The 120,813-nt window shown below is 44.5% G+C and overlaps 5 protein-coding genes and 1 non-coding gene across 6 annotated transcripts; 4 read left to right on the top strand and 2 right to left on the bottom strand.

Annotated features, from left to right (window-relative positions):
* Positions 1-14,591: 14,591 nt before the first annotated feature.
* On the bottom strand, positions 14,592-16,455 carry LOC137908232 (ADP-ribosylation factor-like protein 3). The gene is made up of 6 exons (XM_068752606.1): positions 16,399-16,455; positions 15,410-15,553; positions 15,193-15,309; positions 15,059-15,109; positions 14,763-14,948; positions 14,592-14,639 (listed from the first exon to the last, which is right to left on the bottom strand). The coding sequence occupies exons 1-6, from the start codon at positions 16,453-16,455 to the stop codon at positions 14,592-14,594; spliced, it is 603 nt and encodes a 200-aa protein (XP_068608707.1).
* A 1,112-nt stretch (positions 16,456-17,567) lies between these two features.
* On the top strand, positions 17,568-21,881 carry wbp1 (WW domain binding protein 1). Its single transcript, XM_068753332.1, has 4 exons — positions 17,568-17,630; positions 18,382-18,484; positions 19,106-19,273; positions 21,089-21,881. Exons 1-4 carry the CDS (start codon positions 17,568-17,570, stop codon positions 21,661-21,663), a joined length of 909 nt encoding a protein of 302 aa, XP_068609433.1. The 3' UTR covers positions 21,664-21,881.
* A 5,224-nt stretch (positions 21,882-27,105) lies between these two features.
* On the bottom strand, positions 27,106-29,176 carry lman2la (lectin, mannose-binding 2-like a). Its single transcript, XM_068752860.1, has 8 exons — positions 29,128-29,176; positions 28,742-28,860; positions 28,429-28,546; positions 28,263-28,345; positions 27,849-28,010; positions 27,619-27,733; positions 27,342-27,482; positions 27,106-27,248 (listed from the first exon to the last, which is right to left on the bottom strand). Exons 1-8 carry the CDS (start codon positions 29,174-29,176, stop codon positions 27,106-27,108), a joined length of 930 nt encoding a protein of 309 aa, XP_068608961.1.
* A 471-nt stretch (positions 29,177-29,647) lies between these two features.
* On the top strand, positions 29,648-32,097 carry mtfp1 (mitochondrial fission process 1). The gene is made up of 4 exons (XM_068753040.1): positions 29,648-29,756; positions 30,232-30,359; positions 30,502-30,734; positions 31,078-32,097. Exons 1-4 carry the CDS (start codon positions 29,696-29,698, stop codon positions 31,142-31,144), a joined length of 489 nt encoding a protein of 162 aa, XP_068609141.1. The 5' UTR covers positions 29,648-29,695; the 3' UTR covers positions 31,145-32,097.
* An 11,868-nt stretch (positions 32,098-43,965) lies between these two features.
* Positions 43,966-103,028, top strand: LOC137908366 (mediator of RNA polymerase II transcription subunit 13-like). The gene is made up of 31 exons (XM_068752763.1): positions 43,966-44,161; positions 57,917-58,154; positions 80,796-80,880; positions 82,648-82,731; positions 89,733-89,878; positions 90,047-90,253; positions 91,295-91,459; positions 91,566-91,722; positions 91,820-91,924; positions 92,224-92,877; positions 93,019-93,232; positions 93,530-93,608; positions 93,742-93,863; positions 94,602-94,698; positions 94,869-95,086; positions 95,259-95,437; positions 95,530-96,458; positions 96,709-96,888; positions 97,009-97,238; positions 97,336-97,534; positions 97,649-97,937; positions 98,033-98,285; positions 98,380-98,568; positions 98,665-98,888; positions 98,989-99,131; positions 99,627-99,785; positions 100,133-100,297; positions 100,523-100,683; positions 101,905-102,069; positions 102,289-102,398; positions 102,896-103,028. The coding sequence occupies exons 1-31, from the start codon at positions 44,090-44,092 to the stop codon at positions 103,026-103,028; spliced, it is 6,351 nt and encodes a 2,116-aa protein (XP_068608864.1). The 5' UTR covers positions 43,966-44,089.
* Positions 103,029-120,488: 17,460 nt separating this feature from the next.
* trnav-uac (transfer RNA valine (anticodon UAC)) lies at positions 120,489-120,561 on the top strand. Its single transcript has one exon. It is a non-coding gene; the product is annotated as a tRNA-Val (tRNA).
* The last annotated feature ends 252 nt before the right edge of the window (positions 120,562-120,813 follow it).

Raw genomic sequence — 120,813 nt, 5'->3', positions numbered from 1 at the left:
ACATTTACATTTGGAGCAAAAGTGCTCAAAGCACGAAACCAGCTCCATCAACTATATGAGAACAGACGTTCATTGAATTTTTGAAGAATTTCAAGATTTATTTTTTTTACTCAGAATGAAAAAAAGCAGAAAAGACAGAGATGAAGTTAAGAGATGAGACAAATTATTAAATGGATGTGACAGCTCAGACTTGCCAGGAAAACATCACGATGTAAAATGATGTAAAATGAAACCACCACGTTTTGATTCGTGTCACCTACAATCATTGGGAACTTGGAATGATGTTATTTTATGTAGCGGGTCACTGGAGGAAAAGAAGCGGCCGTGGATGTAACAATGATTAATTACTCCGTGGAGCTGTTTCACTAACTCTGTCAGGTGTTGTCATGTCCTGCTGCGTGGACGCTCGGAAATTAACCACATCATTAGCAGACGGACACAGACCGTTAGAGATGCGCCCTGCGTGCGCGATGACTGACGGGACAAGGGAAGCTGGTGCCGGTTTCACAACGTCATCATTATCACATACAGCTGTGCATCAACTCGATTGGGTCGAATTTGAAACGTAAATAATAATATATATTTTTTTATTCTTAATTATTTTGAATTTTAAATTATTCCGATTGAATATTTCTCCAAAAGCTACAGATTGTAAATGTTAAACGTCTGCATATTTGTAATATACATTAAAAAAATCGGCTGATTGTAACTATAACTAGTCATTAGAAAACAATACAATTATTAATTAATCAACTTTTAATTTGGATGAGATCTGATGTTTTGGAACCGCAGACAGATTTTATTTTTTATGTATGGCTGTTATAATAATAAACAAAGACAATAATATATTTGAATTATTTATAATATTTATAATATGGTCTCTTTCATATCGTTAACACAGTAAAAATAAATATGTAAGTTAACTCTTAATTACATTATGAATTTAGAATTTTCAACACTGTTAATTAATATTCTCGTTTCACGGTGAGTTTTATAATTGATTTTTATTCCCCGACACTTAATATATAAATTAGCTGTTAGTCTGTCAGTTTAAGAGGGAATTGTTTTTTATTAGTTCATGACTTGTTATCTTTTTTGGTTTTCTGACAGTTTCTGCTAAAGTCAATATTTTCATTTGATTTGTACTTCGTCTTAATTGTGCTGGTAACTTGCGACTCAATCATTTTCACTTACAAAATGTGTATTTACTTAATTTTCTTTTGCGTATTTTAAGACAAACTTTAATTTACCGATCTGTACGTATCAGTAAATTAAACTCTGATGATTATTACCCCCCCCCCCCCCCCCCCCTCACAAAACATTTAGGACGTATAGATCTCATCGTAAAATAACTGCTCTCATTATTCATCCTCACATTTATTCTTGTAGCCAAACAGAGGGCCTGCTGGGCGAGATTTTTTATTTTATTTTGCTCCCAGCTCGATGCGGTGCCAGGGTGGATCGGATTACGCGGGATGAAACACGTCACAAGGGAGGTGATGGACGCTTACCTTCCAAGGACGCACCTCAAAAATCCAAAACGTCCCAGCGCGGATGTTCTGATATTATCCAATTGACGTGGTGAAGGCGGTGGTGTGTACGGCGCTCGTCCGTGCGCCGCGGTTGTGTCGTGCGCTGCCGACGGTCAGCCAGGTTTTTATCCAACCGGGGCTGCGCAACGGAGGGAGGTCGGCAGCCATTGGAGCTGGAGGAGGCAAGAGGAGAGAGGAGGTGTGGTTTTATGGAACCGACAGGACGCGAGGACGCGCGCACGCACACACACGTTGAGGAAAAAAGACTCTGCCCCATGCGTTTTGATGTCATTAGACCCCACTGAGGGAGACGCTGCTTGTTTCCATTCACCTGCAGCGACAGCGCCGCTTTAATTAACCCGAGTGCGGGAACGAGTCTCCGGTTATCCGCGTGCGCCGCGTTCCCAAAACAATTTAAAATCATGATTTGCTCGGCAGGTATAGAAAACACACTGAGGAAAAGACCGACAATATAACAAGATTTAACGATATCGGGTGTTAACATTTGTTTTAAACATTCTAAAATGAAAACAATGTGACTTAAACTATATCTAAATGTATTTCTGTTACATTATCTCTTTCTCGTTTGCCAACAACGCATGGAAGTGTATCCTCCCGTTTGTGGATCAAATCGGGTGTCACTTTCTCGAGAGGCGCCTTATGGCGAGTTTGGACTATTTTTTTTAAACTAATTAAACTAATGACACCAGTGAAGCTTCAAAAATATTTCAAACCTCGACGAATCATTAAGTTATTTTGGCTCTTCTGGCTCTCTTCTTGAGAAATAACGAGGAGCTTAAAAACACGACAGATGACGCGTTTATTGTCTCTCTTGTCAATGAAAGGAACAAAATAAATACACGGAAAATGACTTTATTTAAATATTTTTATTTGAATTTTACGTGACTAAAAAGGACTTTAGTGCTGAACGCATCTTGATTTTTTTTTTTTACTTTCTAAATCTAAACCCTGCGTGGAACAGGGCTGCAAACACGCGTGTCCCGCATCCCCCCCAGATATATATAAAACGCTCTTTATGGTCCTGCAAAACAAACATAACACCTCAAATGACAGACGTCCGTGGCTCCGAGTTGTCTGTGTGATGGAAACACGAGGATTGGAGTCCTTTATTCTTTCTGCCACTACATCAGAGTCGCTGCAGGACAAAGGAAGGACTGTTTTTAAATAAATAAAACTTCCCAAGAGTCTAAAGGGAATCATACCACGAGCTGGAAACAGACAGTTTCTCTGTAAAGTGACCAGAGCGCAGAGAAAATGACAAGTGCCCGGAGGGAGACGTGTCAGAAGAGCGAGTAAGGGGTGACACAGAGTTTAGCGGAGGATTAGAACTCGTAGATTGGCATCTGTCGCGATGATACAGTGAATAAAAACGGTATTTAATTATGGGTCCACGTTGCCACAAGGCAGAATCCACACACACCCTGCACGCAGTCTGCAGCGCCGGTTTTATTTATTTTTTAAATAAGGGGTTAAATTAGATTTAAACCTGCATATTAAATACAATAAATTCACAGCTGAACTATGAGGAGCCACGAGTTGGAAACGTTGCTCATTTTACATCAATCAATCCTTCAAGCAAATTTCTAACATTTGAACTTTTTGACATTCTTGGTTTCAAATCTTTGTTTTCAAAGTGCAAAAAAAATGTCAATCTGGCCACCATTAAAGATTAGAAGACAGAGGACATGTTTTATTAAACAGCGCGCATTTTTGTCAATATAATTTCCAAACGAGCCTGTGCGTCTCCATAAAAGGCGGATTTTTTATTATTATGCGGGCCCATATTGTCGAGAAAAAAATGGAATGGAATAACTGCTGCACAGACCTTTTGTTAATAAGGTGCAACGTTTTTTATTTATATAAATTTAAGGTAGAAGATTGCTCTGCTAAAATGCAGTTTGTGCGTAAACTGACTGGAATATTCTAATCGAGCTTCTGTTTTCATGCCAAATGGGAATTATAATTCAGACATCGAAACTGAAACTCACCAGACATGAGATGCACTTTGTTTCTCGTTAATTTATACCACTAATTTGTCTTCAACACATTCCTCCGCATCACTCTGGACTAAACCGATTTTTAAAAATTATTACACCTGTGGAGGCCAACAAAAAATAATGTTCCTTTTGGATGCTACAGTTAAAAGTCAACCAAAGCCTTAAAACCAGCAGTGTAGCTGCACACTATTAAATATAAGAGGTCTATTTCCTTTCTTTCCTGTCTCCGGGTGTGTCTTGTTGACGGGTGTATCTCCGGATTTACGCGGAGCGAAGTTTGGTTCCAAAAAAAAAAAAAAAAGCAGCGTAACCCGCGGCGACAGGTGGAGGGTCAAAGGTCAGAGATAACACTTCCGAATGCAGAGACATAAACACGTACACAACTATTTTGTTGCTGCTGCAGGAACGAATAAAAAACAAAAAGAAGAAGAGCAAATTAAACTGAAGAATGCTTCAGGTCACGTGACAGCATCTACACTTAATCTATCAGGAGAAGAGAAAGTCGATCGCTTTAAAGAGACGTGTGATTTATTTAATGGAGGATATTATAGGAAGAGTCAAATGAAGCGCCGCGGGGGATCGAACGCGTGGGCGAAGACGTCGATAAAGTGGGAAGCGTCTTCCATTCTTCACCCAACTAAAGCAGCGGGCGCGTCCTTCCAGGCTCGACGCGCGCACGAAGGCAACTGCACCCCCGTCGATGCGCGTGCCCCGCAAAAATTAATTCTTTGGGGGGGGGGGGGGGGGGGGGGGGTGCCTCTTTGTGGTCAGGGGAGTCGAGATGAGCCACGTGATTAGGCCGTAATAGCTGGAGAATCACCTCAGTATCGATGATCCCATTAGGGCCATGATTCCAGCTCACAAGCGCTGAAACGTGCATTTCCTGCCCTGTTGTATCGGCTGAGAGTCCGCATGGAAAATGGCTCCACTTTTACAACGTAAAGTCGTGATTTGCTTCTCCTGAGGTTCTAACGCCTCTGATGCTGGGGCGGGAACAACATCATCCTAAAGAGAGCAGATGCGGGTTTGGGATTCGTGTGGGAAGCTGCACACGTCTGCACATGTTGTCTAAATGCTGCTAATGTGTGGCCATGTGGGATTTAGTCATGTCCAGGTGAGAAGCCTCTTCTTCTTCCAGACCCCCCCCCCCCCCCCCCCTCCATCTCTTACTCCCCAACCAGCCTTTACCATCTGTTTTGGCTCCCCTCCATTCTGTCCCCTCATCTTTTTCTCCTCATCTTCCTGTGTTTTGTGCACTGTCCACCCCTCCCTTCAGCTTTGTCTGCCCGAGCCCTGCCCCATCCATTGTCCCCCCCTCCCTTTGCCTCCCATTTCCGCTTTGGTGTTGCCCTCTGACCCCACACGCTGTCCTTCCCCCCCGTCCCTCCTGCTGACTGGGACCCCAAATCTTCTTGTTCTTCACTCGACTGCTTCCCCCCCCCCCCCTTAAGTTTTTTTTTTTTTGGGGGGGGGGGGGGGCGCTAATAACTGTTGCCAGCAAGCTCCACACAAAATCCCAGCGTGATTGCTATTGTGAGACCTACAATGGCATACAGGCAAGTAATGGCCATTAGCCACCGAGGGGCTTACCCTGTAAGCAGTGTTTAAGTGTGTTTAGACTGCATGCAATTTAGACTGCTTGTTGGATCGCGCTCGGTCCGTTAGCCAAACATTTTATGTCATTTCCTCTTGGTTCGGTTATTAATCCTCATACGCTCATGGATTCCTTCTGCAGTAGTTTAAAAGCCGCCTAAACGTGTGTCAGTATTTACTGGACGCGTTGGAGATCAGACTGGCCCATTGCGGTGAGAGGCGGCCATCGGCTGCTGTGTCATCATCTGGATTAGCTTCCAATTAGCCTGCTGAAGGGAAGTCGGAAGGAGACACATTAGGGCCACTTTACACGAGAAACAAGATTTCATTGGGGTGTGAGAGCTGCAAGAAAAGGATGTTTGACTTCAAATAAATCTTCAATTCAAGCAAATGACCCCAAACCCAAACATCAAAGAAACACTTTCTCCCTCGGGGTAATTGAAGTAGGCTTGTCTCAACGATGCAATTATCTGTCGGGGCACCCGTCAAGCCTTCGCGTTGGACATTGAGCTCAAGGACACTTCAGAGGAAGACTGCAGCTCCTTGGACTCAGGCATGATAGGTGTAGGTCCATTTTACCACTAGTGAGGCCGGGAATTACTGCGTGCTGATTGGTCAGCCGGTTCCCCACTCTCCTCCAGGTTGTTAACTTGTCTCCAGTTAGTCAGGTAAACCCTTGTTGTTGTTGTTCTTCTTCTTCTGCAGCTTAAATGGCACTTTCAAATACATGAAAAACGTTTTGCTTTTCACAGCAGCTGGACATTAAAAAGGAAACAGTTTTACTACACATAGGTAGCGGCGCAGCTTCCCCTGAAACCCGCATATATGTATATATATATATATCAACCCAATTATATGTTTATTGTGCTGATATAAGTGTGACTGATTTCAGAGTGTGCGACTGTCGCCGCTGACAACGGACAATAAAGTGGAGAGAAATGTTAACACTGTAATAGTAACAGGCATTAAGAGAGACAGATAGAGCGCCGGAAGATTTACTCTCCCGCTGATGCGTTTGAGCTCGATGATTATGGACAGCCCAGGGTAATAGCAACGTAATTAGGACGATGCTGTCGTCTAATTCTCCGTCAAGCACATCGTCAATAGCTCGGCTGATGAGGTTGGAAGTGAGATTGGGATCCGGTGACCCGGGCCGGCCACTGTAAGAGCAGCACACACACACACATGCGTAGAGAGTGTGGCTGCTGTGATATTTGCTTTTGTCCTGGTGTTGATCTAAGCTGACATTATGCTGTACGGCCCCGATCGCTGTTTGTCTGACTCTTACATTTGTCATCTGCAGGAGGGCAAACGAGGGATCAGGAGGACTGGAGAGCAAAGCGAGAGATGGAGGGAGGGATGGCTTGGCAGGTGAAGGAGGGAGGAAGAGAGGGAGTGAATCGGGGCGAGGGGAGGGAGGGGGGGGGGGTGCACGTGTTCATCTTCTGTGTGTCAGTTGCAGATCTGCTCGTGCGGAAGCAGATCTTTTCCCTCAGTGACTCTATTAATTTACCTCATTTATCTTAACCACCTCCCCCTCCCACCAATAAATACTGAGACCTCAATCCGTGTGTGTGTGCGTGCGTGTGCGTGTGCGTGTCTGTGCGTGCACGGTGGAATAAAAACACAGCTCCCCTTTCTATTCCCAGAGGACAAATCCGTGGCGGAAAAACTCATTTTCCTGCAAATAGTTTGTCAGCCAAGCTAGGAGGAGTGATAAATTATCACAGACGTTAGGTGAAGGAGGGTGACTGCAGGAAAAGGGAAGCCCTCACACACACACACACACACACACACACACACACACACACACACACCTTTCTCTCATCCTCCATCACTTTTGTAAACTATTCCTCCCCTCTACTTCCTGCAATCATTTCAATTCACCTCTGATTTCTCTCATCCCGCGTCTCACATTTACACGAAGCTCCAATCAAACCGACACGCATGCATTTCATGCACTGACACATACAGTGAGTCGACGAATGCAGTAAGACACACATACACACTGTAAGTTTGGAAAATGTGGTCGCCCCTTCAACCAGAGTTAGACTCCCCATTCCGAATGATAAATTGACGGCCAGAAAAATGGATTTGTTTTCAACTTGTAACACATCAAAAATATAATAATTCTGTGTGGGGAAGAGTGGCGGAATGATGAATGGGGTCGACGGCTGGATCACAATGGAGTGAGTGAGTGAGTGAGTGAGTGAGGGAGAGATATGAAAGAGTATAATGTGTGAGAGAACCTAAAATCAACATGCAAACAAAAACCGGAAGCTGAAATGTGTGTGAGTTTTGCAACGCGGTGGACACGTTTGATCCCGTGTCTAAATTAGGCTGATCGAGTTTACTCATGCTGTAAGCTGTTTTCTTTTGGGAGACTTGGTCAAAGAGCTGCAGACCTCATGCACATATGACATCCAAGGACGTCCACATGCACCGTCTTCCTCTGCACCACCATCTAGACACCGCAGGCACCTGAACAGCTGCGTCGTAAATCTACCAAAGATCCAAACACCCATTCAGGTTGGCCTTCTGCTGTGATGTGTTCAGGGAACACCTGTGCAGTCATCATGCTGCTCACTTAGCATGATGATATGCTACACCTGTCCTTTGCACAGTTTCCTGATACAAATGTGATTTTTTTTCAAGTTTAGAATATTTGTGCAAATGACCAATTATTTCCTTAAATTGATCACACATTTAGGATAAAATATTCATGAGAAAATTACCCAATTAAATCTAAAGCATTATCGTTATGGCAAACATTGCAAACAGATTCGATTAGTTCAAAATAATGTATTATTTATAATATTGAACATATTCTTTGTGTTATTACATATTTACTTTTGCAGAAAGTTTGTCATAAGCTTTTCCATCATGAAGCTTCTTGTACTTTCTGTATATATATATATATATTATATGTACCGATATATACACATAAAATCGGTCCAAATGTGCGACTTGTCTGTTTATGTTAAATTCATCATGGGATTCATTCTTCACTTGGGCCGTAAACATAACTAAACAAAGATACTCCCACTGTCACAATATCATTTAGATTTTAATGCAGGTTGAGCAGGAACTATGAGAAAATACTTTGAAGAAAACAATATTAGCTCTCGAGTTTTCTTAAGACAACTATTTCATATATTCCCTCATGCAGTAATCGCTTGTCTTCTCTTGCAGCTCATCCACAGATACAATCCTCCCACTCAGCCCTTAATCGATTCAGGTAGTCATCTCACTCAGGTCATAACCATTAGCTTAAGCACTAAAAAATCACATCATCATAATCATCATTATCATCATCATAGTCCCGGCTCCCAACGCATTTACAATCATAGCTCGAGTCACCGATTATACCGGCGTATTCACGCAGCATTCGGGGAGTTGTTTGGGACTGTCATTGTGCACAGCAAGAGGCGCCTTTCCCCTTCAGGTTTCTAAAACCGAGCACATGATGTCTATACCTAATGCGTGTTCTCATCCTGCTCTTTTTTCCCCAGCCATATCTTATTTTCTGTTCTTTTTTATCGCCTCCCTCCACACTCACTTCGCTCCCATCGCGGTGATTGATGGAGCCAGGCAACGGAGCACAGAGGAAACGTGTGGCCAACAGTCCAAGACAAGCCTGCATCTGAGGGAGAAGGAGAGAGGCTGGCTGAAGAGGAAGAGGAGGAGGAGGAGGGTGGGGATTAAACAAAGAGAGGTAAAAGGGAGGGAAGGAAAAAGGGAGTGTGTGTGAAAGAGAGGAGGAGAGAGCGAGAGAGGGGGGAGCTCAGCTGAAAGCCACAGACTTAATTCTATGCATCATTAAGCAGTCTCACTCAATGCAACATCCCCTATACATCATCCACGCTCAGTAAACACAACGGTGACATTACATTAGCAACTGCAAATGAATTTTCTTTTTAGAAGGAAATTGAGAATACTCTTTTTCTCTCCCTCTCTTACATCCTCTCTGACGCCGGCAAAGCTTGAGTGCAGGCCATAAAAAGGCAGGGCGATATAACAAAATAAAAACACTAGAACAATACCCCCCCCCCTCGCCTCTCCGGCACACACACACACACACTCTCTCTCTCCGTTTGTCGTTCACAGATACACACCTCTGTTGTGCGTTCTGCTGTAATTTATTTATGCTATGAAACCAATATCATAAAGTATTTATACGTATACTGCTGCAGGAAAAAAACAGAACAAACAAACAAACGTGTTTATTTAAAGACTGTAGCTGTGCTGTGCGCTTTAGGATCTTTCTATTTCCTCTCAGCTTGTTAAACTTCATTTGGTCGGGGAGTTTGGCGCAATGACACCTTTAGATGATGTGATATAATATGTTGGCATTTATTGAGCTATTTGTACTTCGCTCAATTCAAAGAGAGGGTTGCAGCACGCCGATGCGTTCTCACATGTGGGTTGGATATCAGCAAATATCCGTTGACACACGTTAACTAACAGCTCTCGCGTGGCTAAATGAGGCAGGCGACAACAATTGATGTTAACTAAACTGAAAATCTGCCTGAAACCAAAGGAAGCAACAAATTCAATGTCTAAAACACAAATGTAAATTGTGCAGGATGCGCATCTTTGACGCCAACCTCCATTCGTTGACTGTAAATGCTGCTGATCCTTGTGCAGGGCTGAAGCCTATCCTATAGACGACGTTGAGGAAGGGGCAGACTACACTTCTGGACAGGTCACCGGTTCATCAGCCATTCATAGAGACTAATACAAGCTTGTTTGACGCACCTATGAATAACTTCTGGTCACAGTTCACTTGTGCTGCATGTCACACCGGACTGTGGGAGGAAGTGCAAATTCCAAAAATGTTCCTTGGTTGACGTACACTGCATGCAAATGAGGTTCACTAAGCTTAGTGCGATGCATAAAGCTTTCCCTAGACAACGCAGATTTAGTCAAGGGCTTGTCTGCTAAGTTTATATAGAATTTATTTGTCAAACTAAATACTGGATTCATGACAGACAGCGCTCCTCTGTTTTGAGGTGTCAAAATACTCTCGCCAATGAAACAAAATCGAAGAAAATTCACATTATGAATGCGCGAGTGTCATAAATTATGACCTCATGTGAATAATTATGCTTTTATTACACAAATGACACCCTTTCTCCCGAAGCTCCCAGGCTGAGAGGCCTGTGGAATCTATTAAGGCTGAGCAATAGATCATCCCATCCACTGATTGGTCGGCTCATTTGAGGAATATCGAATCGGTTACAGTAAAGTAAGCCGCCGGATTGAGTCAAATGTAAAAATCCATGCATGTGTGAGGAGCTGCCAGCGTGCGCTATAATGACGGATGGAGCTGTGTTTCCGTTTCAGGGAGAGGTGATAAAAAGTCAAATTATGAGAGGCGGGGAGGGACAAGGGAGTATGGGGGAGGCAGAGACAGACAAAAGAGAATTGGACCAGATCCGTCACATGATAAGGGCAATCAGAACGTTTTGGACTGTGGAAAGTGTTATTTCCTTCCAGCGCGGTGTGGAGTCAAGGGTCGGCGAGGGGTCAAGAGTACGACCTCATGGCCTCACGCGAGCGGAGAGTTATTGATTCACGGCCCACAGTTTACCCATGTGATTATCACGATTGGTTTCCAATTGAAGTGATTTGCAGTCAAAATAGTGAAACGCAAAGGAGTGCAGAGGATTTAATTTCCAAGTAAAAATCATTGTTCTATAGAAGATCACGTTAGGTCCGCCGTGCAGACATGCAGTCGGGGTTTGTTATCTTTGGAGGAAATTACTTTCTTAGAATTTTGTAATCAAAATGATAAAAAAAAAGTAGAAATATATTTTCTTTTTTTGATCTTTAAAAAAACGTTTTAATGGAGCAACAGCAACATGGCAAAGAAAATAACATTCATACATATACATATGTATGCATTAAAATACACAGTTTGTTATGCTATTTTTGTGGTTTTAATGCTCATAGGAATTTAAAACACTATTTTTCTTATTTCCTCACATTGAGATTACATTTTTAAAAAATGATATGTTTTTAAACTCTAAGGCAGGAATGTGAAGGCCGTCCCTGCCGGTGGCTGTTGAGGCAATTTCACAAGTGCGCCTTAAAGTTGAAATATTTGGAAGTCCCAAACATTATGGCTAAAACTTGGGATAAATTAGTGCAAAAAAAAATAAAGGATCAAATAATTCTCTAAAATCTAAAATAAATCTGCATAAAATGTCCAAAGACCAGAAGAATCATCTGATATTCCCAGAGATTCTCTCCCGAGTATCAGTTTCTGATCCGATCTGACACCCTCTCAACCGCTCTGCCTCCCAGAGCATCAAATGGAGCCCCCCCCCCCCCCCCCCCACCACCGGGCTGACCCCCTCCCCTCCATGCACTGAAACTGACCCACTCTGAGGTGTGAACGCAGCTCCCTGATAGAGTCTCCTGATCATTTTTATAGTCCTCATCCCTCGCTGTTTATGACTCCACGGTTTGATTATAGCAAAGGGGGGGCTTGAGACACATTCACACTAGATCAAAGGTGCTATGAGAGGAATGTGGACATTTGCTGTTTGTTTTATCATCCAGTATCAGTGCTTATCTACATAATCATAAAGGATTGGTCTGGGACGGAGGCAGGAGGGACACCGTGCCGGCTAAAGGATCCATCCTGACGCTGCAGTTGTTACTGGTGGGAAAAGTTGGGCAGCCCAGGAGCTACAGTTTTATTAGAAGAGAAGAGACTTAAGACAGTCTGAGGACAAACTCTCAGGATAACGATGCGTCTGAACGGTCCAGCGGCAGCTCAGCTATTTCGTTTCTTTACACGACAGTTCAGACATGTGTCTTCTCTGCAGCATCATGATGTGTCACTAACCACTGATAATATATATATATATTTTATTAATAATGATTTAGCCATTTCTTTTTTTGCACAATTAATGGGGACATTTTAAAAAGGAAATGTCTCTCCGTTTCTCAGGGTATCAGAAGATGCCTTCAGGTTAAACACTTCAAAACAAAGAAAGATCTTAAAATAATATAATAAAATACAAAATGGTAACAAATCTGATTTTTTTTCAACTAGAAGCAGAATTATGCCACCCCCCCCCCCCCTGTCTCAGGAATTATTTTGCTTTCTGAATCTTTATATTTTTGTTTTCAAGCAGCAGTAATGAATTAATGCGAATTGGGTTTTAAAAAAAAGATTGTTTTTAAACCAACTCCCACATATATAAGTGCATTATACTGTATATCAGAATGACCTGTGCTGGAATGCCATTTTAATCTTTGGAATGTTAAGGTCTGGTTCACCATGACTCTCAAAATATCACACAAAATTGTCATCACATGGTGATTATCTTTTCACATGTTACCACTGCGACTTAGCTGTAGTTAAAGTGTGTGTGAGATACACAGCAATTTTAATTAAGTCGCAGAATCTCACTAGCCATTTCTTTTCTTTCTTGGAGACCCCCGAGCCAGTCAGAGTCTGCCCTTCGTTTTGCCTGCGTGGGGGGGCCCGACGTGCTGGCCCGAGTGGCTGGGAAAGTCTCATGATTTATGGCTCCTTGCAGGCCTGACTGCCTCTCACCTCTCTCGTGATAGAGCCAGAGGAAATGAGGACTGGTCGCTCCCAATCAGTTCTTCAGTTTGGCAAATCCAATTTTACTTGGGATTTAAACGGGCCTGATGATTCAATTGAAGGAATTATCTGAGTGGTTCTGTTTGTAATTAGGTATATATATATATTTACAGGATGGGTGATAATCACATGGATTAAATGTTAATGATTTAACACTCCAAACGGTGGAGGAGGCATTTTAATGTCAGTCCCACATGGCTGAGTTTTATTCCCTTGTTTATTTATCCTTTTGGATGCTCCATGGAGTCTGAGGAAGCGTTGGATGTGCTTCTGAGTAAAGCGAGAGCAGCTTTAAAGGAATAAATGAGCAAATGTAGGTTTTCATTACTGTTCACTGTGAATGAATCGTTTTTCATCTGTAATTGTTTTCTTGTTTGCTTGGTTTTCTTTGTTTTTGTGTCTTTTTAACTGTATGATCTTCCCTTTTTGAATTTTTCTCAGAAAACCTGTTGAGGCTTAACATTTACCTCAGCACACTTTGGCCTAGTCAAGTGTGATGCGATGCTGTATCATCAACATTTAAATGTTTACAGCAGAAAACACACGACCAAAGGTGGCACCGAGGGCCGAATCATTATGAAGTCCGTTTTGAAGCTTTCTGCATTTGTTTCTTTCTCGTCCGGAGGATCAAGCAGCTCTGACACGTTTAAGTCAAGCAACCTAACCCATAAAGGGACACCGGCTAACACACACACACACCAACAGGAGCAGTAGGGCAGTAACTCAAGGCCAAAGGAGGAGGTTTATTTTAATCATGGGCAAAGGCGCCAAATCATGTTGGTATGACGGGGCTATATAAATGTAAATTGTATTGGAGAGCTATTAGTCCTGTAAAGGGTTTGTATGTAAATGCCCAATAGGATCAGAGCGGAGCAGTTGGACCATTCAGATTAGTGGGATTTGTGGCAAACCGGCCGCAAAAAAAAATAAAAAACAGAAAATAGACTGAAAATGCAATCGCCTTGTAGTAAATCACGGTGAACAAGGTGAATATTCGAGTAATTGAATGGCCAAGGTGTTTCTCTATGGTTTATTGAGTATGCAAGAGACGTGTGCTGAGGTCAGTTCACTGCGTGCATGTTCAAGTGTTCAAGGTTTACAGTCATTTTGTTGATGAGACAGAAAAGCTTGTGTGGCCACATGAAACTCTGCAGAGGTGTGAATGAAAAAAGTCATGTCAAAGCATTAAGTTTGTGTTTGGTGGATGAACAGAGTAAAAAAAAATAAAAAAAGTAGCGATGATGATATAAACAGATCAAATACCATGAATGGAACATGAGTTTGGTATTTACACAGTCACAAAAGACAAGAGAAAGGACTCCCTCTAGGGTTGACTAGAGAGACTCACATCCGCTGCTGGGGTGTAGCACCAATAGGCATTGGTACATGCAGAAGTAAGTTCATCACAGGACAAATGCACAGAGAGACAAACAGCCAGAATCACACCAACGTGCAATTTCGAGTCACATTGCATGTTTTCTAAGCTGTGGGAGTGAGACTGAGATCCCAGAGAACATACAAGCTAATAAAATGAAACCCCCCGGGTCTCAATTACAAGTAACATATTATAAAAGCGATTTTCTGTCTAATATACAGTATATACACAGGATATACAAATCAAGATATGCACCAATAAGGTCAAGAAGTCAACATACAGTGAATAAATGTTAAGAAAAATGTCTTTGTCTAAAAATACTTCCAGGTCAGAATAAAATGGCAAATTTAGCAAAACAAACAAACACATTCTTCCTTTGACTTCATGTGACTGGGTGGGCCAAGAATAAAGTGCAGTTGCAGTTTTTCGCTCATCTTCCGCTTCCTGAATTATTTCTTCCGAAACTTTATATTTCGGCAAACCCAGGTCATGCCCTCCTGGAGAGAAGATGCCAGTGAGGAAAGTGCGGAAATGATTTGCACGTTCACAAATGAAACATTGTCATAGGAGTCTGAGGCCTTTTTTTTTTAATGTCTACATGCTGTGTGTGAGACCCTTACCTGCACGCCCTCGGCGCTCACTGCCGAGCAGGCCTGGACCTGCCACACGCGATCCCTGACGGTGTGCAGATTGAGAATCTCCGCCAGCTCGGAAGCTGGTGTGGCCGTCGTCAAGTCTTGCTTGTTGGCAAAGATTAGCAGTGGCACTCCAACGAGCTTCTCCTCATCCAGCAGCTCGGCCAGCTCCTGGAGGAACGGTCAGATGCACGTGTTCGTACTGGGCGAGTTCGGGCAAGGACACAAGGTTGATTTTTGCTTTGAATTGTACATCTTAGTAAGTTGAAATGACATCTAACCAGACTTGTCTCTTCAAACCTTTTCCTGTCTGAGCTGTCAATCACATAGATCTGCAAATAACAGGCACAGATATCACCACATCATCCATGCTTATTTTTTGTCGACAGTTAAAAGTGCAATAAAGAGGCCCTACCAGTACATCCGTGTTCTCAAAGTAATTCCTCCAGTAGGGGCGGATCTTGCGCTGACCTCCAATGTCCCAGACGCTCAACTTGAAGCCAGATGACTGAACACTCTTTATGTTGAACCCCTGCTGACAGAAAACGCAGACGCTCATTGCTTTATTTGATCGTTCCAGCAGGGGAATTAAGGCGAGATGTGGAAATCTGTCTGACTGGAAAAATGCTTACTTGTGTGGGGGTGATGTGGCTGATATCTTCAGCCGCCAGCTGTTTCAGCAGCGTGGTCTTGCCAGCATTGTCCAAACCAAGCAACAGCAAACGCACCTCCTGCTCTGGAGACTGCTTCAGCCTCCGGAGAATGGACAGTAGGCCCTGCAGATGGATTAGATAAACTTTATCGAAGGGGGGGGGGGGGGGGGGGGACCTGAAAGCGTTGTCACACCATGTCATGAGAGGATCGCGGACCTAAGCTGAATCAGTAAAGCATGTCATCAGAGGCCAGCGTGAGTTGGCAGAGGAAGATGGAGCAGCTTGTACCGGAGGTTTAACACATCACAAAGCAGGAATCATCTGGAGCACGGGGATTTGTGACCTGCACATGTAATAAACCGAGGGCTATCATTGGTCAAGACTAGGCACGTGCGCAGTGAGTGGCTTGTGTCCAGCAAGTGGTGGTAAGCCATTAAAGATTTAAATGCTGTCACCACATTCTGGAACCTGCAAGAGGTTTACTGCCTCAACAAAAGGAGATGATTTTAAGTGAATGTTCTCTCACAAACAAAATGTAAAATGATAATTGGAGCACATTTAAAAGATTGTATTTAATAAATATCTAAACATTCATCAGATTTCTTTTCTTTTTTCCTTCATTTAAAAACGTTATAGTTTGCCACATGCCTCTTTATTTTCATTTGTTGTATATTCTGTAACTTCTGCTCTGAAAAATTAAAATATGTAGTAAAAGGAGCCTTCATTTATTTTCTTTTTTTTTTTTTTTTAGAATATATTAAATTACTAAACTAAACAGACAGTTTTGCAAAATCTAATACTATTATTATATTGTTATAATTGTTATAAATCCTAACTTGGTAACTTGCATGCTGTTCTGACTGACTATCTGTAACATATTTCAGCACCACACACATTATTCATCAATAATATTAATGATGATAATTTTTATTCGAAAGCAGCTCTGGCAAAGAATCATGATAGCTCACCATGTCGTCCTCAGGTGTTTGTGTTGTGGTCCCTGCTGAGACTGAGTGGATTAACATCTTCCTACCCAGAGAGCAGCTTGCCAATGGGAGAACAGCTGTAAAGCTCTGTTGCCAGGGGAAGTGTGACGTCAATATAAACAACATGCAACAAGGAATGGACCAAAGACTGCATGCTGTGTGTTTACCTACTGGTATCACCCTCAAGATATTTGTATGGTTTTCAAGATGGAACTTATTATTTTAGCCAAATATTTATTGTTGAACTGTAATATATGCTATTTTGAAGTGACAGAACTCATTATTTCCATAGATTCAAAATAGTCCTCCAGTACAAAATTGATATAAAAAAAGTTGAAAAAATTGCTCCGCTACAACAAGCAGCTATGTAATTGTTTGAAATAATCATTATTGTAACTAAACCTAACAAAATTATCATAATTACCTTCATTTATATTTCTATGTGTAGTTTATCTAATTTGCTTTGCTGTATTACCGGTACCTTAAAATGCATTAACTGTGAGAACTTAGAAAAAAAAACTATTCAAATGCATTGATATATTTTACACAAATTTAAATAATATTTTCCAACACTTGGGTACAATCACAGAATCATATTCTGGAAACATCACACACAAATATGAGTGTGTCACTTCATCAGTTTCATTGACTTTTGTTCAAGCACTCTCCTAAATTTGAAATCAGCAAATTTAAAACAATGTGGGACAGCAGCAACAAAAGACGGTAAACCATTGCTTTAATAGAGAAAGTGATACAGAGCTGGTGATTTAAGTTGTATTGAACATGAAAATCCGATTCAAAATCGATATTCAGTCTCGAAGCTGAAACGAGGCAACACAACAAAGGACGATGGCGACAATGATTGTCTTTCTCTGTTAAAGTAGCACAAATATCGCGTTTGAAGTTGTTTCCAAAATTTGTGCTGGAGTGTTTGATCTTTCGCACCCAGGTGAACAGCGCCCTCTAGAGTCCCAAATGGCTAAATCCGTTTCATATTACCACTAATGTGGTTTCTGAGTCGAGGAACAACAAAAACACATCCGAGTCCGAGTCCGAGTCCGACAAGCCTGATTCGTTACCGAACAGCAGTCGACTCAACGGAGCGACTGCTATATGATTCCCGTCGCGCTAACGGCCGACAACCCAGAAAGATGCCGCAGAAAGCGCTGGGATCCATTGTAGCTCTTTTTTGTACCGGGACCAGTCTGGTGCAGGTAAGGCCGCGTCAGCCGCTCCTGCTGTCGGATGATTCTTCGAGTCGAGGCCGCGGCTCCTTGGGTGTGTGAAGGCCTTCGGTCGATCCTTTTTGTTTACCGTAAAGGAAACTGGGCACGGTTCGTTCTTGTGCCCACTGTGTGACGTCATTATTCGAAGTTTGATGTCATATTTGGACAGTTAACTTGATGTAACTTGATATAAAATTCACGCAATTAATCCAGGTCCGTTACATTTGAGTTATTTCAATTTCACATCTTGAATCGACGGTACCGAGATTAAGGTTAGCCGATGCTAAATGTTACCCCGGTAAAAATGTCGTTTTTTTTTTTGTTTCTTCACCTTTGCTGATATCCAGCCAACCTCGTTTGTTCAGTTTGCTAATTTTATACAGTCTCCATCTTTACTTTTGTCTAAATATGACAATGGTGTCAAAGCAAACGAGCAAATTATCTTTACAAATATACAAGTATTGACATTGTTCAGAAGAAAAAACTATCTTCAGTTTTGTCGCCACAGGTTGTTTTTCTTGTTAAATATTTGCGTAGCAATTAAAAATTGTGCTGTGGTGTCACGATAAGTTGAATAAAATCCTCATAGAAATACTGCAGCACTCTGAACTTCGGACAATGAAACGACAAAGTAGGGCCCCGAACTGGCTGTGTTTGATGTTGTGTGACCCAGTATCGACTGATTCGACTCACACCTTCGCGTCTGCGTACCTGTTTGTGTTTTTTGTGTGTATTCAAGGGGAAGGAGTTCTGTTTCGGGGTAAACAATGAGCAGTACCGCTGTGAGATGGGCTACTGCTGTGGAGAGACGGAGTGCTGCACTTACTACTATGAGCTGTGGTGTAAGTCCCCATTTTATTTTATTTTTTTGAAATAAGTTTTCACATAAATGTCACCTTTTGCATCCCATTCAGACCCCCCCCCCCCTTCCCCCTCCCCAAGTCTGAAGATTTAATCGAATCAAGTGATCAGTTTATTTATTTAATGTGTTATAAACTAGATAGAAGCCGAGCTTCACCGCTTCATCGCACTTAAAAGTCACGAGTCCCGTGATAGTTTCACCATCATCTGACTCTTTTGAAGTGAAAACATATCCCCAGAATTTGGAATCCCAATGGGAGTCATTGTTAGTTTTATAGATAGATCTCCCCCCCCCTCCTCCTCCTCCTCCTCCCTCAGTTTAGCAAATGGTGGTTTTCTTCTTGGTCTAATTCATTTGACATTCATTTTGCCACGGAGCTGAATCCAGCTCCGTTTCCCTTCGGGACATTATTTGGCATCTTGCAGTGATGCATTTTCCTTAATAATTAACTTAGAAGCTACAATTTTGCAATTCCACTTGCACTGCTCTCCGATGCTGAAGTTTATCTTTTCTACTTCTAAATTGTGGAACCAATTGATTGTTCCTTCAGCCATGCCCCCACACCTTTAAAAGTGTCTAATTCGCTGTGTTTCCCTCGTAGGGTTCTGGCTGGTATGGACCCTCATCATCATGCTCAGCTGCTGCTGCGCCTACCGACACCGGAGGGTTAAGATGCGCCTGCAGCAGGAGCAACGGCAACGTGAGATCAGCCTCATGGCCTACCAGGGAGCCTCCAGTTCCTTCGTTTCCCCTCCTCCACTCAATCTGAGTGAGTGATCTTCTTCCTTCCGTCGTCCTCGCTAGTTAACACCTGTTTGAATATTCCCATTTGTTCAAAGGAATTCCTCTGTTTTAGAGAACACTGTGAAATCGCTCGTTTTGTTACGATTCATGACGTGTCATCTAAATTATGAAATGGGCATAAATTAAGAAATGATTCTTCCAAAACAGTTGGTGCTATGACCCCCCCCCCCCTCCTCCACCATATGCTCACAGGCAGGTGTACTCAGACTGGAATTTTACCAGATTGGACATTGCATGAATCTAATCTTATAACTATGACGATCTTTCTGGAGAATTCAACACTTTTATGGTGTTAAGTTTGTAGTTCTAATTTCTACTTCCTTGATGTCCTTTGTCATCTGGCGCCGTTACGTCTAGAGAGTAAGTTTCTCCAACCGGTTTCGCTAGCTGTAACCACCAGATGGGGGGGGGGGGGGGGGAGGGAACTCTCAAAGGGATATTTCTATTTTCAACACAGACTGGGAGCGACAATCATAGTAACGGCGGCGTAACCACAGACGCCCACGAGCCGAGGGACTTTATTAAAGCCGCCTTTAAATACTGTCGACCCCTCCACCGAGTCAAATGTCGTTTTCAAGCGACAAAGATCAGGACTTTGCTCTTTTCGCCACCGCGGCCCGACACAAATCGGCCCATTGAAATATCGGTTCGTCACCGATATAAACGCTCGGATGCAAATCGCCTGAGAGTATTTTAGATATCATCATCATCATCATCAGACAGAAGAAGTGCTAACTTTTTGCTGTTGACGCTAACTGTTGACGCTAAGCATCGTCGATTGATGTGAACGTCAAAAACAATTGGCATATTGTATAAAATTAAGGCAGTTGTAAACAATAAAGCACTCTGTTTATTATACAATACCCTCATTCTTCCCTACCTCAATTACTGTGTGGAATTATGGGGGAATAATTACAAAACAATAATCAAACCGATATTTATTTTGCAAAAAAAGGCAGTTAGATTAATTAATTATGCCGATTATTATGCCCCAACAAACCCACTGTTTGTTCAGCTAAATATATTAAAATGAAAGGACTTAGTCGATCGCAACACAGCTGTGGTTATGTTTAGGGTTCACAATAACAATCTTCCACACTGCATTCAAAAAAGGTTCAAACAAAGAGAAACCGGTTATGAATTGAGGGGAACTTATATATATCAAAAAAGAGAAGCCAGAACAAACACGAAATGCAGATCCATCTCAGTTACAGGAGTAAACTTATGGAATAGCCTGGATGAGACATTAAAGAACTCGACGACAGTACAATCATTTAAAAAAAGGTTTAAATCCAATGTAATTACTGGTTATGCAGCACTACACACCTAAACTGTCTGCTTTTCATTTTGTTTTGTTTCATTTTATTTTTTGTTTTTAAAATATTTTTTTGTTTTTGCACTTTTGGGTTTTTTTGCTTTCTGTTGTTGCTGGTTGTTTTTTACATCACAATGATTGAATAGACCATACTCAACTAAGGAAATGGGCATATAACGAATACAGATTTATTTTGTTAAAATTTATTTAGGAATTATATATATTTTGTTCATTTTGTATGTTACTATGTAAGTTGGGTGTTTTCATTCAAGATATAATAAGGGTTGGCATAAATAAGTGTTTCACTTCCGCCAATGCCTTTTCAGTCATTGTTATGTTGTTGATTTTTTTTAAATTCCTTGTTCTCATTTAAGATACTGACTGAAATAAATTACTACTACTACTACTAACGTGTGACTGCCCTTAAAGGAAAAGCTAAATGACTTTGTGCTTGCTAACTTTCAGGGTTCTGGAACGACTGCAAGCTTCCTGACTACGAAGAGGTGGTTGGTCACCCCCCGACCCCGCCTCCTCCTTACTCTGAAAACCTCCCCGACACTGCTCCGGCGCCCCAGGCACAAGTCAGCCAGCCAGACGCTCCGGTGGCGCCACGCTTGCCGGAGGAGATGGACCCGGTGACGGAGAGTCGGGCCTCGGGCTCGTCATCATCATCATCATCATCATCATCAAGCCAGGAAACCGTCCCGATGCCCGTCCAACCACGGCGTCTGGCAGTGGAGGATGCACAGGCTCGATTGATGGGAGACGAAGAGGAGGAGGAGGAGGAGGATGAGGAGCTTGTCACTCGGCGTCGCCACGTCACCGGCGACTCCGGCATCGAGGTGTGCAACTGCCAGCTGGACATCGATGAAGGCTCGGGGCTTGAGGAGGAGAGCGACGAGGAACACCGGATGTGCAAGGTCACGGGGCGGGACTGCTTCTCCGGGCACCGGCAGCAGGCCTTCGGGCAGAAGGAGCTCGCCGCCGAGCCGCCCAGCCAGACTCCGGAAAGCACGAGCGCAGCGGACCACATGGTGTGATCGGCGAGTTTCACTCGCCGGGCAGCCGACGCGTCTCTCTTCCGCACACGAGGTGATACCAGATTGCTTCTGCCGTCATCACCACGGAGACTCTGTGTGTGTTTTTATCCTTTGAACTAACACACAGGCGTGATGATGATGATGATGATGATGATGATGATGATAACTAGTGCTTATTTGGTCCTTATTGAAACACGAGTAACACGTGGAGCGGACAGATCGGCTTTGCTTTTCCTTAGAGGGGAAACCAGGCCGATGTTCCTTTCCCATTGAACTTTAGGTGAGGAGGCAGCCACTGATTGTGAACGAAACCTGCCCCCCCACCCCCCACCCCCCCTCCCTTTGCCCCGCCGCCGTGTTTCCATTTCTGTCTTGCCACTCTCCGGTGGTCAGAACATTTCCGGCCATCCTTCCATCCGATGTCTCACCTCTGGTTGGATGGTCTGCTCGGAGCATACCGACACGATAACATTTCTATCCTGACCCCCCCCCCCCCCCTTATAAAAGCAAACCTCTGGAACACGTAGGATGATACCGGAGGAATCAACAAGAGCACACATTGGATTGTTTTTTTAGTTTTTAATGAGTCGGGCATCATCATGCACAGCTGCATGATGATGTCAGTGCTGGAGTCATGGCAACCAGTGTCTGGTGCTCTCTGGTGTCTCTGGGACTTTACGCATCTAGAGTGGGGGGGGGGGTAGCAGAGGGGGGGAGGCTGTTGTTTTTAAATGTCGTACATATACCCTGGTCCTTTTTGATATTCATATTACGTTTCCGACTGAATTCAAAGTAATAATCAAAAGGGCTGAGCTACCAATAATCAATCAGAACCTCTGCGGTGGCACCTTGTTAGCTTGTTTCACTTGGAGGCTAACGCTAATGAGTTGTGGCGGCAGCCGGATTATTCTACACGCGACTGTAGGTTTTGGAATGTGCTTACTTCGGTAATTTCATAACCAGCTGCGGTCGCCTAAGCGGCAGAGGTGTCGTTATTCATTTCACCTCGTGAGTGGATCTTGTAGTGTGTTCGGGATTGTTTGAGTCGTGTGTGTGTGTGTGTCTGTGTGTGTGTGCGCGTGTATCTCTGAAGCGCCGTAGCATCTGGACGAAACACTCGGTCGGCACACTGAGGTGGATTAAGCACTGCTATTTTGCACGAGACAGACGTGAGTTTTCTGTGATTTCTACTTGCGTTCATTCGCGTTTTCGTGCGGTCGTGCTACTTGTTTTTCGCTCATCCTTTCGTCCAGGAGGCTCCGCGGCCGTGTTCCCAGATGTTGTGGCAAATAGCTGGATTTCGGATTCGGCATAGAAAAGCCGAATGTAGTCTCATTGTTTGCTTCTGACTGTGAGCCATGCGACGGTTAGCTGGAAAATGTAGGTATATTATAAACACCCCTCCTGATTCGCTATCATTAACATGATGGCGTAATAATCTGTTGTAGGTAACAACGCCCTGCGTACCTCGGCTGGCCTCTCAGTGTGAGGTCGTTGCCGCGTGACAGACGCCGAAACTTGTGCGACGACGGTCTAAATTAAAGCGACCAAACATACATCTCCGGCGGGCGACGAGTGAGGAGCAAACGGCGCACATTTCCCGCTTGCCAGAGATATATTTCTGTGGTCATTTATTCTTTTAATTCATGTTTTTTTTTTTCTTTTCTCAGCAGTGACGGAGCCGATTGAAGTTGAACGAATGTTTTGATGAATGTCCATTTGGGGAAAAAAAAAAAAAAAGCGAGGCCTCGTCAAACGTGCAGTCAGACGGTTTTTTAGCAGCAGGTGCTTAAATATGAAGCCAAGCAAACAGGAAATGACCTTTTTTCAGAGCAGCACGACTGCTCACCCGTTAGCACAAGTAATGGAAGACTTTGTTTGACCAGCTGCCTTGTCGCATCTCTCGGAGAGCAAATGTCTGTTCCGGACCTGCATTATAATATATTCCCGCTACGCTGGAACAGATGCGCTACTGCCTTATTAGCGTGGTTGTAATATCTGCGTTAGCGCCAACCCTTCGGATCAGCGGAACGCTTTTGTGTCTGGAGAACGCAGCGCCCACGCTTGTTCCCACTCGCTTTTCCGAAGAGAGGAAGTGGTGCGAAACCACTTCACCATTTCAAAGCCTCAAGACTTGAACCGACGAGTTCGTTTTGTTGGTTTCTTCTTTTGTATCAAGAGGAAAGGTTTCAAGTTGAATTCAAAGCAAACGTGTGCTGAGTGAGTTGCGTCGCTGACAAACTTTGTCCAAGAGCAGATTTTTAGGTTTTGGGGGCCCATTTCTGGTTTTTTGTTCCACAGATCTGGTTTGTGGAAAAGTAGGAGGGGAAAAAAACGAGAGAAAACTGAAAAGGATTTTGTGCATTTCGTTGTCCTGTTTGTGTGTTCAGGATAAAACAAAGAGATTGTTTTGTAATCTTGCTAAGGTGATTTTTTGCTTGTTTGTATACAAATGTAGATAGAATAATGGGGGGGGGGGGGCTTGTCTGTGCATGAGTGAATCGGAGGTCCAGTTTTCCCATTCCTCCCTGGTGTGTACTGAGATTAAGGGCTATGTCATTCATAGGCAAACATCCGTCCGCCCCAGCGGGCGTCTGCGGCGGATCCTTTTTATAATGTCACGGCAAAGCTCATATTTAATAATAGCCGATCGTACTTTGACTTTTTTTCTTTTGTTCTGTCAACCTTTCCAGAGGTGTGTTTGAGGCGACAGAGAACGAGAGTTCTCTTTCTCTTTGCCCCGTTGTCCTTTTCTGCTGACGTATTTTGGGGCGGTGGTGGGGGGGGGGGGGGGGCAGTTCGTTTTTTCTCGGCTGCGCCGCCCTGCTCATGGAACAGAAGAGCACACTCACCCACACGGAAGCGTTGACAGAATACTCAACCAGAGTCGCTCCCGTTTCCACAGGACACACGCCGTCATTGTCTTCACTGTGTGTGTGTGTGTGTGTGTGTATCGCGCTCTGCTTGGATTCCCACTCTCAGGGTTGTCTTTAACAAGCAGAGTTTAACACATTATTGACCGTACAGTCTCATAAAGCCAAAGCAACCCTTTCATTGTGTATTTCTACATCTCTGTAGCGTTGTTGTTGTTGTTTTTACTTGGCTATGCAAAAATGTACTGTTATATGCTGCAACCCCTCTCACGTCCTGTCATTTGTATGCAACACTACGAGCAATATATATATAACTTTGAGTTGTGTGGCACTTGCACTGTACTGTAATCTACTTTGGTTGGGCTGTGCACATGTATTTAAGTTAATTTGTAAAGACGAAACACTTGTAACGCTTCATTGATTAATACGTGCGCTTATATGATTAATGCGTGCGCTTCATTCTCATCTGAGGGGCTCGAGTAAAAAGCAATTCTTTCTTTTCCTCTGTTTTTTGTGTGCGTGCTGTTTTTCTGTCTGCCTCTTTAACCACTAACAGCTGATGGAACAGGTCAACCATGTTCATCGATCGTGTAAATGAGTAGTAAGCAAAGGTGGACTATATATATATATTTTGTTGTTGTTGGTTTAATTGATATTAGATAGCCTTGGCCTCTTCCTCATCCCTCATCTTTGCTGCACTCATTTCATGTTAGAATTGTATTTATTTGTTTTGGTAGTTTGAGCAACGGCTTTTTTTCCTTTCTCCATCTTGAAGAATTTTCATTTACTGAATATTTAACTGATGTCATTTAATCCTCAGTTACTATACCATCAATGTAATGTTTTGTATTATTATTATTATTTTGGTTTATATTATACACATGAAAGACCTGATAATGCAACACAGTTTGCATCAGACCAGGACTCCCTTCTGCAGAAAACCGAATGAGTGTCATTGTTGTTAAAACAGCTTGTGGACTGGAATGTTTTCATTCTTCCTACTCAGCCATAGATTATACCAAACAGATGAAGGTGTCACATCCATGTCCAAGAAGGAATCAGGAATCTGCAGTACAAAAAAAGGCAGGATTTGTTTCATTTTTAAATTTTTCCCAACCCCAAACAATTAAAGTGAGCCAATTGGCAAAAGAAACAAAGCTTTGTCTGCTGTGTGACATATTAGGTCATCATTTGTATTTTATTTTTTTAATAAAACAAACATTATAGCACTTGCACTAATCTTCTCGACCTAAAATCATTTGTGCGTTTGTCTCGCACACTACAAAGCTTGTGAAAGGCTTAACGGGAGTCCGTTCTGGGCAGAAATGGGACTGTCACGGCTGCTAGCCTGCGTCGTTATCAGAGGTGATTAGAAATAAGTAACGAAACCTGGTCACACACTGAAAGGATAAGGAGTTCATGACTTTTCTAGATGTCAGACTGTCTGCAACCTTTAAATATATATCTGAACGCATTCACACACAAGAAAGAGACAAAGACACAACATCAAAATCGGAATTGTATATGAACGACACAAACGTGATGTCAGCAGCAGTTAGAAGGCAGACGGGTCGGCATCTAACCCAACTGACCAAAAGACTCGGATCCAGCACGACCTATGCATTCTGTAACAAAAGTCAATAACAAGCAGGCTTGCTTTTACAAGTAACACAAAAGGAACACACAAAAAGTCATTTTGGTATTTTTGTGTGTGCCGAAAACAAATAAAGTAGTAAAAAGTAGTAATAATTAAACGTCTATTTAGTCAGTCCCATCAGTGCAGAAGCTGTTTATTACATTATATTTATATATAATGTAGTAAGCAGCTTTAATTTATATATATCTATACACACAAGTATCTACTAAATAATTTGTCTAAAATCGATAGAACATCCCAATCCGTTTTCTGTAACATGCATACATTTTGACATTCGTAACAACGCTAGAATGAAATGAAAATATGCGCCTGCAACACGCAAATCTTTGCCACGTGCGCCAGATGTTAGTTTTCAATATGCTTTACATAAAGATGTAAAAAAAAAAAAAAAAACTGATTCGGTAGACAATACACATGATGCACACTACGCCTCGGGATGCGCTGCGTCACACTGAGTAAAATGGGAGTAGGAAGCGCTCAGCTCATCTGATAGTCATCAAAAGGTCCCGGTTCTGTTCGGGCTTCAAGTCTACAGGTGGATCAAGAGGAGGGGCGCCATTAAAACATACCTGGAAATAGGCTTAAAAAAAATATTTGAGATGTTCATATTCAAATGAAGCGAACTAACAAAAACGATGCATCGCTGCTCGTAATAAATCACGTGACGCACGACAAACATGTCTGGAGGAGAGGAGCTGGTGAGGCGACAAGTCCTCCGCCTCATGGCGACCACAGACAGAAAGGCTTTCTGATGCGGCGAATCCATCCCCCGTCAAACTGGCAATGTCCACGGGCTGAGGCAACCTACCGCCCCCTCATGGCCAAAAGCAGCCCTGCACGTGAGTGGAGGTTCCGCTCGGTCCACGGACCGCCAGAGCCGCCGCCCACCCGCCCGCCCGCCCGCTTCGCCTCTCAGTAGAAGCGCTTGCGTCGGCCGTCGCTCCAGTGGCTGTACACCAGCACGCCGATGACGACGAGGAAGATGCAACCCAAAATGGAGAAGAGCACGGTGAAGAAAATCGCTATTGCGCTCATCCCTTCTTCTTCCTGCTTCCCTGCGAGAGAAGACGACAGAGAGATAAAGTGCAAGGAGAAGGATGGAGGGCAACCGGAAAATAAAAAGAGGAGGGCGACTAGAAGTGTTTTACATCTGAGCAGATCCATGTTATCGACGCTGGGTATGGTTATCTCCTCCCCCTCCTCCTCCTCCTCCTCCTCTTCCTCCTCTTCCATTTTACTCCGCAACACCGTCAGCTGGTAGAGTTTCAGGGAAATGATGTCATGATTATCTATTGATTGAGAAGAAAATGTAAGTATATTATAAAAAAAAAAAAAAATACAATCTTGTTATAAGTAGGTTTTTATGATGGAATCAAGGATGCTCAAGTGACGATACTTTCAGGGACTGAGCTGGGAGCTGCGTACCCGAGAGGTCTCCGGTGATGGCAGTGGCTCCAAAATAATAGCCGAGGGGCAGCTTCACGCCGGGAAGGTCCAGGCAGTCCCTCCACTCGTGCTGCCCGTCGATGTCGATCATTACCTGCAGAACAGAGGCCATCACCATCATCATCATCGTCATCATCATGCGCCTGCAGCGACTCATCCCAGGGCTGTGGGATTTAACCACGCCGCCGCGGCGGCGGCGCGTCTCTCACCGTGAGCCTGCGCCGGACGTAGCGGATGAAGAGGAAAGTGTCGTGCTTGAGGTTGCGCACCATGGCGTTGCAGCCGCCCAGCTCTGTGGGCCGGCCGTCCCGTTCGTGGTCGTAACTGACGCTGCCGTTTCCGACCATGGCCAGAACGAAGGGGAAGATCCTCTTGTGGACGGGGTGGGGGGTGGGGGTGGGGGGGGGTTGTGTGCAGTTAGAGAGGCATGCTTGAGGATAATGAGGTTGGACACAGTGTTCCAAAAGTGAATTACCTGTGTGCGTGGAGTGTATCGTTTCTGCTGTGCCTGTCTCCGATAGGTTGCACAGTAGAACACAAAAGACACGCCTTTTACACACATTTGTCAGAGTATTCTCCACGGCAACCCATACTTTGCGCAAAATGTTGGCATTCCAGCGTACCTCCAGGTGTTTCTCCTCATTTGGGTAAGTGTCCACGAACACACCCAAGCCAGTGAAGTTGTCCATTTGTCCGAATACGGGACCTGTGGCAGAATAAAAGCTGTAAAAAAAAAAAATGAGCGTTTCTCATTCGACGAGTTCAACAATGGCGCGCGACAGCGCTGACCTTTCTGCATCCGTTGCTTTGTGTACCAAATGGCTAAGCCGTCGCCGTTCAGGTTCTTCTTTCCTCGCCCGTGAATCTTAAAGTGTACCTGCATCTCCCAGTCCTTCAGATGGCAAGGCTAGAGAAATGCACACCACTCAGTCTCTTAAAGAAAGCCCCCGAGACACTGGACAAGAATAAATCAGATCCCATTCATTCACTCCAACAAAATAAACATGACAGGAAAATAAGAGAGCCCCCCGGTTCCGGATTTAAAGGATGCAAACACACACCTAGAATAAACCTGAGGGACCCAGCTGGAAAGTGTACTCACAATCCGGCTCCATACTGCCCCCTGCTTGCTCTGCATGTCAGGTGTGAGGCGCACCTGTTCGGTGGTTACCATGGCATCCCCCATCAATTCCCAGTGGGAGGAGCCTAATGAACCCACACCTGGGAGCGCAAATGACAGGAAAAATCGTCAAGATGCGCAGAAGCTGACAGAAGCGCAGTTGCTTATCACAACAGGAAGGTTCAAAGATAAAGTATAGATGCGACATTTGAATAAAAAAAAAAGAAAAGATGACAACATGACGACATGAAAACCTTTCTAGTAGGAATCCATTCATGCATAAGTAGAATTAGACACCGATCAGAATTACTGAGGACTAACGTTACAGGAACCCCCGACCGGGGGGGGTACATAACGGGAAGCGGCACCTTGGTAAGGCTTTGAAAGGGAGAACTCCCTCTTCAGAAACTCCTCCATCTCGTGGTCGTCGTCGGCAAAACATCCACAAGCAGTAAAAATAAGAAAAGCCAAAGTCAAGTGTGATTTAAAAGGCATTATCTTCCGTCTGAAAGGCGTTCTGGACTCCCTACAATGTTGATTCTTTCCGACGGCAGCCATCGTAGGTCAAAACTCATCCCCCACACGAACGGCAGTGTGCTTCCTTCCCATTGGTTCCCGGTTCTGTATGCGGCCACGCCATTGGTCGGTTTATACTGTCAATTAGATGGCACGCTTTTTTTTATTTGATGCGCTTGAAATTCTTCTCGCTTATGTCTACAGTAGTGGAATCACAGCAGGTGGCGCCAAAGTTACGACGGTCCCAGTGCAGCGTTAAGGAACAAAGAGAAGAAGAAGGATCACGTCCCATCCATGTACGGTACTTCCGCGCCACGCCCCCTACGCGGTCCCTCCTGGATTCCCGACCCACACTCCTCCTGTCTGCCGACTTTATGTACGCACAGCCGGGGGGATGGAGTAAAGGACGAAAGGGCAGGAATGGAGGAAAAGACGAGCAAAGCGGTCGACATTTATCGCGACACATGGGTCCGCTTCTTAGGTATGTATAGTCCCCGGCCGACTTTAAACACACGATAAGGTTAAAGGTTAGCTTTGTGCTAGCTGGTCTGAGCGTTAGCATAGCTTAAAAAAAACAAAACTATTTATAGCATCTTTGACTTTTGAGGCGCGTGTTTGTCAACAGAGGACATAATGGACGATGTCTAGCTTCGTGCTCTCCTTTCACACCTTCGTGTGGGCAATAGAGCAAATCATAGAACGTAATCTGACGCCTTCTCCCGCAGGTCAGACCTGGATCCCAGCCCATCACGCCGGGGCACGTCTTACTTTATTAACAATGAGCTCCTTCTGACAGATAAGATTACCTGGGCTCTCCTTGTTATCGTGGTTTTATTATATGCAGACGCTTATCGCGTCGAGCTCGGTGCTTCTGGCGCTGCAGATCCGGTAGCTGCACAGTCGCTATCAGTTACATTCATTGTTGTGTTACGCATGCCCCCCCCCCCCCCCCCCAGGCTACGCCAACGAGGTGGGCGAAGCTTTTCGAGCTCTGGTGCCGGTGAGTCTGGTGTGGGTCACCTACGCCGTGTCCACCGCGTACGTCACGGCCGATGCCGTGGACAAAGGGAAGAAGGCGGCCGTGGTAAGATGAACATTCTCGTGTGTTATCTCCACTGGGATCGTATCAGAAGCTCTACTTCATCACGTTGCCCTTGGTGTTCCTGAATTAGCACGCAGCGCAGAAACTGGACGTCTAATTCTCGTCTCCTGATCTGTCCCTACAGGTCCACGGAGACAACCCGGGAAAGACGACGCGGGTCGCGGTCGCGGTGGTGGACACGTTTGTGTGGCAGGCCCTGGCTTCCGTGATCATCCCGGGCTTCACCATCAACCGAGTGTGCGCCGCGTCGCTCTCCGTGCTGGGCAGGACCACCAAATGGCCCCTGCCCGTCCGCAAGTGGACGACCACCGTCGTGGGCCTCGTCACGATCCCCTTCATCATCACTCCGATAGACAGGTCGGCACGGCGGCGTTCGTTTCTACGCGTGTGCGAGATCGAACGCGTTTTATTAGTTTCACATATTGTCTATGTATCTAGAGCTTGTTGCCCCCCCCCCCCCCCCCCCCCCAAGGACGAGACGTTCACACGTTCCTACCCCACCGCCAGTTTAGAGTTCGAGATTTATTTATTTATTTATTTATTTATTTATTTGAGAGCTGGTAAAGATAACTGTACACATTTGTGGGGATCGTCTCACTCTTAAGTCACTCTTCAAAATCAGCCGCTCTCTGGAGAAGTTCTGTTCCGGAGCCGATCCAGAATATGCTGTAACGGTTCTACTCTCTGCACCCCCCCGTAGGTCAGTGGATTTTCTGCTAGACTCAAGCCTACGGAAGATCTACAATGAAGAGGGGAAGCACAAATAAGCGAGTTGAGGGGGGTGGTGGGTGGGGTGGGGGGGGGTCCTTCCGGAATAAGCGTCCCAGACTGAGTCGCTGCACACGTGTGAAGCAGCGTTTCAAGACTCTACACTAATCAAAGATATGGAAAAAAAAAAAAACTGGTTTGGTTTTTCAGGAATTTGACATTTATTTTTTCTAGTGACGCTGTTACAAAGTGAAGTTATGACTTGTTCAAAATTGGTCAACATGTCTTCTATTTAAATGAGGTACTTCAGATGATCTCGTTGCTTGTCGTGGGAGCATTTTTTTTTATACCACGGTGAGAATCTCCGCGCCGAAGAGGGGACCGTTTCAGAAGGGAAACTGTACCGGCTGTTAGTTTCTACCGCTTCGGGTGAAACGCTCACATGCCGCACTATGCAAGGGAACCGCGCTACGTACCGCGCATGTACGGGCGTGGCACCGCAGGGATTGTTTTCCTACTGTAAGGATAAAGTAGGTTGTTGGTTCAAATGTTCTGAAATCGGGAGGGGACCTTGGAGTTTTGGGAATCATTGCCAGACACTGAGTCAGCAATACGGCACAGCGTTTATGCAATAATCACTGTCTAGTGTGTGTGTGTGTGCGTGTGTGTGCGTGCGTGTGCGTGCCATAACATGATCTTTCTGCCGTGGGTGGGGCTCCCTTCAACGCTAGATAAACTGACTAATGCTTAAAGCACACGTGGTTTTACACAAAATGTTTATATTCTTACTGTTGCAACTGAAAAAGGAACGGTTTACTTAAACGCTTTTCTTGTGTGGGGAGGAGGGATTTATGTGTCGCACGTTTAACCTTTTAACTTACAAAATTTCTTATTTTGTTGTTGTTTTATTTTGGAAGCTGGAGATGTTTTTGTTTTTGTTTTCATGTGAATGGAACTGTCGAAACCTTTGACGACTTGAACACTGGAGGTGAATAAATGATGCCATGCCGTTCATCTTTGTCTGTTACTGGGACGACCCGGCTGCAGCCTATCCCAGCAATCTACGGGCGAGAGGCGGGGCACAGCCCGGACAAGTCGCCACTTTGTTGGAGGGCCACACACACACACACACACACACCTATACACAATTAAGTGTAACCAATTCACCTTGTTTGCGTGTTTTTGGTGGTGGGAGGAAGCCAGAGAACCCACACAGACATGGGGAGAACACGCAAGTTAAATGTGAACCTTGTTGCTGTGAGGCAACAGCGCTAACCACTGCACCACCGTGCTGCCCACTAGAGAAACGACCACTCAAAATTCTGACTGAAAGCTCAGTACTGTGAACAAAGGCTGCTCTCGGGCCTTCCTTCCTTCCTGCCGCCGCTGTTTCCACTTCCAGACGGAAGAGGTGCAGTTCAATGGATGATTTAACCGATGAAATGGAAGACGTCAAACGCACGTCCGGGCAGGCAGCTCGGCCCAGCTGCAGCGGTTTATCTCGACTGAGTCACAGAAAGGCGCAGCTGATCCCAAGTCCGCAGGCGCAGACATGTCTGCTCTTTGTGCTTCCGGCTGCAGCGACGGTTCAGGTGAGAAGAAAAACGATGAGCTCACGCTGGCTGAACGGAAATACCCTGAAATTCACTCCTGTCTCATGAACAGTTACAGGCACTGCGGTTATGATGGACGAGTCTGGCGTTAGAGGCTTTGACTGAATACGTGACCTTGGTGAGCACTCCAAGGGCAAACGTTAAAAAGGTGGGCTGGTAACCGACCGTGGTGCGTTTAAGGGCCCGAGCCGTTTCACTCGAGATGGGCTGGGTGTCTAGAATAATCAGAGGTTGACTATTGCAGTTCTCTAACTATACTTTGATTTTTCTATCTGTATGAATGTCTCGTTGCGGCCACTAGAGGTCGCCACGGGGTCGTGTTTGCTCCTCTATTTGTCGGTGCTCAGCCTAAGTACGAATGCAGAGTTAAATCCACTCATGTTGCCTTTTGATATGTGATGCTAAATCATTGCTTCTATCTTAATGCAGGCTTTTGAGAACATGTAATTGAAGATGAACACCTGAAGTGTTGATTTAGCTTTTTACAAAAAAAATAAATGTGACAAACACAGAAGGAAGTGGCCATTTTTAAAAATGTTCCACAAATGAAAATCCTTCATTTTCCTTTATCCTTTCACCAGTGGGGTTTGTCCGCCATATTTACAAAAGGAAATAAAAAGGTAAAAAAAAAAAAGGTTTGTAGAAACTAGAAATAGAGCGCTCTGAACTCCACGCAATGAAACCCAGACACCTGCTGTGTTAAAAGGCTGTACCTTTAGTAGGGGGTTAGGGGGGGGGGGGGGGGGGCATCCCATTAATGAGCTTTAAACTAATCAAACATTTACAGGAGCTGCCTTCGCCCCTTATCACCAGTTTATGTTACTTAGCCCCCTTCGGCAAGCATATTCCTCTTCACAGCAGTTCATCTTGATCAAAAGTTACAGTCGCGTTGGCAGGAAGGCTGCTGGCAAAACTAAGAGTATAGAGTCATGTTTTCATTCTGTGTCAAGCAAGCAAGCAGGCTCGGATCAAGTCTACAAACATTTATAACCCCCCCCCCCCCCCCTCCTCTTGAGCAATATCAGGTGGCATTAAGGGGCCCAAGGAGACAAAAGGCTGATGAATTGAATTAATCTCCCCTCTCGTGATGGATGGGCCTGTTCACAGGGGGGTTGGAAAACGGGAGCTTTGTTCGTCTGCCACTCAGATTGCCGTGCAGCTCTATGATTTGTGCCTCTGTTGTGAAGGCCACAAGTGGGCAAAAATCTCACCCACAATTCCCAGGCTTCCTGTGGCATGTGCCCCCCCCCCCAACAACACACCGATGTCCATAAAGCCTGTTTTTATTTATGTATTTTGTTGAGATCGCCTTCAGAGACAACATCACGGAGCATGAATTGCTCACGGGGGGGAAAATCAATATTGTATTAGTCAAGTGAGGAGACATGAAACGTGAGGAGTTATTATTGGCTGCGTTTATTCGGTACCTGCTTTATCGGAGCTTGAGCTCCGCCTGCAATTCAAGCTACACGATGCTCTAGCAGAGGCTGCAAGTTTAGCTTCCATGCGCGGGTCTCCCTTCCTAAGCGGGAGATGGATGCGCGTCAGACGGGGGGAAGATGATGATGTGATTCGAGTGATCGACCAACTCGCTGAGCCATGTTGTCAAAAAGTATAACCAAAGACGACGCCTTAACAAGCTGCAAATGCCCGATGGTAGATGACACGATGACGATCAGTCCACGGATCAGATGCTCTGTTTGATACCAGCCGTAGTTTGATGAAAAAGATTGACAGACTATTACTACTTGTCCCGTGAGGGGTCGCCACAGTAAATCAACCTTCTCCACTTCACCCTGTCCTTTGCATCGTCCTCCCCAACACCAGCCACTCTCATGTCCTCCCTCACTACATCCATGCATCTTCTCCTGGGTCGACCTCTAGCCCTGTTCCCTGGCAGCTCCATCCTCAGCATCCTTCTACCGACGTAGTCCCCGTCTCTCCTCTGGACATGCCTCACCAACGTCTTGTAGACCTTTCCCTTCATCCTCGCTGACACTCTCCTGTCACATCATTGACAGAATCGTAGGAAATCGACAAATGTATTTTCTTCAGCTGAGCCTAATGTTGACCATCTTTTCTGACACATGAGAAATTCACACAACAGCAGCCGCTCAGGAGAAGCTGATCAATGAGGCAAAGAAAAGGCTTTGTCCTAAGGCTAATGGTAGCATGCTAGCATCCTCACATTGACGCTGGCCTTGTCTCAGGTGTCGCGTTCACCATGGCCACAAACTCGGTTAAGCGCTTTGGCATGTTCACGTTACCAGATTTATCCTGAACATGGAGTGCAGCTGCGTTTTTATAGCGATATGCATGACACAAAAAACAGGGGTGGTGGTGGTATGGGGGTTCACACGATTGGATGAAACAACCTTAATAACAGTCCATCCAATTGCCAAAATGTGTCAGGTGCATGAGTCAAAAAAATAAGAGCCATCAAGACCAGAAGTTTTCATCCTCTGGGAATAATATACGTCAGGATTTGGCGGCTTTTCACGGAGGAAGTGGAAACTATTTACCTGCTGCTGCAAAGAGGAGAAGTCAGAGGATCAGCAAGGTCATGATCTCTTTGATATTTACATGGAATATCAGGACTGTACGGTCTATTAAGAAGGATGCTGAGATATTCCATTTAGCTCCTAGCCTGGATCAAAGTCAAGACCCTTCCTTCATGATGGGCATAATTTTTATTACACTTCAATGCTCTTGGTAGCAACACACACACACACACACACACACACACACACACAACAGCAGAGCTGTCAGTGCTCCCCCTTTAGAGAAGGACTATATTTGTGGAAAGGCCACTTTAAGGGCACTAACTGAAATGTTTGACGCTCACTAGTCGATTTATTGAGGTCAGCAGAAGGCTACGTTTTGAGGAACGGGGGAGTGGACTGCGTTTCATGAATGATTTTATGCTGTGAGCAAAAGAAACAAAAGAAAAAAAATCACAGCCCATCGAATCACACCACAAAAGAATTAAGGCAAAGCTAAAAAAAAGAAAGAAAGAAGGGCAAGTCCAGAAACATGTCACTGAGCATTAAGCTAATAAATAAATATCTGTAAGATGAAGACAAGAAGTGCTGAGAATTCTGTTGGATTACATTGTTATGCTGATCTTATCAAGTTCATTACTCTGGAAGCGGTTCATTTAGCATATAATCAGGATTGTAGTTTGTGATTTATTTCCAAATGTTATCTTTTAGATAGTAAAGGCAAGAATTATACCTGTAAATAAAGCATGTAAAAAGCCAATGAATAAAAATGTCATTAGAGAATAAGATAAAATTAAAGATGTTATAATAAAACAACAAGCACTTTGTCTTTATGCAGCATCAGGAATTCTGGATTTTTATGCAAACAAAATGAGTATATATATATAATATGAATATAATATTAAGCCAATCAACAACGCCCGTCTGTGGTGAAGTGAGGATTCCCGATTGAACACTGTGATACAGGCCGTTTGCTGCATGGAGCTCCCTCTCTCTTTGTGAAGTGAATTAGGAGAACATGAAAACCGAGCAGACTTTCAGGAATACATTATGTATGAGGATCTTGAAGGCTCCTACTGAATTCTGTTCAGGTGGCATCAGAGGGGTGCAGCCAAGTGGAAATGCTGGCTGGTCACTTAAAGCACACTATCTGTGGTAATATTTCTACATGAAAGTGCAACACACGGCTGGAGCCATACTCTACTTGCTTGCTTTTTGAAATATGCAACACAGCCAGGCTTTCATAGTGGTCACAGAGGAGGGTTACTGGGGCAACAGGGGCTTAAAGGCCTCGCTCTCACCTCCAGGCTACCTCACAGCCTGCATAACTTTAAGATACTATTTGCAATTTAAATTAAAAATCTATATTTTGTTTCTAATCTTGCGCTGGATTTACTAGTTGCAGTGCATTTGTCGTAATCAGTCTTGTCTGCAGTGTGGGAAGGAGGCTTGCAAGTACAGGCGTAATCCGTGTTAGCAAGTAGCTATGAAGGTTTGACATGATCTTAGAATCCGATAACATGCCACAGGATCTTCTGCTGTTGTGAGATAAACATCTAATTTCCCCACTGTCTCCAGTAATCTCACAAAGATGCTGTTTGCTCATCGTGAAATCAATACGCTGCGGAAACGTCATTACGGCGGTGAATCGCAGCACATGCCGCAAGACCGAACAGGAAAAAAAATCAGTAAAAAACAAATATATAATTTCCATCAACGCAAGTTGCGTTACTTATACGCCTCTTTTATGCAAATATGGTTGATGTTGCAATTCTAGCATGCCTTCAAACTGGCAACATGGATCGTCTGCAGTCTCAAGGCAGACTCCAATCCAAGCAGGTGCAAAATGCCTGATGATGTGGAGAGAAAAGAGTTTTTGCAGCACTTTGTGATGTCACAATGTTTTATACATTTAGATGTTTGTGTGAAATGTTGTCATTATCAGCGTGTCAATTCCCAAATCATGTTTAGAATCACACATGGTGATTCCTGATTGACCCTTGAGGTTCCAACATCCAAATTATTTCTTTTACTGCATCCTTCAGTCCGAGTAGAGTTTTTTGTGCAAAATTTGAAGAAATTCCATCAATGCATTCTTGAGGAATCTCTTTAGCAAGGATGGGACTGACGGAGGGCCAACCTGACAACGCACTGGCTGTTGTCTGCACAGAGCCTTGAAAGTGAAAGCTGATGCTGTAGGAAGCGGTGCACACCCAAAAACAAGCGCAGGGCCGAGACATATTTAAGGTCAAATACATCAGGAGAGGCACAGCAGCTTCCTTCTGAGCGGACCGGGCGGTTAGGAAACAACAGCAATGAGCCGATGACAGTCTGAGAGTTCGACCTGTGGAGATTTAAAAGCTCTCTCTCGCTCTCTCTCCCCCTTTCTCCCCGGCCCTGCTATAATTTTCCTGGGTGGAATGATGGATGGGGCGGTGTCAGCCCATGTTCATTATAATGCACACCATCTATTCTTCTCAGCCAGACTCTCTGCGCTCCAGGAAATGCCAGAAAGGTATTGGAGCCGAGAAGAGAGGAGAAACTCTCATCTGATTTTATGGAGAGAATCCTCGGTGTATGTGTGTGTGTGTGTGTGTGTGTGTGTGTGTGTGATCCATCAATCACTAATGAAGATACTGCGAGGCTACCGCTTGTTCTTAAAAGAAACACATTCCTCTGCGGGTATCTGAGTGATAAACAGCCCTGGATGTCCATGCAAACAGAATCCCTCGCAATATGCTCATCCTAAATTAATAATGAGCACTCAAACAGTTACTAGCTGTTAGACGAAAACATGGCCATGTTGTCATCATGACCTAGTTCTAATTTTTTATTTTTAAAGACCCTTATAATTTGATCTGTCAATGCAGCCTCGTGGGCAGCACGGGAAGCATAGCATAGCAGGAGCTAGCGTAGCACAGCCAGCTTCTCCCTTGAGCCGGTCCCAAGCCCGGATAAATTCAGAGGGCCGCGGCAGGAATGGCATCCGGCGTAAAACGTTCCCAGAATTAAGCCTGCGATCAAGTTTAAATATGAAAGTCATAAAGAATCAGTTGAGGTCCGATTTGAGAATGACCGCCATCAGCGTCGTTAACTTACAGGACGCTGGTGGAAATTGGATTATTGTGGAGTCGAAGACAGAGATGAAGAAGAGGAGGAGGAGGAGGAGGATGGGTGGGTCAGCAGTGAGAGAAGAGGGAATGGAAGAGTTTAGGACTGAGAGGAGGGACTTTGAATGTTGGGACGGTGACGGGGGGAAAAGCTAGAGAGCTGGTGGACATGATGAGGAGGAGAAAGGTTGATGTGTCCAGGAGACCAGGTGGGAAGGAAGCAAGGCTCCTCCGGTATAAAACATAACAGAGGAGATGGAAAGAGGAGGAGGAGGAGGAGGAGAAGTTCTGGAGTGACTTAGGTGAAGTGGATCAGAGCATCCCTAGAGAGAGAGTCGTGATTGGAGCAGACCTCAATGGGCACGTTGGTGAAGGAAATAGAGGAGATGAAGAAGTGATGGGCAAGTTTGGTATTCAGGACAGGAACCTAGAAGGACAGATGGTGCATGGTGGACTTTTTCAAAAGGCTGGAAATGGCTGATGATGTGTCAGATGTCTCTCGTGGTGAAGAAGATGAGGAGGATGAAGGCAGAGAGGAGGACAAAGTGGTGGAGGCTGAAGAACGAAGAGCGTTGTGTGTCTTTCGGGGGAAGACACGACACGTGAGGGAAGTAAAACCAAAGACTCATTGCTCTCGTTGCAATCTGGAATAAGGCAGGTGAAGACCTGAAGCCATAAATGTGGTTCGGAAATGGCTGAATTGTTTTACCCTTTTTTTGCCCATGCAACAAACCGTTTCTATCATTTTGCAAATTGAGATGTGTTTTCTGTTCTTTTTGTCAAAATCTTTACGCGTCAGTGTGCATAAGACTATTTGGTGTCATGTCTGACGCACGTTTTACTCTTCAGTCTAAAAACGATATGTTCGTTCTGCACCTTGCACAGTTACGCTGTGCAAATATTTAGCAACACCTACAGTGCAACCTGTTTTTATGTAAATACTTGAACGTATACCACGTCCAACCGGCTCCTCATTAAGGGAATTATCTACATTATTTTAGAGCCAACATCTTCAGAAATGATGTTTTGTTGCTTTAATATATTTAGAATTTGTTTAAGTCTTAAGGGGATTTAATAATCTGCTTACCAAACATGTTTGAAACTAATTTGTCAGTATATGATCGGGGACTAAATGTAAGACCCACATGTGCCTAAAAACAAAGGCAAACATTACCCCCCCCCCACACACACACAAGCATCTTTACCCCTCATCCAAAAGGAAGCACATTGTCTAGACAAAGATATTATCTGTAATCAGAGCAGCGATGCATATTTGCTCCTCACAGACAGATCAAGTCAGCGGGGGCCTGATGAGGGGAAATATGTGGAGTATCGAAATAGATTTATTCATGCTGATGGCATCTCATCCCATCAGCTCTGTGGCAGCGGCACCAAACTGTGTACGAGAGTCTTTTCAAAGACTTTAAGGATGTATTGAACAAAAGGAGCAAAAAACAAGTCTCCAAAATGACTCTTGGGTCATTCAGGGGGATCAATAACCGCCAGGCTAAGCTCTCGCTCATCCATCTGATTCCTATCTTTCCCCTCCTGCTTTTCACATATAAGAGCATCCACCGGACTAGTGTTGGCAAAATGTCCACCCCAGATACACAAAGCTGCATGGAGTAGTTCATGACAGACAGGAACCGATATCTGAATGGACTTATTATGACATTATGTTGAGCTATATGTATAAAATGGAATCTCTAGCTGCCTATAAATAGCTCTGTTCTATTTACACACCATAAATTATGGAACAGAACTCACACCACTGCCAGAGTGCATCCATGTATACACACATACACACCACATGATGTTCAAATGTCTGGGAGGGGGGGAAACTTTAACATTCCCAAAGCTTGGGACATAAAAATAAACTCAGGTCTGAGATGGTCGAAAATGTTTTCCACTCAAACAGAATTTGACGTCAAAGATCTCACTGCCTTTTACTGACCTCGCAGAAGCATTAACACAATGTTGCAGTTACAAACTGCTGCACACGTGTAAGAAAACAGAAATAAACAAATGTGTCTAAAAATAAACAACGCAAGCTTATGCATTATTAACGTCCTCCTCGGACAAACCGACAGGCTGCATCCCCTCCAGTTCTGACCCGCCAACCACTCGTGCCACTTCATGCTTTTAGTACATCTCATTTCTAGAGAGCACCCCCCCCCCCCACATCATTATTTCTTTCAGTCTAGCTGTACGATAACTCTTGTAGCTACCTCAGGAAAGCATGCAGGGCTATATTAAAAAGTGTTTTGTTCTTCAGCCTCAAAGGACGCCACCTGCAGTCTCTGAGAAGCGACGGAGCGGCTGAAACGCTGCTTTACCGACAAAGTGAGCGAGACTTCCAAGGGCATGTCCGTGTAAACATGAAGATGAATCACAAGTAGGAAAAGTTCAATGACATGCTTGTTCTCTTCAGCAAAAATAGTTTCAGTATTTAATTTAACTAAAAGACTGAGAAAATTTAACTCTCCTTACTTTTAGTCAGTAAAAAAAAAAAAAACAAGACCCGGATAAATTGGCATCTTTAAATGTAATTTAAACATGATTTTAAGTATAATGTGCTTATTATTAACGTTTAATTTAAACTATAGCTCTATAATAATACCTCAATGTTTTGTGTCAAAAACAATTGTCATTCGCATTTTTTTTGTAAATAAATAATGAGCACAAAAACAACAAACTCCCGGGCATGAACAACTCCAGCACGGTCTAAAAGTGGATCCAGGTGTGGGAGATTAAAGAATACATTTAAAGTGGGTATTGGATTACATCATAATTGTGTATTATAGGGTAAGGTAGCCAAATGCTTGAGCTGTTGCAGAGTCGGATTAATTTCTGACTTGTCCGATATTAGCCATTTGTCAGGATGTCTTGCAGGTTGATGCAGAGCCATGAGCTGATGGTCCAAACGCTCAGGTTTTTTTTTCCCCTTACCAGTGTAAAGTGGTAAAAAAAAAAAAAAAAAGCATCTGCCAGTGATGTACAACCTACGATAAATGTACCGAGCAGACCTTCTAGAATCAATGAACCAAACTGCCTGTGTCTTCTGGCCACCTGAGACTCCATTTACCTCGCCGGCTCCTTTTTTTAGACTCGTCAGCTCACAGGATGGCATCGATGATCAAGGCAGCATGTTCCTGCCTTGAAGGCATCGTGATGCCTCTGCAAGAAAATAAACTCGTTTTTCTTTGGTTAAAAAAAGAAAAGCAAAAAGAAAACGGGTGCACACCAGTATTGCATGCAGGGGTGCAAGGAGTCATGTTGTGGTTTGACGACTGATCTTTGTGTGAGCACGGACAAACATTGTTGTTTCACCTCTGACCCGACAGTGGAGGTAATATCGGCGCCCGGGTGAATGTGTCAACGGAGGTGGGGGGGCGGGGGGCAATAGGACAGGATGGGGTGCCTTTTATTTTATTTTTTTACAAATTGCACGTCACATCTGGGAGCGCCTTAACCCTGGCAAGTGGAGACGAGCGCCATCGAGTATAACAAGGAAGGTCAATATTTGATCATGTTGTTTTGTTTCTGGAATGCTGTCTAAAATCATACACCTGGGCGGTGTTCAGTGCAAAATGAACAAAGGCGACGCCAGGAGGGAACGCCACTATTGGGCGAATGTCTGCGTAAAAACGGCAATTTTGTTGCTATAAAGAAAAATATAGATAATGTTGCTTGAAATGAAAACGGAACCCTCGTCCCTATTTTAAAATATATATAATATAAAATAATAAATATATATGTAGAACACAATTTGCTGCCTTGGGGGGGGACTACAATTGGCATGAAGATATCATTCCTATTGATTCACTTCAAATAATAACCACAAAGTGCTCCAAGGGTGATGACGTCATGGGTTCGGTGCGCGTAAGACTAACCTACATGGACGCCTCTTATGAAACCCAGTGCGAGCTCAGGAAGTCACTCTGACCTCTATCCTGCCACATCCTCTGTTGTGCGCGCACAGTAACATTATATAACAAACAACAAGATGCGTCGCCGCGCGGCGCGTGCGCGCGTCGAGCACTTTGAAGAACAAGACGCACGTCAGATTTTTCAAGACAAAGAGTGGAACTCGAAAGGGATTCCGGGCTGTCAGCGCGCACGACGGGCACGACCCGCACGGCGTCTCCAGCGCCGCGTCCAATCCATTATCAGCGATCCTCACTAAACACCTTTGATCACGTGGGCACAAACTTGGTCAAATGGGGGGGGGGGGGGGTGTCTCGGTGGTCCGAACCGCCATTACGTTACAGTGCGTGCGTGGTGGGCTGGACGTGCGCGGAGAAGAGACGCAACAGCGGCCGCTTTGCGTAAAGCAAACACACACACAGAGTGGTGAGAACGACGCGGGCTGGCTCCACGCACGCGTAATCCGCCAGTCAGTGTAATAACACGCGCTGACAGGCAGCTGCGTGACAAAGGATGTCACCGCCGCGGAAATCACGCAACACATCTGTGGATTTAATCCAATAAACAAATCAGGAGGAGGAGGAGGAGGACGGGCTTCGAATGTCGCGCTGTTTTTTTTGTTTTTTTCTGGGGGGGGGGGTCGGTAAAGAAACATTCTGCAGCGCGCCACATATTCTTCACGCCAATGATCCGCGCCAGCAGGAACTGACACTTTTTGTTTTCCCCTTGATCTCTGGATTATAAAAAAAAACGAACCAAAAATCCCACCAGATATTTTTCGCGTGTCGAGGCTTTGCGTGTCCGTGGGAGGGAGGACGTGTCGTAATGACATCAAGCTGAAAGGAAGGAAGGATTTTTTTTTTTAAACCTCCCACAGAAGCCTGCTTGTCGTTTCCCTGGTGGGGGAGCGTAAGAATAGTTGTTCTTGTCTCAACGGTTTGACTCGCGGTTACCGGGAGCCCGCTGGACTTTTCTTTTTCTTTTTTTTTTTAGGGGGGGGGGTGTGCTTTGGTATTTCTGAGACCCCTCTCGTCCTCAGCCCGTTTCATTCAAGAAGCAACAGCAGGATTAAAACCTTCCTGCTCGCGGCGCGCGTTTTGCGCGCGGCGCGCTCGGTTACACTGTGAGAGGAACGGTAAGAAAAGAAGGCTAAAAATAGCGCGTGCAATTCTCCAAAACTATCACAAGTGGGTGCATCGGCGCGTGGAGCGGGACGCGGACCAGACGTCCGTGCGCGTAACGTCTCGGGCTCCAGCGTCATGATGATGATTATTATTTCGCAGATCAGCGGAATGGTCACATTCTGAGAGAAGTTTCGCCTCTTTATTTTCGCTATTTCGGCCTCGGCGCGGCGGACGAAAGGAGGACGACCCCCCCCCCCACAATGGATTATGCCCATTTAACGATGAAACTATCAGGGGGGGAGAAGAATGACATGGAAACGGGCTGATCGCTCCCTGCGCCTGGATCCAAATGGATACGTCTCCCTGCGCATTTGGAATCGCCTGACCTGGATTGTACAAATGTTTTGATCCCGTCTTGGATTTATTACATTACATTACGTTACACTACATTACACTACATTACACTACATTACACTACACTACATCCGCCGGGGCGTCATGGATGCGTTGTGCACTTCTTTCTGAATACGCCCATTCCTCTGCGCGACCATCCCGACTCTATTCTCTGGACCTCTCGTGGAGGTTCCACCGCCTGCTTGTTTTATTTTTTTTTTGGGGGGGGGGGGGGCAGACTCGCAAAGGGATCCGATTTGTCATCCCCTGCTCCGGTTGGTACCGATGTAGGATTTCCGACATGCCCAGCGCTGACGACCCCAACGGCGGACGATTATGACGACGACCGCGAATTGGGGGGCGAACGGGGCAAGCCTTGAGGACTGCCACTCCAACATCTTTTCTCTGGTACAGTATCTATAAATCAAAGCTTGGCGCAAGACGCGCGGCGCGCCGGTTGTGTGATATAGACACGAGTCACAAGACGGCGCGGGGAGGGGGGGCACGCGTAAACTGTGTGTCTGGTGTACAAAGGTGACCCAATCCGCCTGATGTTGTTATTAGGTAATCATTACCACGGGTTAGTGGTGCGCCGGTGGGGGGGGCACGTTTTCCCATATACGCGTGTTATAATAACAGATCTCGGGTCAGCAGCCTAAATCAATCCGGCATTTAAAGGACAACTTTACGGACCTATTGCAACGCAAAACGCACCTCAAGGCGCTAAAATGCAATTAAAAAAATGCAAAACATACAAAAGAAGCATTTATTTTTGCACCATTTGCAGTTTTGGCACGAGTTCAGCAGATACATGACCCCCCCCCCACACACACATCACATCAAGAGCACAGTTTGCTCCGGCCATTACCCCCCCCCCCCCCCCCCCCCCCCTTAAATAATCCTTTAAGTGAAATGAGCAACAAAATTGAAAATTAGGAGCTACTGCTACTAATGCTTCTAAATTCAGAGATCTTAATTTGATAAACGGGGTCATGTGTGGATCTGCAGGTTCCAAATTGAAAGATTGGGCAATTTCTTTTTTCTTTTTTTTCTTTTTGGGTGGAATTGCGAGGAGGATGTGCAGAGATCAGGAGACACTCAGTAGAAACAGATCTGAAAAGGTTTTTTTTATTTTGACTCCACAGCCGCTGGTCATTTCTGCAGAACTCGATGCTTTCTGAGGGCGGTGGAGATGGGGAGCTGGTGTGTTTTCACCGTTTTCATCCTACAATCGGTGGCCTAACTGTCCCGACTGCAACAGGCAGCCGAGTGGAAAGGCATGCGGTGGCGTGAGCTCAGGCGCAGGCTGCCCAGAACCACAACAACATAGTGGTCCGAAGGGCTTCTCAGGCGACCATGCTGGTTGTGCAGCAGCAACAGCAGCCGGCTGAAAGTTTTTGTCGTCGCCAGACAGCTCGCAGAAATCTCTAAAATGTTAAACGCGACTTTTAAGGTCCTTTGATGTCTTGCATTTCAGTTCAGTTTTCTGAATGAGCACACTGTGGTGGAGCTGGCCCTGTGAACATCCTTTTTCTAAACAGGGGGGGGGGGGGGGGGGGTAAAGAGACCATCCATCAGCTGGCTGCTTGAGGGTATTTATGACTGGCTGGTGCTTCTCGCTGGCGGGGCGCCTCCGGAAAAGTCCACGACGGAGCAAAACGCAGTCTCGGTTAGAGGGTTCCCACTGAGACAAAGAGGCAGGTTGCATTCTGATGCTGCAAGCGAGACTCGTGCTGCGTTCACAACACGCTTCAGAAGTGCAGTCGGACGCTGATGCTGTAAATAAGGGCATCCCATTATGGACCCAGCAAAGAAAGACATGCATTTTTTTTAACTATAAATGAATTCCTCTGCTTTGATTTTCTGCTTGCATTTCAACTTTCAGGTTTATAGCTCGTTAACTAGTTGACGGGAAACTAGCATTTTCACTATTTCCTGCAATTTTATAGAGGCAGAAATGTGTCGGTGAGGACAATATGCTAATAGCATGCGTAGTTGTAGTTTTAATTCACTCGCATGACAAGAGCACAACGTTACATAAAGATCTCGTGGCTAACTGCTGAGCACTTTACTCTGACAGCCTGTTAAACGGCATTCCAACATCCACCAGCCTCGTCCCTCACACACTGATTTACCGGCTGCTGTTGAAGCCTGCATCAATAAAAAAAGTACCATAGAAAAGCACGAGAGAGCCCTGTTCTGTTGGGCTTTATGGGGGGAGGGGGTGCAGCAGATCACTGCCACCCGGGTTCACATGCCCGGCGATCTCACACGGCCCACGAAGCCTTGTAAGCGGGAGGAAAAGGAGTTGAACTGGTGAGTTAAGTTGAAGTGGCGACGAAGGAGGGAAGGGTGGAGGACGAGAGGAGAAACAGAGGAATGTTTTCAGCTGAGCGAGAGAGAGAGAGAGCGAGCGAGAGACTGAAGGACTGCAGAGGAATCTGTTTTCATTTTAGGAAAGAATTATGACTGATGTGCATTTCCTGACTGCCTGCCCCAGCCTTTTTTTTTTTTGGAAAGAGGCTGGGAGTGAGAGGGTGAGACAGAGCGAGGGAGAAAATTAAAGAGGAAGGAATGTAATGAGAGAGAAAACCTTTCGCCTTTCTGTGGACTGGGCAGGTTTTCTTCTGACACTGACTCGAGCCTGGATATGAAACGCAAGGCGAGACGACACAGGAAGCCTCAGTGTGTGTGTGTGTGTGTGTGTGTGTGGGGCTGCGTGTTGGTGTGTGTGTGTGTGCATTGTAAACACTGTAAACCATCTCAGACTCGGGAGACAAACTTCACACATGCACACACTTATCGCGTTTGTTTGGGCTGTGAATGCATCTGACATCCACAGGATGCACAAATATGGGTATGATACAGAGACCTTAATTAAAGGACTTCCTCCGTCCGTCCCCTCAGCAGAGTGCAACGCTGGTAATTAAGTGTCCTCAAGTACAGGTTTAATGTCATCAACTAAGAGGTGCTCATTAGCCAAACTGCATTCCAATAGAGATCTTGCATGCGTAATAATGCTGCCGCTGTCTGGCATGGAAACAAAGTGCCAAGAGATGAGGCTGAGGGAACGCCATTAATAGCGGCGCGTTGATTGATGGCGGGTTAGCGGCCGTGCCTTGTAAGAAGAAGCAGGTAATCAGGGACGGTGCCATTTTAATACAGGCTGTTTGCGTTTCCCCATCATTAGCGGCGGTGGATACAGCGAGGCTGCTTAGGGATGAAGAGCAGGCAGCGGGTAGATGAAGCTGACCCGATCGAGTCTTCAATCTTGAATCTGGTCCGAAGGGTTTGAATAGAAACAATATTTTGTTGATCGTTTTTGCCTATTCTCCAAGTAATCAGATATTTTTTTTGGACAAGGTTATTTTTAGCTGTAAAATGTCTCAGTCACAGCGCTTGAATAAATTCAGATGCCTTTCTGAGGCTGTCACAGTCAGGAAAGTTTAGCTGAAAAAAAAAATCACAATTATAGTATTAGTCTAATTACAGTTAAATAGTTCAAATAATCGTGTTTATAACCCAGGCTGTCACCTGAAGGCGGACTTCTGGTCTGCCGTGTTTTTGGGACACATTTTTACCAATGGCTTCCGGCTATTTTTCATTTTGCCTTGGAACTAAAACGTGCCCACGGCGGCGCTGGGGTGTTTGGCTTCACCACTGAATGATCCATGATGGTAACGTCAATAGATGCCCACTGATAAGTAAAGTGCATTGAGACAACAAGCAGTCGGTGGCTTTAAAGGCTCATTTAATTCCCTGCTCGTAGCAGAATAAGAGCAACCAGATGATGTTGTTCAGGCCAAGCTCAGGAAACATGACGTTTCTCCCCAGCTGTTTCTCTACAGATAAACAGAAGTCATGAACTCACTGTAATCATGACAATCCAACATTCTCATAAAATCATTTATCTATAAATGATGGATTTGCAAAATCAATATTTGCAACATAAAAAAATCTAATTGTTTTTCCAGCGGTTGAAGCCACCGAAAAACAATAAACTACAAATACCATGAGCAGAATGACTTCATTCTTTTTGGTTATATTATATTATATATAAAATAGATGATCAACAAATGTAGAGTTGAAAGCAGGAGTCGGTAAACATCACTGCCAGCTGCTGGGCTTGATATTAACAGTGCAAATATATATGTGGATGACATTAAAGCCGTTTCACACAGGGAGGGGGATCCGTCCAGGTCTATGAGGCAACACCTCTCGTCTTCCATCAGGTGGCTATCAAAGCACAAGCCTGTGATTTTGGCTCTGCTCACTTGCAGTTTTGACAGCGAGCACCGGCTTCACCTCCAGCCCGTGTGTGGCGCCTCCCACTAATCTGCTCCTGCCGCTGCTGTGGAAATCCCTTGTCATCGCCATGGGACTCGACGCAGTGGCGGCCCATGTGAACATGGCACTTGTGTCTGTCAGAAGCTAAATGTGCCGCCATAGCAAAACGGTGTGTGAACAAGAGTCCTTACGGGGTTGGCTGCCTTCCTGTCCCCGTGGGTCTGGGAGGAAGTCGGGGATCCTCCTCACTTGTGCTTGTGCGTGTTGTTTTTTTTTTTTTTTTACTGTATATCTCTTGTCTACTAAATTCTCTGGAGCGTAGTTGCGGCTCTTATCTGAGAAGTCGACCTGCCGGGGCCCTGGAACGGAGGTGAAGAACGGTTCAAAGACAGATGGGGGAGGGAGGAGGGAGTCAGCAATAGTCCCAGAGCTGGAAAAGGGACGGGATGGGCATGAGTATTTCGGAGCGCGGTGGCTTGAGTGTGAAATATGTAAGCCCTGCAGTGCCAGCTGTGTTCTATTATTGGCACCCGCTGGTTGGTCCCGAATGTTGCAGGGCGGCAGAAGCCCGAGTGGGGAAGGAGGGCCGGTCGGAATGGGCAGTGAGCGGTGCCACCGGGTTCTTGCGATTGCTGGAAAGTTAGACGATTATCTGGATAGTTACTTTGTCCCAGCTGCTGCTGCTGCTGCTGTGTTGGCACCGAAACAAGTCAATCCATCACTTGTTATGTCAAAACTTTAAAAAAGTATGCGCACCGTGAAAAGTCTCACCGAGATCCGGTTAGCTTTTATTGATCCCCGGTGAAATTAATACAGAACGATCAGAAATTCTGAGCATCACAAGGACCCGCCTTGCGTCTCGCAGTCTCGCTCCATTTATACAGACGTCAGTTCAGCTCTCTTCCGACCTCAGAGGCACAACAAACGGTGGCATCGCAATTTCAGAAAGACAGATGAGCCACACACACACAAAATGGGCGGAACAGTTCACGCCTGCCGTCCCCTGACTGTTTGTGTGTGTGTGTGTTCCTCGGAAAAATGATTTGAGAGTTTGCTAATAAGACAGAGCAGGAAGTTTGCAGGAAGCTAATCCATGACTAACAGCGGATACTTGGCATAAATCAACCACGTCCTCACAAATCTTTTTTTTTTACAGTTACATTCTCTCATAGGAAGAGAATTCTTCACGTAAAATAAGGATTTTTGGAGATCAGTGCTGCAGGTGGAGTTGAAAGGGGTTTCTTGTAACAGAAAATGTTCAAATTCACCGCCACCGAACTTCCACAACTGTTACCAAAGCAGCCGCTAATATGCCGGCACGAGTCTGTGCACAGGAAGCATGATGTGAGAGAGGGGAGGATGAAATGTGGGGTGCACTGCTCCAAAATCTGACCAAATGCATTTCCTCCTAAGGATGGGGATTCCTGATTCAAAACGCTTCCCGTCAGTCTGTCGCATTTCTTGTTGCCACATCGCCGTGGATCCAAACGCCGTTTGGAGTTTCCTCCGGTCTCCGTCCCCATCATTTGTTCGCCTCTCTAAATCGGTTCGCTTTCTCTACACCCGACTGCCGACACATGCTAAAAGGAGTATTTCTCTTAAGAGGATGCTGCCCCCCTTGTAACGAGGGGGGGGGGGGGTATTTCTGCAAGCCAGAGATCTTTGCCAATATCACGGTTGGCTGGGATTCAATTGCAGTTCGAGAGCACTTGGGTTAAAGGGTGGGTAAACTGAGAGGAGAGAGAAAACAATGTCTGCTGCGCTATTGCAAGCTCTAATTATCACATGTTGGTATTCCGTCGAGAGATTATCTGCGACCAATCAGACGGGGCACTTGATGAGAACAAACACATTATGTGCAGACTGCCGATTCACTGCCATTTGCGATGCATCGATTCTGCCCTTGGCGCCAAATGACACTCTCTCTCATCTGGAATCAGGCAGACGGCCGTGATTTTTCAGAAGCTAGTGACAATTTGTAGAGCTCAAATTTCGGCTGCGGCTTGCCCGATGTGATAAACGGACTTTTGCGATATAAAAGCGAGACACAAAATGTTTGATAGAGCTTTTTTTTACCAGGCTCGACTGAAGTGAGCGTGGAGCCTTTAGGCAAGGTGTTGTTGCCAAAAGGATGGACAGGACGGGATGCCCCGAGTGGGATTAGCGTTAAGATTGTGTGGACGAACGTGGAATAAACCGCGAATCTCCAGTGCCAAGGCTCCCGATTGGCTGCCGCTCCCGCTGACTAAGCAAAGATCACAACCGGCAGCCAGCTGAGTTCGCAGGTTGAAACATGTCGAGGTCGGCGAAGGTAATGGCCCGACTCTGTCTGCGTCCCACACAGAGGCCTTCCCTACGTCCCGGCCTTTTCTCCGTGTAGTTTGTTGCTCTGGTTTGTAAAGAAACAAGGAAAAGCCACGCTGACTAACGCAGGGCTGTCATTATGTCTGAAATCGGATCCCCGTGGAAAGAATCAATGCAAGGAAATTACAAGCCAATCGAGGTATTTTTCATTCCCCACAGACGCCATTTCCCCAATTTCAGGAGCAATGAGGCTATCGACTCCTCGTAGGTATCGTGGAAGCCCCCCCCCCCCTTGCGCTCCTAATTGCGTGATTACTGCATTCTCTTGCTTGCGCGCTAAAGAAAGTGATTCTGGTCTTGCGTTTGGAAAAACCCAGGACTTTGCTTTTCTTTCCTCACATGCACGATGTGCTTGACAAGCATCTCCGTCTCGGTTCGAGCGTATCAATTGAGCTGTGGGGAAGCAAACTGAGGTGTTCTGTTGAGAAATAACAACAACAACACACATTAACCTAAAGTACACCCATTTGTGATTCTGAAAGCAAAGGAACTGATGTTGTGTCTTCACTGCAGCCCACAGGGACAGAAATCTCACAAATGCACTACCCTGCTCTGTTCCTATATATGTTTTACGTTGCCTAGCAACTGTTTTTACTTTTGTCTCCATCGTCTGTTTTTTTCCTCCCTCTTTTGAGATTCTCGGCTTTTCGGTCTTTGTCCTTCACTCGTCTCTCCTTCTTCGTGGCTTGTCGCTATGAATTCATTTACGCCGGAGACACTGGCAAAGAAGTGACTGCTCTATTTATTTGTGCGTTAATAATTTAGGCTAAGTAGGGCCGGCGCTCTGCCTCCTTCCTTAACGCTTTACAAGCAGCCTGACGCTGCAGCTTTGCGTTGTGTTCTTCCCCAAATGGCTGGGGATCTTGTCGTCGCTTTTAGCCGCCGCCGCGCCTCTGTGAACGAGACCTTGTTGTCCTTATTGGTCTTGAGCCGGCGTCGCCTCCCGCCTCCCGCCTCTCTTTGTTTCAGGTGAGAAGTCGTGGCTTGATGGAGGCTCTCTGCCACGTGATTGGCAGGTCTATCCGTCACGCAGCCCCGGGGACGCTCGGCGTTCTAATTAGGTCGCTCGGCTCGCTCGCCTCCCAGGGCTGGATGCTGCGGCGGGAACACGGATCAAATGACGGTCCCTGGTTTCGTAGGGACTCGTAAAGGTGGCGGCGGTAGGCCCGAAGAAAAGCATCTGCTAAGTGTCTTCCGCCCCAGAGGCCTTCTTTGGACACCTGCTTGGTGCTTTCGTGTCGCTCCCGCTCCTCACAAGGGCAGCAATGTGCTCTCCGCTTCATTTCAGGTATAAAATACCAGAGCGGAGTGCAGTTCCTTAATTTGACTTGGGTGGGTTAATTGATGAAGGGGGGGGGTTCTTTGCCGGTTCTGCTTGTCTGCCGCTCCGTCTTAGAACCGGGGACTTCTTACGACTGACTTGGCAGCACAAGCCACCCCTGCCGCCTTTCGTCTGCTTCGGCTTCACGCACGCGATTTCCAAACCGCTTCGACCTGCCAGCTGCGATATTCGTGAGATCGTGAGAGATTTCCGACCTGGTTACCGGCGGTAACCACGAGCGTGTCGTAGGAAGCGGCGCGCCAAACGCTGAGCATCAGTCCGGAATTAAGCACAATATCGCTATCCATAAACGTTCATTTAAAAAATGCGACAGTGCCAAATGCCCAAATGAAGAGTTTGTAAGCTATTTAAAACTGTTCTGTTTTGTTTATGCATTTTTTCCACTTCATTACCTGTGAATGAGTCGTTGGTATTTATTATTTCCTGTAGTTTTCAAGGCAGTTTTATTAATGTTGGAAATGGCGGACTCCCCGACTGCTGCAACAAACTGATGTAAATAGAATGAAAATGCATTGACCCATTATCCTTAAACCAGGTTTCATGTTTCTACTTAAACGTGGAACAAGCGCTAATGGGTCGATTCCCTCATAGTGATTCTTAGACATGATTAACGCCCCTCCCTGTTCTTTCTCTAATGAAAGAGGGATGAATGTTACACGTGTCTGATGGAGCCATCGAGCCTTATCTCAAGAATCCCAGGCATCACGAGCGATCTGAAGCCCCCCCCCCCCGCCGCCCCCCAAATATTGGCAGCTTGTCAAGTGTCTAAACAGATTTGACGTTGATGAGGACGCTATGCCACTCCGACAGAATAAGTGTTTCTCTTGTGCCAGAGTAGGAAAAACTGCTGACACAAGCTGTCTCTCGATTGCCTAAAGTGCCTCCTTTGTCAGACTCTCAGCCTGTGAGACTCTTAGACTGTTGGGAGATTCCTAAAGATGTGGCGTCTCTCTTAGACGGCAGTGTCATACGCTCAGCTGTCAGCTTTGATATCGCTCGAGACGCTTCCCCAGAGAGAGATGCAAATGTTCAGGAAGTGCGTTCCGAAAACAGAGTCCGGTTTAAACGGGCTGCCCGTTGCTTTTTCCCGCTCCGCCTGCAGCCTGTGCGAAAAAAGGAATGTATAAACGCGCCCGTTTGCTTCCTGCATGGAAAGGTGCAACACAAGCGTGCATTCACCTGCATGTCGGGCAGGTTCGAGTCGTCCCTTCCAAAGGTCTCTCGAGTCTGTGAGGACGAATGAATGTTTTCAGTCAGCAGGATTCCTGCAAAGCGCACGTCGCGTGTGATTTCCTCTGAGCGCTGATATCGAAGCCGTATTGATAACCTCTGGGCTTTGAACAATTTGCAGGATAAACAATGCGTACTTTGTGTCAAGAGTTTCAGACAATGCAACGTTGGAAATGGGAATCTCTGGAAATAAGATTCTCTCTTCGGACTTCCATATTTCCTTTTTATTGCCGGCGCTCCACGGGCCGAGATTGATGGGTTACCAAGGCTGAAGCCAAAGTTTTCAATGTCTCAATGTCTGTTCGTAACCCGACTAAGGCGATCCACGCTGCAGAGTCGAGAAAGGGCGAACTGGCAAGAGAAGCACCGTCCCTTCACTTGTTCTCTTCCTGACTAAACGCTCTCTCTATCCTGCTGAGCTGTCTGTCGGTAACGTCACCGATATGAGAGTCGACTCTGCAGCTCCGACTGAATGCTTCTCCTTCACTGGAAATGAAAATCATTCTTTCCATGCTTGTTTCAATTTGAACATTTAAAAATGCACTCAGACAATGAGTCACGCTGTATAAAAAGAATGGATGCTGTCATGAATCGCATTGGAGGGGGGGGTGGGGGTGTTTGTCCTGCATTTCTGGGACACACTCGTGCATTTTTGCTCTGATTTGGGCCGAGCTTGAGCGGAACTTTCTAACCACACCCCTCGCTTGGCTTATTTGCAGCGTTGTTATTTTAGTTCACTGTTATAACAACCGGCTCATCTCGACTGAAGCAGGCAGCCCATTTGTGCTCGAGGAGAGTCAAGTGCTTCACCAAATGCCAAAAGCAAAGCGTTTTTAACGTGAACAAACACCGAGCCTAATGAGGAAAACGTAATTCATAAAAGAAGTTCACGACCTCTGTTATGATACTCGTTACATCTGGCTGGGGTTCAGGTTCTGTTGAGCCAGCGTGTGAATACAAAGCCCGGCTTTGTTAAACCACTGAAACTCTGATACCCCCCCCCCCCAACGGCCGTGATAAATTTTGAAAATGACAATCTGGGGATGATTTTGAGATTCCCCTGTGCTCAAAATAATCATGGAAAAAGCTGTTATCTTTATTCAACCGAAAAGACATGAAGAAGGCAAATAATAAAAGAAGAAGAAGGCGAGACGGCGCTGGCAGGGCACTCCCGGGTGTCTTCGATAGTCATTTGTGACATTGAGACAGCACTGAGAGATGAGAGGGAGCGTGCAGACGAGACAGATAATAGAGGTGAGAGTAAGGTCACCGCTTCGGTCCGGTGTAGCAACGGAAGGAAAGAGCTCTTTTTGGACCGGCACTCAATCAGCAGCTGAACCAGCTCACCTCCAAGATGGGGGACCCGGTGGAGTGCTGCCTATATCGACAGGGCAGCTAAATACACCAACATTTCCTTGACCTCTGCGCCTTTTTAGAGTGTAGCATAAAAAAAATAAAGAGAGAGAGAGAGAGAGATGGAGACAGCTGGCTGAAATAATGGCCGATTTGCTCTTTCCTTCTCTGGAGGGTGGTGAGGAATTTGCTGCTTTTGATGACGTCTGCTGTGTTGATGAAGATGCTGTTGCGCACAGCACCATCATCATCATCATCAGAGCATCCAGTCTGCAGCACAGTTCATGCACTTAACTATTATATCAGGGAAAGCGTGTTTGATCACACCGGTCCATACTCACCATCCTCTCTCTCTCTCTCATGGGAGTTCGATGCCTTTACACACGATAGTCTGACAACTCTTCATCTATTAGAGCTTTCCAGATCGATAGGCCTGCGTGGATTCAAGCCCAGATTGTTACAATTTAAACGCATAACCATTAATAACAATTAAAAACTGTAAGGTGTCCAGAAAACGTTAATGCAGCAAAAATCTTTTTAAATGACACAATTGAACATATATTGGCTTCTGTGTTTTGAATGTGATGTAAATAATGTGATTTATTCTCGCCTCATTTCTGTACTCGCGTAAAGCCGCGATACATTTCCAGTGTGTGTGTCGGCTGACAAAAAGCACTGAAAATGCGCAATTGCAATGACGGGTGCGACAAGTGGCAACTGTTTAAGAAGCCATCCGGGGTGCTGCAAGCCATTCATGACTTAACAGTGATGGAATGAGCAGCTGAGACAATTAAAGGTTTGTTTTTACATGCGTGACAGATTTCAACGCGACACAGATTTGTCGACGATTTTGGTGTAGACGACGCTTGTTGCACACACACACATGCACACACACACGCACACACACACACACACGCAGACGCAGGCAGTCACGTCTTAGCTGACGTCGATGAAAAATAACATCAGCTGGAAAATATGTCTCCTGATGTGTGTCAGTGTTTTTTGAGCACTTCTGGTCTGCACATCGTCACAGCTGCTGTGTGTAGGTGTGTGTGTGTGTGTGTGTGTGTGTGTGTGTGCAGGCATGCGTTTGGAGCTGCCTGACTGTTGCACTGTTCCTCTTCCTGCAACTGTATCACGGCTAATTCGGAACAGGCGTTCAGCAGGGTGCTGGAGGCCAGGGCTTTTACGCATGGCCGACAAACACACACACACAACACTTGTTTTGGGCTGTAGGAACCCAGCGCTCAGTCTCCTGCCCCTTTTTATTACAATATTTCTCATGAAATACAACATGATATGAGAAAATGTCAGATTCTTTTTGCGCTAAATGGGGAACGAATTTAGCCTCCACATAAAAAAAAACAGCAATGCGTTTTGGCTATTGTTACTACTCTTGAATGTTTGAGATTAACTTTGCAGGATGATGCATGTGAATTTCACCACCAGCTTGGAAGTTGGGGAACTCGGATCAAACTCAAAATATTATTCTAAGCAGACTATTTTTATTTATTTCTCAAAAAAAGAGAAGAGAGCTTGTAAAGTCATCCTGTAAAATCCAACAAGCCGTCCGTCTCTCTTTGTGAATGTATTTTCTGAACGTTTGACTCCCCCCTCTCTGCTCCTTATTCAGTAGCAGCAGACGTCTGTGTCAAACGGCGGAGGACGTTTTGACACTGACTGGGAGCGACAAGGCAGCGCGAGCAGATGTCTTCCTTTTTGCTTTGGGAGAAACGGCATCCTTGACCTTGTCGAGGCTAATCTTAGGTCTGGGCTTATCGCAGCGCAAATGTTTATATCTCCACTGTCATTGCGGGAGGGGCGCGCTTGTAATTGTTGTTCTGCAGCGTTGCAGGGCGATGAAGCGTGTGCACGCTTTTCGTAGGTGCATACACTTCCTCCACGCTTTACTTTTGATTTGGACATATCACTGAGAACACACACAAGGGTCCCCCCCCCCCCCCCTCGATTATAGTCTGCAAGGCGCTTCCTTTTCTTCACCCACTCAGAGACACTGGCTTTGAATGGGCTTTCATTCCTTTGGAACACTCCTTGCTGCCTGTCCCCCTGTGTTAAAGCGGGTGACTGTTTTTTTTGTCCTTTTTTTTCTTCTTGTCCTCTCCCAGCTGCTCTCGGTCGTCTTGGCATCTGAGCCAGTTTGCCAAACCCTCACAGCTGGGCGAACACAGGAGAAGGAGGGCAACGGCAACACGACACACCTGCCAAATCTCTGCCCCCCGCCCCCCCTGTCTTTCGCACGCTTCAGCCGCGCATCGGCGCGGACGGACACAAAACGCGTTTCCAAAGCACACAAGCATCTCGAATGGCCACCGATGATCTTGCTTGTTTTGCGTATGTAGGCCGTGTTCACGCACAGCGTTCGTTCTGACTTGCATGTCTGGCTCTGGGAGGAGGAGGAGCTTGCCTCTTTTACTGGCTCATCACTAAATGCCTCGTGGCAGAGAGCCTCCGAGTGAGTCTGCAACAGGCAGCATAAACACCTATCATCCCATTAGATTAAATGGAGACGGTGTCAGTTCCTGGGCCGGGCTCCAGCCGTTCACCCCGGCAACCTTTCCGCTTCTCGTGTATCTCACTCTTTGTAGCTCTCTCTATATTTCAACGCTCTGTCTCCTGCAGTAGGTCATTCCCTGTAGTTCACTCAATACCACTCCCCCCCCCCCCCCGCACGTTTTTGTATCTGTATGGTACTAATGGTACGGAGAGAAGGTGGCAACACAACAGGATGTTAAATGGACCGAAACATGGGATCATAGCTGTGAAAACAGCGGTTAGTGAAACTAATGTTAGTGAAAGTACAACAAACACATTGATACAGTGGATTGAAGCCAGAGATAAGACCGTCAGGTTGAACCTGCATTGGCTGGTGTTCTCCACCGTGTTAGAATTCAATGCACACCTGTAGTGCAGCGCCTCACAGTTAACGCAGCACTGATCGGATTTCTGTCACTATATTGGATCGATGCATTAAAACATCCTTTATTTCATCATGAATGATAATAATGGATTTCAATTACAGAAGACGTTTATCTCGTGACTTGCTTGATTCATCACTTAATTTTGTGGACTGTAAAAATGTATTTTATCAAGAGGATAACTTTAGATGTAAACGGAGTAAAAATAAAAAAAATAAAAAAACTGAAACTGAAGTTATATGAAAACATCCTCACTTTAATTAATTTGCCGTCACTGTCATTTAAAATACAATTTACATGGTATTCATACAAAGTGTCTTCTGTATCTGATCCAGAATGAGGTAACATTGAAAACTCTATTTATAGATTCAAAAGTCTGTTAAAAAAAACACACGTCAATCACTTTGATTCACTTTTACTTTTCATGGCTGGTGTTTAAAGATACCAAGAACACTTTAGAACCTTTTTGGTGATGATCCAGATCACCATGTGGATGGAATGAGCGGCTTGGCGGAGGTTTGCCCTCTGAGTGCTTTTCTACTTTGAGAAGATGCTGACAGATTTGATGTATTTTTTTTGGTCGTTGTTGTCATTTTGAGTTTGTTCAATGGACTGTTTCTTTAATCGCTGCTTTCCATCCTCCTCTCCTAGGCGGAGTTGACAGGCATTAAATGGCGTTGCTACCGCTTCCGAAGCGGCGGGGAATACGGCCCGGTGATCTCGGCGCCGGCCCAGGACGACCCGGTGCTGCGCAGCTTCATGCGCTGCGTGCAGGCCAACTTGCTGTGCGTGTGGCGACGCAAGATCAGGCCCGACACCAAGGAGCTGTGGATCTTCTGGTGGGGAGAAGAGCCCAACCTCGCTGATGTCATTCATCAGGAGCTGGAAGGTGAGATCGAGAATGAACGAGATGAAGTATGAGCTTTCTCTGCCTGATCCATCTCAATTATTTTCACGACAGCTTCAGATGCTGCTCTTGAACATTTAGGTTAGAGGCTTGTTCTTGGATTATATAGCCTGAAGAATGATTGCATGAAAAAAATCTGTCAATTTGATTTGTATGTCTGGCAAATAACCTTGAGTGCTAAACGTGTAGGATAATGCCTGTGTACTACACAGTACATGAGCTGCAGTGCCTTAGTGCAGATGGCGGTTTCTCTTAGCTGCGTGTGTCGTCTGCTGGGGCGGCGCCGTGTGCCGCTTTTTGAAGACGTGGAGGCCACATCGATCTGCTCCGAGGGTTCGAGCCTCATTTGGCGCATGCTTGAATTGTGTTTGCTTTGCAAGTGTTAATATGCTGCTTCAGGACTATCACTATGATGAAGCACAAGACAATAGAGGAGATTTTTCATTCCTTTATTTACAGTGTTTTGTGTATGTGTGTGTGTGTGTGTGCGTGTGCACAAGTGTGAGTGAAAATCACGCTCAGATATCTCACTTGAGAGAGCGTGTGCGACCGTCAGCACAATTGTCCCTATTTATAGAAACATTTTCATTATCTCACCGTGCACGTGTGGAGAAGTCCGACATTATCGACTAAGCCTCAGGAAGACCGGGAGAGGAGGAAACAGGAGAGGGATTATATTGGGTTTGGTTTAAATCAGGGGGGGGGGGGGGGCAGGCTTTTTGGTTTTGAAGCGATAGCAAGAATCTCAGTCTTCCGTTGCCTGTTAAAGCGCAGTTCCTGCCGTAGATGTTTCACAGATGTTCTCACCGCCTTTTGAGTTCCTTCTCCATCCCGGACAGGTGTGTTGTTCTGCTTCCTGTTGTGTAATAATCTAGCGTCTTAATCCTTAAACTCCTCTGTCGTGTGGTTTCTCTGCTGCCAGTCAGATACGCTACCTGAAGCCATGTAACAAGTATGCAGCAAGTGTGACAGCGGCAGCTTGCAAGCTGTTAACTCTCAGCTACATGACTCTCGCGTCAACGTCTAAGGAAAGTGGGAATAATCGTAACCTGCTGAATACAGCTACTGATCGCTATTTGTGATGGCGTCAACTGATGATCGATATCAGACTGTAAACCCTTTATTTCATTGTAGTTTCATTGTAGTTGCCTCCATTAAGTATTAGTGCTAAATAAAAGGATCTAACATGACCACACAGTATAATGTGCTATTCTGCATTAGACACGGTGGTGCAAGATAAGTATAGAAGAGTAAATAACAATGAATGTTAAAAGTGCTCTATAATTATAAAAGTGTAAATAATTATTGCACAGTTAACATGTAATTTTTCACTGATGGGTAAATAATTCTGCCCTTATTGTACATTAAGATGTTATACTGCATTGATATCCCCAGAACAATTACTATCATTGCGCTCCAGCTATTAAAATGCAGCATTGCACGGTTCTACAGGGTTTGCTGTGTCTTCATGTAACTTGTCTCCCCCCCCCCCCCCGGGTCCGGGACACAGACCCTGGGGATGTCTCATAAAAGTGTTTCTTGTCATGTCTCAATTTAATAATAAAGAAGAATCAAACCATGTTCAGCAATTTTTAGAGGAGAAAAATGTACATATGACTGTTTTAATTCTATTCCCAAGTGCATTTTTCTATTTCGTCTTTGCCTTTCATGCGGTTACGATGTCATTAGTGTCTCGTTTTAAGACCAATTCATATGTCAGAATTAAATTTCACAATTGTGTCATTTGTTGATTGTTTGCACATAAAATATCAGGAATCGATTGAAGCTTCATTCATCAAATGCCTCGTTTTGTCAGAACGACAGTGGAGATCTAACTATGATGTCTCTGAGAAGCTAAGATCATAGGTTAGTCATTATTAGTGTGGGCGTGGGGGGGGGTTGTCATGAGCGACAGACGCCTCCACATGGATGTGCCACACAGTTATGATAAGGCTTTTTACCGCTCCTGTAAAATCTTGCAGGAGTCCCTGTATAATTGCTATTAAGGATTGAAAATAGCACTCGGGGTGTTAGAAGGAGTTGATAATTGTTCATTAAAGTGAGACTGGATCGCCTCCAAATCAGAATCGGCTGCAACAGAGGGAATATTAGCCAAGTCTTAAGAAAGCCCCCACACCTGAATTTCTCCTCTCTGTGGGGATTTTCGATGTGTCATTTCTCACTGTTGGCTCGCTCCATCTTCCTTATGCCGCCTCGTCTTCATCCTTTTTTCTCTCCATCTATGTAAGTGATATACAGAACTGTTTTCTGAAAGTGTCACAACGTGTCAAGGACTAACTTTGGATACTGCATTTACGAAACCTTCAATTTTAATGCAGTAAATTTTACAACACAGAATTTTGGGGAAATTCTTTTTTTTGCTTTTATGAGCCCAAGGACCTTTTCCTCACCTCAGGTGTCTTCAGATACACATCTTAGTATTGTTTAGTTTTAACATGAGGCAGTGTCATGTTGAACACATGCACGCATACACACACACACACACACACACACACACTGGCTACCAAAACAAAACTCAGCTGCATCTCCTCATAGCAGGTAGCCTCCTGCTACATTAGCATTCAAAAGATCATATTTTTAATCTTCAAGTATGATTTTCGGATAAATTCATTCAGTAAGTCCAATTAAGCTGATTGTCTGTCTCTGTGTTGCCCTGCGATGGACTGGCGGCTTGTCCAGGGTGTACCCCGCCTCTCGCCCATTGACTGCTGGGATTGGCTCCAGCTTGGCCCGCGACCCGATGACGGAATAAGCGGTTGGCAAATGAATGAATGAATGTCCAATTAATACAACTTTACTGTATTAATTTCAGTAAAATGACACTCCATATTTAGTAATTCACTCCTGTGAGATAAAAAAAAAAAAAAGATCAAGTTGTGTCTGAACCTGTGCTGATCCAGTTAGGTATCGGATGTGAAGCATCATCGGGTTAAACTATTGTGGGACACATTGACATAATGTGGAGGACTGAACTGCTTCATAGAAACGTTACATTCTGCTGTGCTTCTGCCCTTACCGCTGAGAGACGGACGTCCATTCAGAAATGCTGGTTTGACTAAACTGCCATAAGGCACATTGAGCATGAATAATCAGCAGCATAATTATGTTTCCAGTCTTAAAGTAAATATTAAAACTGTGCGAATTAGCATGTTTTCAAATGACTCCAGCTGAGGATGGACTGGCTGATGATTGGAGATTGTATGTTTTGACGTCTTGACGGTTCGGAAAAGGGCTGTTGGCCATTACATCACCTGCACGACAAAAAAGTAAAATGCAATTTTAGTCTAGTGCAAAAGAGAACAGGTGAACTGGAATCTCCTTCCAGATATTATTTAAATTAGCAGCAGTTAGCATAAACACTAAGGCACAGTCAGGCAGTTTGCCAGATGCTGCCCGAGCTATCGTCGACGCTCGCCGAAGGCGATCAGAAGCACGAGGTGGTCGGTTATTATTCATGCAGGCTGAGCGATGTGCTGCCACAGCTAGGAGACGCCCCGTGTCATCCAAGGTGACCAGCCAGGAAGGACCCGAAATTCTTCTGCAAGTCGAGGAAATACACCAAATGCCGTGGCGACTCGTCATGAAGACAATATAGTGATAAAGAAGCTGTAAATCCTAAAAAGAAAATCCTTTCTCTGGTTTAAATAGATCTTACCTCTGAGATAGCGTCAGCAGTAGCAGCTATCGTGTTCCGATTATCTTTCTCCGTACGCGAGGCGCCGTCTCTGATATAGACTTTCGTTCAGCGTTTAAGCAGCATGAAGAAATGACTTCCTTCTTAAAATCATATGGCATTGGCTCGTGTGCGTGTACGTGTGTGTGTGTGTGTGTGTGTGGGCGACGTGCAGTTTGCGAGGAAACTGGATTCATGTTTTGAAACCACTGTGTTGTCAGTGTTTCTCCAGAACAGCCATAGAGAAACTGACACATTTTTTGAACATGGAGTGCACACGCACAAGCATTTATGCTGGCTGCCAGTGTGCAGGCAGGCATATATGCACATGCAGCACATGCACACACACACACACACACGGTCAGCATGTGACAGAGAGATCTGGACCATATGAAGCAACACATCCTGTCCTGCAGGGAAACACAGAACTGCATAGTGTAATGTCACCACAGCGCTCACACCTCTCTCTGTGTTCGTGGGCCTGGGTGACGATTCGGTGATTCATCATCAGGAAGAATAATTTGGCACATCTGTAAAAGTGGATTTGTTGCATAAGTTAAAAAATAGAATCCCTCTGGCATCTAAGGCTGTGGGGATATGACCATCTGTCTGGCTGTCTGTCTTTCTCTGTTTCTTTTTTTTTACATTTCCATGGCAACTGTTTGAACAATTTGCTCCTCGAAACGATGTCGGGTTTGTTTTCAGAGCATATGCTGTTAATTAAATGATATAGTCCTACTTCACTTATTTTGACAAGCTCAAAGTTACAGCTGGTATTCTACACTTGTTATGTTTGAAGCGTGTGACATGTTTTACAATTTACTGCTCAGCAAGGACTTCAACAGTATTAAGACTTTATATGTCTGGGTGCATGAAGTTCTGAAGTTTTATTATTAAATAAACTGATTTTCTTTTTTAAATAATCAAAATAAATGTTAAAAAAAGGATAGAAAATCATGTAATATTCTATAATATTATAGGGCGTTCCAGCACATCATTATTCATAACTGTCTGGGTTTCACATAAATTCCCGGCCCAGTGCGGTGAACATTGCAGAAAGTGCAGTCATTTAAATCATCTTTTGTACACATAAGCAGTGTAGGTAAAATAAAACATAATAAATCAAGAATTTAATGTGAATTAAAAGTCCCATTTGGATAAATCCCAACACGGAGATTCATTCCTTGGCCTATCTTCACATTCTAGACGCCAATCTTTGGCTCTTGCTTCTCTTTCATAGCTTTTCCCTGCCGATCTAAGAACAGCAGTGTTTGCTTTTTGTCCTCTGACAGCTGGGAGTCTGAGTCTGTGGGGGACACAGAGTTCATAGATCTGCTCTTTCCTCCCTGACATCTCTAGTTGGATGTTTGTCCGCCAAGTCAAGGTCAAGCTTGTAAAGACTTTGCTGCTGTCCTACTTTTATCAAATCCTCCCGATTAGTGACTCCCATCTTCCGTGTGCGCCCCGTAGCACAGTTACGATGTGAACTTGCCACGTCTCCTAAATCACACGGGTCAAACTCACGGCCCAGTCGAATCACCGCTTTGCTTTAACGAGGGAAAAGTAGCTGTAACGTTTTCAGGTCAAAAATATTGCAGCTTCTTGACAGTTCAATAAACGTAAAAAAAAACACCCGCTGCAAACAAAATTCATACTTTCAGGTCGTGACCTGGACTCCTGTCCGTGCACACCGCTCTTGTCCAATTGTCCAATTATGTATCCGTCTCTTTGCAGTGGCCTTCCTGTGTCCTTTCCCCCCCGCGGAGGAATGACCTTCCCGTCTGGGTTAGACGAGCGTGACTTATTACCTCCTCTTCAGAAACTGGACCCGATTCGGGCGCAGAGTCATCCAGTTATCTACCTGCTTACAGACTGGTCCTGTTATTTTACCTACCAGTATTTGCTGCAACCATTCAGACGAGTATATTCACAAAAATATCAGGTCAATTTGCTTCAAAAGGGGGCAAACATTTTCCTCGCGTAGTTAGACGCTTAATACTGCTTTGCTCTTATTGCTATTTATTGTGAAGTTATAAGTTATCTTCTTCCCACTCCTTTTTGAGCAATATTTAATGAATTATTTGTTATTCCTGTACATGCGCATTGGTGTTTTGTGTTGGACATATTTTTTTGGGGGCCAAATTATGGTTTCATGTAAATATGAAGGTATTATTTATTTATTTTATTCTGCTCAAAACAAACAGTAAACCTAACTGAATCAAACAAATTGTTTTCATTCTGAAAAATATGTTTCAATTCTGTTAGGAAAAGACAGAAAAGGGGGTCATTTGCAAATTTCTTACTAATTAATGCGTCAACTAGATTACTAAAATGCAAATGTCACTTTCATTTCTGGGCCCACACATACAACCAGACAGGGGGGCTGTGTGTGTGTGCGTGTGAATGTAGGCTTATCTAGTTTGGGATTTCTACAGCACAAAACTATGGCTAATGACTTTGATAACGCCGTAGGAGGTGCTCCAGTGTGCCACCGTGACAGCATGTGGTCAAGGTGAATGCAGAGGGGAAGAGAGACGGCTTCATGCAACACAGCGTAGATGCTTTAAACACATGGATTCAGGTCGTGTATTCAGAATACTTTCGTTTTTCCGATCGGAGCAGTGTCACGGTAAAAAGATGCATTCTATAGAAGGGTTACGCGCAGATAATATATTTACTGTATGCTTCTTTTTCACCAAGTCAACGCCTTCCACCACCCAGGGTTTCTCTTTTATGTTGTGAAATTGTATTTAAGATGAGAGGAATACAAAGTAGGGAAAATCTGGGAGGAAAAAAAAAAACATTCTGACTGGAATCAATCCGAGTTAGGAGGGAATGTTTTTCCAGAATTCTTTTTTTTTACCATTTCTTAGAGAAATGATGCAGAAACCTAATTCCAAATAACACAAACCAGCTAACTAAATAGCAAAGGGATTTTAGATAATTAAAGAAATGTATCTGTGCTATTTTACTTCGGCAGAACTGACCAATCTCTCACCTGCAGCGCCCCTTTTTTCTTATATTTAATGTTTGATCGGCAGCATCAAACAAAGCAGTTAGAATTAGACCAGGAAGTGAGGGAGGACTGCATTTTAAAACCCCGGGTCATGTACATGTACATTATCAGCTCAGCGGCTGCCTGCTGCAACAGCGATATGTGAGCAGCGCTTATACGAGAAAGTCATCAGAGATAATGGAATTAACAGAACAGCGTAAGGGCGTGAGTCGGACATGACTTCAGGCATACCAAAAAAACAAGCAAACATGCGTGCCAAAATATGTAGGAGAGAGTCTCAGCCTGCCGTTGGTCTGTTGGCAGAGCCGGCTGCCACATTTTGTGGAGCTGGAGGTTTTTGAAGAGTGCATGTACGCACCAGGACACGTGTGTGTGTGTGTGTGGCGAGACCGTGTTATCATATCTAGTGTGTGTGTGAGAGTGCGGGCTGGCAGAGATAGCAAGCTAATTGTCCTGTGAAAACCTGTTTTCCAAATACGTGTGTGTGTGTGTGTGTGTGTGTGTGAAATGCAAAGCGCAGGAGGGAGAACTAACCTCTGCCTCCATCTGTCCACGTCTGGCTGTGAACCCATAATCTGGCCTGTGGAGACAAACCCTCTTCACCACTTGCCACCTGCTTTAGAAATACAGGTTAGCTTGAGGTTGTTTCCGTTATGGCTCCGCTGGTGAGGATTCTCATTGAGTAACGAGCTGCGAATGATTTCCTGTTTGTTTTGGCGCTAAAAACGTATATGCTAATTCGCATTTGCATTTCGCTTTGGAAACGTGTAGCTGGGTTCTATCGAGGGAACCGCCGGCGGTTGGATTTAGAGACAGCAGGAGCGTTTCATGCTATAGCTGCCTTTGATGGCGCAGTTTATTTATTTTATTTTACATTTGTCGCCTGAGTCGCCCAATAAATAAAGAAATACAATGAACAATTACCTTTTTATATACTTTAATGTGTCGACAGCTGGAACAATGCGTTTACGTGGTTTAATAACTGGAGACTGCCAAATAAAATGACAAAAACAGTATCATTAATGATGTTGTCACTGTTCATTATTTTATTGAATAATGTTAGCCTTTGTCACACTAGATGACAAAAAGAGGTAAAGCTGTCAAATTATTTGCTTGAGTCAAGGTTAATTTGATCTTCCTCGAAGACAATGAGAGACTCACTTGTTTATCTTCCTTGTTATCATATTGTAATTAATTTAGTGCGTAATTGATTTATTTAGTCCAGCAGGTTTTTAAAAGAATATTCATGAAAGATGTTTTTTTTGTCCGGGCATGTTTCAACTTCACGTGATCCAGGCAGTTTGCTGGTTGAACACGGAGAACGCTAAAGCATTCAACCTGATAAACAACAACACTTTCTCTGTTTGTTTGTTGTTGTTTTTATAGATAATGTAACTGAGCGTTAACAGAGTGAGGGGGAGCTCATTTCTGGTTGGAGTGTTCAAGGTGTCGCCGAGCAGCACTCGCTGTTTGAAAGCGGTTCGGTCGTGACCTGCACTTGCTTGTGGAAGGAAGTGCATTTTATTCTCCCGTCTCTGAATTATAAATTATACTCTGCCCCCCAATGTATGAAATGACCACACAGCATCCGTATCCATATATACATCATGCCTCATGCTATTTAAAATCGGACACCAGAATGGTGTCATGCCCTCACTGGGTTGTAGGTAGGTCTCCACTGCATCAGTATTGTGTGATCTATGTCTAAGTAATAATGATTCAGCACATATTTTTATTTTTTCTCTGACTAAGAACTGGTTCCTCCTCAGTTGGAACTACACCAGATAAGAAAAATGTTTAATTAATTGTCTATTTAGAAAGCTACAACCTCATTAATTAAAGAGTGTATCAATAATGGGACAGGTTGACATTTTGGCAACTTCACTGAGCGTGGTGTAAACATGACAGACTTTTATAAAGGGTAAAGTGATGAACAATTATATAATTACATCCCCGCTGGTTTCCTGGCAACCTGATGACAAAAGTCCAGGAAGTCATTGCACCTTGTCAAAAATCTTTTTTTTATTAAGCAATCGAGATATAATTAGAATATATATATAGAAATATAGCCTACATGAAAAGAAAGAAAGAAAATGCCAAATAGCTGTGGAATAATAAAGAATTGTTTCTTAGTTTTGGTTTTCAGAGAGCTCTTAGCGCGTCAACTTTTTTCTCCCAAATAGTGATCCGATCAGAACAAAATCTATCTTGAAAATAGATGTACATGTTATTGAGCAAGTTGGTCATGGACATATTTGTCTTAATTTTTTGGCAGGCAAGTTGTTTCCTGTTTAAGGCCCTCTAATCCAGACAGACGAGAAGTTTGAGACTGGTATTGATTTTCTCATACAAATCTCATCTAGAAAGTAAAGTCAAATGAGTCCCAAAATGCCTCTTTCTTCAATGTGCTTCTGTCTAAACTCTAAATGCTATGTCTAAAGCAGCTGCGTGATTTACAGCAAACCTCCTCACATATTTGCACCCATCCACCTGTCATCTCTATTATAAATAATGTTCTATTTATAGCTTCTTGAATTAGTGATGGATTGAGTGTTTTCCTCAAGGGCATCTTAACAACATTCATTAAGTGAACAGATGAAGGCGTCCTCTTCATATTTCTTATTATCACGTCAGGATTCAAACCGGTGGTCCTCAAGTATTCAAGTATTCATGTGTAGTGTAACTTTACACTGGAGCTGACATACTTTCGTGGCCTTTCATATATTATGACTTACTCTATAATTCTCTTTGTTTTGCTCCGCTGCTTCTCAGAATTATTTTATTATTTTATACTTTCATTTTCCCTCTCTTTCTCCTAACCAACCCTCATCATAATAATACCATCAAATGGCAAATTAAATTAGCAAATGAAAAAGCAAATCAATAAAGACTATAAATAATCCGATGGTTTTACAGCAGCATTGTGAAAGAATACACGGGATAAATGGTGAGGGTTGAGGTGGAAACAATCCTTCCAGGATGCGTGCTGAATGCCAGGTAACAATGTGAGCTTCTCATCTGATAACCTAGATGAAAGGGCGTGTTTCTTTCTGTGCACCGTTTATTAGGACATTTAGTAAATCGTTGAAAAATGAAAAGCCTTCAAGATGAACAAGACGAGGGCCATCGGGGTCAATTAGGGTTAAATAAAGTGGACGGAGTGAATTAAAAAAAGAGTCCATGAAAGAGGAAGACATCTCTGGATGTGAATATTTTTATTCTTTTTATGAGGTTATACCAACAGCAACGTGCTACTACATTTTTATAAAGCACACACTCACCACCACTAGCCTTTTACCATCGCTGGAATAATTCCACTTTGGGGGGAGTTGTCTCCGATCTACTGATGGGAGGGAAGTAAAAAAAAAAAGGGAAAACTCATTAGCACAGCTCAGGCTTCATATTTATGACACTTAATTGAGATTTGAATAAAAAATTGCCCCTGGTCTAAAATGACCATCAGACCCATTTTCTGTATCAACAGGTTTTCCTCGGGATTCATTCTTTCCTCCGTCGCTTGCCTCTTCCAGCCTTCTCTCCGTCCGCCCCTTCCTCGCGGCATCGCCTCCTCTTAGGATTTGTTGCACTTTTTTTCCTGCCTTTTTTTTTTGGGTGATGTTAGGGTGGCACATGTCTAAGAGCATACTCGGTTTCTTGGTAAATAAACGGTGGGAGGTGTACAGTTGCCAATCAATGCCTGCTCTGTCTCTTTATTCCCTCAGGGTTTGTCTTGGGAAGAGCTCACAGTAGCCAAACTCAAACAGAGGGAATGAATAATTAGCCTCCCCAATTTTTCCTAGAATCAGGAACTAGGTCACCAGCTAACACACGTCTTAATGGAGACCTATGTAGGATATGAGAACCCCCTAAAGGAATGCTGCTTCACCTAGGAGACGGACACGGAGAGAGGGAGAGAGCAGAGTTTTTCTTTTCTTTTTTCCTGTCTGGCTTTTGCTGGTGAAAAAGTGAGTCACATGTGGAAAGAGGCAATTCCACGAACGCCAAAAGAAAACATGAGCGAGAAAAAAGAGGGGAACAGGGGCGGGAAGAGCAGGGAGAAGAAGAGGAGGGGTAGGACAACGGAGACATACATGTAGTGAGAAATGGGAGGAAGGGAGGGGTGTGTGTGTGTGAGAGAGAGAGAGACGGGAATTCAAAAAGAAGAAAAGAAGTGGTTTGTTTGGAAGGAGAGAAGAACATCTGTGATTTCTCTTTAAGCGGTTAGCTATATGCAGTCCCTTTTGCTTTGCGCGTTTCCTTGTTCTGTTTCTGTGTTTTGCCTTCCTAACACACAGAGAGAGAGAGAGGGAGACACACTTATTTTTGAAAATTGGTTGCTTCACACCTCCTGTTCTCATTTCGCTCGTCTCAGAATCCATGAGATCTGAGATCTTCACGGGGTGACCGACGTGCGAGCGCGCGCTCACGCATTCGCCCGCCAATTCACGCTTGCAAAGGAAAGGAGATTTCCAACTTGGTTCTTCTTGCTTTTCCTTGACAGATGTGGGCACAGACCTACACGGAGGGAGGAGGGAGAGTGAGCTAGGGAAGGAAGAATGAAGGAAGCAGGCTAAGAGCCGAGGAAAAATTGCCTCATTCATGTTTACTCTCCTCAGTCATGTTTAAATTTGTGGGGAAGGAGAGAGAATCTCCCATTTCCTTCCCGCCTCCTCTTCTTCTCTCTACCCATTGCGGGTTGTCAGGGTGTGGCCTGTGACCTCCTGACCCTGCAACATGTTTGTGTGTGTGTGTGTGTGAGAGAGAGAGAGAGAGAGAGAGAGATGAGATGTTAGGGGTGAAGTTTCCCAGCTGCACAGTGAAGGGGTGGGGGTGTGCATTTCTTTTCCTTTGCAAGCTTTCAGTTTTGAAAGAAAAGCCACAAACTGAAAGAATGAGAGCTTTGTGTGTTTGAGTGTGTGTGTTAGAGGAGAGAGGGAGAGAGAGAGAGAGATGGAAGTGAAGAAGTAGTTACAGAGTTGGTGGAATATGACGTTGTTATTTTACGTTCATCAGTTGACAGTTTAGTGTTAATATAGATTACAGAAAATAAAAAAAGCCTTACAATACACCATGTGTGATAAAATAGAGATAAAGGCTCATTTAAGTCTTTGAAATATGTCTTTGCAGTATCACAGTACACATTTTCTCAAGTCCCTCCCCAGGGCATCAAACTCCATGCTGTAAAGAACCGAAACCTCTTTGAGCCTTTTTTTGGTTTTGTTTCATGCTGCATTAATAGACTTGACAATATATCATAATGTGATGCTCTGCCCATTAGCGTAGTGAGCATTAGCGTTTGAATGCAGCAATTACAATGCATGGAAGAACAGCTGGAAAAAAAACGCCTCAAGCAAAACAAACAAAAGAGGAAAAAAAAGCACAAATGCAGTATGTATTATGTATTTGTCGACATAAATAAACTTTTATCTGTTACGCTGCACCTAAAACCTAAAAGGCTCCATGATCGGTTGACTCCTGCTGCAAAAGTTGACATTTTGAAATGCATTATTAGATTGATAGCTGTTTAAAAAAAAATCATGAGATAATATTTTTCTAATAACTCGTTCCAGAATGATGATTCATCCTGGAGCATAGTTAAAATGACATTGGTCCAAGCAGCTTGTTCCCCTCATAATTGGATTTACACCTTCCACATGTTGATCTGGATCAGCACCAAAAGGTTCTAAATTGTTCTTCGTATCTTATACACCAACCATGAAGAATAAAAGTGAATCAGAGTTGATGTGATATTTTTAACGGCTTTTTGAATCTATAAAAGGGTTTTCAATGTAAATTTTAGGTTTTGTTCCTGACCTCATTCTGGATCAGATCCAGAAGACACTTTGCATGGTAGTTCAAATGACTGTGATTTTTGATGAGTGAATTGAATGCATATTTTACAAGGGGGAAAAAAAGCCTCCATTATAAGTAAATGGGAAAATCCATATTTTTTTTTATCCAGATGGGTATCCGGAACTCTCAAAATTTAATGGGATCTAAGTTACTAAGTCCCCCCCCCATCAAGATCCGTCAAGCAGTTTTTCCGTAATCCGGCTAACAAACATTAAAAACTGCTTAAATATAGTTAAAATACAACACATGTGGTTTATTCAGTAAATATTGCCTTGCATTGAGCATTAACATTCACTTTCAGATATTAAATACATGTTTGTTTGTTTTTTACCACGTGCTCTAAGAACCAGACAGGAATGTTGTGGATAATGTACAAGTTGGCTTGTATGGAAAGAGAGGAGAACTTTCCTTCTCCTCCTCCTCATCCTTGAGAGAGAGCGAGAGAGTGCGCTTTAGTTATCGCCATCTCCCCTTCCAGTGGCAGTTAAGAACCCCCATGGAGTCCCGCTAAGCCTCTCAATAGCTGCCCGGTCTCCCACCTCGAGGCCCATTCACTTCTAATGAGGTGCTCAAGAGTGTCTGGCTTAACATGAGGGTCAACGCCACAGAAATGGGTCTTTTTCATGGCCATCTCTGGCAAATGCTAAAGTGAATAATTATATGATGCTCATATATTTGAATCTGCAGGGGTTTCATTTTTTTCCGTGTTGGTTAAAATGATTGTTTTTTTGTGTTCAGACTTCTTTATCTGCCAGTTTCCTAAATGCAACTTATGTGATGTCATTCATAACATTTGCCGAAGAAGAGAAGGAGGAGGATGGGTGCATCAACAGCAAGTGAAGAGGGAATGGAAGCGTTTAGGACTGAGAGTAGGGACTTTGAATGTTGGGACGATGACGGGAAAAGCTAGAGAGCTGGTGGACATGATGAGGAGGAGAATGGTGGATGTGTTGTGTGTCCAGATGGAAAGGAAGCAAGGCTAGAAGCTTAGGAGCAGGATTCAAGTTGTTTTATAATGGAGGGGATGGGAAGAGGAATGGAGTTCAGGATATGTATGACAGTTGTATGACAGTAGTGAAGTGTGCAGTAGGAGTGAGAGGGGAGTTTAGCGTAGAGGTGGGAGTGCACCAGGGATCAGCTCTGAGCCCCTTTTTGTTTGCCATGGTGATGGATAGACTAACGGATGAGCTGAGACAGGAGGCCCCTTGGAATATGATGTTTGCAGATGACATTGTGATCTGACATGAGAGCAGGGAGCAGGCAGAGGAGAATTTGGAGTAGTGGATGTCTGCTCTAGAAAAGAGAGGAATGAAGGTGAGCATGAGTAAAATAGAGTATATGTGTGTAAATGAGAAAAATGTTGTTTTACAAGACAAAACATTTCACACGCTCAGTCTCATTCTTTATTCTCTTTTTCTCAGTGATATATTGGAACGCACACTCACTTAGTACTTATCGACTTTCTATTCACAGCATCCCAAATATCAAAAGATTAGTGTGTGTGGGGGTGTGTGTGTCTGCATGCGTACACCTGATGGATCGAATGAGCTAAATTACTGTAAAATGATGTAAGGATGTGGGATAAATCTGTTGGCTTTTCTCTGCACAGTTGTCCGTTTTGATTGTCAGTGTTAGCGAGAGGCTAATGCGCACCACACACACACACACACACACACACACACGCACACGCACACCACCCATTTCATATCAGGTTATGCTGTATTAGAATGTAATCTCATTTTGTGGTTTGATGTTGGTATAATAGCCCCAGTCAGATCCCCCTCAGTCACTCTAATTACACCACTGACTCTGTTTTAATACAGTAAATATCCTGTAAATTATAAATTGCTCTGTCAACATTCTGTTACAGTAATGACATGCACTGGTGTGACACACAATATCACTCCAAATCAGCACTGGGCTGATGTGAGAGAGCGATCATAAAAGATTAAGAATCTTATATGATGTTTGTAATTCATAGAATAAATAATGCATTCCCATCAAGCTGAAAAGTGTAGAACTGTACAAACAAGTGAGTCTGAACACCACCCATCTAATTTGAACAAAGTGATGCATGCAGTTGATCTTGAGATGAGAACGTGTGAGCCACACGCAGCTGCTTTCCAGTGTTTCCATGGCGTCGCAGCAGAAGAGATCCCTGATTCTACAGAAGCAGAAACACATTTATAGTGAAACTCGCACTATATATTTCCACCTCTTACTCACATCTCCCTCGTCATATCATTGTGTCTATGCGTACCAGCAGCGGAGGGGCTTAAAGGCTCCTCTGGCATAGCAGCATCATCATAATTATAATCATCACTGTGACATGCTTGTGCAGAAATAGCATGCGAATAAACCCGCAGTATGTGTTGCCTAAAGCCGTGACACGATGTACTCTGTGCATACTGGTATGTCTGCAGATTCACATTTGTTCTGCAAAAACCTCCGATGCACTCACAAGCCAGACGTAAAGCCAGTTTTTTGTGCTCAAGAAGCTGGTGCTGGTAAAAACATTTCAAGCCAAACACCCCCCCCCCCCCCCCCCCCCCAATCAGTAGAGGCAGCGGCAGGAAACAAAATGCTGTGAATTTGGTGTGTAAGGGGAAGTTGTGTAAGGGAGAAATGAATGCTGTTGTGTTGACATGGCCTGGGCCCCTGCCAGCCACCCGTTCTTACCCTCCGTTTTGACCTCAGCTGATGAGAGGTGGGGCTTTTTCTGGCTGCAACTCGACTCCTCTGATCCAAGCCGTGTTGGCAGGGCGGGGGGGGGGGGGGGTGATCAAACACATTTAAGTTGATCAGAACGCTCACACGGTCAATTAGATATGCCACCAAATACTAAAGCCTCGCTCTACACTGTAGCTGCTTTTGTGTCCTGGTGTTTGTACGAATTCATAGACTCACGGCACAACACACACACACACACACACACCTCGTTGCTGCTCTTGCCTTTCTGCCTGACTCACTCCCACAACTATGCAAGCAACTGCAGCTCAGCCGCCTAATTGATTCCAGACTTTCTCCCCATCCCTTCACTCTGAGCCTCCTCCTCCTCCTCACTGTCATTGCTACCCCTCGTTTGTCTCCGTCCATCGCTCTGGAATCTCTGGGTCTCGCTGCCTGCCATGCGTATTCATGTTATTAATACGCACATGTACACAGTGATGTGTATTTATTTGTGTATTGCAAAACGTAAAAGGTTGATGATGATATCAGGTAGCCTAAAAGAAAACCTGACTGGTACCATTAGGTTGCAGGCCAGTTCACCTTATTGCATCTGATGCAGGACTAACTTGATTTCATCAACAGATTGCCATCAAACTGAAGTTCTGAACCTTTGTGTCCGAGGCTGAGATGGAAGCTGTGTGAGTCGTTGTTTAACAGTTGCAAAAGCTTAATATAATCTGTTTCCTTGATGTTGATGGGCGTGCCGTGATGCATGGAAATAGAAGCATCGCAGAATGCAACGCAAAAAAAGTAAAGCTTGCCTTAAAGCCTTTTTTTATGTTCAAGGTGACACTGGAGACCAATACATGGTTGAACTGAGTATTACAAGCACACATATTAGAGTAGAGTAAGTATAAGTACACTGTATTTACATACGGCTGGATAAAAGCCACAATGAGAGCCCTCACGCTGCCACTTGATGTCTAATTGGCATCACTTGAACCTTGTTCTTTTCTGTAAAGGAATCTCTCTCATCCGCCACCTTGCTGCTCACGCGACTGAAAGCTGGAGGGGAAAAATACAAGAGTAATAACAGCCCAGCAAGGTGCGTTAGAGCTTCGGACTCCAACCATGCAACACAGAAACTCATCGGTTTAAAGACTAAAACCCGCAGCTGCTCACTCACTCATTTGCTACGGCTTTTCTGCTCTGCGGGTCACGGGGGAGGGGAGGGGGGGGGGGGGGGGTTGCTGGAGCCTACCCCCGCTTGTTATGGGCAGAGGCAGGGTACACCCCGAATGTGTTGCCAGCGCAATTCATGCACACACTCGTACAATACGGACAAGTTGGGGCAGCCAATTCACCTAAATTGCATGTTTTGGGAGGTGGGAGGAAACCGGAGAAAACCCACACGGACACTGGGAGAACATGCAAACTCCACGCTAACCACTGCACCACCGATGCCGATTTGACCAATTTCCACGGCTACAACAGGAATGAGTGGGCTCAAGCAAAGAGTTGGTCACAACTCACGTAAGAGTAACAATGGAGATGCCTGTATTTGCATTGATTTCTTGCAAATCACGTTTTTGTTTTAACTGCTGACATTGTGTTACTGCATTAAAAGTAGTCAAATGATATCTGCAGTGTTCAAGCAATATGTTGCGAGTTGTAAAGGTTGTAGATAAATGTTGTCATTACTGACATACTCAAATGTGCAAAAAAGAAAAGAAATTTGCGCTGATGCTGTGACTGTGTTGGCATTCTTAAACTGTGTTCTCAGCTTAGGTGTCGGCTCACTCACATATCACTTTGTTCCATGACTTTATTTTAACCACATTTTGCTGCTAGCTGGTGCTAATTTACAACCCTGGACAGGTAGTACAAAGGAGCCACTTTGATTTTTAGAAAGAAACTTGGCTAGTGTGGCTCAGGGATGGAGACTTTTCCAAGATCCATTCCAAGCTTATCATTCAACACAGATGTCAAGATAGTCACGCTGACTTTGGGACAGCAATTGTTGAGCAATACAATCTTGTTTCTCTCCAGAAGACTAGTTGCCACAGTTTAATCATCAATAGAAATTGAGCCATGGTATCATGTATCTGATCGGCTGTGCAAATTGCCTTCGGTGCTGAATTTGTACTAGGGTGACCTCTGAAGGTGTCTTTCAGAGTTTCATTGTATTTATCAGATGAGGCTGTAAGAGCTCTTGGGAATGAAACACGCTGGTCCGAAATCGAGCTTAGTGGAGCATATTTTAAATGCTGGAAATATGTGTCTTAAGCCTCATAAGTATGGAATGCTGATTCCAAAGAACTCGAGATGGAATACTTTAGGACACTCAGTTCATCTGAAAACCGTTCCAAGAAAAAAATAAATCTAAAAATCTTAATTGATTTTTTTAACTAAAAACTCATTTTGAATGCTATCCTATCTCTTAAAGCTGGGAAAACACACACACAACCCCCCCACACCCAGATTGGCCCATCCCACAGGGATAGAGATTCGTCGATAACAGGTGAGAGTATGAAAGGGCCACACTTGAAAGGTTCATTCACAAGCAAAGACGCAGTTCATAATATCAAACGACTCAGAGAATCTGGAGAAATCTCTGCATGTAAGAGGCAAGGAAACCGTTGATCCCTGAGGCGACACTGCATAAAAACGAACATGACTCGGTGACGTACATTAAACACAGTTCAATGCTGCATCTACCAATGCGAAGCACAAATCATATCAATGACATCCAAGACCCGGACTTGAACCCAAATGCACGGCTCCGAAAGGAAAGTTCAATTCAATAATCTTTAATAACAAAGTATCAACAGAAATCACTCTCATAGAGGAAAATAACTAAGACTATGACAAAGAACAAAGCATCACAATCTCACTTGGACTGGACTGGACTGGCGCTGGTTCTCTGGTTCAAACACTCAAGACGAACTTGCACAGGACAAAGGCAGACGCAGACAATTTATACATGAGGTGGGGAAACACAGAGGGAGGAAGTCAAGGTCTGAAACGAGAGCGAAGGGATGAGTGCCAAAATAAAACAGGAAGTGGAAGACAAAACATAAAAACACAAGACAAAAAAACGAAACATAACTTAACATGACTTCTTGAGCCAGACTCAAGGAATGCCAGAGGATGATTTCACATTACATGCACTCACGCTGCACGTGGCTAAAAAAAAAAATAAGAGTCTGGTTTAACCAAAAAGGTTTGAAATCCATTGTAGAAGATTGTAATATTCAAGAACTACAAAGATTCATCGTGTTAATGTTTGTCTTTTCACAACAATCCTGCAACCACAAAATACAGATTTTTCATCTGGCGAAGGAGCTAAAGGGCCTCAGAATCCATTTTAATGGCTCCTCTAGCATCCTCTGCAATAATACGCTGTCAAAGTGGGATTTGTTGCCGCTCTTTCGGTGACTGCACTGAGCACTGCACAGTGCAGCTGGTGCAGCTGCATTAGCTCTGGCTCACTGCCAGAGTAATACAGCGTATTATTGCTATATTAACAAGCCGGTACAAAGTCAGTGAACTGCTATTACTGTATAGGTAAAGGTTGCAAGTCACCCCCTCGGGGGGGAGGTTTACCCCTCTGCACATGTTTCCTTGTGTGTCTTGACGTCCATGCGAGTGTTAAACAGAAACATGGCTCATTAGAAGGTGGCTGGGCTGCACACGTGACCCAAAAACACGTCCTTGGTGAGAATTTACGTGGACACTTGAACTGAATCGAGACGGGCCAAAAAATAAGGTAGACTCACGCCTGCTTTCAATTCCAAATCAAACGGCACACCTGCAGAGTTTGATAGTTACTTTTCTTCACGCTGTTCTGAAAGCTTGCGGCTCATTTCGGCTCTTTAGTTTTGAAGCAGTCGGCCTTCTTTATGTTTCTTTGGCAATGTTTAACGGCTTTGAACCTCGAGTGTCGGTGTTTGCGCTCGTGCCACTTTTGCCGTCAGGCGGCGTCGTGTTGTGAACTTTTGCAAGACGCTGACGCGTCTGAAGACGTCTCCGGGTTTCCTCGAGAGTTAGCCTTGTGCGTTAGCTGTACGATTCGTACTCGGTTGATGTTGTGATACGTACGCTTGTGTTCTGAGGCATGTGGTGTGAACGCACCACGGGGGGAACACACACACTCACACACACGCACGCAGCAATCGGAGCCAGACCTCTGGCCGACATGAGGCAGGGCGACTAATTAGGTCACACACACACACACACACACACACACGCACACACTGCAGAAACACTGGACACCAAGACTGCTGGTGCTATTGATTCACAAATTAGTGAATGAGAGAGAAAGGAAAAGAGGGAGAGGGTGAGGAGGAAGGAAGTGTGTGGAGAGGGGTCATCCTGTGCAAGACAGTGTTGTTGTCACACCTCTCGTCTCTCCCCCCTTGGATCAATATGTCTTTGTGGTGTGTAGGAATAGTATTGCAATGGTGAAAGGTCGCTCCCTCTAGTGGTTTGAGACCAAGACACTCCAAAAAAAAAAAAAAAACTGCTGAAAGACTTGATTCTTCTCCCATTATAGAAGAGATTCCTCTGAGACGCCGCGCCGCTGCCGAAAATAAAATATAAGGAAAGTACGGCGCCAAAAGTTTGACTGTTCATCATCATGTCCAAACCGCCGTGAGGCCACACCTCCTCCTCGTCTCTCACGCCGCATGAAGGCTCTGGATGTTAGATTTCTGTACCCTCATGCCGGACCCACAGCCAGCCGCTGTCCTCCTTTACACCCCGAGGCACCATGGGAAAGAAAGAGTTTCTACACACACATGTACACAAACGTGTTTGTAATGCTTCTGTCCCTCTCGCACCAACATGTTCATGTTCTCTGCACATATGCAAACACGCTGTGACAACGCGGATCTGCACACACGCTGTGTTTAGACTGCCGGGAATAAACAAATAGATGTTTGTTGTTGTTGTTTTGTCACAGTTGCCGGCTAGATTTGTATTTAGGAATGTGTGCAGTAAAAATGTCAAATTAGGGTGTTTTCTTTTAAATAATCCATATTAATTATTTATTTTGGGCAAAATTAGAAGGAAAATAATATTATTTTTGCAGTTGCGGTGTGGAGCGTGGACTGTCATTTAAGATTTCGATTTTTGAAATCTGAAATCACAAGATTTGAGGGAGCTCTAAAGGTCACATTATGGTTTTTCAACTTTGCTTATTTTCCCATTTTTAAGCACAATTAAACTTTTTTTTTTACATTTTCATCTCAGTTTGCTCACACCCACCTATGAGAGAGAATACGATCCATCCACATTAGCACATGTCTCACCCCCCCCAGTATGAGTCCATCTGTTTTCATGGACACAAACATTTTAGTTAAAGAAATCTGGCTATTTGCCATGCTTTAAAACCCCATTGCACTTAGCTGTGCATGTTTAGTGACTGCGGCGCACTCCTCCCTTGTGCCACTTGTGTTCCTCCTCTCATTATCAGGCAGTACAAATTCAAAACATGATGCTTACTGACAGACTGTTGCTGAAATGGCAGCTTCATGGTGTTTTTCTCAAGCATAGGCATCACACAGCCCCTGCGGGGACGCCGCTGCTTTAACCCGTTACATCATTGTTTTATTTCACACTCCATTTTCTATATTTGTCATGTTTGTGTGGGGCGCTCTACGCATTCTTGTGTTGATGCTTGACCTTGTGGGCTTGAAGGAGTGATTTGTCACACTTTGTGTTGATACGATGCAGCGAGCCACCTCTTGGGCAAGCCGTAACATAAACAGGAACATCCAACGTGGATGTCTCCAGGCGTAACAGTGCATGCTGCTGGCACCGCTGGGCTTCGCGCGACACACTGTACCTGCTATTTTAAGAGACGAGAGGCACATGACGGAATTAAAGAGAAAGGCAGAAAAAGTTTCCTTTTGCCGGTTTCTCGAGGGTGGGAGCGGTGGATCTTTGGACCGCAAGGCTGAGGACTCTGTGAAACAGTTCCGGAGCAGTCAGGCTCATCACTAAATGAAGATGGGTTGTGGAGGATTGGCAGAATCGGAGGAAGAAGTTCGAAGTCTGTGTATGTGTGTGTGTGTGTGTGTGTGTGGGGGGGGGGGCTCTGGAGACGGTTGGAGCTAATGAGCTGGATTTTTTGCTGGAGACTTGGCATTCTGCTCTTGATACTCGCCCTATCTCTCCACCGTAGAAGAGCTGGCTCGAGTGAGCTTCCTGTCTGAGCCCTGAAGCAGGAGTAAATGAGGGGGGGGGGGGTGGGGGAGGTGGCGGTGGAGGGATATTGGAAGCAATGGAACAGAGGAAGGAGGAGGAGAAGGAGGAGGGTGAGCGGCGGGAGGGACCAGTGTTGAAACTGAATGCCAGGGCGCCATGTTCTCACCGCCAGCGTTTCCATGGTTACAGGGCAATTCTGGCGAGTAAGGAAATTTCATTCACTGTGAAGAAGAAGAAGAAGAAGAAGAGGAGGAGAAGAAGAAGAAGAATGAGGAGGAGGAGGGAGTATCACAATGCAACAGAGGAAGAGAGAGGAGAAAAAAAATCAGGGAGGAGAAAGAAGAGGGAAGAGAAAACGTCTACTGGGTTTTATGCCACCCATCCCCCAGGCAATCTGCCTCTGTCTCTCATTCCTGCTTTCTTATGTATTTCTGTGATGCTTGGTTTGTTTGCCACCACCCTATAAGCAAACACAACACCCACCCACAAGCCTGCATTTCTTCTAGGAGCCCTGCAGGTATATGGCAAAGAACAAAGAGAAACACTGTTAACTGGCCCACGTGTGTGCGTGTGTGTGCGTGTGTGTGTGTGTGTGTGTGTGTTGTTGTTTTTGGGAGGATGGCAATGGGGGTTGGTTTCGGGTTGCAGAGGTTAAAAGAAATCACATTTGACACGGTTGCCGTGTCAGAAGCTCGATCAAAGAGCAGCTGATTTGACCACATTTGTCTCAGGCTGCTTGAAAAGAAAAGTGGACTTCAGAGTCATGCGTGCACGTACGAACCTGAACACGCAGGCACTTGTGTCCGCTTGCACAGATCCAGCCGCACTATCTCCTTCCAGCTAACTGAGGCTGACAACTGAACGGGGTTTGACTGGGCCAACCTGACAGCTGTGCAGCCGAGCACCTTTCTGAACGCACACGCGACCTCATCCTCGGTGTAAACCCGGATATGATGTGCGGGTTTTCCTCCTTGGCACATGTCGGTTGTTTTGACATAAACACACAAAGTTAAATGCGCTTGTTTATTATCCTCAAGCTAGTGTGTGAATGGGCCTCGCTGTCATGTAAAATATCACAACTCCTAATCTTTATTATTTCTTTTTTTATTACAGAGTGAAGTAGAGATTTAAACTATTGAGATGTATATTTGAGTCATTTTCTTCCCGCCTTGTCTTTCAGTGGCTGAGGAGGGGCTGTGGGAGTGTGGCCTGTCCTACGAGTGCAGGACCCTCTTGTTCAAGGCCATACACAACCTGCTGGAAAGGTAAATACGTCACTTTTCTTTTTTTTTTACTTTGCCTTATTTATGAGTCTATAAATACATCATAAATAGTTTCTAACACACAAAAAATGTAGATGCAAGTACTTGGAAAAAAAAGATTTTTAAGCAAAAATCACCAAACAAAAGAACCAAATGACTCTACTTTAGTTTTCCAGCAGCAGCTTCACCTTAATGAAATTATGATCTGCGTGCTGAATCACTCGCTCAAGTACCCAAAGCTCTCCTTTCTGAGTCAGACCCATCTGTTAAATGAAGCAGTGCATATTTGCGCTCTGTTAAGTTAAGCATCAGTGATCATCATCGGGGGGCAGGCAGAATTAACCTTCCTATTACCTTGAAGCTAACTTCTTTTATTGCTCACTATTTCGACACAGCGGGACCGCTTCCTCTTTCTCTTTCATATCATAAAAATGGATTTGACCTCTGTTACAGACTGTTATTGTTATTTATTTATTTATTGAGAATTACATTTGAATTAATTTATTCAGGTAATTATGACAAAAAAATATATATTAGTATTTAAATAAAATATGAAGGCCCTGCTCCATGAGCTCGACATGTAGGAGCTCACTGCAGCAGTCTTCTCAGTCATAAATACGTCTCACAGCCCGACTCATACGTTTTGAATGGGAATACATAATATCAAATCTTAAGTGGGACAAGAAGTGAGTAGTGACAAACTCATTTTTGGCCACACTTTGTTAGGTCATTGACTGTGATGTTGGTTCAGTGCCATCAACCTGCTTATTAAGAGATAGGCCCTCCTGGACGAAACAGTTGCTTGAAATATTCTTCAAATACCACAAATATGGTCAATAAAATGAGCTGAGATACTTGCAGCTACCAGCTAGTGGTTCTTAATTATGTATAGCTTTGTATGCATCGTGTCAACATTGTATTAACCATAAACTGTTGTTTGTTCTTTGCGTTATTTAAGTGACAGGGGAAGATTGTGAAAAATAATGTTGCCTTCAGCATCAGTCAGAGTCAGACAAAGAAGACAAGCCATCGTTTTCCACCAGCGTGCATGCCACACTACTTTCCATCCGATGTTCTCACTTCATTCTTTCTACTATGGGTGGAGAAGTAAATTGCCAGAGACTCATTATCCCTGAAGTTGAACATCACGGATCACTTAGTGTTAAAGACAAATGCCAGAGTATCATACTTTCTGGTTTAGAAAATAAATCTAAGGAAGAACCAGGGGGAGGTAATTTGTTGATTTCGCATTAAATATAAAAAACAAAACATTATCACCCAGGAAATGAGATATTTCTTCTTCTTTGAGACTATTTTGCATCTAAATTGTGGGCACCAATCCTGTTGTATTTCACAGGACCAGTGCGTCACCTGTGCAGCTGTGTAAAATGCTGCCACCTTGAAGCGCTCCTCTGCTTTCATGAGGCTTTCATCCCCACATAACTCATCCAAACAGCAAATAAAATAATACACATGCTTTACGCAGCTTTTTCTTTTTTTATTATAAATATTTGCTTTATTTATACAGAACCCGTTAAAGGATTGAACGCCATCCCGTGGGAACCTGGGCAAACCTTTGACTTTAAAGTAAAATGTTTACTAAATGCTGTACAGAATCTAATTGCTGGATATCGTCTTATGACCTGAATTATAACGTCTTTCCACAACTGTCCTTTTTCCTCTCCTTTAATCGTCCTCTCGCACACAACGAGAGAGAAGATGTGGTGTCATGAATAACATTCTTTCTCCTCCTCTTCCTCGCTGCTGCAGATGTTTGATGGATAAAGGCTTTTTGAGGATTGGGAAGTGGTTTTTCAAGCCGCATGAGCAGGAAGAAAAGTCTTTGGGCAACAGGTAAGGAGAATTTAAAACACACAAACACTTACTCGGGCTTCGATGAGCGGTTGTCTTTGGGCTTTTCCAGTCGGTTTGTGAGGAAACACACACCACAGTAGTCAGTGTGTGTGTGATCCTGTGGCTGTAACTATGACACAGCCAGGCAGCGTGACTGGCTTTTATGTGATTCGGTACTTGTTGAGCCTCTGATGTTCCAGCAGCTGGCTCGTGATGTGAGACTATTTAAAAGCAGGACTGTTCATGGTAGTGAGAGGTAAGAGCCGAGCTGAGTCAGGCTCTCTCTCTCTCTCTCTCTCTGGGTGAGGGGAGGCTTGTTGTGTGTGTGACTGTGTAAAAAAAGAGGGGTGGGTGAGATGACAGTCGCTCAACTTGTTGCTTCAGCCTCGATCGTTCCCTCTGCCCACTTCAGCTGGGTTAGGATGCAACATTCCTTACATTCCTAGCATAGATGCACTCAAATCCCAAGTCTCTGCTGTGAAAACACTTAACTGTCAAACGGCTCATTCTGGAAATTGTGCTTTCTGGGCAAGAAGTTCTCTGGTTTTTCTGTACTGGAAAGCCGTTGAATAAGTCATCATTCAATCTGCGGTGCAAATGAAGAGCGATGCAGGAAACGCTTTGTTGGAAATTCACATGTGGCATTAAAAACGTGCTTTTTCCGAGAGGCAGGTGGAAGTTCCCGCATGCTGCTGAAGAACCCTTCAATAATAAAAGAGTGAAGGAACACAAAGAATGTAAGAGACACAGGACCCGCGGAGGTCACATGCTGGCGAGGGAAAGGATGTGAATCACACGTTATGGACTCTCAGTCCCAATAAACCTTTTAAGAGGGTTTAAAATTAAAGGCTGGATAGAAATTTTAAAGGTGTTGGAGAGTCTCTAACAGGCCGTGTTACAGCTGGCCCGACGCTTTAGGAGACGTTTGAATGCTTTTTATTTTCCTTCATTTTCTTTTAGTGGCTTTCACATTAGCTTAATAATTTGAATGCGAAAATGATCATTTTGATTGTGTTCTATAAATTGTAATAATAATATTAATCATAATCATAATAATAATGATAATATAATTACTATGAACATTTGAAAAAAAAATCCAAGATAGCATATTTTACAGATAATCTCTGTTTTTCCTTCTTAATATTTTCGACTCTTCCCGTGGATTTTTCATTTAATATATTTTTTGCTTTTAAGAGAAAAGATCACAAGTTACCAAAACATCAAATGTGTAACATTTGTCTAACTAAAAACATGTTCAGACACTGAGCGTTGAAGCTGATGCACATATTTGCATGCACGTGTGTGTGTGTGTCTCTTTTGTACATCCTGTAATTTCTCGTCATGTTGACAGTTCTGTATTAATATGCTGTCAGCTGGCACGCCCCCTGCTGAGCCACTCCTGACTGGATGTGTCTGTGAATTATTGAACACACCGAAAGGAGAGACAGAGACAGGGAGAAGACAGGAAACATTCGTGGACATGTAGTCATTAAATAAATACAGATCTTACACAAATGTCTGCGCTGCTCATCCATGCAACATGCATCACATGGTGTAAATGAGCCGCGATGTGTTTTCCTTTCCAGCACACATGCAAACGCACACACGCTGTCCTAAATTCCTATGCACGCGCCGTCCCGCGCTCCCAGAATAGTTGTGTCGCTCTACACATGACGGCGTGAGCCAGAAAAAATCCCTGCAGATCCCACGCCATCGGCGTTTTCCCTGCCGTGAGGAAGCATTGCTCAGTTAGGCATACGCTGACCTCCTGCATCAGCTGTAACCAGCTCCTTTGTCTCTTCTGCACTCCCACACGGTGCCATTTATCCCCAACAGGGGGCGCTTCTGTGCTAAAAATCCATGCCCCCCCCCCCCCACACACACCAGTGCCACCTCCTGTGTTCTGGCACTGCTGTCTTTGTCGGGCTTATCTGGGGTTTATCTCGTTTGTGTCCCCGGGGACACTGCGAGGATTGGCACATCCAGGACACATCCAAACCGCCCTCCTCTCCCGCCACCCTCCCTCCTCCGTCGCCACTCTCAGCACAACACTGGCGCGCTCTTTGTGTCTGAATCAGAGGGAAGCACTCTGGGTTGGTAAGGGATTGCATCAGATGCTGAGGAGGGGGGGGGGGGGGGGTCACCGGGATGCAGAGAGAGAGAGTGTGTGGAGGAGCGGAGTGGGGAGGAGGCTCAGTGTGTGTGTTGGGGAGGTGGGGATCAGAGACGGTGGTGGTGCTGGGGGGGTCGTAAATTAATCATCACTATAGACATCTCAATGGATGTATTAGAGTCAGTCAATTCTAAGCATGCCGAGTGCAGCACGTGGAATATCTGTTAATCTGGGAGCCTTCATTTGCATTAATGGCTGTAAACTCATGCATTAATGATGCTCAGATGTCCTTCGGTACTTGACAAAGCGCAAACAAGTTTCACTGCCTGTTTAAACTTAAAAAAATTACCGAGCCCAAAATCAAAGTCAGTAGTTGCGTGGGTGTCTTTTGCGTCGGTGTATTTTCTTTTTTTTGTGGTGGCGGAGGAGACGTGGACGTTCTTCGTTTTGAAGTGGATGGCATTTCAGGTGGTGAAACAAATTCGTGGTGCGGCTACGTTTGGCTACAGTTTTGCGCCATATTGTGCAGATAATCGTACTTTGTTCCACGTCTTCCTGGCGAAACCCGAACCACTGACAGATGATAGAGCCAGTGCTGTATTTTTTGGGGGGGGACCCAAGTCCTCGGTGTCCATCTTCAATGAACGCCTTAGTAACTCGTAACCTCGCCTGGGGTCTGAACTTTTTTCTGCTCTCTCCGTGTTTATCGCCCAGCTCTAGACTGAACTCCTCTCCTCGCTTCTCTCGCATCACACGGTCCTGAATCTCCAGATGTCAAAACACTGCGGTACATAAAGCTCCTAGTTGCTCCGGAGATTGTCGTCCTTCATATTCAATCCCATTTACTGATTTATAATTTATAAATGATTTTTTTTTTGTTGACCCTTGTAAAATGTAGTAGTTCATCCAACTGATCGACACTCACAGACTGACTGGCAGGCTAATTGATGAGATGAAACAAGCTGCGGATTCAATGAATGACTCGTTATGGAGAGCAGTTGTGAGGAAAAAGCCTTATTATCATTTAAAAAGTTTGATTTTTGAGCTGTAGGATTTGTAATGAGTGAGATAAATGAGGAATTCCCAATTCGGTAGTTTTGTTGTGCTGCCACAGATTTCTCTCAGTAAATACTAAATAGTTATTCTGCGTGTGTCAAAAAACCAGAGAACAGACGCCGCTTTTCCCCCTCAATCACTAAAATCAACAGGAAGAACCACTGACGAAGGGAGAGAGAGAGAAAAAAAAGATACGGCGATCAATAGAGAGAAACGCGATCAGATCCGTCTCGTCTTCTTTTCGTAATTAACGCCCCAGACATGAAGGTAAAAAAATCCTGTGATGGCTAACACTGATCAACACACTGAAGTTAGCAGCTTATGCTGTTCCACTTGGCTGCGTTCGTGTGGGAATATCCCACTCGGCAGTCACAGCGGCCGTCAGGACTGGCTCGAAATCTTATTTCAAATGGCAATGGACTCTTTTTTTTTTTTACGAGCTCTCTTTTAGCAGGTGCGACGAGTGACGTCCTTGAGCGTGACACCTTTTCATCGCGCAACCATTTCAATAGTCTGAGGAGCGTTTGAGCATAAACATTGTGATACCAACACCAGCTAAAGCCACCCACTTGGGGCCACTGAATAATACATCAAGCCCCCCCCCCCCCCCCCCTCCCACCACCACCCTCCCGATTGTGCTTGTGTTAATACCATTATGAATGTTTGCCGTTTGTATTTGTTTGTGTAGAATAAGTTAATTCTGACTTTTTTTTGGGGGGGGGGGCACGCCCCTCCCTCGCTACCGTTGACAACCGGGTAAACGTCCTGTTTTACACCAGGCCACATGAACACTTTCAAAGTGTAAAGGAAGCGCTGAGCAGCCAGGACAGGATATGTCCTGTCTTAGAAACAGACATGGGATCGAAAGGGGCAGATCAAGGAGGCGAATCCCACCCCCCCTCGCCCCCCCCCCCAGATTTGAGGGGAATATAAGAGAATGGATCTTTAGTGCACGAAACTGTAGTTAGTGATATGTAAACACAGTCATCACTGGATGACCTTTCGACGCATCCAGCAGCGGTAATAGAGTCCTCGTCTGCGCTGGTGCAAATGAGCGTTTCATCCTTTACCGCGTTCAAGCTCCTTTAGCCTAATATTGTTTGATTCTTTTAACCCCCATTGGGGTAAAACGTTCTGAACATAAAGGCGGCGGATGCAGACTGGTCCGTGTGCTGCTGCAGACGCAGGGACACGCGTGTTTGAGTCCGTGATGCGCCCCCCCCCCCCCCCCCCCTGAACAACTCGCTGGCGGTTGTGATGATGACGAGGTGAAAAGAGGCACGTTGCCACAGGAACCCAGCAGGGTTGCTTTGCCTTTCATGATGGCTGCAGGTCTATCTGCATGCATCGCTGCTGTGCACAGAGCCCTATACACACACACGCACACACACACACGTGCGCGCACACACACGCATCATGATGAGTCTGTGTTCTCTGGCTTTACATTATCTGATTGATTTCACCGTGAAATGATGCTCCGAAGCCGCCCATTAAAACTCCGATCTCATCGATATGTGTGCCGCAATTTCAGTGCACGGCACTGAATTATTCACCTCCTCCTCTTCCTCACATGCTCGCCTTGTGCTCATTCCTCATTTTGCACTCTATCCTTCCACTCCTTGTCCTCCTAATTTCCTGCATCCTTCCTTTCGCCCCCTTTTTGTGTCATTTCCCTCATTCTTTTTAACCACTTGCGCTCACGATTACTGTTTCTCTTTCTGCTCCATTCCTCCTTTCTTCCTCCCCTCTCTCTTCTTCTTCTTCCTCCCGACCCACCTGCTTCCTTCTCTCCATCTCCTCTCTCTATCTCTTTCCAGTACTGTCAGCCCGGAGGCGAGTCTCAGCCATCACTTCTCTTCATTTATTAATACCTGTACTCATACGCAGCACGCACAGCTGCCTCACATCTCTGCCCATGGCTCACACACACACACTTCCCAACTGCACAATTGTCCCTAAGGATGCAAGAAGCGCAGTGTGTCCACACACTCACACCCGCTTACTGTGCAGAAAAATGCCCTTTGTAAAAGGACAGGGAGCATCAATCTCCCAGCTGTGTCAGCTTCCCTTTTGATGCTCTCTTTTAATATTCCTGCTTTTTGTTGACTCCCATTTAATTGCCTCATATTGTCATTTTAATTGTTGCATGTTAATCTCTGCTTATATAGTTTAGCAAATGTTCCAACGACTTCACGGATTTCTATCCGTCACCCTTTTCGAATTTTGGCTTGCAATTGATTTAAAGAATGAATTGTGAGGGTGAAGGTAAACAATTCTTAATCGGCACATAGTAATTCCTGTGTAAACATCAGGTTAATAATCCTGTTGTTTTGGGGTCTGAAAGAGTGATGATAGAAAGAGAGGAGGGATGATTGGACGAGAAAACTCCAGAGCTGCATTTCTTTTTATTTTACGAGGGGTCTTAAGGGACTCCTGGTTTTCCCCCGCACACATCAGTGCTGATCAATATTCACACATCTCATAAAAATATACAGCATAAACAGAATCATCAATGCAAGCAAATAAATATGAATGAATGCTTCATTTTGAGATAGGAAAAATGTTTAACCAATGAGTCGTTCTTCTTTTAAAGAACAGCCTTTGAACCTTATTCTATCTATAAAGGTGAACTACTCATGACAAGTCGGTGCAATCAGAATCTCATGTAAATATGCATGCTTTTCAGTTGACTTTCCAGTGATGTAAATGGACTGTTTGTGCGTCTGTGCCAGACAGTTGGCTTTGCTGGATCTCTTGACTTGCAGCTGTTCCAGTGAGCTTCCCCGTGCAGCTATATATAGCTTTTCATATGGTGTAATGATGCACGAGGGTTGCCTGGAGGGCAGTGACATTGAATGCATTTGAATCTTGTGTTGTATAGATGTAAATATGCATATTTTTGTCAGTGTGTGTGTGTGTGTCTGTCGCAGGTTTATGCATTTGTAAGTGTATGCTGTTCAGCTCAGCCCCCCCCCCCCCCCCCCCTTCCCTCCTCTGATTGTGCAGACCTGTGACCGACCCACCTGTTTGGAGTGTATGTTTTTCTCTTTTTTATTTAGAGAGCATCAGGGTTTATGAAGCAGAGAAATTGGCCTCTTCGCCCTTTGGTTGCACTCAGCGCCATCTGGAGGGCGTCGCGGTCAGTGCTGCCAGATATTTGGCTCTGCTCTTGAGTGACTGGAACTGGCTATTTGATTGAATTTGATGATCCATTACAGCTCAAATGGAGGTCCGGCTCCCTCGGGGCAAAGGAGATATTGCGTGGGCAGCCAGGGCAATCACAGGGAGATTACCGCACCTCCTGACTTTATTGTCACTCTGATGTACTGCATCTAAAACCAAGGTGGTAAAGAGCTTTATAGATTAAAAATATACATCAGCGAAGCCCTCTCGGTAGTTAATGATGTCCATGCTGCCCGGCGGTGCACAGAGCTCGCCAAAGCCCCAACAATTTCTTGTGTTTGATAAAAAAAAAAAAAGAGCTACGTGTGACAAAGTGTGCCTGGGCTGCCTTACAAAGAGAGGCACCACGTATGTAAACATGGCGTCACCATAAGTCATAAGCAAATGAGGATTTACACCTGCAATAAGGAGCCCACGTGGGGAACGTGGGCATTTCTATTTCACTAGCTGTGATTTATGGTTTTATTTAGTATCAGTGTCATTAAAAATTATTTGGATTCCATTCAATTAATTGCGTTAACAACAGTAGTAGATGGGAAATGAAAATGGGATTACATTGGAAAAGGAGTTTCTGCAGCAGTAACACACACACAGGACACACAGCAGTGTGGTCTCATGGTCTAAAACATTTGCCATCCTCTCCCTTCAGCGAACACCTATCGTGCTCCTTTTCCTTCTTCCTCCACGGGGAGAGCAACGTGTGCACGAGCGTGGAGATCGCCCAGCACCAGCCTGCGTACGACATCACAGAAGATCACATCCGCCTCGCACAGCTCTCCATCACGCCAGTGCAAGGTAATAACGCCACAAACAGAACCGTGGTTCCAGCGCGCTTTCGTGACTAAATTACAATACAAATTCTGAAGATTATTCACTGACTAAATCATGTTACAAAGTCAAAGAGTCTAAATCTACGCACATCTTGGCTTTGCGGCGTGATGAATGCGTTTCATCCGTCTGCAGTGATCCTGAGTCCGTACGGTCTGAGCGGCACCCTGACAGGCCAGGCCCACAAGATGAGCGACCCCGCAACCCGGAAGCTGATGGAGGAGTGGAGTTACTTCTACCCCACGGTACTTCAGCAGAAGGAGGGAAGAGGAGAAAAGGAACCGGAGAAAGGGAGCCGGGCCTTCGACCACAGCCGCCATGTAGCGGTCGAGGTCATCGTAGGTATGGAGACATTCGTGTTTGTTGGTGTGAAAGAAGTGCAAAATGGAAGAACCCCCCCGCCCCCCTGTGGCAGAATTAAGGCTTTTATGAAATCAACTAGACATTTGAGGGACTATAACAGCAATATAAAAAATATATTAGAAAAACAGCCTGGAGTGAAGTTGCTTCACTAAATCAACAGATTTGTATTATATCAAGCGAGACCTCTTGAGATGCGTCACGCCCGATCCGAGGGGATCCCCGAACAATCACAGCAGAGACTGAAACAGAACAGACTGGAGGATAGACTCCATTCTGTCCAAACAAAGAGATATGAGCTCAGAATTAAAAGGTGAATGTTTGTCATTAACTTAACATTAACGGATTTTCAGCATCAGTTATTTGGAATTGGAATCCAGAACAATGAATATTCCAATCATTAACAAACAGCTTTGATTCCACTTGTCTCGTCTCAGTGAAGTGGTTTTTACTGGGCTTAATGATCTATTGGAAAAACCACAGAATCACTAATCACCCGTCTTTAAAATCACGTTTAGAATAACAAGAACATTCTGTTCTTCCTAAATAAGTGTTGTTGTTTTTTTACTGAGCTGGTGAAACATATGTTACGATGTCAATGCATCTGTCGGCTCAAAATAGCACATTGCTTGTACTGAAGCTGCTCGTCCTTTTAGCACAACAGAAACGGGGAAATGGCTAAAAGGTTGGAGAAAAACAGAATGGAAAGGCTGGGAAATCAAGGCCGTTTACCTCGATTGACCAATGGGAGTTATTCCCAGCAAAGGTTTGACCTACCGGTAATTATAATGCAAACTCTCCGGAACCCATAAAAAAAAGGAACATGAGCCTCATCATTGCTGGTAGAAATTACAGATGAAGAGGGTGGGAGGGGATTTAAAGGGATCTGAGCATCAAAGGAAGGTGCGTCTGCTTGCATTTATTGATTATTGTCATTTCGAACCATTTCAAAATACCATGTGGCTAAAAATGAGCAGCATTATTTTATTACTGTGAATAATGTCCTTAGTTTTGTCTTCTTAGGGGGAGTGAGGATGACTTACCCCGCCGCTCTAGTGCTGATTGCCCAGGGGGACCTACCGCTGGAGCAGCCGCCACCTGTTCCTGCAGCTCAGGGTCTCAACAGGGAGTTAAGCCACTGCAGCGTGCCGCTCACGCCGCCGACGTCGCCCCAGCAGCCCTGCTCAGGTGACAAAAACACAAATACTACAAAAAAGAAATTCTTCCAACTGTTAACTTTGTGTGACAAATACAATCACAATGAATTTCTGTCTGCTCCACCCCGTCACCTTAGCGGACAGCGGCTTCGTGACGTCCGTCTCCAGTGTTCCCACGGCAGACAGCGGCATTGGGATCACCAACGTAAGCCCAAAGCATTCTGGGAAGAAGCTGTCCTGTCAGGTCATCCATCAGGCCTGGAGGGAGTGCTATCTCGACCAGCCTCAATATGTGTAAGTTTAATAAGCCAATGATTGAGTTTGCTTTGTGTGATTATTATGGGAGCGCAGCGAGGCAGGCGAGCCTCACGGATCTGTTTGCTCCCCGCAGATCAAATCAGCCGGCAGACGTGACGCTGAAGACGGAAGTGCCAAGCAGAGTGTCCACCTGGGACTTCAGCGATCTGGGAGCCAGAGTGTCCTGCAGCTGCTCCAGGTATCAGAGCGCTGCACACAAGCTGTTCAGCATTACAGATTAAATATCTAAGCTCTGTGCTCAAAACAAATATTTATAATGAAGCCCTTTATGCGCTCCGGTTAAGACTTTATTCAGGGGATTCTTTTATATTGAGAATAATCAATTATAGCTGTCTGAAACGGGGAAATTCCCTAAAAGGAGGGGAGCATAAAGAATAAGTGGTGAGATTCTCATTACTCTGTAAGACTGACCGTAAATCTAGAGAGTTTTCAATAGCTTTTGTTTTTAGCGTTTAATTCCCTTTCACTTCATTGCAGGTTGAAGCAGCAGAAACTGAACGTGACCACATCCTCCACTGCCAACCCCCAGACCAGTTCCAACCCCGCCCAGTCCTCCGGCCCATCGTTATACTCCCCCTCTCTACTCAAACACAAGAGCAGTGACAAGACGGAAAAGGCTGACAAGCAGTCCAAGAGGCCGGCCACAATCCCTTTCCACCACCGCCTGTGCGCGACACAGCAGATCCCGTTGGAGCAGGAATCCCCAGGAGGGCCCCAGCTCGGGGGTCTCGTGATGCTGGAGCCACCCCTGGAATCTCTGGCTGCTCTGCCAAGCTGCAAGTTTCCGAAACCCCTCACCAACGGCCGAAAGGCTCCCGAGCCCCTCCTCCATTCGCCAATGTCTCCGCTTCCTCCGACGCTCAGCCCTCACCCCCGGGCGCGGGATGCCGATGTCCTGGATGGGCCCGTGGAGATGCCGATCTGTGCGGAAGCGGCGTCCGGGCTGGCGATCGCCAGCGAGACGGCCGTCTACATGGCTCTGCTCAGGCAGAGGGAGAATGGTGCCGGCTGGTGGAGAGGCTTCCGGACTCCCCGGACCGACAAGACCGACTTCAGGCCCGCTGAGCTCCCCTCCGATAAATTAGAGGAGCTGAAGACAGAGGCAGCCGCTGAGGGAACGCCGCTAAAAAGGTAGGAAGGGAAGTCGTTTGCAAAGTGCCAGGGGCAGTTTGGAACAGAAGGCCAATACTGGTCTGTTGTCACACGTGGCTCAAGTGCTTTGATGCTTCACTTCGCCTCCTCCTCCTCACTTTGTCCGTTTGTCTGCTCCAGACTTTACACACAGACTCACAAGAGATTTAAAGTCTCAGAAGAGAAAGTGAGGGAACACATCCACACTCTGGACCTGTTTCAGCAGCCTGGTGTGGAGGCGCTGCGGGAGCCAGGAGACGATCCCTACGACTTTAAGGAAGGCGATATTGAGTACACTTTCTCCACGTTCAAGAGGTTAAAGGGTCAGGGGCGAGAACCCAGCAAGAAGGTCAAGGTAGGGTGACACACACGGTGTGGAAACTCTGTTACAGCCTTCCCCCCCCTCCCCCATCGTGAAACAGGAGACCAGATAATCGGCTATGCCGGGTTCAAAAGTAGGACCTCTTTATCCAATTGTTAGCGTTAGCATTTTGTTACATGAAAATCCATGCATTTGCACAGTAAAATGGCCCCTTCTCATGGAGCATCGGTGCAAAAATGTTCAAATAATCTATTTATTTGGAAAAAGTCCCGAGCGGAAGTTTAAAACAGAACTTAGAATATTCTTATTTCATTGTGATTCATCCAGCAGGGAGAGGAAATCACCACCAATGGAGCTCTGCCTGATGGGAAGGATGCTATGTCTATTTTTAACTCGGCTCCAAAGTCAGGTGGGACCTGACAGCTACCATCATATACATATTACACACTATGTTACACACTACGCTGAGTGCAGCCCATAGTTCACACTGCAGTTATTCATATATTTAGCACATATATTGATGTGTTTTTGTTCCGTTTCAGATGAATCGGGTCAGGATGACGGCGGAACCAAAGCCAACCCTTCTCTGACGAGAGAAAAAGATCTCGTCGTCAACATCTCTGATCTAGACAACATATTTGATGAAGATGAGGAAGAGCTGGGGGTGAGGCATTATCGGTTATATGATTGCATATACAGGTAGTCGTCGACTTCACGGCCAATACTGGTCTGTTGTTTTTTCGGTCTGTTTACAAACTGTTTTTACAACATACCGGAAATCGAGCGAGCGAATCAAGTGTGCGACGGTTTCTGCAGTCTCACCCACGATGTCTACCAAGCATAATATACTTATGGTAATGAATTTAACATGAGTCGTCTTACAACCAAATTACCCCCCCGTAGGGTGTTAATTTGATTTTAAGACCTGGTTTCTTAAACAACAAACTTATACTGTTTAACTCGAAAGTTGTTTTTAATTAGTTTAATGTTGCCTTCCAAATGTTTTTTTTTTCCAACTGTTCCAATAGTTAATGTTAGAGCTTTGCTGTTTAATTGCTGCGTGTGCAGAGTATTGCACCCTATATATTTTAGCATCCATGTGCTGAAAGAAGAAACCTGCCGTGTGTCCCGTCCCCAATTTCAGGGGTAGGCCTACATACGGGAATTGTGACATCATAAATAGCTTTAAGTCATTCCTCATCTAAAATTCAAACTTGCAAACACTGTTGACATTACAGTCAAGTAGGAAACACTTGAAGCAGATTTTTTTATAAACATATTAAAATATGACTGGAGTGGATTTTCAAAGATCAATTCTTTCATTTCATTCATTTCATTATCCAATTATGTTTTAGAAATGATTGTCTTGAACAAAACTGATCCTCTGTGTAATAATTTGCAGAATGTTTACCCTATACAGCACACCACGAAGGCACCAGTGTCAACAGAAGATCGCCCCCTGGGGAAAGAAGGGAGAGTTGCAGTACCTTATCCATCAAGTGAGTGCTTAGTCCTCAATCTTCAACACCTTCTCACTACATATATATTACATAATGTAAGCGAGACGACTTTCTATTTATTTATATATTTAAATACTGCAGTGGTTTTCTTTATTACATTTCCCCCTCTTCCTCTCTCCATCTCTTGCTGCACCTCTGTCTCCTTTCAGCAGTAGCAGACCTCCAGCGCATGTTTCCCACCCCTCCTTCATTAGAGCAGCATCCGGCTTTCTCGCCCATCATGACGTATCGCGACACGCCGAGCCAAGAGGCCCCTGCGCCCGGCGGAACGGCCGACCACCTGCCGTCGTTCGCCTCCACCAAGTTTACGGAATACAGGATGGAGACTGAGGAGGGGACGTCCAGTCCCCGGCAGGAGGACGTCAAGGTGAGAGGAGGTGTTGGTCTCTCGAGAGAGCTGGTATTGTTATATTACACGTGTTAACTCCAGTAACGAGTAAGTAACTTTCAGGATACGTATGTTTAACGCGTCCTTGTGATTTGACGTCCGTGTTACTACACAATAAGCACGCATCAATCTATGAAGTCTCTTCTTCCAGCCACAGATGAGCTCCTCCATGTTTGCTCCATTGACCTGCCTGCCCAGTCAGAATCTACCACCTCTCAAGATACCCGAGCAGTGCTACTATCGGCCATCCTGGGCCCTCCTGCCCAAGATGGAGCATTTCCCGACCATCATGCATCCCCAGAATCCCACTTTAATCAGAGACGGATACATGTGAGTAGCTAACGGCTGTTTTGTTGCTGATTTTGACGTGGCTCTTTTTTTAAATCTTTGTGTTTTGCCTTTGTTTTGTGTGGGTTTTTCAGAAACACCCCCAGTGTCAACACCCTCACCGACCAGGACTATGGGCAGATGAGCGCCACGACTGCCTCAGTCAGCACCACGGCTGGCATCCTCCCTTCTCCTGCCACCCCCCGCTTCTCCGTGCCCACTCCACGAACCCCTCGCACCCCACGGGGTATCAACGCTGCAAGCTCTGGACAGGGTTCGGTGAAGCAGGATGGTACTGAGCTCAGTTCCCCCGTCTCAACTCCCTCCACCAGCCTGCATCTTAGCTCCGTGGAGCCCCTAGCTCGGCCTGGACCGTCCCTGCCTGAAGCCCACAGCCTGTACGCTGTCCTCCTCCTTTCAGACTCGGTCCTCAACGTCTTCAAGGATCGCAACTTTGACAGCTGCTGTATCTGTGCCTGTAACATGAATGTCAAAGGCGCTGATGTCGGGGTGTACATCCCTGATTCCACCTGTGAGGATCAGTACCGCTGCATGTGCGGCTTCAGCGCCATTGTGAACCGGCTGCTGGCCCACGGCACCGGCCTCTTCCTGGAGGATGAGCTGGATATTTTCGGTCGGTCTTCCGAGGTGGGCCGTGCGGCCGAGAGACGATTAGCTCTTTGCCGGCGGGACCCAACTATGGGAGACCCCAGGGTCAAAAGGCCACAGGACTCAGCCCCGGCTTCTTCATCAGTCATGATCCTCCTGCAGGAGCAGTGTTCCCAACCCATTTCTTCCCTGGCATCTCTGCACCTCCCCCTCAGCTGTTCCTGCCATGGCCGCCAGCGGGTACTGCTCCAAAGTTGGATGTCTGAAAAGCAGTGGGCAGATGGGAGCGATTCCTGCGTCGAGTGTTACAACGCCTTGGAACAAGGGCTGCAGTATGTGGATAATCCCACCGGAGGGAAGGTAGATCCAGCTGTTGTCAGAAGTACCGCCCTTCACTCCTGGCCTCACGCAAATGGTAAGACGCTTCATTTGGCGACGAAGATGTCAAAATAACTTGATTCAACTTTGTAGTAAAATTGTGTCCAACATGAAAGTTCGGAAAGATTTTTCTGTATATCCACCTGCATTGATGTTAGGTACAATACATATTTATGTATATATGTGTGTGTGTGTGTGTGTGTGTGTATTAGTTTATTTTGAATCACATAACGATCTGTGTACTTGTGTTTGTGCGTTTTTCTTCACGTGTCTCCCAATTCCCACAGTGGTGGACATGAACATGCTGTCGTCCCAGGATATGGTTCGCATGCTGCTTTCTCTGCAGCCTTTCCTACAAGATGCCATTCAGAAAAAGCGAACCGGACGGACTTGGGAAAACATCCAGCATGTGCAGGGTCCACTCACCTGGCAGCAGTTCCATAAGATGGCCGGGCGAGGTTCCTATGGTGAGCCCATACTTGCCTTACTTTTCTACAGAGCAACTTTTTTTTTTTTTATATGAGGAAGTGAATGAAACAGATAAGTTGCCATTTAGCTAAGAATGCTGCTGCTTCTTTTCTTTGAAGGATCGGAGGAGTCACCAGAGCCTTTGCCCATCCCAACAGTTTTATTGGGCTACGACCGTGACAGGGACTTCCTGGCATTGTCCCCTTTGGCATTGCCCTTCTGGGAGAAGTTGCTTCTCGAGCCTTATGGGGGGCAGCGGGATGTAGCATATCTGGTGCTATGCCCCAACAGCGTCTCTTTACTGGCTGCAGCCCAGGCCTTCTTTCAGGAGCTCAGCGCTGTATATGAGGTAGGACATAAAGTCCCAGAATTTCAACACGTACTCTAAATGTATTTTGTGTGCTTTGTGAAGAGATTTTGAACAGTAACCCTGCCTTAATTGCCAGACATGTCGTCTTGGGAAGCACCGTCCCCTGGCCAAGGTGTCCAGGGATGGTATCGTACGTGTAGGTGAAGAAGTGGAGCCGGAAAAGCTGGAGGAGCTGGATGTGGACCAGTGGCTGACTGGGCCCTGGGTTGGACAGCAGCACACCGTTAACCTCTGCAAACTAAAATGCTATGCTTACACCTGCAAGCAGCAACTTGGTGAGAACATGTAAACCTTCTAATCCATTGCAAAATCGAATCCAATCCATTGAAAATGATATATCACAGTCTTCCTGTTAATAAAATAAATAAATAAATATATTTCAAATGCAGGTCCCCAGCTGTCGACTCTGCCTTTGGACAGCAGTCTCTTGTTGCCTCCCAAGGTCCCACCTCCCTCGAACGCCACACCCTCGGCCCAACTGGCCTCTTCTGGGCAGCCTCAAGCATGGGGTCCCGATGGTGAACAAGCTACAGGGGCTGCCAGTTCAGGAAATGCTCTTACCCCGAGTGGAGCCACCTCGAACCAGACTGGGGAATCGACCCAAGGAGCACCCAGTGATTCCAAGGGGCCGTCCAGTGCCGCACCACCAGCCAACACGCCAGCAGAAACCCCTGATCTGTGAGACCCAAACTAACGGCGCTGCTATCTCAACTCATACGCCGTATATTTGATCATGGTTTAAAAGACTTCTTCGCTTCGCTGCTCTATTTCAGGACTTCGGAGCAATCGAGAATTGGCATCCCTACTGTCGCCGACTCCTTGGACAGCCACACCAACCCACCAGCTATTGTTATTTACATAGTGGATGCTTTTCTCAGCTCAAATGGAGCAGGAAATGAAGGGGGAGACGACGACGAGGCCGATGAGATGGAGACAGGCAGCATATGGCTTCTAGGGCTCCTGCGATGCTACGCGGAGATGCTACAGACGTTGCCGGAGGCGATGAGACCTGCGCTGGTGCTACAGGTAGGAAGACACTGACATTCACAGTGGGCAGCACTTAACGGAATCCATTTTTCCTGTCTTCAACCTTTCTGTCCATCTTATGTGTTTCTCTCAGGTGGTGCCGTGCCAGTATCTCCTCCAGCCGGCCAGTGGGGAGAGCCATTTGTATCTGCAGCAGCTGCGCTCCCTGGCTTTCTCTTGTTACTCCCAATGCAGACGTCTGCTGCCCCAACAAACGCACATCAAGTCCCTGACAGGGTTTGGACCAGTGTCCACTGCCAATTCTGTACTTAATGATCCAGAGGTATAGGCTTGAAATCTCACAAACCGGTTTCCTACACTGGACATGATTGATATTCTCACTTGTGTCTGTAATAATCTGATTTCTTTCCTCACCCAGCATCCCAGTCCCGTGCAGCTTTACTCTCCCCCATTCATTCTCGGTCCAACCCGACCCAAACAGCCAGAACAGGGGGAGATATGGGCAGAGATCCTGCCAAAATACAATGTGCTCTATGTCGGCTACTGTCTATCGCATGACCAGCGTTGGATCCTAGTGTCCTGTACTGACCAGCAGGGGGAGATGTTGGAGACAAACATTATCAATGTTGACGTACCCAACAGGTGTGGGGAAGTTTCTGTAGTTTGTAAATCAACATTTGTCATTTTCAAATGTGGACAAAATGTAAAGTCTTTCTACGCATTTCATTGGTTTTCACTACAGAGCACGACGGCTCAAGGTTTCGGCACGGAAGATGGGACTGCAGAAGTTGTGGGAATGGTGTATCGGCCTCATACAGATGACCTCACTGCCTTGGAGGATTGTCATTGGTCGATTGGGCAGATTGGGCCATGGGGAGCTAAAAGGTAAATGATTCCAGAAGGAGCTGGGCTCCTCTTGATAAATAAATAAACAAAAAATCACTCATAGAATATAGAGTACCTCTGTTTTTTATGAGAATTAATCACAAGAGTATAATAACAGTAATTATTTATGTGTCTCTTCTTTTAGCTCTTATCCATCCATCCATATAATTGCTGGGATTTCACTCATTATTTATTGCATGCAAATTATCTAAGCAAAAAGATTCCATCTGTCAACTCAAATCAAACGTTATTGTCGTACTGCTGTACATACGACTGAAATTATGTTTCTCATTGGCATCCATATCTATATAAGCAACACAATGTAAAACACACTTGCATCCATCTGTCTGTTTTGCTTTTGTTGTTTTCTCTTAAGAATTCCGGTACGGGAACAGTTCATGTAAATTGGATAGTGATTTATTTATCACATTGCTCCCTCTAATTCTGCCTGCTTTGATCTTTTTTCCATGCCTCCCCATTATTCCTCTCGTCCAGACTGGAGCTCCCTCCTTGGGGAGCATTCCCTCCATTCAATCGGCCGCCAGCTGAGGGAGGCGTGTCGAATGTGTGGGATCTCAGCTGCTGACTCCCCGTCTATCCTCAGCGCCTGCTTGGTAGCCATGGAGCCGCAGGGCTCCCTCGTGGTCATGCCGGGTTAGCAGCCTCTTTGTCCACTATTGAAGGACGACAGTTACATATTAATAGCTGAGACAGCCATCATGTTCATGGTTATGGTGGTAAATCACAGTGGATGTTGTAGTCCACGGGAATTCTGTTTTATACTTCAGTTTCACATTGACACAATTGTTAGACATAACGGGGGGGGGGGGGGGAAATACAGCTGGAAATACTTTTAAAGCATATTTGGTACATGATTCTAATATTATAATTTGAAACATATCTGGATCATTTCCATTTTTATATCTAATGTAATTACATTTTTGTGAGTATAAATAGAAACCTCTCGTTTACTGTGTTTTTCTGCGTATTTGTGCGTCCAGATGCGGTAACCATGGGCTCAGTGTTCGGTCGCAGCACTGCTTTGAACTTGCAGACGTCGCAGCTAAACACGCCTCAGGATGCTTCCTGTACGCACATTCTGGTCTTTCCGACTTCTGCCACCACCCAGCTGGCGCCCAGCTCCTATCCCACCGAGGACAATAATGGTGAGAGTCAGCAGAACAGCACACGCTATAGTTATTAGACCATGAGACCAGGGGTCGGCAACCTAAGTGTCATGGCTGGCATGCCCGTCCCTCCTCAGTTTTTTGCTATTTCCTTATTAAATGAACTGCTGACTGATTCGTGAAGACTCCCACAGATATGAAACTCAGTGAGAATATTCAATACCCACATGCTGACGTTGTTGCCATCGCCGCCTCTTTCCTCAGATGACATGTTCGACCTGCCCTTTCCTGATGAACTGGAGAACGACATTGGCCATGACATGATGCTGATCACAGGGAACCTCCACCCTTCTCCCAACACCTCTCCAGTTCCCTCGCCCGGCTCTCCCTCCTTGGGAATGGGATCGCATTTCCAGCACACCAAGGTGAGTCGCTAACGCAGGAGGAAAATCATTCCACGGTGGCCTGGAGCGCAAGGGGAGAAAAAAAAAAAAACCCTTACAACCCATCTCAAATTAGCTTCAAGACCAATCGACAGTTATAATTTGCATTGCTATAGATGTGACCGCAAGAATTTTAGTTGAACTGAGGCACACCTCAGCGTATCCTGATGAGGGTTCTCTTCAGGTTCAGATTTGATCGTGCACTCTGAAGCACGTGAGCTTTCCCTCTCAGCAGTCAACACTCCATATTATCAAATGAGAATCAGGAGTTTGAGTTTTGCCAAGTATAATTGATGCAGAAGAATTTGTCTCGGAGGCACGGGAGGAGAGATGTGTTGACAGACTATATCGCTGCGCATGTCATTCGGCACTGACAAACTGTGGGAACAGCTGAAGCGTAGCTGTTCGACAGTAAGGCATAGGTTATACTTTGGTATGCCCTTAAATTATTGCTGCGTTAGTTAGCCTGTGGAGACAAAAATGCATGCATTTATTTTGTTCCTTTCCAAATAATTGTTCATTTCCATGCATCTTAAACTGTCATGCATGATAACATTGTGTGCTATATAGCTTTAGGTCTGCATTCCCACAACAAAAAAGAAATCAGCGTCATCCGTTTAACTTATTCTCAATTTGATGGTAGCGTCGCCTTTCAAACAAGTCAGGACAGGTGCAGCAAAGAATCTGGAGGAATTGCGGACAGGTGACTTAGATAATCCCGTGGCTAAAGAGGTTAACTGGGTACAGGTAGTAGCTTCCTCAATACGGGGAAAGGTTTGCCACCTAGCAGAACCCATGAGTGCACGACGGATTTTACAACATGTGCTCGAACTGTAAAAGCCATTGACGGTAAACAGAGTTTGTGTGCAGATCGTTGCACCACATTGTCATTTACGTTGCACACGCAATTACGTTGGAATCAGAGTTGTAAAAGTACCACGAGCCAGAACCTCGCGATGACTGACGTGACACAAAGTAATTAAAGGGGTCGAGCATGGGAAAGCAAATGATAAGCAGATCTCGTAACCTTTTATGAGCAGTGCCTGCACTGCGAAAATGCACGTTTGCATTTTGACACGAACCCAGTCATCTCAGTGCACAGGCTCAGAGTCGTCGGGTGCAGATGAAGAAATAAAAAGGTGGAGACCGTGAGCCGTTGTTCACGTCATAAGAACGTTTTGTCTTTGTCTTTGCGTCTGTTAGAGCCAAGGAGAGCGCTTGCTGTCACGCGACAGTCCTCCGGAAGAGCTGAAGCAACAGCCCTTGGCTCTCGGGTACTACGTCTCCACGGCACAGGCAAGCGGGCTTCCTCATTGGTTCTGGGCCTCCTGCCCGCAGGCGGAGAGTCAGTGCCCGCTCTTCCTCAAGGTACTCAATACTGCAAGTGTGTGTCCGAGTATGTGTGTGTGTGTGTGTGTGACAAGAGAATGCAAGGAAAAGCGCGCAGAGGGGAAAAGTGTGACTGATGAGGCTGATGTGAAAATGCTTTTAATTATGCGGCTGTAAGTTAAAAGAGGCGCACAGCTGCTCTCTATAACCAGCCGTGCTTCACCGTTTGATTTTTCGCCCTTTGTGCGTTCCCTCCAGGCCTCCCTCCACCACCACATCTCCATCGCCCAGTCAGATGAGCTGGTGTCAGAGAAGACCAAGAGGACCCCTCACCCCTTAGACTCAAAGACCACCTCTGATGTTCTCAGGTTAACGCCAAGCACATGTCGTTTCTTCCCATTTGCCAGCGGCTAGCGAAAGCAGATAGCGCAGGGTGAGCGCAGACGGGACGAAGCCGCTGGAGATCTGCAGCCGGCGTCGCGTCTCAGGCAGAGATCTGTGGCTTCAGGAACGCTTCGTCTCATGTGTGCTGATGAATGAAACATTTCTGTGTGCGCAGGCATCACAGCTGAAAAGAAACAACGATTTAGGATCCAAGAAAATGTCATTTGTCATTGTTGATTTCTTTAAATGTAAACACAATGACCTTACAAAGTCAAAATAAGTATTTTAAGTTGCATTATATACACACAACAACAAAAAATATTATGAACCTATACTTTATTAATATTCAGTTTCAATACTGGAACTGATTTAAGTGCACATTATTCTAATGGATTCATATAAGATTAATAATAATAATAATAGAAGTAGGTGAACAATAAGAAATCACTGACGTTTGTCTCATCCTGCTTTTCTATCCCAGGTTTGTATTGGAGCAGTTCAATGCCCTTTCCTGGCTGACGTGCACGCCTGCCGCCCAGGACCGGCAGTCCTGCCTGCCTGTTCATCTAGCCGTGCTGATCCAAATGTACAACGCCATACTGAACATGCTATAGCCGCGAGGGACCGAGGACGACTCAAAGGGGGAGGGGGGGGGGGGAGGCATTTGACTTCATTTCCTCTGTGCCTACGCTTCCTCCCTCTGGGCACCAGAGAGCACCAGAGCTCTTCAGTTGTTTCTGCTGGCGGTAGATTAGATTGGCCAAATAAAAGAGCGGGGCAAGTCAGACTCTCCCGTGCCTCGAACGTAACACGAGTGGAATGCTCTGAACAATTAGAATTTTAATTGCAAAAGGCAGCACCCTGCAAGCCAACTGGTTTGGAGCCAAATGTGGTGCCTTCAATTGAGGGCAAACAAATGGATCTGCCCAACTGCTGGCGTATCATAACCTGATTGCATTGTGTCCAGTTTGGGTTCCTCCCCTTTGTGACATTTGAAGAATCTGCGGCTGACTTTTTATAGAGATGTCGTGCATTATCCTCGCTACACCCTCACCTGTGAGAAAGGACACCTGCGCAGGGCCGCAAAGCGCCACGTTGTACAATCGCCAATAGCATGAGGACACAAACTCACGGCTTCGTTACATCAAGTCATGCATTTACGTATAGAACTGCACTGTGTTCTCGGGGGGGCCAGCAGTCGGGTTATGTGGCGTTAAACTCTCCTCTGAAAGAGGCAAATGTCCCCGTTTACCACAAAAGGGACAATGTTTGATGATGGGACTTTCTGTCCTCCTTACCCTCCCAAAGTGTTGTAGATAAGAACACAACAGAAGACGTTTGACCTGCGAAGACAGAAGTGTTTTTAAATGTCAGACATGCATTTGCAAAGAATTGAGACTTATTTTTAATATTTAAAAACAACTAAATAAGAAACTTAAACAAGGCCTTTTTTTGTTTTCCCAATTGACTATGAATGGTCTTGGGATGCGATATAAAAATTGCCCTTTTAATGCAATTGTAAATATTCAATATTTATACAAATTATATCATGTCAGATATTTTGTGTGTGTGTATATATATATATATATATATATATATATATCTACACACACACACACACACACATATGTATATGTATATACACATATGTATATACATAAATATATATTACCTCTTCCAACCAGGCACTTAACGATAAAGATGATAGACACGACCATGTTTTTCGAAGTGAGCACCGTACGAATATTTGTCAAAGACATTTTTTGTTTTGTTACTCTACAGATACTGAACATGTTACCTTTTTATTTAATGAATTTAAATTAAACTAATTGATATGGGGATACAGTATACTCTATATTTATAAAGTGTTCCTCTTCTGCTAAAAGAAACAACAAACTTGAAATAGGCAATGTCAGGTGACGTTAGAACAGGTCGTCGAATATTTAAGAGTTCACTTTATTTCATTGGCTCTTTGAAATGATGTCAAGCACGCCATTGGAAAGGCCCGCCTCCTCAGTCTCAAGCAGCCTGGTCTGGTTCGCTTCCTAGCATGTTTGTATATACACTTTTCAGATGTGTTCTTTTCTTGAAGCTGTACATTTCATGCTGGTTGCTTTACTTTCAAGTGATTCATATCACATTTATTTTTTAAATCTTTATTGCTGTGAGCTTTTTTTTTTATATACAGTATATAGGACAAAACACATTTAATTTCAGCCAAGAGGTTTTAAATTGCCAAGCAAGTGTACCTAAATGTACATAAAATGGCAAGTTTGCAAAAGTTTGTAACATTTGTCATCACTTTGAATATCAAACAGATCCACTTTAGGGGTGGGAGGGAGGGTCTGTTACTTTTACACTCTTTTTTTAATAAGTTATTAAAACTCTTGAAAACTACTTTATGTTCAGTGTTCTCCTTTAATCTGAAGGACTCAACCACAGTTTCTGTCATATTCCTCTGTCGTGACTAATAATTGGTGTCATTTAACAAGATGTATTTGCAGAAGTGTAATTTAGTACTTCGACATTTTGTCAAAGTATTCTGTTTCTGCACTACATTCATTCAGCATACAATATCATTTGAAACATATATTACCACACTTAATCAGAACTCTCTCTCTCTCTCTCTCTCTCTCTCTCTCTCTCTCTATATATATATATACCTTACCTAATCATTTACAATTTGAATATACCTGTTGAGAGGTTTTTTGCCTTAAAGAATCAGAAATCTTTAACAACTGCTGACTTTGAGCATGGATTAATTATCATAAGAGTCGAATCCCTAAATGTTGTTGCTAGAAATACATTTATATGAAGGACGAAGGTCGCAGACTAATGTATGAGTTATGGGTTCAAAATCTATCAAATTCAGATCATTTGATATTTATTTTGTTACCCATTTATCTTTTTCCCCTCTCCTAGTTATTCTACATCGAAAAAATACATGGTGACCCAAGAGAAATTATGTGAAATACACAGGAGAAAAGCTATCATTGCCACATCACAAGCTGCGTGAGGAGGAAGATGATGACGAGGAGTCTTTTATTTTGCTGTGCTGGTTTCGTGGAGATGAGGCGACGTTCGGATCTTTGAAGGGCGGCGTTTACTCGGACGCCAGTCATACTCGGCAAATGAAAATAATTGATGATGCGGTTGGCCAACTCTTATCAACCTTTCCTGCTCGACAAGATGTTCCACATATATCCCCCGCACATGCAAAATGAGCTGATTAAATTGTTCTCGAAAGCATACATACTAGGAGAGCTGTGTAAATGCAGTTTAACCACGTCATTAAGAGGGCTTTCCCAGCACTTACCTCTGAACTGGCTAAACAAATGGAACTGAGCCACCAAACGAGTGTCGTATCATCACTCTGTGCTCACACTGACTTTAGCGTCAGCACCGAAGGCTGCTGGGAGCTGCAGGTCACAGCGGCCTATCTGATGTTTGGCTTCAGAAACCCTGGCGTGCCATCTGTCTCAGCCGCCGCACGACAAACACGAGCCTCGGCACCAAATAGTCAACGGGCCTGCCTTAAGGGGAACGCGTGTGCGAGCTTGTGCGAGAGGCCCCATAAGAAAAAAAAGAATCCCATTTGTGAAACAGACGTTTGTTGATTTTTTTAAGGTTGGCGCTTTGCCTGCGTGCAATGGCCTCGAAAGGACGTCCTCTCTCGGGAGACGCTTTCTCCTCCTGCGAGATGTAGCGAGGCTGAAAGTGTGAGGGCGAGAGAAGAATGGAATGAGGCTCTTTCTTGAGCATCAGGGTCACACAGAATCCTTGAGTGGGAAAAAAAACAACATTTTTTTTTACTATAAACCTGGAGAGGCCCAGTGGAGGACAAAAAATGAGACAAGCGTCAGTCTATGATAGACGGGGCACCTCGAGGACACCGTGAATGAGTAGCTGAAGAGTAAAAGCCCCTGAAGAGTCACTCGTCCTAGAGCGGTTGTCTAATGGACGGCAATGCTTGTTCCACAGATGGCCTATTAGGCCGTGGCTGCTCACCTGTTATCTCGCTTTCCTGCATTGCTGCAGCCAAGCGGCCTGCAGGCTGGACAAAGGAAGCTCCGACAGCAGGAACACAATTAGAATTCAATGACATTTTTAATCGTTGCTTTTCCCAACAACAGTATTTGCACGACAAGGTTTGCGTCCTCAGACCTCGTCAGGGGAAGGCCGCGGATTTATTTAGGGGAAACTCCAGCTCGCCGTTCCATTGAACAAGAATATAAAAACCCACAACAAAATGGCGTGCATTTCATGGGAATGCGCTTTATTCAGAACATTGTGGCTTACAAATGATCAATCAATCAATCAGTTCTTTATTGACGCTTTAAGTTGCAACACAAGGTGCTTAAGAATTAAATGAAAAACACCATTACAAAGAGGATAAGCCATAATACCACCAGTAAAAAGAGAATGACAGAGAGAAGGGTGATCACTAAAGAGAAACATGGAAGCATCTGTTCATTATCCTCAATAAGTAGCAATCATTAACCTAAAACGTTTGGCCAACAAAGGTAAGTTTTAAGGTTCCATTAGAGAAATAAGGATTGTGACTCCCTCAGTTCCTGTTCAGGTTGTTCCATACGGGCCTCCCTCGCATCTCATGGCCCTCACCCTCTGCCGGAGAACCTGAGGGACCCAGAGCGACACATTAAAAGCATTTTCTATCTCCATCGAGTGATTAAACAGTCTTAAAATCGATTGCATTCTTCAGACCTCTATGCAGGAGTGAGCTTCTCATCTCCCGGTCCTCAGAGGACAGCTTGAAATGAACTGAAGTGTGTGACGGCTCAGGGCTGCAGCCATCCTGTCGCTCCAGATGACCTGTGAGAGCGCTCCGAGCGCAAGCAGGGCCAGCTGGGGGCTGTAGCTTCACACGTCTCAGTAGCTGTTTCTGAACTTAAAAGAGAGGCTCTCCCACGGCGGGTCACACTGGGGAATGAGCAACGTGGTGGGTCTGACCTCGGACGGGTCACTTGGGTCAGAAAGGGTTCAGAACTCTGTAGCCGTTTTTCACCAAAACACTTCCCGGTTCCAGGCCGGCGTTGGAGCCAATCCAGAGTCTGTTCTTCAGGAACTGTTTCTCAGGTTTAACGACGAGGGAGACACCAGCCCCTGATCTAACTGGTTCATGTTTTAGCACCAGCATGGATGTGGTTTCAATCTGGCAGAAGGCCTGCTCTAAATTAGACCCAAGCAGCAAACCAGTTCTGACACAGCCGCGTTCGTGAAGGGCTGGCATCGGGACAGTGTGCATGGAAAGTCATCATTTCTAATGGAGTTTCACTCAGACGGAGAACAAAGACGGAACTGGTTTAGGGAGTGGGAAGTGTGAGTCACGCCTCTGTTTAAACTGATGTCACCCTTCTATTTGAAATAGACCCACCCATTGTTTGCATCGCTGCGCTAGCGTTGTCATTCTGTGGCAGACTAAATGCCTGCGACAGCGTTCAAGGTTTATGAAAGTTAGATAAACTATCATTTGCATTCACTGAAAAACAACAAGGGATATTTTCCAGTGGCAGGAAATGATATGGCAGAGCTGCTCGATGAAAGCATCCGGGCTTTTCTCAGACGCGGGATCCTCGGAAAAGCCAGCATCTTTCAGGAATTGACTCAGATGATATTATAATTTAACTTGTGTTTTCTCCTCTTTATGAGATTTTACGCGCAAATTATTTCCCCTTTTGAAGTTTTCATTTCACAACTGGCTTTATTTGGTTAGATCTTCATCTTTAGCTTCTCGTTAGGTGCACAGTATGTGTTTCGACTAGTGCCCTTGCCGTCGTGATGGCCCCTATATGCAACGCCAGCCCCCAGCAAAGCAAATCCTCAGCCATCTCCCAGATGGCTCCAAGGAAATGCAGCTCTTGGCGCCGCTCACGCTCAGCGTAGAAAACCATTAGCATCTTTTTGTTAAAAGGAGTGACAGAACATCTGCCAACTCAGCATGGCAGCCGGTTAGAAAGCATCTGATTTTGTCTGGCAGTGCTCTTCATCTACAGCCGCTGCAGTTGCATAAATAGGTTTTTATCTTAAAGGAGCATGCAGAGTTTTGCATTTCCTCTTCCTGCAAAACTCTCATTGCGGGGTATTACATCCTTGGAGGCCAGCGAGACCTCCACTTCACGCATAAACCGGTGCGAACAGGAAGATGGAAGCTCTGCAAGTTTCTTTTGCATGTATCATAATGCACAAGAGAAGAAAAGAAAAATGATTGGTGCTTAATAACACTTATAAATAAAGACATGAATCCCCTTAATCACTGTTTATCACAAGTAACAAGCAGGCTGGGAGGGAAATGCAGAGCCAAAAGGCATCCAAGGATGATGACTGGAATTATTCATTCAATTTCTGAGTCATACTGTCGTGTCTCAATCTCAGCATTTGCTGCATGCGGTTCATTACTCAAGCATCGCAATCGGTACATGCATCATAACCCTGTTACTAGCACCTCATGATTATTGCTGGTCAGGCTCATTCCCTTAAACCTTGCTTTAACTGCAACCCAAAATCACATGTCTGGTGATTGGGTGATTTTTATCTCTTCACCTGCCTGCAAAATAAAAGAAATATACAAAAGAAGTATTTTATTGTTTATAGTATTTAAGAAAAGTTTAGTGCTCCAGTTAGTTTTCATTCCAAATTAGACCTCAAAGTTGTCCCAGATAGGAAACGCTCTTCTGGCGAAGCTGTTGTTATAGTTTATCGTCGGTTTAAAGTCTCATCTACAAGAAAATGGATCGATGAATGGATGGATCAAAGGTTGATTTACTGCAAATAAACAGATGAAAGATCCAAAGTCTTCCACCGCATGTAAAAGATGATCAGTTTGGTGGGAAGCAGTAAGACTCTGGGTCAATGACGTTCCTGAATGGGGAAGAAAAAACACACAGATCAATACTGGAATGAATGTCTTCACAGCAAATACCATTTTCAAACTAAAACAACAAAATAATTTATTTCTTAAATTAAATAAATAAAACTTTCACGGCGTGCACCTCGATTCAGATGGATGGATTTCTCACATTTTCATCTGCACTACTGACAGCATTTCACTTGGGACGCTTGACGGTGAGGCCTATCAACGCCTCTGGGATGTAAAACACAGCCTCTCCAGACTCATCGTTTCATTATCCCTCATTCGTTATTTAAGATAATTATCAGGAGGAGGGCCCAGCCTGCAGCTATAATTGGAGGAGGCACGTTTGATGCGTTCAACAACGGCACACCTGTGTCAAAGTAAATTTCAGTGCTACTTACGTTGATGCCAAACTGCCTCTCACACTAGTAATTATGCACTCACTGCTTGCCTCACATAGCAACGGCCTTGTTTTGTTTGCAAAGGATCATTGTTAAAAAAAAAAAAAAAAGACTCACAAGTGCAGTGACATGAATATTTCACTCTTCACACACACTTATTAAAACTTTGCTCTTTTATATATTCCAAACTACGGAATGTTTGAAATTTCACCTATTTCGAAATAACACGTTGAAATGAGAACTTCCGAAGGTGTTTTGTAAGCTTTTGTGGTTCACGCTGCTATAATGTGTGAACGTGTCTGAGGTGGGCGGGCCTGTGTTGCAACCACACGCCTGAACCAATTAAATGAATCCTACTGGAAGACGTGCAAATCAGAGGTGGTGTTGAGAGAGCTTGAGCAGAAAGCGAACAGAAGGTGAAGAGGATGTTCCCCTTCTCCTGACTGGTGCAATGTCTTCCATGGCCACAAGAGGGAGATGTTAGTCCACGCAAGATTTCCCATGTTAGAATTTGACATGAGCGACACCTCGTGAAATCCACACGTGAATGTTACAGGGAGGGGGGGGGGGGCACGCATTGGAAAATACAAAGCGCGTGCAAAGACACTGTTGACTGAGAGATGAATAGCTATAGGGGTTTAGTGTTATGCAAAATACAGGCAATACGACATAATTCAAACTGAAGCGTTTCCTGGAAACATCCGGCGGTGCCAAGTCCTCATCTTAAACAGCGTGACACTAAAATAAATAAAGCAAATGTCCGCAAGACATCCAGGTAGAATCTAGCAGGTAGATGGTTGTTTAAGACACGTCCTTGTTGCTTTTTTCCCCTCTTGAAACGTTTGTTTTGCCTTTTGGGGGAAAAAAACTGGAATAAATATGAATTTATTTTCTCTCACGCACAATCCCACATGAGCAAAATGAGCATCGCTGCATGGATGATTGCCCCCCCCCCCCCTGATATGTGAGGACATCTTTGGGAAGAGACTGAACTCCATTTAGACAGCAAACACCACATGAAACACAAGAGCTCATTAAATAGTCAGGAAAAAAGGCAATGCAAGCTACTTTCATGAGGATCGTTGTTTCTCATAGTGATTTTAATCCTTTAATGTCCAATTAAAAACAGCTAGAAAACTCTATCGCTCTGTGCTTTTTTTTTTTTTTATGAAAGGGAGTGAGCGAGTTGAGCATATAGATGAAAAGGTTTTTTCTTTTTTTGCCAAAGGCACTTACTCTGCAGTCTCCTGAAAATTGTGTCTTAACTCAACTATTTCACTTAAGTCACATTGGGGGGGGGGGGGGGGGGTTGGCTCCAAAATCAAAGCCATACAGGATTGCAAAAGCTTGCAGTCAGTGGGAAGACAGGGCCGTGAGGAAGACATGAGATAAGGTATAAGATAAATCAGCTCACCGACATGGCTGAAGCTGAGAATATAAGCACGCCATCCTCTTTCTCTGCTCTACGGCTTCCCTTTCTTATTTCAATAGGGGTTGGCAAATTTATGTAAATCAACACTATTATGGTGGAGACATTCTAAGAAGCGATGTTGAAGCTGCCTTCAAACCCACAACAACTGACATGCCGGTGCTTCCTTCCTCATGCCGTGTATATGATGTTTATCATCCTGATAACAATGACAACATTGATCTATTTAAAACATGGCTTTACTTTCTCTGTGTGTGAATGTTACGCCCCATTGCCGGGGAAAATAATGTGAGGATTGCGTGAAAGAAGGACAAGAGGACGGCACGTCTGCCTTCATCCAGTGTATTCGCCATCTGCTCTGCTTAATCCTTTTTCAGGTACATGCAATCCATGCAGCACATCCGTCACAGATTCGACAGAAATTAAGGAACAAAATCAGAGTTTAAAACGCAACTTATGCAACTGTATTTTCACAACCGATAAATCAAAGTTTATAAGAAAAATATACTTCTCACTCAAACATATAAGGACAATTAACCACTATTCATCTTTATCAATCGTATAAATGAATTATATAATGTGGACAATCATGAACCATCTTTGAATCACATCACTTGCATTAATGTATTATTACTTTAAGAAATATCCATCTATTTATCACACTCAACATCACCATGACATGAACAGTTAAAAAAAAAAAGGTAGCTGCATGGCAGGGGCGGCTGCTGCTGTGCCACTCGCTCGGTTTCTCCCTTTCAATCTCTGCTTTGCTTTGCTTTGCTTCCTCTGGTTCTAATTTAGTTGCCCTAATCATAAAAGCGTCAGCGGGCTTGTTGTTGCAAAGTAAACCAGGAGGTGAAACACGCCCTTAAAAGAAAATATATATATTCCATTTTCACTCAAGTGGACCTGCAGCACAACCTGGAACACGCAGTGGACGGAGTCTGACTGCTGCCAGATCAAATGGCAGAGAGGCTGATTATTAGAGACAGACAACAAACAATCCCTTTTTTTGGTGGTCATCCCAGGGAGCAGGAAATCTGAGGTACACTCTGACATGTGGACCAGCTCAGGTTTAACATGCAGCAGCTTATCTGTACACAAACACTAAAATGTGTAACATTGGTTCAATAGGAAAAAAGGCTTTCGAGGGGGGGGGGGGGGGGGGGGGGGGGCACGGGGTCAAACGGATGCTGTCTATCCATATTCTGTGCCATTACATTCTCCATACACGCTGGCAGACCCTCTGACTGCGTATAATTTGAGTCATCAGTCTCTATTTTCTACGCAGCAGATGTTTCCCCATGTCAACAGGCGGCCTGACAGAGCAAGATGGAGAAACCTCCTCTTTTCAAGTGTTGCACAGGAGGCTCTTCTCGTCTTCCCTCCCACACCGAAAGCATTTGTAAATCAGTGTGTTTGTGCAAAAATGAAAAATGAAAAATGAAAAAGTGTGCTGTGGTGACATATAATAAAAGGTATAGCTATATTCTTCTTCTTTTGCAGTGTCGGACCCTCAAACATGGACTGGGATCCTGCGAGCCCCTCTGATAAGACACTAATGGAAAGTGATTAATAGGCAACTGGGGTAAATGATTGCTCTGATGCCCGCTGTAATCCCTGCGTAATGTGGCTGAGAATCCCACGACACATAATTATATTCCTTCATACGAACAATAATTGGAATTAAATAAATTAATAAAAAATACAAATTAGGATTTTATTCATTTAAGGAAACGCATTATTGAAGTATTTTAGAAATAATTGATTTTAAATCTGCGGCCCATGTTAATTTGAAAAATTAAAATGACTCGAGTTTATAGAAAAACATAATTTCAATTAATAATAAATTGATAAACACATAGTTGTTTATAAGACAGAAATAAAGATGAGAAATACCCTCAAACACGCAGCGATGAAGAATGAATTGTCTGGCGCCCCTTCCACGTTGTTGAGACGTCCTCGTTTTTTATTTACATCATTGCGTTTTGTATAATAATTGTGCTTTATCCGTTCACGTATACACGCTCAACGGCGTCAGTCAGGTTTCGCTTACAGACAACGTTCAGGGGGGGAATTTAGTGGGACATTTTAATAGTTTACCACGATAAACAATTATTTTTGAAATCATGCGCAAATAAATATGATATAACAGGATATGCAGATAAATACATCAAATTGTAGAATCATGTTCAGACGTTTTGCGTTATAATGCGTTTATTTTACATTTAATTTTTGTTTTAAATGCTGCTCTGGTTTCAAATTCAAAGCAGGACAATCTCCTGGACTCCTGTGTGACGTCTGAAGCGCTAATTAAGGCCGACATGTTTTCAAATCCCCCCCTAACCCTAACCCTAACCCCCCCGCCGCCCACACACACACACAAGACACGGATAAACTGTCTCAAAGACAAAACGTCCTCAAATGGTCCCGCATGTAATTTTTACTCCCCTCGCCGGTAAATGAATCCGGGTGAAGTGAAGGAAAATTGTAGAGGTCATTAGACAAAGAAAAAAAAAAGAAAAAGAAAGAATGGCAGTTTTCTTTGAAAAAGAGAGGATGTTATTGTATCCATTATACAAAATAGACCCAATTACGCGATTACCCCCCCCCCCCCGAAACGGATTTCGTGCTAAAACGCTTTTGATTCTCGACATCAAAGTTGACAAAGAAAAGTTCATTTTTTTTAATATTTGGACGTTTTCCTTAGCTGTCACTATTTAATCATTGGTCTAATTAACAGTTAGGAAACTCAAAACGTTCTTATATTGAGCAGAAGTGGCTGGAATCCGATTAAGAATCCGATTAACCTGGACAAAAAGCGACAAACAAGGCGTCGGACACGCGGAGCATAAATCACTCGTGGCCGGAGACCTAAACGAAACCGACTTGAAAATGCTCTCCAGCCGCTGTATGGCGCTCGGGAACTGTCGAATACACACTGAACGGAATACTTGAACAACAACAACAACAACAACAATACAACTATCATATTATTCTCATTGGTGGTATTAGTATTTTTTAGTATATAAATGTACACACTTGTGGAAAAAACTCACTTATTGCCCTCTAATAATTTAAACTAATTTTGAAAGGATGTTTCTATTTACATATTCAGGATTTAACGTTTTCTACAGCAGCGTTTTATTCCGTTCAAATAAAATAGTTGGCTAATTAGAAAAGTTATTTAGCGTAAAGTTATTTATTTCGTAACTGATCTAAAATAATTGTTAGAACTTTTTTTCCCCCCCTCCTACATTAGCAACATTTTCTTCTTTTTTTAAATAAAATAATAAGTGAACGAATCGGAATGTTTTATTTTATTTTTGTGCAGGGGGGAAATGCAAACAGGGGCCTGTTTGCTGCATGTATTCTGCATGCAACGAATCGCGCCATCTATAGCCGCTCACGTCATGAAGAAAGTAAAGTCTAACTTTTAAAGATGAAATCAGGAAAACATGCCGGCTGAGATTTTAAAGAATTTAAATGCTTACTTTATGTGATTCGGGCCTGCTGCTGTCTCTGTCTGCTCCTCGGGAATACAGTGGTGTGTGTGATTGCATGCTGACTACCTGACCAGCGTGATACCCCTCACACACACACCTACACGCACACACACACATGCTCGTACAAGTTCAAAACACAACGCCAGAAAAAAAAAAGCATATTTAACAATACAGAAAATCATCCAACATGGACCGGACCCACACCGATGCTCGCTCGGACGGTAGCCCCGCTTGCTGTCTGTCACTGTGGGGCTCTCTCATTCACAGCTCAGGTCATGGATCACACGAAAAGCTGACCCGCTGCTGAAAGGTGACGGGTGACGCTGCGTAAACGGTGCGTTTGCGTCATGGCAGCCTCGCAACGGGGAGGACAGAGTCTCGGTCACTGAACGGAAGATTACAGATTACAGTGGGTTTCACTCAACTTGGCCTGGCAGAATAATATATATAAAAACAAGGCTAAAGAAAGAAACAAAAACATCAAATAAATAAATAAATCACAATTTGCCTGTTTTTATCAGAACTGATTCTGGATCCAAGATGAGACATCGAGCGCACAGAATTCAACCGCAATAGCTCCATAATATTATTCTGAATTAACCCACACCTATAGCAGATATAATTGAACAGAAGAAGCCTGGTTGCAATTTATTTGCTTGAAATTAATCTTTAACTGAAAAAAGGACAGCAGTTTACCGAGAAAGGCAGCCAATTGTATTTATACGTTTACATTAATGCAGTATAGGAATCTAATTTGCATCATCAAAACAAGCCTTTAATTTTTTTAAGTCAATGTTTTAATGTATTGGATATTGTTTTTGTTTTTTTGGTGCCTTTATTGTGTTTCCATCGGCCTTGAGCAACACAGACTCATCTGGGATTTGTCTTTTTTTTTGTTTTTTACCAGTGAAAATGTGCAAATGAAAACCAATCCAGTGAATGCTGAAGGTCTTCAAGATAACTGGAGACCTGCATGCGGGCTGGCCCACAGCGAGACAACAGAACATTTCAAATTGAATGCAAATTTGCATATACAGCTCAGGGGTCCGCGGGCTCGCTTATTGGTTGCTTTCATCATATCTTAAAATTTGACCGTTTTGACTTCAGAGCATATTGTGACTTGCGTAGCAGACGCTCCTGTCTAAACATGCTTAGGTTGTTACAGATGAGTTACGTTTGAAGCTATTGGCCCTTTCGCATCTTTACAGATAAATGCTAGTCAATGTAAAACGCATGCAGTCAGCTGCTGAGCAAGCGATGGCAAGAGAGTGATGAGAAGGCAAAGGCTAATTGTGCAAATGGAAATTGCAACTGACGCGTCTCACATTCAGGTTGTCAGAAAGGAAGGCATGTTTCTGCTGTTTCTGGCATTTTCCATCAACGATGAATGTGATTGCGAGGAAAACACCTGTGAGACGTCGCAGTGGTAACAGGTTTTCACCATATAAAGCAAAGTACTGCACCGATATGCACACACACGCACACAACCACATGAGGCACACAGCTACACATTTACTACAATGTACTGAAAAGAAGACAGGACACTGAAGCACATACACACACACACAAAAAAAGAAATGACATGACAAAAATTGCCAAGACTAATTCATTCGTAAAGCAGACTGTTTTCTGACCCACAAATCAACCAACATATCCTCAGTCCTCCACAAAGAACACTTCTCCTCTGTGTGTTTTATCAAAGATGCTGGGATAAGGTCAGGGGAGAAGAACAGCTTCCCCCCCCCCCCCCCCCCCCCGACCCCCCCAGGTCCAAAACCCATTGAGAACAGAAAATTGTTTGGGTCAGTCAGTCAGGAAACGAGCGCTTCTTGTTCCGTCCTTTCTGCACATAACATCATCAAACACTCCCCAAGAACTTCCATTCCCAAAAAGCATCTCTAAATCTAATTATTCTCGTGTTTCATCAGGTTGAGAGATTTGGCCCGATGGGTGTATTGATGTCTGACTTCTGATTTATCTCCTCTCCCCCCTCAGCAGTAAATGGAGCTCAGCAGCTGGCTGCAATTGCACGAGTATATAGTATATATACATGCTTCATTAAATGGTGCGGCGAGTTACCGGGAAGTTCTTCCATCTCGCCGATGTTTTTGGGCGGCGCCAATGCATTTCATCACTCGCCTGTGTCGTTGTCGCTCTATTAGAAACAAGTTTATCAGGTTGGTTTGTTTCGTGCAGCTTCATCTCTGACATAAACGAGTTAAGCCATCATGAGCTGGCTGTCATTTGACTCCCAAATGCAATTATTTGTGTTAGTCGAAGACGTCGATAAGTCTGATACACTGTGACCCAAATGTCTTCCAGCGGAGACATTAGAGACCTCATTTATTTTTTCGCCACCCCAACCTCCTCCTTTTTACCTGAGACATTGAAAGTCATCACAGGGAGGTATTCCACCATGCTGACAGTGTGGCCATCCCGTCTACATCTCCGTATCAGACCTCCACACTTTTCCATTAGCTGCCAAGAGATGCAGACGAGTTCTTAGGAGATAGGAAATAGATCTGAAGTGACAGCCAAATGGAAAATCTTAAGACGTGCCTAAAGATACGGCCCACAGAAGTAGGAAACTGAAGAAAAATCAGAATCAAAATACTTTAATAATCCCAGAGGGAATTTATAGATTTATTTATTTATAATCCACAAATTACCATAGTTTTCTGAGCTTCAGTGGGCTGGTTGTGGTCGGGCAGCCGGGCCTCATTCACAGGATATTAAATTCTACAGTTTTGCTACATGCCTCGATGTGTCATCCAGACATAGAAGGTGCACTTTAGCATCTGTTTAAGACTCTAATGTGGCTCCGATGTAAACCCATTCACTTCAAAATGAGAAAATCAGAACGACCGCACAGCATGATGTGGCTGACTCACGCCATCCTACTCGTTGGGTCATGCTTTTTATTTTGAAAGGTTTGTGTTTCCTACATTGTTTCGTGATTAACCGCTCATGTCCTTTCAAGCATTCTGTTCCTCGTATGTTTTATCCCACCCTGACTGTCTTCACCTGGCTCTTGTTATTACCTGCTTCTTCTTGTATTTAGTCTATTTCCCCCTGTCTCTCCCGCCCCCTCCAGTCCCCGCCCCAGTAAAGGACTGTTTTTACTTTGTGTATTGGTGAAGCAAAACTAGAAACACCACATTAAACATTAATTACCAAATGTGATATTAAAGCTAGGCTAATTGTTTTCACCTGTTCCTAGTCTTTGTGCTGAGATGAGCTAGCTGGCTGCTGACTGTATAGCCACATATGCTACATGACGCTTTAACAGTGGAAGAAAATTAGCATATTTTACAAAACATTTCCATTCTAGTGCATTTTTAAAAAATACATTTACAACTCCCACTTTGGGAACCCCGGGTCGGTCTCCAGGACCAAAACAATCACCTTGAACTCCTTGTTGAGTTTTCACAGAGGTGTAGATTTCCTGGACGGATTGAACGTGAACACAAATAAAACAGCAATTACAATGTCTTTGAAATTTCCCTATGGAAGGATTCCATAGGGAAATGTTCTTTGAGCACATTTACCGGTTGTATAAGTTTTATATGTATGTTTACTGGTTTGAATGGATATAGGATGTTTTATCTCATCTCACAGCAAATCAAGTATACCTACGCGTACAAATAAAGTAACCTTGAACCTTGAACCTTCGGTTCCTGCTGGTGATGGAGACATTGTGTGTGAGTATCTGTGAGGTTTTTCCTCATTTCCTTACGCTTTGAGAAGATTCAAAACCCTTCTCATCACTTTACACTTCAGCTTTCACTTCTGTCTGCTTTCCAAATAAAGCAACAGCCTTTCGACAGGGCATGCTGTCCCGACGCTAATCACTGAGGAAAACACATTACAATGAAATGTTTTTTTACAGAATGGTTAATGTGCTATCACAATCCTCACGTGTAATTGAGGATTTTAAGTCTCCCCGTGACCCCTTTTAGAGACAAATTGCTTGTGCCCCTTGTGCCTGGGGGTTTCATTTTGCTGCATTCTCCAGCTGATGGACTCCTCCTTCTGTGCCGATTGCCATTTTGCTCTTTTGTGATGATGTCTCGGAATAACCTTCAAACACGGCAGCCCAGCAGGGGCAAGTCTGAATGAGGAAAACTGAAGACAAGAAGCACACTGGTAGATTCCGTTGTCCAGACAAAAATATTGTGCACTGATGGATGATAAATGGAGGGACAGCACTTCCAGTACGGCCGTGCCTGCAAGGTGAAAGTGTATGTGTTGGCACTGTGGCCCAATCCAGCTTGATTTCTTGCCTACTGCCCAATTAATTTTTGAATATTCTAATTCCTTGTCCTGAATTAGAATAGTTGAATGAATGAAGGAATAATGACTAGTATGCGCTCCACAAGTCTGGTGCATTTCTTCCACTTCTGATTTCTTCACCTTCCTTCGTTGTCAGATATCTCCTGTGTTAATTTTCATAACCAGTTAAAAATTATTAGAGTATTAATAAAAAAATTGTTTTTTATGGACCAGTAGTTTGTAATTCTGCTAATTTTTCACCTCTCACCTGTAGTCAGCTGGGATAGGCTAGATCGCAATAATCTCGTATTCAACAAGATGAATGAATGTTATTTGGGTGCAGATACCCATGGCGGTATGATTTATTTTTATTTTTTAGATTGTCCTGGCTAATGATTCCCATCCCTACACAGTGAATAATGAAAGTGAAGAAGAGCAGAATAAAGTGAGCATTACAGCGGTTAAAAGCCTTTTTCTTTTTCTTTTCCACTCATTGTCTTCCTACTTTGAGGCCTTGGGGAGATAATGAGGGCCCTGGCTTTGTAAACATTATTTTGAGTGCATTGTGGCTGCCATCAGCCTGTTTATGGCCTGCATTTTAATAATCTGGGGGCATAAACACACTGGGCACAGCCAAGCACCGCCTTGCAACCCTGAGCGAGGAGGCCACTCGACAGGAACATCAAACGCTCCCTCTCCCAGGCCTGTCCCATGTTAATTGTACATGCATTGTTCCCATGTACGAGAGAGAGAGCGCGAGAGAGAGAAAGAAAGAAAACACTCTAAACAAAAAAGAAAATTAAACAATACCAGACCTACAATGGTTTTGGTGCCTGAGCCCGGCCTTCGCATTGCCTTGATCACCTTAATGACAATAGAGAATTTACAGATGTGTTCGATCCGCGCGATTCATGTGCAGGCCTTCCAGGGCCACACCAGAGAATAATTGTTGCGACTATATTGATTAAATTCTAACCAGAAATCATCATTAACCTTACAATCGTTTATTATAATACTTAGGGATACAGCAGGGAAATGCAGCCTCATAGGTAGCGTCTCCCTGGAGCCGGTCCCAAACCCGGATAAGTGCAGATGGTTGCGGTAGGAAAGGCATTAAGCATGCAATCAACAAGCCGAAAGAGGAAGAAGAAGAAGAAGTGAACAGATACTGAGTATGTGTCCTTCAAATTACTTTGTTCCTAAGGCACCTAATACCACTTTAAAACAAAGTACATTAGCTTCTGTTAGCTGGAACTGGTGGGCGAAGAAAGAGAAATGTCAACAGTATGAAATTATTTGAACGTGAGAGACGATGATCAAAGTAAACCGTGCTGGATTAAACTGCCAAGATGATGTGTGAATGAAAGCTCATTCAATAGAAGCAGTGCCGTTCTTGAATAGTTGAAGAACCAGTAATTTGTTCAAAGATTTCTAATGCAAGCAGTTTGGTAACAGATAGAGAAAATGGCCAAAGATCACCCGTCATCTTAAAGAAACAATGGAAGCCTCAACCCAAGCATTCCTCTCAATGATCAGCCATTGTCAGATGCAGATGATGTGGAATTCCTTCTTCACAGCTTCCAAGCCCCATAGCGGGTTCCATAGTGTAGTGGGTATCACGTCTGCTTTACACGCAGAAGGTCCTGGGTTCGAACCCCGGTGGAACCACTGCGGCTTTCTTTGCAATTTCATTATAGTTGTTGTAATGACAATCACATCTGAACCTCTCTAGAATGAGGCCTCCAGCCCACCCCCCCCCCTCCGCCAACCCCCCCACCCAGATGCTTGTCTCAAACGCAGACTGTTAGCGAGCGCCCAAACAGGCATTCGGCAGCAGAACCAAGGTGACGGCGAGTTTAAAGGGCAGAGTTCAGAGACGTTGCTGACCTCGTCCTGCCTCACACACTCCCTTGCTCTACG

This window comes from Brachionichthys hirsutus, chromosome 19, assembly GCF_040956055.1.
Source record: "Brachionichthys hirsutus isolate HB-005 chromosome 19, CSIRO-AGI_Bhir_v1, whole genome shotgun sequence".
NCBI classification, from domain to species: Eukaryota; Metazoa; Chordata; class Actinopteri; order Lophiiformes; family Brachionichthyidae; genus Brachionichthys; species Brachionichthys hirsutus.
The sequence above is the reverse complement of the archived record's forward strand: the minus strand, read 5'-3'. Positions and strand labels throughout refer to the sequence as shown.

Coding starts and splice junctions, on each gene's coding strand:
- LOC137908232 (XM_068752606.1), bottom strand. CDS start 16,455: ATGTTAATCCACTCAGTCTCAGCAGGGACCACAACACAAACACCTGAG. Junction 15,110..15,192: donor TTGAGAACACGGATGTACTG/GTAGGGCCTCTT, acceptor TGTTATTTGCAG/ATCTATGTGATTGACAGCTC. Junction 14,640..14,762: donor TGAGCGCCGAGGGCGTGCAG/GTAAGGGTCTCA, acceptor TCTTCTCTCCAG/GAGGGCATGACCTGGGTTTG.
- wbp1 (XM_068753332.1), top strand. CDS start 17,568: ATGCCGCAGAAAGCGCTGGGATCCATTGTAGCTCTTTTTTGTACCGGG. Junction 17,631..18,381: donor CCGGGACCAGTCTGGTGCAG/GTAAGGCCGCGT, acceptor TGTGTATTCAAG/GGGAAGGAGTTCTGTTTCGG. Junction 18,485..19,105: donor TTACTACTATGAGCTGTGGT/GTAAGTCCCCAT, acceptor TTTCCCTCGTAG/GGTTCTGGCTGGTATGGACC.
- lman2la (XM_068752860.1), bottom strand. CDS start 29,176: ATGGAGGAGTTTCTGAAGAGGGAGTTCTCCCTTTCAAAGCCTTACCAA. Junction 28,861..29,127: donor CCTTTCAAAGCCTTACCAAG/GTGCCGCTTCCC, acceptor TTGCGCTCCCAG/GTGTGGGTTCATTAGGCTCC. Junction 27,483..27,618: donor CATCACCGGAGACCTCTCGG/GTACGCAGCTCC, acceptor CTCAATCAATAG/ATAATCATGACATCATTTCC.
- mtfp1 (XM_068753040.1), top strand. CDS start 29,696: ATGGAGGAAAAGACGAGCAAAGCGGTCGACATTTATCGCGACACATGG. Junction 29,757..30,231: donor CACATGGGTCCGCTTCTTAG/GTATGTATAGTC, acceptor CCCCCCCCCCAG/GCTACGCCAACGAGGTGGGC. Junction 30,360..30,501: donor AAGGGAAGAAGGCGGCCGTG/GTAAGATGAACA, acceptor CTGTCCCTACAG/GTCCACGGAGACAACCCGGG.
- LOC137908366 (XM_068752763.1), top strand. CDS start 44,090: ATGACGACGACCGCGAATTGGGGGGCGAACGGGGCAAGCCTTGAGGAC. Junction 98,889..98,988: donor AATGTTGACGTACCCAACAG/GTGTGGGGAAGT, acceptor TTTTCACTACAG/AGCACGACGGCTCAAGGTTT. Junction 99,132..99,626: donor GGGCCATGGGGAGCTAAAAG/GTAAATGATTCC, acceptor CCTCTCGTCCAG/ACTGGAGCTCCCTCCTTGGG.